Source organism: Xenopus tropicalis, chromosome 8, assembly GCF_000004195.4.
Source record: "Xenopus tropicalis strain Nigerian chromosome 8, UCB_Xtro_10.0, whole genome shotgun sequence".
NCBI lineage: Eukaryota > Metazoa > Chordata > Amphibia > Anura > Pipidae > Xenopus > Xenopus tropicalis.
In genome coordinates, this window is record NC_030684.2 from 140,378,315 (window position 1) to 140,522,493 (window position 144,179).

General features: G+C 44.0%; 2 protein-coding genes across 2 annotated transcripts; one reads left to right on the forward strand and one right to left on the reverse strand.

Annotated features, from left to right (window-relative positions):
* Positions 1–15,396: 15,396 nt before the first annotated feature.
* LOC108648274 (Fc receptor-like protein 4) lies at positions 15,397–113,936 on the reverse strand. The gene is made up of 10 exons (XM_031891166.1): positions 113,925–113,936; positions 108,649–108,918; positions 97,543–97,824; positions 90,972–91,253; positions 90,533–90,814; positions 89,560–89,584; positions 27,223–27,479; positions 26,878–27,159; positions 16,675–16,947; positions 15,397–15,820 (listed from the first exon to the last, which is right to left on the reverse strand). The coding sequence occupies exons 2-10, from the start codon at positions 108,743–108,745 to the stop codon at positions 15,651–15,653; spliced, it is 1,950 nt and encodes a 649-aa protein (XP_031747026.1). The 5' UTR covers positions 108,746–108,918; positions 113,925–113,936; the 3' UTR covers positions 15,397–15,650.
* Positions 39,924–43,589, forward strand: LOC116406653. Its single transcript, XM_031891168.1, has 2 exons — positions 39,924–41,676; positions 42,658–43,589. The coding sequence occupies exon 1, from the start codon at positions 40,270–40,272 to the stop codon at positions 41,671–41,673; it is 1,404 nt and encodes a 467-aa protein (XP_031747028.1). The 5' UTR covers positions 39,924–40,269; the 3' UTR covers positions 41,674–41,676; positions 42,658–43,589.
* Positions 113,937–144,179: the final 30,243 nt, after the last annotated feature.

Genomic DNA, 144,179 nt, shown 5'->3' on the forward strand with positions numbered 1-144,179 from the left:
AAGCTCAGGTCTCCCACTGCTTTTGTATTATGGAGAGCTGTATTATATTTTATAATTATATAGAGTTTATTTAGTATTGATATATCACATTAAAAACAGTTTAAAACTTGGCTGGCCAGCCTACCTTATTCACAACCACATATAGTTACATCCATTTAAAACCATAAATGCACTGTATTAAATTGTTTAAAAACACAAAAAACCTTATTTCAAAAACCTTAATTAGCAAGAAAAAGGAGAGAAGAAAAAAAAAAAAAAGGGGAAGTCGCTAAAATTGGATATTCTTCTTAAGGAGAGCGGTATTGTGCTCTCTATGCAGGTTTCACTTCAATTATCCGGGTGGGGGTTGGTGGGAGGGAAAAGTTCTTAATTTGCAGAGTTAATTCCCTTTATATATTCAAGCAAGACCAATGTCTCTTATAAGTGTCCGTGCTGCTGTATATAGCGAACAATTATTACCACAGTCTTTAGTGGCCAATATAGTTGCACAAGTTAGTGAATTAATTGATGTTACTTACTGTATATGATTGTTGTTCACCACCGCAGGATGATTTTACTTCCAGCCTACACCAACGACTATTATGGGGCGTCCCGCAGTCGTTATATCCGTGTAGCGAATATAGGAAGGATGAAAACACAGAACAATCTCATACCTCCCAACATTCGAAAAATGAAAAGAGGCACAAAAAGATTTGGCGCGCGCAGCGCGGCAATTTTTTTTGACCACGCCCCCTTTTGTGGCCACGCCCCAATTACCACACCCTTTTTTTAAAAAAATACTCCTTTTATATAGTTGAAATGGCGGGATCAGACGCAAATGTGCTATACCCTCATACTGTACTACCTAAGTTATACGTGAGTTATAACTATGTACCAGTTTTGCCCCCCCCATACACAGGTGCCCCCCCCACACATTAGCCCCGCCATACACAGGTGCCCCCCATACAAAGTAGCCCCCCCATACACAGGTGCCCCCCCATACACAGGTGACCCCATACAGAGTATCCCCCCCATACAGAGTATCCCCCCCCATACACAGGTGCCCCCCCCATACAGAGTATCCCCCCCATACACAGGTGCCCCCCATACACAGGTGCCCCCCATACAGAGTATCCCCCCATACACAGGTGCCCCCCCATACACAGGTGCCCCCCCATACACAGGTGCCCCCCCATACAGAGTATCCCCCCCATACACAGGTGCCCCCCCATACACAGGTGCCCCCCATACAGAGTATCCCCCCCATACACAGGTGCCCCCATACAGAGTAGCCCCCCATACACAGGTGCCCCCATACAGAGTAGCCCCCCCATACACATGTGCCCCCCATACAGAGTAGCCCCCCCCCATACACAGGTGCCCCCATACAGAGTAGCCCCCCATACACAGGTGCCCCCATACAGTGCCTCCATACATGCTGCTGGCTGCTGGCTGCACGTTAGTCCTCCTCTTCAGCGTCTCCTCTATATGCGGCTCCTTGTTCGGCAGAGCCAGGCCTTTTATAATGTTGCGCCCGTGTGTGCGTGTGACGTCAATACACACGGGCGCAACCTTATAAAAGGCCTGGCTCCGCCGAAGGAGCCGCATATAGAGGAGACACTGAAGAGGAGGACCAATGTGCAGCCAGCGCGTCCCGCTGTCGGGATAGTTCCATGAATGTCCCGCATTACGGAAATGCGGGACATTTATGGAACTATCCGGGACAGCGGGACGCGCTGCCAAAACCGGGACTGTCCCGCAGAAAGCGGGACAGTTGGGCGGTATGCAATCTCACCCAGCTTTAGCACGTTCTTTGCAGCACTCACTTAAACTTCCCAGCTTGCTTTCACTCGCATTAATGACCATCTCCAACTGTTCACTTTCTCCCACCAGTAGTGATGTTACTCGCTCCCACCTGCGACACTTTAAAAAAAAGGAGCCAATTCTACAGCTTCATTTAACCCATAGGGATAAGTAGTTTGCCACTCAAATATAATTTTTTATAATTGCTCAAATTAGAACAAAAAATTATATTTGAGTGGCAAACTACATATTCCTATGGGTTAAATGAAGCTGTAGAATTGGCTGCTTTTTTAAAATGCAGATAAAGGGTTAATGGTGCAGGATAAGGTGCACCACCTCTCATGATGGGTTAAACCAATAAGAGAATAGAGGGGAGGATATATAGGTTGTGTTGAAAGAGAGACTGTAAAGTAAATTAATTGGAAAAAGCCTGAGGAAGCTCATAACTGAGTGAAACGCGTAGCAAAATTCTAATTAATTTAACCACATTATAGTTTATTTTTTGCTTGAGAAGGAGAAAACGTTATTGTGTTCCACTGTGGAACACACACGATACTAACAAACGCACCATCTTGGATGAAGGAGAGAGGAGGTAAAGTGTCGCAGGTGGGAGCGAGTAACATCACTACTGGTGGGAGAAAGTGAATGCGAGTGAAAGCAAGCTGGGAAGTTTAAGCGAGTGCTGCAAAGAACCCGCTAAAGCTGGGTGAGATTATTCTGTTTTTTCATCCTTTATACAATTTACACTACACGGATATAATGACTGGGGGACACCCCATAATAGTCGTTGGTGTAGGCTGGAAGTAAAATCACCCTGCGGTGGTGAAAAACAATCATATAAGTAACATCAATTAATTCACTAACTTGTGCGACTATATTGGCCACTAAAGACTGTGGTAATAATTGTTCGCTATATACAGCAGCACGGACACTTATAAGAGACATTGGTCTTGCTTGAATATATAAAGGGAATTAGCTCTGCAAATTAAGAACTTTTCCCTCTCACCAACCCCCACCAGGATAATTGAAGTGAAACCTGCATAGAGAGCACAATACCGCTCTCCTTAAAGGAACAGTAACACTAAAAAATGAAAGAGCTTTAAAGTAATAAAAATATAATGCACTGTTGCCCTGCACTGGTAAAACTGGTGTGTTTGCTACAGTAACACTACTATAATTTATATAATAAGCTGCTGTGTAGCCCCGGGGGCAGCCATTCCTGCACTGGTACAGCTGGGGTGTTTGCTACAGAAACCCTACTATAGTTTATATAAATACCCGCTGTGTAGCCCCGGGGGCAGCCATTCCTGCACTGGTACAGCTGGGGTGTTTGCTACAGAAACCCTACTATAGTTTATATAAATACCCCGCTGTGTAGCCCCGGGGGCAGCCATTCCTGCACTGGTACAGCTGGGGTGTTTGCTACAGAAACCCTACTATAGTTTATATAAATACCCCGCTGTGTAGCCCCGGGGGCAGCCATTCCTGCACTGGTACAGCTGGGGTGTTTGCTACAGAAACCCTACTATAGTTTATATAAATACCCCGCTGTGTAGCCCCGGGGGCAGCCATTCCTGCACTGGTACAGCTGGGGTGTTTGCTACAGAAACCCTACTATAGTTTATATAAATACCCCGCTGTGTAGCCCCGGGGGCAGCCGTTCCTGCACCGGTACAGCTGGGGTGTTTGCTACAGAAACCCTACTATAGTTTATATAAATACCCCGCTGTGTAGCCCCGGGGGCAGCCATTCCTGCACTGGTACAGCTGGGGTGTTTGCTACAGAAACCCTACTATAGTTTATATAAATACCCCGCTGTGTAGCCCCGGGGGCAGCCATTCCTGCACTGGTACAGCTGGGGTGTTTGCTACAGAAACCCTACTATAGTTTATATAAATACCCCGCTGTGTAGCCCCGGGGGCAGCCACTCCTGCACTGGTACAGCTGGGGTGTTTGCTACAGAAACCCTACTATAGTTTATATAAATACCCCGCTGTGTAGCCCCGGGGGCAGCCGTTCCTGCACTGGTACAGCTGGGGTGTTTGTTACAGAAACCCTACTATAGTTTATATAAATACCCCGCTGTGTAGCCCCGGGGGCAGCCATTCCTGCACTGGTACAGCTGGGGTGTTTGTTACAGAAACCCTACTATAGTTTATATAAATACCCCGCTGTGTAGCCCCGGGGGCAGCCGTTCCTGCACTGGTACAGCTGGGGTGTTTGCTACAGAAACCCTACTATAGTTTATATAAATACCCCTGCTGTGTAGCCCCGGGGGCAGCCATTCCTGCACTGGTACAGCTGGGGTGTTTGCTACAGAAACCCTACTATAGTTTATATAAATACCCCGCTGTGTAGCCCCGGGGGCAGCCGTTCCTGCACTGGTACAGCTGGGGTGTTTGCTACAGAAACCCTACTATAGTTTATATAAATACCCCGCTGTGTAGCCCCGGGGGCAGCCGTTCCTGCACCGGTACAGCTGGGGTGTTTGCTACAGAAACCCTACTATAGTTTATATAAATACCCTACTGTGTAGCCCCGGGGGCAGCCATTCCTGCACTGGTACAGCTGGGGTGTTTGCTACAGAAACCCTACTATAGTTTATATAAATACCCCGCTGTGTAGCCCCGGGGGCAGCCATTCCTGCACTGGTACAGCTGGGGTGTTTGCTACAGAAACCCTACTATAGTTTATATAAATACCCCGCTGTGTAGCCCCGGGGGCAGCCATTCCTGCACTGGTACAGCTGGGGTGTTTGCTACAGAAACCCTACTATAGTTTATATAAATACCCCGCTGTGTAGCCCCGGGGGCAGCCGTTCCTGCACTGGTACAGCTGGGGTGTTTGCTACAGAAACCCTACTATAGTTTATATAAATACCCCGCTGTGTAGCCCCGGGGGCAGCCGTTCCTGCACCGGTACAGCTGGGGTGTTTGCTACAGAAACCCTACTATAGTTTATATAAATACCCCGCTGTGTAGCCCCGGGGGCAGCCATTCCTGCACTGGTACAGCTGGGGTGTTTGCTACAGAAACCCTACTATAGTTTATATAAATACCCCGCTGTGTAGCCCCGGGGGCAGCCATTCCTGCACTGGTACAGCTGGGGTGTTTGCTACAGAAACCCTACTATAGTTTATATAAATACCCCGCTGTGTAGCCATGGGGGCAGCCATTCAAGCTGGAAAAAGGAGAAAAGGCCACAGGTTACATAGCAGATAACAAATAAGCTCTGTGGAATACAATAGTGTTTTATCTGTTATCTGCTATGTGCCTGTGCCTTTTCTCCTTTGAATGGCTGCCCCCATGGCTACACAGCAGCTTATTTATATAAATTATAGTAGACTTTCTGAAGTAAACACACAACTTTTACCAGTGCAGGGCAGCAGCACATTATATTTTAGTTACTTTTATACACTTTCATTTTTTGGTGTTACTGTTCCTTTAAGAAGAATATCCAATTTTAGTGACTTCCCCTTTTTTTTTTTTCTCTTCTCTCCTTTTTCTTGCTAATTAAGGTTTTTGAAATAAGGTTTTTTGTGTTTTTAAACAATTTAATACAGTGCATTTATGGTTTTAAATGGATGTAACTATATGTGGTTGTGAATAAGGTAGGCTGGCCAGCCAAGTTTTAACCCTTTAAGTGCCAAGGGACGTAGATTCTACGTCCCAGGTACCAAGGGACCAAAGTGCCATGGGACGTAGAATCTACGTCCAATGGCACTGTCGGGTTTACAAGCGCTGCGCTCGCTTTTAAAGCAGCGCAGCGCTTGTAAAGCCGTCACAACCCCCTAGGCAACGAGCGAACAAGGACATACTCACCGATCCGGTCGCCCAGCCGCACCGATCGTCGCTCCAGCCAATGACAGCAGTGGACACGCATTGATGACGTGTCCACTGCTGTCCCTTTAAAAGTCGCCGCCTACTGTCGGCTCCCTCACTCCTGCTGCGCACGTTGGACCGGATGGAGCTCCCCTGCTGCCTTCCTGCTGGATTTATCGCCCCTGATCGCCTCTGATCGCCTGCCTGCCTTGGGTAAGCTGAACTACAACTCTCTACCACTGTTTATTTTGCTTATTTCTATCTCAACTGTCTAAAAAAATTTTTTTTTTTTTTTTCAATTTTTTCTTCTATCTTTGTTATTATTACACTTTTGTACACATACACACTTATTTACAACTTTCCCAAGCACACACAGACACTTACACACACACTTACACTTACACTTTTTTTTTTTTTTTTTTTTTTTTTTCTTTCTTTCTTTTCTTTTCTTTCTGTCTTTGCTTTCTTTGGCAGTCTTTTTTTTTTACTAAAACTTTATTTCTGATCTTGCTCTATAATTATCTGATTTATTTGGTTGCATTTTAGTGTTTTTTTGGCATTTTCATAATTGATTTCTGTTTTTGAATTATTCTATTGCACTGTAACTTTTTTATTGGTATTGGGTGCTGAATTTGCAGTGACGTTGGTGGATCCAGGGCTCTGACCACCGATTTCATTGCAATTATTGTTCTTCTGTTGGTTTAGGTGGTTTTATTGGATTTTACTGATTTTATGGTGTTTTATCTTTGCATTGTTCTTTGTGTGTTTAGTGCCCCTAAAAGGTTGCTTTTGCAGTGACATTGGTGGATCCAGGGCTCTGACCACCGATTTCATTGCAACTATTGTTCTTTGATTGCTTTTAGTGGTTTTATTCCATTTTAACTTCATTTGATTTCAGTTGTTCTAGAAAGGTCCAGAGGTGCTAAGATTGTTCTGGTAGTTTCTATTGCCAAGGGTTAGGCTGATGCCACACATGGCGTAGGGCTGATTTTTTCAGCAAGTGGAAAAACGCTTGCCGAAAATTCAGCCCTACGCTTGCTACTTGTGCCTGCACCCGAATGAATGGGATACGCTCGGGTGCAGGCACATGTAGCCGATATACGCATGAAAACGCGAGACTTTGCATTCTCACGCGTTTTCATGCGTATATCGGCTACATGTGCCTGCACCCGAGCGTATTCCATTCATTCGGGTGCAGGCAAAAAAAAAGGGGTGCATAGAGTGCAGCCCCAATATTATGCATTTTCAGGTTTGGTGGCCATGTACTTATGCGCAACCAGACATAGGTATCGTTTTATTCAGGGGAACTTGCAGATTGATGGTTAGTAAGTTTTTGGTAGTTGCCATGGAGATTTTGGGGAGAAATCTACGTTTTTTATCTGGTTTTTCCTTGATTTCTGACCAAAGCGCTGACTTCTGCAAGGGACTGGGGCCACAATTTTTCATGTAGAAAGAGGAGAGTGGCGTCTCTGAATAGCTGAAGGTGTGCACTTTTCAGAAATATATAGTTTGCGGGGGTTATTTCACAGGTATGGGGGTGTTTAGACTAAATAACTGCAGATAGAGCACAGCCCCCCCTTATGCATTGCCCCGGTTTGGGGGCATTTGGTGGCCACGTCTTTATGTGTACCCATACATATGGGGTATCGTTTTATTCAGGGGAACTTGCAGATTGAGGTTTAGTAAGTTTTTGGTAGTTGCCATGGAGATTTTGGGGAGAAATCTAGGTTTGTATCTGGTTTTTCCTTGATTTCTGACCAAAATCTAGGGTTGTATCTGGTTTTTCCTTGATTTCTGACCAAAGCGCTGACTTCTGCAAGGGACTGCGGCCACAATTTTCCATGTAGAAAGAGGAGAGTGGCGTCTCTGAATAGCTGAAGGTGTGCACTTTTCAGAAATATATAGTTTGCGGGGGTTATTTCACAGGTATGGGGGTGTTTAGACTAAATAACTGCAGGTAGAGCACATAGAGCACAGCCCCCCCTTATGCATTGCCCCTGTTTGGGGGCATTTGGTGGCCACGTCTTTAGGTGTACCCATACATATGGGGTATCGTTTTATTCAGGGGAACTTGCAGATTGAGGTTTAGTAAGTTTTTGGTAGTTGCCATGGAGATTTTGGGGAGAAATCTAGGTTTTTATCTGGTTTTTCCTTGATTTCTGACCAAAATCTAGGGTTGTATCTGTTTTTTCCTTGATTTCTGACCAAAGCGCTGACTTCTGCAAGGGACTGCGGCCACAATTTTCCATGTAGAAAGAGAAGAGTGGTGTCTCTGAATAGCTGAAGGTGTGCACTTTTCGGAAATATATAGATTGTGGGGGTTATCTCACAGGTAGGGGTGGTTAACACTGAAAAACTGCAGGTAGTGCACATAGAGCGCAGCCCCCAAAATTTCAACTGAAATTGCCCTTATGCATTGCCCCTGTTTTGGGGCATTTGGTGGCCACGTCTTTACGTGCACCCATACATATGGGGTATCGTTTTATTCAGGGGAACTTGCAAATTGAGGTTTAGTAAGTTTTTGGTAGTTGCCATGGAGATTTTGGGGAGAAATCTAGGTTTTTTTATCTGGTTTTTCCTTGATTTCTGACCAAAGCGCTGACTTCTGCAAGGGACTGCGGCCACAATTTTTCATGTAGAAAGAGGAGAGTGGCGTCTCTGAATAGCTGAAGGTGTGCACTTTTCAGAAATATATAGTTTGCGGGGGTTATTTCACAGGTATGGGGGTGTTTAGACTAAATAACTGCAGGTAGAGCACATAGAGCACAGCCCCCCCTTATGCATTGCCCCGGTTTGGGGGCATTTGGTGGCCACGTCTTTATGTGTACCCATACATATGGGGTATCGTTTTATTCAGGGGAACTTGCAGATTGAGGTTTAGTAAGTTTTTGGTAGTTGCCATGGAGATTTTGGGGAGAAATCTAGGTTTGTATCTGGTTTTTCCTTGATTTCTGACCAAAGCGCTGACTTCTGCAAGGCACTGCGGCCACAATTTTCCATGTAGAAAGAGGAGAGTGGCGTCTCTGAATAGCTGAAGGTGTGCACTTTTCAGAAATATATAGTTTGCGGGGGTTATTTCACAGGTATGGGGGTGTTTAGACTAAATAACTGCAGGTAGAGCACATAGAGCACAGCCCCCCCTTATGCATTGCCCCTGTTTGGGGGCATTTGGTGGCCACGTCTTTATGTGTACCCATACATATGGGGTATCGTTTTATTCAGGGGAACTTGCAGATTGAGGTTTAGTAAGTTTTTGGTAGTTGCCATGGAGATTTTGGGGAGAAATCTAGGTTTTTATCTGGTTTTTCCTTGATTTCTGACCAAAGCGCTGCCTTCTGCAAGGCACTGCGGCCACAATTTTCCATGTAGAAAGAGGAGAGTGGCGTCTCTGAATAGCTGAAGGTGTGCACTTTTCAGAAATATATAGTTTGTGGGGGTTATTTCACAGGTATGGGGGTGTTTAGACTAAATAACTGCAGATAGAGCACAGCCCCCCCTTATGCATTGCCCCTGTTTGGGGGCATTTGGTGGCCACGTCTTTATGTGCACCCATACATATGGGGTATCGTTTTATTCAGGGGAACTTGCAGATTGATGGTTAGTAAGTTTTTGGTAGTTGCCATGGAGATTTTGGGGAGAAATCTAGGTTTGTATCTAGTTTTTCCTTGATTTCTGACCAAAGCGCTAACTTCTGCAAGGGACTGCGGCCACAATTTTCCATGTAGAAAGAGAAGAGTGGTGTCTCTGAATAGCTGAAGGTGTGCACTTTTCGGAAATATATAGATTGTGGGGGTTATCTCACAGGTAGGGGGGGTTAACACTGAAAAACTGCAGGTAGTGCACATAGAGCGCAGCCCCCAAAATTTCAACTGAAATTGCCCTTATGCATTGCCCCTGTTTTGGGGCATTTGGTGGCCACGTCTTTATGTGCACCCATACATATGTGGTATCGTTTTATTCAGGGGAACTTGCAGATTGATGTTTAGTAAGTTTTTGGTAGTTGCCATGGAGATTTTGGGGAGAAATCTAGGTTTTTATCTGGTTTTTCCTTGATTTCTGACCAAAGCGCTGACTTCTGCAAGGGACTGCGGCCACAATTGTCCATGTAGAAAGAGAAGAGTGGTGTCTCTGAATAGCTGAAGGTGTGCACTTTTCGGAAATATATAGATTGTGGGGGTTATCTCACAGGTAGGGGGGGTTAACACTGAAAAACTGCAGGTAGTGCACATAGAGCGCAGCCCCCAAAATTTCAACTGAAATTGCCCTTATGCATTGCCCCTGTTTTGGGGCATTTGGTGGCCACGTCTTTATGTGCACCCATACATATGGGGTATCGTTTTATTCAGGGGAACTTGCAGATTGAGGTTTAGTAAGTTTTTGGTAGTTGCCATGGAGATTTTGGGGAGAAATCCTAGGTTTTTATCTGGTTTTTCCTTGATTTCTGACCAAAATCTAGGGTTGTATCTGGTTTTTCCTTGATTTCTGACCAAAGCGCTGACTTCTGCAAGGGACTGCGGCCACAATTTTCCATGTAGAAAGAGAAGAATAGTGTCTCTGAATAGCTGAAGGTGTGCACTTTTCGTAAATATATAGATTGTGGGGGTTATCTCACAGGTAGGGGGGGTTATCACTGAAAAAACTGCAGGTAGTGCACCTAGAGCGCAGCCTCCAAAATTTCAACTGAAATTGCCCTTATGCATTGCCCCTGTTTTGGGGCATTTGGTGGCCACGTCTTTATGTGCACCCATACATATGGGGTATCGTTTTATTCAGGGGAACTTGCAGATTGATGGTTAGTAAGTTTTTGGTAGTTGCCATGGAGATTTTGGGGAGAAATCTAGGTTTGTATCTAGTTTTTCCTTGATTTCTGACCAAAGCGCTAACTTCTGCAAGGGACTGCGGCCACAATTTTCCATGTAGAAAGAGAAGAGTGGTGTCTCTGAATAGCTGAAGGTGTGCACTTTCGGAAATATATAGATTGTGGGGGTTATCTCACAGGTAGTGGGGGTTATCAATGAAAAACTGCAGGTAGTGCACATAGAGCGCAGCCCCCAAAATTTCAACAGAAATTGCCCTTATGCATTGCCCCTGTTTTGGGGCATTTGGTGGCCACGTCTTTATGTGCACCCATACATATGGGGTATCGTTTTATTCAGGGGAACTTGCAGATCGATGTTTAGTAAGTTTTTGGTAGTTGCCATGGAGATTTTGGGGAGAAATCTAGGTTTTTTATCTGGTTTTTCCTTGATTTCTGACAAAAGCGCTTACTTCTGCAAGGGACTGCGGCCACAATTTTCCATGTAGAAAGAGAAGAGTGGTGTCTCTGAATAGCTGAAGGTGTGCACTTTTCATAAATATATAGTTTGTGGGGGTTATTTCACAGGTAGGGGGGGTTAACACTGAAAAACTGCAGGAAGTGCACATAGAGCGCAGCCCCCACATTTTTAGCTGTAATTGCCCTTGTGCATTGCCCCTGCTTTGGAGTGTTTGGTGCCCATGTCTTTATGTGCACCCATACATATGGGGCATCATTTTATTCAGGAGAAGTTTGTCTTTCAAATATGCCTTTGTTAGAAAATTTTTATGAGATTTTTTTTTGTCAAATCCACATTTGATCATGCGTCCAAGTTTACGTTTTAGAAAAAAAAAAAAATGTCATAAAAAGTTCCAAATTTCACAATGCACTGACAAAAGGTATTTGGCTTTTGAGTGAAAACTACATTGCACCTAGAAACCTGAAGGTCTGTAGTTTCTAAAGATACCAAACATGAGGGGATATTTTAGATTTACATATAAGTTATGCTGCATTAACTGTTACAAGCGCTTTTCTGCTTTGTTCTGGTGTGATATTGTACTAAGTATTGCTTTAGTTTGGGGGTTACTTCTGGACAGGAACTGTGGGGTACCACCACATATTTGGTATCGTTGGAATTGGGAGTATCAGGGCTTTTACAAACAATAAAAAAAAGTGAGTAAAATTAACTTTTCTATGGAAAAAAACCTCAAAATATACAGAAATTTTTCATAATTTTATTTTTTTTTTACATATTTCACCCAAAATACACATCATATCTCCAGAAAAGTTATAAAATTTGGTATGTATGTCGAAGCCCAATTAGTGACGAAAAAAACGATATATAATTTCCCTAGTTTCGTGGAGGTTTTCCTACCAAAAAACATTGTTAAAGTGAATGAGTACAAAATGCTTAAAAAACGTCTGGCACTGGGGGGAACCGAAATGACGAATTCGGCTGGCACTTAAAGGGTTAAACTGTTTTTAATGTGATATATCAATACTAAATAAACTCTATATAATTTTAATTTTGCCTCTTTCTATAGAAAGTGGTAGAGGAGGGAGGGTTCCCCACCTCTTAGGGGCACATTTACTAACCCACGAACGGGCCGAATGCGTCCGATTGCGTTTTTTTCGTAATGATCGGTAATTTTTGTGATTTTTTCGGCGTCTTTACGATTTTTGCATAAAAACGCGAGTTTTTCGGCGTCTTTACTATTTTTGCGTAAAAACGCGAGTTTTTCGGCGTCTTTACGAAAGTTGCGCAAAGTCGCGATTTTTCGTAGCGTTAAAACTTGCGCGAAACGACGAGCCTTTTAAGTTTTAACGCTACGAAAAAGGCGCGATTTTGCGCGCAAGTGTTAACGCTACGAAAAAATCGCGACTTTGCGCAACTTTCGTAAAGACGTCGAAAAACTCGCGTTTTTACGCAAAAATCGTAAAGACGCCGAAAAACTCGTGTTTTTACGCAAAAATCGTAAAGACGCCGAAAAAAATCGCAAAAAATACGAAAAAGTCGCAAAATGTTCGTTTCCAATCGGAATTTTTCCAATTCGGATTCGAAATCGTGTCTTAGTAAATCAGCCCCTTAGTATTGATATTGAGAAAGAAAAAGCTTTGGAATTATAATTATATTTTATAATGTAGTATTAATAAAGTGCATAATATAAAATGTAATAATTACATTTACACTATATATGTAATAATTACATTATATACTATGCACCAGTTGCATCATTAGTTATCAAAGAAGTCCTAAAAGTAGATAAAGAAAACCTAGTTAAAAAAAATATTTCAATAAATACATGAGCAAAAATAATCATTTTTGTTTCATTTTTTTAACTAGGTTTTCTTTATCTACTTTTAGGATTTCTTTGATAAGATGATGTTTTAGGTCCCATTCATATAAGAATATAGAACATTTTAAAGGGTTCACAACCTTTATAATGTATAATATTATAATGGTTTTTTTTTTCAATTCTTTATTTAACATTTTGTAAATATGGGGAGGGGGTACAGAAGGAAAGACGGGGGGTAGGGAGGGGAACATTGCATGTATAAATCTTTACATTGTTCTTCAGTTGCAGTTTCAAGCAAAGCTGTCATCAAGTCATTTCTAGATTTTCATGTAAGTATTGAGTTGACTAAACCTTATAAACAGTACTTCTAGGGGCTGATTTACTAAGGCACGTATTCGAATCCGAATTGGAAAAATTCTGATTGGAAAACGAACATTTTGTGACTTTTTCGTATTTTTTGCGATTTTTTCGGCGCCTATACGACTTTTCGGAAATTATCCAATACGATTTGCGCAAAAAACGCGAGTTTTTCGTAGCCATTACGATTCGCTCGTATCTTGTCGCGACTTTTTTGTATTGAGCGCTCGTAAGCGGCGGGCGAAACTTTCAGACTTAGCATGATTTTGGAAGCCTCCCATAGGACTCAATGGCACTCTGCAGCTCCAACCCGGCCCAAGGAAAGTCTCCCATAGGGCTCAATGGCACTCTGCAGCACCAACCCGGCCCAAGGAAAGTCTCCCATAGGGCTCAATGGCACTCTGCAGCTCCAACCCGGCCCAAGGAAAGCCTCCCATAGGGCTCAATGGCACTCTGCAGCTCCAACCCGGCCCAAGGGAAGTCTCCCATAGGGCTCAATGGCACTCTGCAGCTCCAACCCGGCCCAAGGGAAGTCTCCCATAGGGCTCAATGGCACTCTGCAGCTCCAACCTGACCCAAGGAAAGTCTCCCATAGGACTCAATGGCACTCTGCAGCTCCAACCTGCCCCAAGGAAAGTCTCCCATAGGGCTCAATGGCACTCTGCAGCTCCAACCCGGCCCAAGGAAAGTCTCCCATAGGGCTCAATGGCACTCTGCAGCTCCAACCCGGCCCAAGGAAAGTCTCCCATAGGGCTCAATGGCACTCTGCAGCTCCAACCCGGCCCAAGGAAAGTCTCCCATAGGGCTCAATGGCACTCTGCAGCTCCAACCTGGCCCAAGGAAAGCCTCCCATAGGGCTCAATGGCACTCTGCAGCTCCAACCCGGCCCAAGGAAAGTCTCCCATAGGGCTCAATGGCACTCTGCAGCTCCAACCCGGCCCAAGGAAAGCCTCCCATAGGGCTCAATGGCACTCTGCAGCTCCAACCCGGCCCAAGGAAAGTCTCCCATAGGGCTCAATGGCACTCTGCAGCTCCAACCCGGCCCAAGGAAAGTCTTCATACTGAAGCTTGAATGAATCCGAATGTTTCATACTCGGCGCGAAAGCTGCGAAAAAGGCGCGACTTTTCGAGCAAGGTTTAACGCTACGAAAAAATCGCAACATTGGCAGATTTTGCGCAACATTCGGAATGGCAACGAAAAAGTCGCGACAATTTTCCGAAAAATCGCAACATACCGATCATTACGAAAAAAATGCAATCGGACGCATTCGGCCCGTTCCTGGGTAAGTAAATGTGCCCCCTAGAGTTCTTTTTGTGGATGGCTGTCTTTAGAAAATATATTATAGTGACCTCAGGTACTCTATCCAGGGGGTCCATATTTTCCTATAGTGATGGCTTTTATTATGTATCATAAAGGTTATTTACTCCATTTGCCTAATATCCTCTGTGTAATATTAAAATGTTTATGAGGAATAGGCTTCTGATATATTTCTCTATTTTATGAAAAATATGTTAAGAGAAATTTTTTTTATTTTAAAAAAAAATCTTAAAAGTTTGCACCAGGAATGAACTTTATTTTCTCTATAAGGGCCGTGCAATGAGGGTAAGGAAAGGCCGACTGCTTCCTCATTGGTGCAGCTGTAATGAGGCGTCATTGCCAGTCACTTTCCTTCAGACCTTTAACATTTAACTTTATATGCATCATCCTACATCCAAATTTACTACATGTATTCACGTGATCCTTTATTTGGAAACCCGTTATCCAGAAAGTTCCGAATTATAGGAAGGCCATCTCCCATAGACTGCATTATAAGGAAACAATTCTAATTTTATAAATGTCTCTTTTCTCTGTAATAATAAGTTCCTTCTGCTTGATCCCAACTAAGATATAATTACCCCTTATTGGGGGCAGAACAGCCCTATTGGGTTTATTTAATGGTTAAAAATAATAATAAAAAAACAACAAAACACAATTACAAGAGTATTGTAGAAATGATACCTATATTGGCTAACAATAAAAATACATTGCAAGCTTTCGGAGCTCTAAGGCCCCTTCATCAGAAAAAAATAATGGTTAAATGATTCCCTTTTCTCTGTAATAATAAAACAGTACCTGTACTTGATCCCAACTAAGATATAATTACCCCTTATTGGGGCAGAACAGCCCTATTGGGTTTATTTAATGGTTAAATGATTCCCTTTTCTCTGTAATAATAAAACAGTACCTGTACTTGATCCCAACTAAGATATAATTACCCCTTATTGGGGCAGAACAGCCCTATTGGGTTTATTTCATGGTTAAATGATTCCCTTTTCTCTGTAATAATAAAACAGTACCTGTACTTGATCCCAACTAAGATATAATTACCCCTTATTGGGGCAGAACAGCCCTATTGGGTTTAATGTTTATATGATTTTTCAGTAGGCTTAAGTTAGGAGGTATGGATATTCAAATTACATAAAGATCTCTTATCTGGGTACAGGTACCTGTATATTCTTTGGGGGGTAAGAAATGAAATATAAATTCAACAGCAGAATTTTCCCTGATACAAACACCCCTATCTATTCCTTATGGTGGGAGAGATGATTATATTTACATTACATTACATTTACATAGTCCATTTCCATTCTTTCCACGGTCTTCTCTGCCCGGTCTGTAGATCTCAGTGACTTTATATGGTGAAAGATCAGGAACACTGTCCATATGAATATAATGGGAGCCAATATCAGTCTGGTTACATTCAGCAGTAGGAAGGAGTTTTGTCGGCCTGGGAACAAAAACATAGAATAAAACAATGTAAAAAAAAAGTCAGACTTGATATTTAATTTTTTGATATAGTATAAAGCAATAAGCAATGCAGATACAATATATTGTGTTTAGCAAGGATGATTTGTTGCTGATAATCAGGAATTTTATATGGAGTTGTTTTCAAGGAGAAGAAAAGGTAAAAACTAAGAAAGCCGTATCAGAAAGGTCTATGTAAATACAGCCTTAAGCACTCACAGTAATGCTGCACTGAGTCCTCTATCAAAAGAAACACAGGATTTCTTGTATTCTTTTTTTGTAAACATGTTTTGGTATCAGATTTTCTGCTCTCAGAAAAATCCTCTCATGGCAGGAGTCTGCACAGCTCTCTCCATCCTTTCTCCTGCTCTCCCACCCATCAGAATCTGCTCCCCCTCCCTTCAGAATTTGCTTCCCCCTCCCAACTGTGCTGTGTAATCTGAGCCACGAGCAGCCAGAGCTGCAGCAGGAAGCTACTGAGACCAAGCTAAAATGGCAGCTGCTATCTTAAACAAACATAGGGAGCTTCTAGAGCTGTTACTCAGGTATGGGAAAGCTTTCTGCAGAATAAATATAGTGTTCTAGGTGGCACTAATGTGGCTAATCTATTGGCAGTAAAATGCCAACATGTCTTTCCTTCTCCTTAAAGTATAATTTACATCTGGAAAATCAGTGTTTCTTCAGGTCTATAAGCTATTCCCTATGGGATAGAGATTTCCCAATTGGCCCAGGGGTAGTGTAATAGGTTCCTGCCCTGCTCCTGGGAGTGAGATATCAAAGCAGAAATAAAGTGATACAAAAATTGGTGTATATGTGATTCAGATTCTCCATTCTCACCTTGTAACTGGAAATAAAATGCGCTGCTCCTCTTCCTCACACTGCCGGTTGGAGTTTTTACCTCACAGGTATATCTCCCAGAATCCTTTGGTGCAACTGAGGGAACTCTGTATTCATAAGATGAACTGAAATTTTGCACTTTTCTCCCATTTATATAAAAAGCAAACTGCAGCTCTGTAGTATTTTTGCAATTTGTGTCACATGTTATGGTCATGTGATCTCCATCTGTCACCTGATCGGGGCTCACTTTTATATGTGGGGTACTGAACAGCTCTGGGAATAAAATGAAGACATTACTGCTGATTAATATGCTAGAAGAGAGGAGCAAAGCACTGCCTCACACAGCTTTTTACTTTTATATTTTATATATCACTAATCATATACTATGATTGTAAAGCACATTGCACTTGGTGGTGTGGACAACAAACTGGGTGTGACCAAGTTATTTTCACCAAACAGTGACAGAAGATATTTTTCTCTATTTCTTAGAAAGCAGCAGCAGCAGTTGCACAGTACAAAGAAGTCATGTCCTTACCACTTTATCAACCCTGAATACAAGGGCTTATTGAATGACCACTTGAGACAAAAGTTACACAACTTTAGTAGGAAGTTATCTCATGACACAAAATATACTCTAATATTCTTATCATTTACAGTAGGGGGTACATTATCCCTTATAATACATGAGTGATACTCAGAGTTCCCTGTATAACTCAGCCTGCAGCCTTGTGCCTTTATATGGGCACAGAACCCCTCAGTGACTGCTAATATCCTTATCATTTACAGTAGGGGGTACATTATCCCTTATAATACATGAGTGATACTCAGAGTTCCCTGTATAACTCAGCCTGCAGCCTTGTGCCTTTATATGGGGGGCACAGAACCCCTCAGTGACTGCTAATATCCTTATCATTTACAGTAGGGGGTACATTATCCCTTATAATACATGAGTGATACTCAGAGTTCCCTGTATAACTCAGCCTGCAGCCTTGTGCCTTTATATGGGCACAGAACCCCTCAGTGACTGCTAATATCCTTATCATTTACAGTAGGGGGTACATTATCCCTTATAATACATGAGTGATACTCAGAGTTCCCTGTATAACTCAGCCTGCAGCCTTGTGCCTTTATATGGGGGGCACAGAACCCCTCAGTGACTGCTAATATCCTTATCATTTACAGTAGGGGGTACATTATCCCTTATAATACATGAGTGATACTCAGAGTTCCCTGTATAACTCAGCCTGCAGCCTTGTGCCTTTATATGGGCACAGAACCCCTCAGTGACTGCTAATATCCTTATCATTTACAGTAGGGGGTACATTATCCCTTATAATATATGAGTGATACTCAGAGTTCCCTGTATAACTCAGCCTGTGGCCTTGTGCCTTTATATGGGCACAGAACCCCTCAGTGACTGCTAATATCCTTATCATTTACAGTAGGGGGTACAGTATCCCTTATAATACATGAGTGATACTCAGAGTTCCCTGTATAACTCAGCCTGCAGCCTTGTGCCTTTATATGGGCACAGAACCCCTCAGTGACTGCTAATATCCTTATCATTTACAGTAGGGGGTACATTATCCCTTATAATACATGAGTGATACTCAGAGTTCCCTGTATAACTCAGCCTGCAGCCTTGTGCCTTTATATGGGCACAGAACCCCTCAGTGACTGCTAATATCCTTATCATTTACAGTAGGGGGTACATTATCCCTTATAATATATGAGTGATACTCAGAGTTCCCTGTATAACTCAGCCTGCAGCCTTGTGCCTTTATATGGGCACAGAACCCCTCAGTGACTGCTAATATCCTTATCATTTACAGTAGGGGGTACATTATCCCTTATAATACATGAGTGATACTCAGAGTTCCCTGTATAACTCAGCCTGCAGCCTTGTGCCTTTATATGGTCTTAGAACTCCTCAGTGACTTATAATATCCTTATCATTTACAGTAGGGGTACATTATCCCTTATAATACATGAGTGATACTCAGAGTTCCCTGTATAACTCAACCTGAATCCTGACATAAATAGTGTGAGAAAGGCAGCATTTTAAATTTAAACCAAAAAAATTAAATAAAGGCTGTCTGTTTGGCTGTTGGTTGCTTCACCCACTTTTTCTAACTCTGAACCGCAGTTACCTGGTGACTAGCTTTGCAAAGTTTAGGGACCTTAGTATTAATATTAAAAGATTAGCAGCAGTTTAAATTTAAACATATGAAGTCTATAGGTGAAATGTGATTGGCTTCTGGCAGCCCCACCCATTTTTTGAAACCTTGAGTACGTAGTCACCCAGTGACTATACAAAATTTGGGAATCCTGGCATCAAACCAATAAAATTTAATAGGTGAATTATGATTGGCTGTTGGTGGCTCCACCCACTTTTTTCAAAACTAAAAGTGCAGTCCCCTAGTGACCAACTGTAAAAGTTTGGGGACCCTGGTGTTAATACTGTGAGAATGGCAGCAGGTTGAATTTCCCCATTAAAAATCTGATTTTCTCTTGGTGGCTGCGCCCACTTTAAAAAATACCAAAATAAAAAATTGAATACGTAGTCACCGAGTGACTGACTGTGCAAAGTTTCGAAACCCTGGCATCAAACCAATAAAATTCAATAGGTAAAATCGGATTGGCTGTTGGTGGCTCCTCCCACTTTTTCAAAACTAAAACTGCAGTCCCCCTGTGAAAAGTTTGGGGAACCTGGTGTTAATACTGTGAGAATGGCAGCATAGTTACATAGTTACATAGGGTTGAAAAAAGACCATTGTCCATCAAGTTCAACCCATCCGAGTAAACCCAGCACACCTAACCCACACCTACCAATCTATACACTCACATACATAAACTATAAATACAACCACTAGTACTAACTGTAGGTATTAGTATCACAATAGCCTTGGGTATTCTGCTTGTTCAAAAACTCATCCAGGCCCCTCTTAAAGGCATTAACAGAGTCTGCCATTACCCCATCACTAGGAAGGGCATTCCATAACCTCACTGCCCTCACCGTGAAAAACCACCTACGCTGCTTCAAATGGAAGCTCCGTTCCTCTAATCTATAGGGGTGGCCTCTGGTGCGTTGATTGTTTTTATAGGAAAAAAGAACATCCCCCATCTGCCTATAATCCCCTCTAATGTACTTGTACAGAGTAATCATGTCCCCTCGCAAGCGCCTCTTTTCCAGAGAAAACAACCCCAACCTCGACAGTCTAACCTCATAGTTTAACCCTTCCATCCCCTTTACCAGTTTAGTTGCACGTCTCTGCACTCTCTCCAGCTCATTAATATCCTTCTTAAGGACTGGAGCCCAAAACTGCACTGCATACTCAAGGTGAGGCCTTACCAGGGACCTATAAAGGGGCAAAATTATGTTCTCATCCCTTGAGTCAATGCCCTTTTTTATACAAGACAGCACTTTATTTGCTTTAGTAGCCACAGAATGACACTGCCTGGAATTAGACAACTTGTTATCTACAAAAACCCCTAGATCCTTCTCCATTAAGGATCCCCCCAACACACTACCATTCAGTAGATAGTTTTCGTTTATATTATTTCTACCAAAGTGCATAACTTTGCACTTGTCAACATTGAACCTCATTTTCCAGTTTGCTGCCCAGTTTTCCAATTTTGTCAAATCGCTCTGCAAAGCGGCACATCCTGCATGGAACTTATAGTTTTGCACAATTTAGTGTCATCAGCAAAAATAGAAACAGTACTGTCTATGCCCACCTCCAGGGCATTAATAAACAAGTTAAAAAGCAAAGGACCAAGGACTGACCCCTGCGGTACTCCACTAACCACACTGGTCCAATTATAAAATGTTCCATTTACCCCCACTCTTTGTACTCTATCCTTCAGCCAGTTCTCTATCCAATTACAAATATTATGTTCTAGGCCAATATTCCTCAATTTGATCATTAACCTTCTGTGAGGTACTGTATCAAACGCTTTAGCAAAGTCCAAGCAGGTTGGATTTCCCCATTGAAATTTAATAGGTAAACTCTGATTGGTTGTGCCGCCCACCTTTTCTAACCTTGGACCCACAGTTATATAGTAAAAACCACTGTGCAAAGTTTGGGGACCCTGGTTTTAATAGTGTCTGAATGGCAGCAACTTAAATTTCCCCACTAATAGTCAACGAGTGACATCTGATTGGCGGTTGGTGGCTCCGCCTCCTTTTTCTAACATGGAACTGCAGTTACCCAGTGACTAACTCTGCTATGTTCAGGGACCCTAGGATTAATAGTTACAGAACGGCAGCAGTTTAAATTTAAACCAATAAAAGTCAATAGGTGAATTGTGATTGGAGGTTGGTGGCTCTGCCCACTTTTCTATCCTTGAGTGACAAACAGTCAGCACCCTGGCATAAATAGTTTGAGGATGACAGCATTTTAAATTTAAACCAGTAAAATTCAATGCATGAAATCTGATTGGCTGTTAGTGGCCCAACCAACATTTCCTATTTTTTGAACTGCAGTCCCCCAGTGATCAAAATTGTGAGACTGAGAGCATTTTACACTTCACCATTGAAAGTAAATAGCTGAAATGTGATTGGCTATTGGTAGCTCCACCCACTTTTTCTAACTCTGAACTGCAGTTACCTGGTGACTAGCTCTGCAAAGTTTGGAGACCTTAGTATTAATATTTAAAGAACGGCAGCAGTTTAAATTTAAACATATGAAGTCTATAGGTGAAATCTGATTGGCTGATGTTGGCCCTGCCCACTTTTCTAATCTTGGAACCCAGTGACAAACTGTGCAAAGTTTGGGGACCCTGACATTAAACATGTGAGACTGGCAGCAGTTAAAATTTCCCCACTGAAAACAATGAAAGAAATGCGATTGGCTTTTGGTGACCCCGCCCACTTTTTCTAACCTTGAGTATGAAGTCACCCACTGACTCACTGTGCAAAGTTTGGGAACCTTGGCATCAAACCAATAACATTCAATAGGTGAAATTTAATTGGCTGTTGGTGGCTCCACCCACTTTTTCAAAACTAAAACTGCAGTCCTCTAGTGACCAACTGTGAAAAGTTTGGGGTCCCCGGTGTTAATACTGTGAGAATGGCAGCAGGTTGGATTTCCCCCAAGTCATTAGGTAAAATCTGATTGGCTGTTCACAGCTCCACCCACTTTTGGGCATCCAACAATCATCATATTTTCATTCAGGCTGAGCCCATGACTGTGTGATTCAAGTTTGGGGAGTGTAGCCTCAAAGAAGTGTGGGGAGTTTCAGTGTTGTACCCCTAAAACTGTAGGAGGAGTAGCGTTTGGAAAATGGGGGGCGCTAAGGGGAGAAGAAGAAATAAAAGCGGAAGAATCAGCTGAAGTTGAAAACAGTTTGTGGGGGTTTTCAAACCAACACAATAAAGTGTAATTATTGAATGTTTCTATGAGTTACTTCTCTGACTTTACAAAATAACAAATCCAATAGTATAAAATGTTTGCATATAGCCAAGTAACACTGGGGTGGGTCAAATGAACAAAAAGGTGCATGCCTTAATCTGTATAATTATATAATTATCATTATATATAAGTTAAACAACAATACAATAATGGGGCAATACCAGGAAAAGGATTTATTAATATGCAATATCATTCTGTGGCTACTAAAGCAAATAAAGTGCTGTCTTGTATAAAAAAGGGCATTGACTCAAGGGATGAGAACATAATTTTGCCCCTTTATAGGTCCCTGGTAAGGCCTCACCTTGAGTATGGGGGGCAGTAACAGTGAGTATGGGGGGCAGTAACAGTGAGTATGGGGGGCAGTAACAGTGAGTATGGGGGGCAGTTACAGTGAGTATGGGGGGCAGTTACAGTGAGTATGGGGGGCAGTAACAGTGAGTATGGGGGGCAGTTACAGTGAGTATGGGGGGCAGTTTTGGGCTCCAGTCCTTAAGAAGGATATTAATGAGCTGGAGAGAGTGCAGAGACTGCAACTAAACTGGGAAAGGGGATGGAGGATTTAAACCAGTGATCCCCAACCAGTGGCTCAAGGGTAACATGTTGCTCCCCAACCCCTTGGGTGTTGCTCTCAGTGCCCCCAAACCAGGTAGTTATTTTTGAATTCCTGACTTGGGGGCAAGTTTTGGCTGAATAAAAACAAGATTTACTGCCAAATAAAGCCCCTGTAAGCTGACAGGGTACATAGAAGCCCCTAATAGCCAATCACAGCCCTTATTTGGCTCCTCCATGAACTTTTATGCTGCTTTTGTTGCTCTTTTTACATTTGGCTCACAAATAAGAAAGGTTGGGGAGCCCTGGTTTAGATGTTGCTCCCAGTGGCCTCAAAGCAGGTGTTTATTTTTGAATTCCTGTCTTGGAGGCAAGTTTTGGTTGCATTGAAACCATGTGTTAAAGAGAAGTAGTTTACATAGGGAACCACCAAATAACCTATTACAGCCCTTATTTGGCACCTCCAGGACTTTTTCATGCTTGTGTTGCTCCCCAATTAGTTTTATATTTGAAGGTGGCTCACTGGGAAATAAGGTTAGAGACCCCTGATTTAAACTATGAGGTGAGACTGTCGAGGTTGGGGTTGTTATCTCTGGAAAAAAGGCGCTTGCGAGGGGACATGATTACTCTGTACAAGTACATTAGAGGGGATTATAAACAGATATCTGGGGATCTTTTCTCCCATAAAAATGATCAAAGCACCAGAGGGCCCCCCTTTAAATTGGAGGAACAGAACTTTAATTTAAAGAAGCGAAGGTGGCTTTTCATGGTGGACAGATTCTATTAAAACCTTTAAGATGGGCTTGGATTATTTCTAGTCAAGTATAATATTCAAGGCTATTGTGATACTAAAATCTACAGTTAGTATAGATATTGGTATATATAGTTAATATATGGGGTGTATAAATAGGTTGTTATGAGGGTGTGTATATACAGATGCAGCTAGCACATTTTCACATTTTGTCCATATCCGGACACCATTTATGAATGTTAAATCCTGCCTCTAGATGGTGCTAGAGTGCAAAGACAGCAAAACACAATAGAAACCCCATAGACAATGCACCATCTGGTGGCAAATTTTGGTATTTTTTCTCCTGTGTTAACTGGAAGAGACATAACACAGTAATATTGTAAAGGAACTTGGCTGCATATGAATGCACACTGGGTTTGGTTGAAAGGATTGAACTTGATGGACCTTGGTCAAATCAACTTAACTATGTAAGACACATGAGGGCTAATTCACTAAAGTGCATAAAAACGTTCACTATTTATAGCGTGCGTTAAAAATGTTATTGCGTCAAAATTTTCGTGACGCATGATTCACTAAAAGCATACTTGCGTTAATTTACGCGTGATATTGCGTGCGTTATTTAACTCGCAAAGACTATTTTCGTGCGGTGTTTGACGGTACATGCACTAATTAACGCCCGCATATAGTCGCCGCATATAAATAGCATATAAATAGTGCATATAAATTGTCGCTGCATATAAATAGTAGCATATAAATAGTAGCCACATATAAATAGTAGCATATAAATAGTGCATATAAATAGTAGCCACATATAAATAGTAGCATATAAATAGTGCATATAAATAGTAGCCACATATAAAAAGTAGCATATAAATAGTAGCTGCATATAAGTAGGGCATATAAATAGTAGCCACATATAAAAAGTAGCATATAAATAGTAGCTGCATATAAGTAGGGCATATAAATAGTAGCATATAAATAGTGCATATAAATAGTAGCTGCATATAAATAGTGCATATAAATAGTAGCATATAAATAGCTGCATATAAATAGGGCATATAAATAGTAGCTGCATATAAATAGTAGCATATAAATAGTAGCATATAAATAGTGCATATAAATAGTAGCATATAAATAGTAGCTGCATATTAACAGTGCATATAAATAGTAGCATATAAATAGTGCATATAAATAGTAGCATATAAATAGTGCATATAAATAGTTGCCGCATATAAATAGTAGCCGCATATAAATAGTGCATATAAATAGTAGCCACATATAAATAGTAGCATATAAATAGTAGCCGCATATAAATAGTAGCTGCATATAAATAGGGCATATAAATAGTAGCCGCATATAAATAGTGCATATAAATAGTAGCCACATATAAATAGTAGCCACATATAAATAGTAGCATATCAATAGTAGCCACATATAAATAGTAGCATATAAATAGTGCATATAAATAGTAGCCACATATAAATAGTAGCATATCAATAGTAGCCACATATAAATAGTAGCATATAAATAGTAGCCACATATAAATAGTAGCATATAAATAGTGCATATAAATAGTAGCCACATATAAATAGTAGTATATCAATAGTAGCCACATATAAATAGTAGCATATAAATAGTAGCCGCATATAAATAGTAGCCGCATATAAATAGTGCATATAAATAGTAGCCACATATAAATAGTAGCATATAAATAGTAGCATATCAATAGTAGCCACATATAAATACTAGCATATAAATAATAGCATATAAATAGTAGCCACATATAAATAGTAGCCGCATATAAATAGTGCATATAAATAGTAGCCACATATAAATAGTAGCATATCAATAGTAGCCACATATAAATAGTAGCCACATATAAATAGTAGCATATCAATAGTAGCCACATATAAATAGTAGCATATCAATAGTAGCCACATATAAATAGTGCATATAAATAGTAGCCACATATAAATAGTAGCCACATATAAATAGTAGCATATAAATAGTAGCATATCAATAGTAGCCACATATAAATAGTAGCATATAAATAGTAGCATATAAATAGTAGCATATCAATAGTAGCCACATATAAATTGTCACCGCGTATAAATAGTAGCCACATATAAATAGTGCATATAAATATTAGCCACATATAAATAGTAGCATATAAATAGTAGCTGCTTATAAATAGTAGCCGTTAGTGATGAGTGAATGTGTTCTGGTTATCTTTGGTGAAAAATTTGCGAATCTTTCGAAAGATCCGCGAAATGGCGAAAAATTCGCAAAATGGCAAAAATGTTGTGCAGCCAAAAAAAATTGTTGCCCGCGAATTATTTTTTGATGCCTGTGATGACAATGTGGCAGATTGTTTTGCGAAACGCATGAAAAAAATTTGCCGCGGAAACATTTGCCGCATATCCAAAAATTCACTGCAAATCCATGCCTGGCGAAACATTTTATCACTTGTAGCCGCATATAAATAGTCGTGCGAATAAACGCACGCCATGTTAGCCATACACGCCAATACTGGAAAATTACTGTACTGAAAATGCCCATTTCCCTGCAAACTGGCGGCTGCGTCACTCTAGGGGAAACACAGACTGAATAAATAACACTGCTAAGTCCATATTTTATTGCCAAAAACTCATTAACTGTACTTTTCTATAATTACCGCCTGCCTGAAGTAGGTGATAATTTTCACATAGTCTAATGCGATATTTAGCACGCCTAAGTGATTGTGAATCATGCGATCATATTCTTTTCTGTGCGCTAATTAACGCATGCGGTAATACTGTAGTGAATAGCGCGCTAATTATCACGTCTATTTTAACGCAAAGAAATGTGCGATTAAAATTATCGCACTTTAGTGAATCAACCCTATGGACTGACATGCACTCTGGCTTCCAGACGTTTCTGTGCATAATGTGCAGGATACAAATTACATATTAAAACCCTTTCAATTCCCTTAATTAGGGGCCACAACCCATGCGACTGAGTAGCATAAAGTGAATCAGATCATAATGCCAGTATTACTGTGTATCAGAGTAATGGAGGTGAGACCATCTGAGCAATGGTGCACTTTATTTAGCAGGTGACCACAATAATGTTAAAGGGGACCTGTCACCCAGACATAAAAAGCTGTATAATAAAAGGCCTTTTCAAATTAAACAAGAACTCCAAATTCATTTTTATATTAACACATCGCAACCCATTATAAAGGCATTTAAATCAATCATATATTGCCTGCCCCGCCTCTATGCCTTAGTTTATCAGTAACACAGACACAATCACTAGCAGTTATACATACTTATGAATTAATGTTGCCAAGTAGTTGCCCCACTTTATTCAAATATGAAATAAAATTCATTTTTTATTAGTCAAATTTATTTTTTGATTTATTGACTCTTACGCTTCCCATTTTTTTCTCTCTCTCTCAATGGACAACTAGATGTGCTTCATTTAAGTGTTAAACTATCACATACTCACCCTGTATGTGGATATGCGACATGTTGCTCCTCTTCCTCACACTGCCGGTTGGAGTTTGTACCTCACAGGTATAATTCCCAGAATCCTCCAGCTGAGCTGAGGGGACTCCATATTGCTTGGATGAGTTGAATCCCTGCACATTGTGCCCATTTCTGTAGAAAGCAAACTGCAGCTCTGTAGTCTCTCTGTGTGGGCTGAGCTCTGTGTCACATGTTATGGTCATGTGATCTCCTTCTGTCACCTGATCTGGCCTCACTTTTATTTGTGGGGGACTGAACAGCTCTAGAAGAGAAAATATATTTATATTTGTATGGGTACCTCTTTTTAAAAATTATTCCTACTCACCCTGTATGTGGATATGCGCCATGTTGCTCCCCTTCCTCACACTGCCAGTTGGAGTTTGTACCTCACAGGTATAATTCCCAGAATCCTCCAGCTGATCTGAGGGGACTCCATATTGCTTGGATGAGTTGAATCCCTGCACATTGTGCCCATTTCTGTAGAAAGCAAACTGCAGCTCTGTAGTCTCTCTGTGTGGGCTGAGCTTTGTGTCACATGTTATGGTCATGTGATCTCCTTCTGTCACCTGATATGCACTCACTCTTAAGATTGAAGATTGGCAAGATTGAAGCATTGTATTCATTGAGATTTAGCAACTGGGAGTTGATTATAGTCTATCCTAAAGTATGAGCTTGAGTCAATATCCCCAAATAAGTATACAGGTATGGGATCTATTATCCAGGGACCTGTTATCTAGAAGGTTCCGAATTAAGGGAAGGCCATCTCAAAGCAACTAATTAAAATTTTTAAAAATAGGGAGCAGCATATGGATTAGTCACTTTATTTTTCTGAAATAGCCCGAAGTTCGCTTGTGAAGAAACTATGGGCTACTTCGGAAAAACAAAGTGAGTAAGTAGTGCCATCACCCTAAAGGTACAAACGCATAAGTGGAAGAACATTCAATCTGTGGGATATCTTGGAGCAAATGATAAGGGCTTCAATGTGGCCCTATGAGTCCAAGGTGCAACAGGCATACCCTTAGGCTTATTGCCCAGTATCAGCCTGGTGCTTAAATGTGACTGCACCCAGAGCCACTGTTGGGTCTGTATTTTACTCCATCTGTGACCCTGTTGTGATGCAGCCATTACTGTGTGTGAGAGGGTGGGGGGAGTCTGTACTGTAGAACACAGGTGACAATAGCAAACAATGCAGGAATGGGTGGGCCATCAGCACCCAATCTGCAGGGTAGGTCAACCCTTGCTGTCAAGTCTCTCTGTACCAAAATGTTAAAGGGATTCTGTCATGGAGATTTTTTTTTTTTAACACATCACTTAATAATGCTCCTACAGCAGAATCCTGCACTAAAATCAATTTCTGAAATTTTTCAGAATTTGTAAACTTCAGTCTCTCTTTACTACTATGCTGCAAGCTGTGGTGATATCACCCCCTTCCTTCCCATCACAGTTAAAAGCCAGAGGTTATACAGATAAATGTTGGTAGGAAATATACACAAGGACCTGGAATATCTTACAAACAGATCCCATGTTCATGGAGTACTGTATATAGGGGATCACCTAAATTTACCAGCAAGAAGGTCACAGTCCCTAAAGGATAAACTAACTAGAAACCATTATGTTAAAGGAAAAGGAAAGGTAAAAAGTAAGTAAGCTTTATCAGCAAGGGCTATGTAAATACAGCCATAAGCACTCACAGAAACGCTGCACTGAGTCCTCTGTCAAAAGAAACAGGATTTCTTGTCTCCTTTTTTGTAAACATGTTCTCCTGTGTCAGACTTCCTCTGTCAGAAACATCCTTGAGGGCACGGCATGAGTCTGCTCAGTTTGCTTCTTTCTCCCTCTTCCTCTCCCTTTTCCTCCTCCCTCTCCCATCAGAATTTGCACCCTCTGATCAGAATTCGCTCTCCCTCCCATCTCTGTGTTATCTGCACTACCAGCAGCCAGAGCTGCAGCAGGAAGCTACTGAGACCAAGCTAAAATGGCAGCTGGTATCTTAAACAAACAGAGGGAGCTTCTAGGGCTGTTACTGAGGTATGGTAAAGCTTTCTGCAAAATAAATATAGTGTTCTAGCTTGCACTATTGTGGCTAATTTTCAACAAAAGCCCATCGGAGAAATTTGAAATGAAGTTGGAGCTAATTGGACCCAAAACCCAGTGTGAGTTAATAAATTCACGTGGGGTTTCTTTTATGTTAAAGCCTGAAGGTTCGAGCAATCATAAATAGGGCCCCAAATGTAAGAAAGGGCAACCTAAACATTGGGGAAATTCACAAAAGTGGAGAAAGCCGTTTTTTGCAGTAAAAGTGGTGGAAAACACTTTCACCAGATTCACAAACAGAAATCCGCCTAAATTCCGACTCAACTGCCACTTTTCCATTTTTGGTGAAAGAAAGACAATTTACAGACACTTTTGTGAATTTGTCATTAAAACAACATTATACGTCGTTTTAACGTCATTTTTCCCCAACATTTTTTCCGCCATTTTAAAAATGGAGTAAAGCTCAGTGTAACTCTGTCAGACCAATTCTAATCTCTTCTGTTTTGTTTTGTTTCACCCAGTCTCTATTGGGTTTATTTCATGGTTAAATGATTCCCTTTTCTCTGTAATAATAAAACAGTACCTGTACTTGATTCCAACTAAGATATAATTACCCCTTATTGGGGGCAGAACAGCCCTATTGGGTTTATTTCATGGTTAAATGATTCCCTTTTCTCTGTAATAATAAAGCAGTACCTGTACTTGATCCCAACTAAGATATAATTTCCCCTTATTGGGGGCAGAACAGCCCTATTGGGTTTATTTAATGGTTAAATGATTCCCTTTTCTCTGTAATAATAAAACAGTACCTGTACTTGATCCCAACTAAGATATAATTACCCCTTATTGGGGCAGAACAGCCCTATTGGGTTTATTTAATGGTTAAATGATTCCCTTTTCTCTGTAATAATAAAACAGTACCTGTACTTGATCCCAACTAAGATATAATTACCCCTTATTGGGGGCAGAACAGCCCTATTGGGTTTATTTCATGGTTAAATGATTCCCTTTTCTCTGTAATAATAAAACAGTACCTGTACTTGATCCCAACTAAGATATAATTACCCCTTATCGGGGGCAGAACAGCCCTATTGGGTTTATTTCATATATAAATGGTCTTTTGACAGACTTAAGGTATGGAGATCCAAATTATGGAAAGATCCCTTATCTGGAAAAACCTAGGTCCTGAGCATTCTGGATAACAGGCCCCATACCTGATTATCAGAAATTGTTTGCATTGCTTAAAATGCGCCCATGCGCCCTAGTGGTGAATATGAGAATAGCACCCAAGCAGGAGAAATGGGAGGAAAACAAAGTTAGCTGAAAGCATTTCTGTTGTGCAGTGCTGTTTTTTTTTTATAGCAGCTCAGACTCAGGCGCAATGCACTGAGATGGCACCTAAACACCAATATTACATCTAAAATAAATAAATTTGTTGCAATTTGATACAATTTAAAATAGTTTAAATGGTAGAGTGAATTATTTGCAATGTACACAATGAAATTTAGTAAGAAAAAGTGCCCCATAAAAATAATGAAAAATCATTTTTTTAATCATGATGACAAGGGAGGATAATTTTCCCACTCACCTTCTGTTTGGGCTCTGACCCTGTTAGTTACCCACATGATGACAGCCCTTTGTACACTGATTTATAATGTATTGTGCAAAGCAATTGAAATCTATTAACTTAATTAAAGAACAGGTCTAGCAATAAATAACAGATGTATATTTACCTGTGACTGAAACATGTTCCTCAGTAGATGTGTAACTAATAGCGAAACCCACAGACTTAAAATGTAACTTTGTTCGGCAGCTGTATGGCCCCGACATGTTGGTCTGTGCCCCCCCAAGCACAAGGGAGTCTGAGCCCAGGGGCCGAATGATTGAGTTGTTCCTGTAAAAAACTGCGGTGTTTGTTGCTTTATATTCAGGGCGAGTGTAACATCTGAGAGTCAGCTCCTCCCCCTCATGGGCACCAGGGGGCGCCTGTAGGATGAGCTTATCTGAAATAAATTATAACAATATTAATATGAATATGATTTAAAGTTGAGGATCAATTCAAAAACAGCTATTAGAATTAATTTTTTTTAAAAATATACAGAATACATAAGAGAAACACTTTCTCAACCACCTTTGTTTCTAGACTACAAATCCCAGCATACTTTACTGCAGTGTATTTTTAAAGCAGTATTTCTTAAAACATGACAATCAGCTAATCTGTGTAAATCTGGCTCCCTGTTCTCTGTTCCTGCAATTGGAGTTGGGAGCAATAAGCACAGTTTCCCAGCACTGAACAAGTCTGTCCCTTTATCCCCATGTCTGATTCCTGTGCCATATAATGACGGGAAAATGCCATAGTAATCTCTGTATTTGAGATAACAGTGGTATGGCTAACTTTTATTGATTAGCAGGTGCTACTAGTAGCAGCTACTTATCATGGCTACTAAAACAGACAATGCGGATCATTTACTGATAATTGTCTCCATGTGTGTTTTAGCAGGGGCAATTCTCAGTATTGTCTATGGCAGGGGATTTTCTGGCATTTAGTAGCCATGACAAGTAGCTTCTATTAAGTAGCCATGTGTGTGTCCACCTTTAAGGAAGGAAAGTATAGGGAAATAAATGGGGAATTGGGACATTTCTATGTAGCATCACATTCCTTATCATTTCTGGGCACTCTCAGAGCTGGGGTAGGTAACTCACCCTCACTAACTGGCAGCTGTACTGGGTAAATAGATATACAGATGGGAGGTTGGTGCAATAAAGAGAAGGAAACTATAGGGAAATAAATGGGGAATTGGGACATTTCTATGTAGCATCACATTCCTTATCATTTCTGGGCACTCTCAGAGCTGGGGTGGGTAACTCACCCTCACTAACTGGCAGCTGTACTGGGTAAATAGATATACAGATGGGAGGTTGGTGCAATAAAGAGAAGGAAACTATAGGGAAATAAATGGGGAATTGGGACATTTCTATGTAGCATCACATTCCTTATCATTTCTGGGCACTCTCAGAGCTGGGGTGGGTAACTCACCCTCACTAACTGGCAGCTGTACTGGGTAAATAGATATACAGATGGCAGGTTGGTGCAAATAGGGAAGGAAACTATAGGGAAATAAATGGGGAATTGGGACATTTCTATGTAGCATCAAATTCCTTATCATTTCTGGGCACTCTCAGAGCTGGGTGGGTAACTCACCCTCACTAACTGGCGGCTGTACTGGGTAAATAGATATACAGATGGGAGGTTGGTGCAATAAAGAGAAGGAAACTATAGGGAAATAAATGGGGAATTGGGACATTTCTATGTAGCATCACATTCCTTATCATTTCTGGGCACTCTCAGAGCTGGGGTGGGTAACTCACCATCACTAACTGGCAGCTGGAGGGCAGCACTTCTCTCACTGGTACCGTTCTGGCACTGGTACCTCCCACGGTGTTCTATCTCGGCCCCCTGGATAGTATAGTTCTGCTGTTCCACTCCAGGTATTGGGTTACTGTCTCGGTACCAGGTATATCTCTCATTCCCTTGTGCAGGACGGGCCCCGTTACAGGTCAGAGTTACAGAATCACCAGTGAGTATTGGGGCCCAGTTTGGGGAGAAGGAAAGCACCGGTCTGGCTGCAGCTCCTACAGAATAACACAAACGCAGAATAATCAGCTTCTCACATTATCCATCATCCCAAAGTAAAATGAATAAAAAACAGACCAGATATATATATCTATGGATATATATATATATATATATATAGAGAGAGAGAGAGATACACACTCAGGGACTTGTTGCAAAAGAAAAATGTTTATTGAAAAAACTCCAATGTTTCAAGTACAAACAGTATCTTCTTCAGGGACAAACCAACAGACTGAATACCAACACACAATTTAAGTACCCTCCCTAAAAAATGGCGCTAAAAAATGACCCTGGTAACCATAACAACCACTGTAAACAAACAACATGGAGAAAAGGAGCAAAAGCGTATGGCGTATATTTTCAGCAAGCGGAAAACCGATTGCCGAAAATACAGCCACACGCCTCCTACCTGAATGAAATACACTCGGTGCAGCCACATATAGCCGATATCCACCGAAGATACAAAGTCTCTCGTTTTTTGGGGGGATATCAGCTACATGTGCCTGCACCGAGCGTATCTCTCTCTTTCTCTCTTGCACAGGAGCCAAAAATATCCTGTAAATTATATCCTTATAAATAGTGCTTAGTGATGTCATCAGTTATATTTGATGCTTAGTTGATGTCATTTGTGCCCCATGACTCACTGAAACTTTTGTATTATTATAATGTCCTCCATGACCTGTATTAAAGTACTTGTCCCTTAGCCCTGTGCCTTTTTTTTGTTCATTAGAATGCTTGGTGACTTTATTCCCTATATAAATATCATACTCACCGCTGTTCGCCATCAGTAGCAGTGCTGCAAAACAGGAAAGAAAAGGATTAGGTAAATATATGGTACAGACAGGGGCTTTATTATACAGTGCACATTGCTGATAATGGAGATCCAGACAGTGACTCCATTCAGATGAAGGCTGATTCACCCGGGGAGCCTGGGAAAGTAAGCCACGGATAACAGCCCAGCTAGGAGGAGGGGCACCATGACCCAGGCTCATCCCTAGCCGGAGCCCCATAGGTGTTTTCAATTTAAGGGGAAGGGTTAAGCCTGGGGGGAGGAGAAAGGGGGCCATCTTTAGAGCTAGGCAAGGTGAATCTGCAACCATTTTGTGGAAGCAGGTAGTAAAGTAAAGATCAGGGTAGACCCCCGCAGCAGACAACCAACTGACCCGAGCAGCATGGCAGCAGTGGAGGAGATGCTAGTCCGCCTCCGGGCAGAAGCAGGCAGGCGGGGAGAAGACTGGCTCCGGCAGCTCCTACCAGCAACCCCAGAACAACCTGGCACACCGGACCGACCTAGACAACGCCGATCCAGGGCCCCCAGCCGTTTGAGCCCATCCCCCCCGACCAGACGAAGGAGGCCTGCCACCAGGAGCCCCACCACCCCCCGGGCAAGCACCAGCGGACCCCCACCCGAAGCTGGAGCGACCGGAACCAGGAGATCCCCCAGAGTGGCAGAGAGAGCAGCCGGACCCCCACCCACCTGGAACCGGATGAGCGGGACGGAAGAGGAGCACCCCCACGGAGCGGCAGGCGAGGAGGAGACCCACCAGGAGCGGCCAGGCGGACCGGAGGACAGCGGGGAATGGCGGCGGCCTCAGGACCAGCGCGGGGCAGGCCCGTTCGTCGCAGAATCTACCCGGGAGTGAGGCCTCGCGAGACTTCGCGGGATTCTACAGCGCGGTCGGGCCAGGTAGTAGCGGCGGCCGTCGGAGGAGAGTGCCAGTCTAGGGGAGGTAGCGGTGAGGGAGGGCCACAGGTGGGGGGAGCGCAGCACACAGGGGAGCACTGCAGGGGGGGTGCACAAGGCACGGGGGGCGCACAAGGCACAGGGGGCGGCAGCGGGGGGAACGGGGCCACGTGGGTGGCCTTCCCGCCAGCAGAGGGAGCAGTATGGAGTGGCTCTAGGGACAACACAGGGGCTGGGCCGGCAAGGGGAGCAGCGGGCGCCCTGGAGCAGTGGGGCAAGCCCAGAGAGAGGGGGGGAGAGGTGCGGCACTCCAGCAATGCGGAGGAGCACGGGGGGGGCCTCCACGGCCCACAGGAGTGGGGCCTGCCAGCACCACAGAAGCGGGGCCATGGGGAACAGCCCCCCAAGCCTCAGTAAGCATGGGCACAGCAGGGGGACAAGGGGTACTGGCCAGGCAGGATGCATGTTGTTCCCCCGCCCAGCTTATCTCCACACAGGGCACGTGGAACGACTCAGACACCGGGACCAGGCAAGGAACTTCAGGACAGACCAGCCAGGGAGCACCGCAACCAGGTGTAGGGTTCCCCAGAAATTGGGTCCCCTAGGTTGGTTGCCCCCAGGATAGACCCCAAGGAGGGTAACACTTTAGTAGTGGGACACCTTGGGTGGTTTGGCACTATAAGGGTTAACTGGGATTTAGCTTCCCTGCAGTTCAATAGTTAGGCCACAGGGTGCACACAGTATATAAGGCTGTGCAGCCATGTGCCTTTAGGTCTTATGCCTGGGACCCCTCTTGGATAAGAGGTATACCACAGGTTAGCATTAGACAGTTAGAGAGTTGTTATAGACCACTCTAGGAGTGGGAGACAGGTAATCTAGTTGGGCAGCGTGGCCCCGACAGGAGGTTTAATGGATTAAGATCCACCAGCACTCATAGCTGGAGTCAGGGTATAAAGTGTTAAGTGTAGGAGATTTGCCTAATCCAGGGGTATCTAAGTGGAAGTACCGGGGTGAGGTCTGCTGAGGGGGTGTCCGCTTGGCGAGAAGTACCGGGAAGTGCCCTAGAGAGGGGCTTCTGGCGAGAAGTACCGGAGGGAACCCCTAAAGGGAATCATCTGGCGTGTAGTACTGCTAATATCCCGTGGAGAGAGGGTCTCTTAAGGAAGAGGGAGTATACCCTGACTGTCTCATTGCTCCTGTGTGTAACCTGCCTGTCTAATACAACTGTACAATAAATAAGTTCCACTGGTTAAACATCCATCCAGTGTCCTGTCTCTGCATATCTGGAGGATCCACCTGCCTGGTAAGCAACTACCCCAGGGAGGGGGCAAGGTGCCAGGGGTGCTGGGAGTCCTCACACTGCAGTACAGTATCAAGGTCCCAGGAGGGGAGTTATAGTTCATTCTATCCCTATCCTGGGTGGAGGCACGCCAAAGTACAAAGTAATAGCTGTTCCCCAAAGTAAGCGGGGCTCAGGACTCCTGAAAGCGCCAAGTATAGTGAAAGGTCAACAGGTAGTGCCACAAGTAAAGATAAAGTGGGCTACATTTGGAGGCACTGCTGAGATGCTACGAAACAGCAGCAAAAGAACAGCAAATACAGTGCAGAAAGGCCATAACAAAGTTTTGGGCCTAGTGTGAATCTGAAGCCTGACCTCCGTCTGGGGTAAATTTTGGGCACCCTGTATCTGTATCCAGTGAGGGATAATTGGCGCCAAAAGAGCAGAGGAGTTGCTCTGGGCCAATCAGATCGCAGGCCTGTGGCACCAAACAGACCCGGGAAAATCCCGTGGGAGGCCCCGTGAGGAGGAGGAGGCAGAACTTTCCTGATTGTGGGGGCCACCCCTTAGAGTGTTTAGCCAACCGTGTGGCTGAAAAAGTGCGCCAAAGTAAGTGGGCGTGACTTGGACGGTGACGTCACCACGGCCATTTTGAAACTTTGCCAGAGTGTGTGTAGCAGGGCGAGTGGAAGGAGCTACCGGCACACACAGAGACAAGTGTTGAAAATGCCTCACCTCAGCAAACCACTGCTCCCTGGGCAAGAATCCCCAACTATGGCCGGGGCACGGAGGAAGACAGCGGTAAAACTGCGGGACACCGGGCGCCGGTATATATGGTCCGGCAGCTTTGCAGAAATGGAAGTGGATGAGTCCCTGCGGTGGATGGTGCCCCTTTGCGGCGGGTGCGAGATGGAATCTTTCGGCTCCATGAAACACCCGGGAGCGAGCTGCCAAGCCTGCGAGAGGCCCTATTGGAGTGGGCCGTTTGGGGCTGGACCCCGGGGCACCCAGGAAATAGAGGTGGATGCCTTGACTGATGCCTGCGATGACCTATCCTTCAGAGAGGAGGAGGAAGGGACCCTAGAATCACCGGAGGCGGCCGTCAACCCTGATCTGGAGGGGGACCCTTTTGAGCGAGAGACCGACCTGGAAGGGGCCTGCGCTCCCGCCGACGCTCAACAAGATATTGCGGTGGCGGTGGAAGCTGCGGCCATGGCGGTGAGTAACCCGGGGACCCTGAGTGACTCTTGGGTTAGGCCCGATGTACTGGCTGGGGGTGATGCTACCCAGGCTACTTTCCCTAGGGGCCGGAAGAGCCGGCGGGGACCCAGAAGGGGTCGCTACCAAGGCCCTAGGGATAAAGAGTGGGAGGAATTTATGGGGCCCCCATCACCAGCCCCCTCTGAGACGGGCCAAGAAGAAGTTCTTGCACCGCCATCTTACTTACAGTCCCTGAGGGATGCCCCAACTGACCGACGACCACCTTCCTATCACAGGGGGGGGGTTCCCTCATCTAGCGAGTACACCCCAGGGGGTGATGACTCTGGGGAAGAGGCCACAGCAGACGTGGGCCCTATGTTTGCTTCCCCTTCCAGCTTTGTGGCACCTCCTAAAATAAGCCCACAGGAGGAAAAGCAGTTTTGGGTGCTGCCTGGACAGGCAGACCCAGCAGTGTTCCGCTCAGTGTCTAGGATCCAGCGGGTGATTAATTTTAGGGTGCACATGATGTGGGGCTACTATATGCCCTATGCCCCCTTGTGGGTATATGAGAGGATGGGGCATATGCTGGAAGAGTGGGTCGTGGAGGAAATCCAGAGGAAAAAGAAGATGCCCCTCAATATTCTAAGTAGCTCTGACAGAGCCAAGCGCAGGCAAGCTTGGAAATTTGTGCGAGCCACTGAACAGGAGTGGTGGTGGGGCCGCACCGTTCTAAAACACGCGGTGCAGAGCTGTGGGAAGTACAACCCCAAGCCCCGCTATTTCAGCATAGAGGACACTCTGGAGAGTGGTCGCACCGTGGAAAAACCGCATCCCAGGTATTATACCCCTTATGAGGATGTCAAGCAGCGTTTCACCTATCTCGTGTGAAGGGGGTGCTTAAGGAAAATTTTGCCTTGTCTGTTTAAGCAAGTGGAGGCCTGGACTGCCTGCCGCTTCTCCCAAAAAGGGGAGTGTTCGTCTGTTAAGGGGAGATGCCCCCAAGTTATAGCCCAAGGAGGGCTCGGCAGCTGCCGGCTGGAGCTGCCACTTGAGTTGAGAATCCCCACCCGTTGGTGGAAGACCCCAGGAGGTGCCGAGCACCAGGGGGTATGGACTCCCTCAAGGAGGAGGAGGGAGTGCAAGAGCTGTTTAATAAAAATTTCTTTTGTTTTTGAGAGATAATTGTCCTGTGCATTTCTGAGTATGTGTGCAATTTCTTTCAGGAAAAAGGACTTTGGGACTTATACCAAGACTTTGGGGTGGGGGAAAGGTAAAATTGTGTTTACTGTTTCTTTCCCAGGTAATATAGGTTTCTGCGCAGACACCGCGAGGGACCGTGGAAGAAGTATTTGGTATAAGAAATGTGTGGGTAAAATGTATATGTTTGGTTAAAGGTATGTCAGCCAGGAGGTGACAATTTTTGTCAAAGGGAAGAATGTAGGGTTCCCCAGAAATTGGGTCCCCTAGGTTGGTTGCCCCCAGGATAGACCCCAAGGAGGGTAACACTTTAGTAGTGGGACACCTTGGGTGGTTTGGCACTATAAGGGTTAACTGGGATTTAGCTTCCCTGCAGTTCAATAGTTAGGCCACAGGGGGCACACAGTATATAAGGCTGTGCAGCCATGTGCCTGGAGGTCTTTCAGCCTGGGACCCCTCTTGGATAAGAGGTACACCACAGGTCAGCATTAGACAGTTAGAGAGTTGTTATAGACCACTCTAGGAGTGGGAGACAGGTAATCTAGTTGGGCAGCGTGGCCCTGACAGGAGGTTTAATGGATTAAGATCCACCAGCACTCATAGCTGGAGTCAGGGTATAAAGTGTTAAGTGTAGGAGATTTGCCTAATCCAGGGGTATCTAAGTGGAAGTACCGGGGTGAGGTCTGCTGAGGGGGTGTCCGCTTGGCGAGAAGTACCGGGAAGTGCCCTAGAGAGGGGCTTCTGGCGAGAAGTACCGGAGGGAACCCCTAAAGGGAATCATCTGGCGTGTAGTACTGCTAATATCCCGTGGAGAGAGGGTCTCTTAAGGAAGAGGGAGTATACCCTGACTGTCTCATTGCTCCTGTGTGTAACCTGCCTGTCTGATACAACTGTACAATAAATAAGTTCCACTGGTTAAACATCCATCCAGTGTCCTGTCTCTGCATATCTGGAGGATCCACCTGCCTGGTAAGCAACTACCCCAGGGCAGGGGCAAGGTGCCAGGGGTGCTGGGAGTCCTCACACTGCAGTACAGTATCAAGGTCCCAGGAGGGGAGTTATAGTTCATTCTATCCCTATCCTGGGTGGAGGCACGCCAAAGTACAAAGTAATAGCTGTTCCCCAAAGTAAGCGGGGCTCAGGACTCCTGAAAGCGCCAAGTATAGTGAAAGGTCAACAGGTAGTGCCACAAGTAAAGATAAAGTGGGCTACACAGGTAACAGCACTACTAGCCTCAGCTCACCCATTGGCACAACTACAGCACAGTTACACAATCAACAAGGCACAGCGGGGGGGGTCTAGACCACAACCCACCAACAGGGGCAGCAGCATGGGAGACATTCATGACAGGGATCCGGCAGTTGATCGGGAACTGGGACAAACATAGCCCAGACAGCAGCAGCAGCCGAAACGGGGGACAAGAAAGGGGAAACGCTAGCGCGGCAAACACAATAGGGGGCCCGCAGGCCACAACCAGTCAAGGCCCAGAGGCAGCAGGGAAGGGGACACAAGCAGATAAGACAGCTGAAAAGAAAACTCCCATTTCAGACACGGCAAAAGGGCACGCATACTTGTGCTTCGAGGGCCCTCTGGGCGCGCACCTCAAGCCAGAGATTAGGGAAAAAGTGGGGAAGAAGGAATACGTGGATATATTTACCCTGCTACCCCTGGAAAGATTCAATATAGAAAAATTTGAAAAGGGGAAGGAACATAGGAAGGAGGAGGACGAAGACAGACGGAGATTTAGATTGATTCCCAGGACATTTGGGAACTGGATGCAGGCCTTCTGTATTTTAGCCAGCATCCTGGGGGAAAAACAGCCGGAACAATGCTCGGCGCTGTTCTGCTACCTTGATAGCATATGGGAGGCTCACAGGGTATATGGCGGTTTAGCTTGGCTCAGATATGACGAGCAGTTCCGACAGCGGATGGCAATGCGGCCAGAGCTACAGTGGGATCACAGGGATATAGGTTTATGGATGAGGGCACGAGCCCGTCTGGAGCCCATAAAAAAGGTGTTTGCTGGTCATACAATGACAGCCAATGCAAGTGGGGAGGGTCATGTCGCTTCCGCCACGAATGCTCGCTATGCGCAGGGGCACACCCATACAGCAAATGCTTCAAGCGGAACCGAGCAGGGACCGCAAGGGCCAGTTTTGGAAAAGGGAGTGACACCAGTGAAAGTAAGGCAGATGCTTCCCTGGCTAAGTGAATACCCAGATAAAGAGAAGGCAACATTGTTAAGGGACGGGTTTCAATTTGGGTTTAAAATTCCAGCAAAAAAGGGCAAAGGGGGGGATCTTTAAAGAATTTGCGCTCAGTGAGGGAGAATCCAACGTTAGTAATGGAAAAGCTACAAAAGGAGGTAAAGTTGGGGCGGATGGCAGGCCCCTTCAATGAACCCCCAATACCAGACTTACGGGTTTCCCCATTGGGCCTAGTGCCCAAGAAGGAGCCGGGAAAGTATCGTATGATCCACCATTTATCTCACCCCAAAGGGGGATCGGTAAACGACAAAATAGACCGGGAGTTAGTTAGAGTGAGCTACACTTCTTTTGATGAAGCGATCCGCCTCGTTAAAGATGCGGGAAGAGGGGCCTTAATGGCTAAAGTAGACGTGGAATCGGACTTTCGGCTATTACCAGTACACCCAGAATCACTACACCTGCTGGGATGCCACCTTAAAGGGGGCTACTACGTGGATCGCTGCCTACCCATGGGCTGTTCTATTTCATGCGCCTACTTTGAAGCGTTTAGCACCTTCATCGAATGGGTGGTCAGGAAACAGGCAGGGGTCAGCGCAGTAATACACTACCTAGACGATTTCCTGTGTGTAGGCCCAGGCCACACTATGCTCTGTGCAGTCCTGCTACAAACGGTCCAGGCAGTGGCGGACTTGTTTGGTGTTCCCTTAGCACCTGACAAGACCGAAGGCCCTAGCACATGCTTGCGATTCCTGGGCATAGAAATCGACACAGTGAGGCAAGAGTGCAGGCTTCCCCAAGACAAGATCCAACAGCTGAAGGAGGAGGTAGCTTATGCTCAGGCAGCCAAAAAGGTGACACTCAGGCAGTTGCAATCTTTACTGGGGAAATTAAATTTTGCATGCAGAATCATACCTATGGGCCGGGTCTTTTCAAGGAATTTAGCACTCGCGACAGCTGGCATCCGCCAACCACAACACTTTATTCGGCTGAATAAAGGGCACAAGGAAGACTTGGGGGTTTGGAAAATCTTTCTGCAAGGGTTTAACGGTAAGCTATATTGGCAGAATCAACCTCGGGCAAACGAGGAATTTCATTTTTTCACAGATGCAGCCGGGTCGGGAGGCTTTGGGGCTTATTTTCGAGGGAAATGGTGCGCAGCGCCTTGGCCCAGGGAGTGGACCGAGACTAAGCTCACAAGCAACCTAACCCTGCTAGAGCTGTTCCCCATTATAGTGGCAATGGAGCTGTGGGGCCCACAGCTAGCAAATCAGGCAGTGGTGTTCTACACAGACAATATGTCAGTTGTAATGGCCATCAATAACCTGACCTCCGGGTCTCGGCCGGTATTGTGCCTACTTAAGCATCTGGTGTTACGCTGTTTACAACTGAATGTCAAATTTGGGGCAAAACATGTTCCGGGGTACACTAATGAAATTGCCGATTCTCTTTCACGTTTTCAGTGGGACAGGTTTCGGCGGCTGGCCCCGGAGGCGGCAGCCCAGGGAGAATCTTGCCCCGACCTGGTGTGGCGGCTCATCTGACAGGTATGCTGGACTGGGTACAACGGTCAGTAGCACCTAACACATGGGCCAGATACAAACGCATATGGGCAGAGTGGTGGACAATGGAGGCCGGGGCAGGCGAAGTAACGGGCGACAGTGCCAAGCTGGGGCTGCTGGTGTGGCAGCTGTCACAAGACTTCGAGGCAAATATATCAACAAGCAGTTTGGAAAAGAAATTGGCAGCATGGGCCTTCCTTTTCAAACTGCGGGGTTGGAGGGACTTTACAAAGGAATTTGTCATCAAACAGGCAGTTAAAGGGTTCAAGAAGGGCAAGCGGTCAGCCGACCGACGACGCCCAATAACGTTAGATATATTGGAAGGTTTGTTTGACCAGCTGCAGGTAATAACCCAGACGGCATACGAGTTAGTATTGTTCCATTTGGCATTCTCCTGGGCATTTTACGGGGCTTTCAGAATCTCAGAGTTGGTTAGCGAGAACAAACAGGGAAAAGGGGGGATACAGGCAGGAGACGTGGGGGAAACAGGGGAGGGATTGAGTATAATTATAAGAGGGTCCAAAACAGACAAGGAAGGAAAAGGGCTTCTGGTTCCCTTGTTTGGGGTGGCTGGCTGCCGCACATGTCCGGTAAAATGTCACAAGGAATACAGGCAAGTGAGACCAACAGGGCTGGGCACATACTTAGTGCATCAGGATGGAACATGCTTATCGCGGTTCCAATTCATAGCGGTGCTAAAAAGAGCACTAAACGGCCTAGGCTTAGCAGAAAAAGAATATGGGAGCCACTCATTTCGTATCGGAGCAGCCACGGAGGCGGCAAGATGGGGTTTAGGTGCAGGGACCGTGCAGAGGATAGGTAGGTGGGAATCAAACAGATTCAAATCATACATTAGGCCAACCAGAGTGGAATTCTTAGATCACAGGCAATAAATAAGAAAAAAAAAAAAAAAAAGGCGTTAATTTCAGTTTCCAGAATCAATAGGTAATGGTACGTGTTTTCTAGGTTGCAGCCACTGTAATGTATGGATTGTCGGACATTCGTTTATCCGCAGGGCTGAGAAGCACGCCACGGTGCGAAGGAATGGGAGGCAGCTGGGTTTCCCAAGATCGCAGGTGATCACGTTCTGGTTAGGGATAGGAGGTTTACGCTGGGACGAATTAGTGCCAACGTTAATTCATAAGGAGAATCAGTGGGAAACACCTAATATCATAGTGGTCCACTGTGGGGACAACGACCTAGGTCATTGCCCTATGAAGCAATTAATCTGGAATATCAAAAATGATTTTTCCAGATTGGAATCAATTTTCCCAGGGGTGAATTTTATTTGGTCCGAAATCATCCCAAGAGCATATTGGCGGGGTGCCAAGTCCCACGCAGCGGTTAACAGGGCTAGAATAAAAGTGAACAAGGCAGTGTCAAAATACATTCAGGCAAAAGGAGGGTTAGCAATTAGACACAAAGAGTTGGAGAATCAGCCACTTTATTTCTCATCAGATGGAGTACATCTGAATGAGGTGGGAATGGATCTGTTCAATATAACTATACAAGAAGCAATTGAATTGGCATGGAAGTCTTGGAGGCGCATGCAAAGTTGAAGGTGTCCAACTAGGCATGCTGTGGCGGGCCCTTGTCAGTCTGCCGGGTAAATATTTGGGCCGGTAAGAGAGTCTTACCTTGGTGGGATGGTTTAACCCCTAAGGTGGGTGGCCATTGTTGCAGATGGATTACGGGTGAAATATTAAAAGGTGATGGCGGGGGGCTCTAGGTAAGGTGGAGTCTCTTTTGTAAGTATGGTTTGGCGGCCTATCCTCTGGGCTAGGAGGCTTTACGGCTAGAGGATAGTGCTTCAGGTAAGGAGGGGCAGACTGACAGGGGTTCAAGTTATATGGATGTTACATGATGTTATATGTTATATAATATTTACAATGTTTAATATGTTTTGTTATAAATGATGTAAATTATGATATTGTATTTTAGTCAATTGTTATGTACTTGGAATTGTATTGAAAAATAATAAAGCTGTGGCCAGTATCATTCCAAAGGTGATATTGTCACGCATTTTATTGGTTAGAGAGTGTTAGCGTGAGGATGCTGTGGGTGATGCCTGGGTCAAGGCATAGACAGACTGTGGGGCTTATTTACTACACCTCAGCTGCAGTTGTGGTCTCCTAACAATGGAAATATGAGCTCTAAACCATCCATGAATGGTACTAGCACCCAGGCACGCTCCTTGCACACCCCTATAGCGCAAGTATAGGCAGGGCCGGATTTATAAGTCGGGCGCCCTGAGGCTGCCCCCTGTCGGTCGCCCTCCCCAAGCCCCTCCCACCCCGCGCGCATGCGCAACCGGCGCGCGAACTCGCGATCGCGCATGCGCAGCCTTTTCAATCGCATACGGAGCAATGGGGGAGAGGTCCCCATTGCTCCGTATACGACAAAAAACTTATTTTTGTGCGGCGGGGCGGCATGCCGCCCCCGAATTTGTGCCGCCCTAGGCCCGGGCCTTTGTGGCCTTTCCACAAATCCGGGCCTGAGTATAGGGCGGGTGCCCATATTGATACACTGAACACTCACTTGGCAGCCTGATGGGTTTATCAGAAATGAGACGTCCATAAAAACCTTACACGTTTCATACCTTGTGGCACCTAAAGTGATACTGACACGTTTCTATGAAAGCCCATAGAAATGTGTCAGTATTAGTAATGAATTGTGGCACGCAAAAGGGCATATTTATCAAAATATGAGTTTGTGAAAAAAATGTGGATAAACACAAAGGAATTATCACTAAAAATGTATATATTTTAATAATGTTTCTTTGTATTTAGTGCCAGTTCTACAAGGGGCCTTAGACTGGCTCTTCACACCTTATCTCCTACCATAGCCCTTTATTGGATTCTAATGACCTTAGCAAATGTGCCATCTCTCTCTCTGCCCCAGCACAAAAGTATTGTATGTACATTTCATTCCTTCTTCTTTTCTGCTGATTCCCTGCACATGCTCTGGGCTGCTGTCACTTACCTGCACTTAGATTGTAAGCTCTACGGGGCAGGGAACTCCATCCTCTTGTGTCTTTGACTCTTACCCTCCCATATAGATTGTAAGCTCTACGGGGCAGGGAACTCCATCCTCTTGTGTCTTTGACTCTTACCCTCCCATATAGATTGTAAGCTCTACGGGGCAGGGACCTCCATCCTCTTGTGTCTTTGACTCTTACCCTCCCATATAGATTGTAAGCTCTATGGGGCAGGGACCTCCATCCTCTTGTGTCTTTGACTCTTACCCTCCCATATAGATTGTAAGCTCTACGGGGCAGGGACCTCCATCCTCTTGTGTCTTTGACTCTTACCCTCCCATATAGATTGTAAGCTCTATGGGGCAGGGACCTCCATCCTCTTGTGTCTTTGACTCTTACCCTCCCATATAGATTGTAAGCTCTACGGGGCAGGGACCTCCATCCTCTTGTGTCTTTGACTCTTACCCTCCCATATAGATTGTAAGCTCTACGGGGCAGGGACCTCCATCCTCTTGTGTCTTCGACTCTTAACTTATTGCAACTGTATCTTGTATTTATCTGTATTTATTGTTATACTTTGTATTTATCTATTATTATCTTAATAACCCCCTGTTTGTATTAATATATTCTACTGTACAGCGCTGCGTACATAAGTACTGCTTTATAAATAAAGATATACACACATACAAACATACTTAGGTACTGACACATTACACGGCAGCATAGAAACCTGTGTATTCTGCACCAGAATTGTTTAATAATCAGCCCTGAACCATCAAATAGAACCTCACTTTTTGCTTATGTTTTGATGATACACCCCAACCTTTCACCAGCAACCCAGATGCTCTATGGCAACTGAGCATGTGCAGTGCCACTGACACACAAAAGATGGTCTACCAAGATCCAAGATGGGGAGCTGCTGGGGTCAAATTTCAAGACCTGGATCATTAGCTCTGTTATAGGGCTGCTGAATCTCTGGGCTGGTACAGTAAGTTCTGTATATAATGTACAGCTTTTCTAGCCATAGCCCTAGGATTTAGTTCTTCTTTAATCACTAATTAACCAACATTGGAAAGTTTCTACTCTAAAATGTTCATCCTACAACAGACAAATAACAGATAATTGGATATAAGAGAAAAGAGTGAAGTTGTACTTACAGAGCAGAATGACAGCCAGCGGGACGGACATGATGGGGTCTCTGGCACATACAGACTGAGTAGAAAAGCAGAAGCCACTGCCCGGGGTTTCTTCCTTTGTTTCACACTCTATTTTTTTCTGTAAAGGGGAAGTATTGGCAGAGACTTTGCAGACTTACATAAAGGGAGAAGTATTTTTGTTTATTCTTATGGCACCAGTAGACATATATGCATTTCTAGGGATGTACCCCCCACACTATAACTGCTCTGGGGAGATCTCCTCAGCCCTAGTATATAAAAAACCATGATAAAAAAAAAACCCACGTTTATCTGCAATTAATATGGCAGGGTGGGCATTTATGGACAGTGCAACTTGGTAGAAAGTGCTGTCCCATCTTCACCAAAAATGGGACATCCGCCCAAATTATACTAAGAAAAATGTTTATACAATGAAAGTAATTTTCCCGATGTGCTTAGGTTCCACATAAATTATCATTTGTATTTAGGGTTGCCATCTGTGCCGGCTTTCTTAGCCGGGCAGGGGCGAGGGCGACGTTACGGGGGGGTAAGGTAGGAAAGAGGTGATATTGAAAGGGGAAGAGGCGGGGCCATGACATAACAGGGGCGGGGCTATAAAGCAGACATCAGAGATTGGCCGATCACCGTGTCAGTGTTAGTGAGTCCTGCCCATAAACCTTGTCATGAAAGGGTTAAGTTTTCAATTTAGAAAGTCTGTTTGGAATCCACATTTGAGGGAAACCCCTCACAGTAGGGGGTAATTCACAAATACCCCAAAAATGACACTGAAGATGGACTGTCTGGCTAGGGCATACCCCCCAACTGTCCCGCTTTTCGCGGGACAGTCCCGGTTTTTACAGCGCGTCCCGCTGTCCCGGATTGTTCAATGAATGTCCCGCATTACGGAAATGCAGAATATTCATTAAACTATCCAGGCCAGCGGGACGCGCTGGCTGCAACGGAGCACTCCGGCTCCGTCCCTTCTTGCGGCTCCTGCTCCTTATTTTACATAGTTACATAGTTACATAGGGTTGAAAAAAGACCATTGTCCATCAAGTTCAACCCATCCGAGTAAACCCAGCACACAACCTATACTAACCAATCTATACACTCACATACATAAACTATATATATATACAACCAGTAATATTAACTGTAGATATTAGTATCACAATAGCCCTGGATATTCTGCTTGTTCAAGAACTCATCCAGGCCCCTCTTATAGGCATTAACAGAGTCTGCCATTACCACATCACTAGGAAGGGCATTCCACAGCCTCACTGCCCTCACCGTGAGGAACCCCCTACCCAACATCCCCTGGCAGGGCATTCCCCAACCCCCTCACTGCCCTCACCGTGAGGAACCCCCTACCCAACATCCCCCGGCAGGGCATTCCCCAACCCCCTCACTGCCCTCACCGTGAGGAACCCCCTACCCAACATCCCCCGGCAGGGCATTCCCCAACCCCCTCACTGCCCTCACCGTGAGGAACCCCCTACCCAACATCCCCCGGCAGGGCATTCCCCAACCCCCTCACTGCCCTCACCGTGAGGAACCCCCTACCCAACATCCCCCGGCAGGGCATTCCCCAACCCCCTCACTGCCCTCACCGTGAGGAACCCCCTACCCAACATCCCCCGGCAGGGCATTCCCCAACCCCCTCACTGCCCTCACCGTGAGGAACCCCCTACCCAACATCCCCCGGCAGGGCATTCCCCAACCCCCTCACTGCCCTCACCGTGAGGAACCCCCTACCCAACAAACCTCCGGCAGGGCATTCCCCAACCCCCTCACTGCCCTCACCGTGAGGAACCCCCTACCCAACATCCCCCGGCAGGGCATTCCCCAACCCCCTCACTGCCCTCACCGCGAGGAACCCCCTACGCTGCTTCAAATGGAAGCTCCTTTCCTCTAATCTATAGGGGGGGCCTCTGGTGCGCTGATTGTTTTTATGGGAAAAAAGAACATCCCCCAACTGCCTATAATCCCCTCTAATGTACTTGTACAGAGTAATCATGTCCCCTCGCAAGCGCCTCTTTTGGCTCCTCGTACGGCGGTGACAGGTCCTTTTATAAGGTTGTGCCCGTGCGTACGTGTGACGTCACACGTACGCACGGGCGCAACCTTATAAAAGGTCCTGTCACCGCCGAATAAGGAGCAGGAGCCGCAAGAAGTCTATGGGGGCTGCCATGTATGGGGAATTTTCTTTTGGAGGTACTCTCTATGGGGCAATTAGGGGGCTCTGTGTATGGGGGGGTACTGTGTACGGGGGGGCTCTGTGTATGGGGGCACTGTATGGGGGGGCACTGTGTAAGGAGGGCTACTGTGTATGGGGGGCACTGTGTAAGGAGGGCTACTGTGTATGGGGGGGGCTCTGTGTAGGGGGGGCTCTGTGTATGGGGGGCTCTGTGTATGGGGGGGCTCTGTGTACGGGGGGGCTCTGTGTATGGGGGCACTGTATGGGGGGGCACTGTGTAAGGAGGGCTACTGTGTATGGGGGGCACTGTGTAAGGAGGGCTACTGTGTATGGGGGGGGCTCTGTGTAGGGGGGGCTCTGTGTATGGGGGCTCTGTGTATGGGGGGGGCTCTGTGTATGGGGCACTGTATGGGGGGCACTGTGTAAGGAGGGCTACTGTGTATGGGGGGCACTGTATTGGGGCACTGTGTATGGAGGGCTACTGTGTAGGGGGGGCACTGTGTATGGAGGGCTACTGTGTATGGGGGCACTGTGTATGGGGGCTACTGTGTATGGGGGGCACTGTGTATGGAGGGCTACTGTGTATGGGGGCACTGTGTATGGGGGGCTACTGTGTATGGAGGGCTACTGTGTATGGGGGGGCACTGTGTATGGAGGGCTACTGTGTATGGGGGCACTGTGTATGGAGGGCTACTGTGTATGGGGGCTACTGTGTATGGGGGCACTGTGTATGGAGGGCTACTGTGTATGGGGGCTACTGTGTATGGGGGCACTGTGTATGGGGGCTACTGTGTATGGGGGCACTGTGTATGGAGGGCTACTGTGTATGGGGGCTACTGTGTATGGGGGCACTGTGTATGGGGGGAACTGTATGGGGGGGCACTGTGTAAGGAGGGCTACTGTGTATGGGGGCACTTTCTATGGGGGGATTGTGTATGGAGGGTACTTTCTATGGGGGCACTGTGTATGGGGGCTACTGTCTGTGGGGCAATTGAGGGCATGGTCTATGGGGTCAATTTGGGCACTGTCTATGGGGGGGTAATGTTTATGGGGGCAAATGGGGCACTGTATGGGGGGGCACTGTCTATGGGGGTGCTGTCTATTGGGCCATCGTGGGCACTATTTTAACTATTTTAAAAATGGGCTGTGGCAATTGGGGCATGGCCACAAAGTGGGCGTGGTCAAAAAAATTTGTCCCTCTTTTCATTTTTCAAATGTTGGGAGGTATGGGCTAGGGGACTGTGAGGTGTGAAGAGCCAGACAGGGCCAAATGAACCAACAAGGGGGGGTCTGTCTCAGGGCAGAATCTTAGCTAATATTTCTTTAGGCCCATAAAATAAATATCTTTTACTAAAGATAAAAATCATGGCGCCCAGTCATTAGCTTGTAGCTAGGGCTCCCCACAGACTCCAAACACTCCTGTGTTATGATGATCCATTGTGGGATTATCCAATATTCTGATAAAACCAGAATAATATGGGTTAGGCCTGGTGTGTTTAGTGTCTATGAAAAGAGAATTACATTTCCCACATAATGCTCATGGTTCTATAATTTTGTTGAATACCCATAAGTATTTGAGGCCTCTGGGAAATAAAATGTCACCAGAACAGCCAGTTACCAAATGGTGCTCCGTCCTCACCTTTCTCATTGGATGGGGGCGTGACCTACCCTGTAACCTGTATATCAATGGCCCAGACAGCTGGGAAGATATATGCCTTTGGGGGCCGAGCTGCTTGGGAGGTATGTGTCGCTATTTCTCCGTCCCCCCGGAAACAGGAATCACATAGGACCATTCTACTGGTGATGGATGTAGGTTTCTGCATTTTTATCCCTTTTTATTTTATAACTGTTTGTAACTTGTATGTCATTTTGTAACATTAACTGTTTTTATATAATATATGCACTATCCACTTTGGATTATTAAATATAAAATTTAATACGTTTGTCTTTGTGCTCTAAATGAACCTTTATTCCTTAAGCGGAGTGTGTATGTTAAATGTGTTTTAACCCCTTGCTAGTTATAAGGAAAGTGTGTCTGCTTAACCCTTTGTTTGCTTGCCGGAAAGTTGTGTGTTGTCTGTAGACTAAATTGCATTGTCTGCTGAAGTGACTGCTAGAGTGCTTAGCTAGAGTGACTGCCGGAGTGCTTAGCTAGAGTGACTGCCAGAGTGCTTAGCTAGAGTGACTGCTAGAGTGCTTAGCTAGAGTGACTGCCAGAGTGCTTAGCTAGAGTGACTGCCAGAGTGCTTAGCTAAAGTGACTGCTAGAGTGCTTAGCTAGAGTGACTGCTAGAGTGTTTAGCTAGAGTGACTGCTAGAGTGCTTAGCTAGAGTGACTGCTAGAGTGTTTAGCTAGAGTGACTGCTAGAGTGTTTAGCTAGAGTGACTGCTAGAGTGTTTAGCTAGAGTGACTGCTAGAGTGCTTAGCTAGAGTGACTGCTAGAGTGTTTAGCTAGAGTGACTGCTAGAGTGTTTAGCTAGAGTGACTGCTAGAGTGACTGCTAGAGTGCTTAGCTAGAGTGACTGCTAGAGTGCTTAGCTAGAGTGACTGCTAGAGTGCTTAGCTAGAGTGACTGCTAGAGTGCTTAGCTAGAGTGACTGCTAGAGTGCTTAGCTAGAGTGACTGCTAGAGTGTTTAGCTAGAGTGACTGCTAGAGTGACTGCTAGAGTGCTTAGCTAGAGTGACTGCTAGAGTGTTTAGCTAGAGTGACTGCTAGAGTGCTTAGCTAGAGTGACTGCTAGAGTGTTTAGCTAGAGTGACTGCTAGAGTGACTGCTAGAGTGCTTAGCTAGAGTGACTGCTAGAGTGCTTAGCTAGAGTGACTGCTAGAGTGCTTAGGGGCTTAGAGTGACTGCTAGAGTGCTTAGCTAGAGTGACTGCTAGAGTGCTTAGCTAGAGTGACTGCTAGAGTGTTAGCTAGAGTGACTGCTAGAGTGACTGCTAGAGTGCTTAGCTAGAGTGACTGCTAGAGTGTTTAGCTAGAGTGACTGCTAGAGTGCTTAGCTAGAGTGACTGCTAGAGTGTTTAGCTAGAGTGACTGCTAGAGTGACTGCTAGAGTGCTTAGCTAGAGTGACTGCTAGAGTGCTTAGCTAGAGTGACTGCTAGAGTGCTTAGCTAGAGTGACTGCTAGAGTGCTTAGCTAGAGTGACTGCTAGAGTGTTTAGCTAGAGTGACTGCTAGAGTGACTGCTAGAGTGCTTAGCTAGAGTGACTGCTAGAGTGCTTAGCTAGAGTGACTGCTAGAGTGTTTAGCTAGAGTGACTGCTAGAGTGACTGCTAGAGTGACTGCTAGAGTGACTGCTAGAGTGCTTAGCTAGAGTGACTGCTAGAGTGTTTAGCTAGAGTGACTGCTAGAGTGACTGCTAGAGTGCTTAGCTAGAGTGACTGCTAGAGTGCTTAGCTAGAGTGACTGCTAGAGTGTTTAGCTAGAGTGACTGCTAGAGTGACTGCTAGAGTGACTGCTAGAGTGCTTAGCTAGAGTGACTGCTAGAGTGTTTAGCTAGAGTGACTGCTAGAGTGACTGCTAGAGTGCTTAGCTAGAGTGACTGCTAGAGTGTTTAGCTAGAGTGACTGCTAGAGTGACTGCTAGAGTGCTTAGCTAGAGTGACTGCTAGAGTGCTTAGCTAGAGTGACTGCTAGAGTGCTTAGCTAGAGTGACTGCTAGAGTGCTTAGCTAGAGTGCCTGCTAGAGTGCTTAGCTAGAGTGCCTGCTAGAGTGCTTAGCTAGAGTGCTTAGCTAGAGTGCCTGCTAGAGTGACTGCTAGAGTGCTTAGCTAGAGTGCCTGCTAGAGTGCTTAGCTAGAGTGCCTGCTAGAGTGCTTAGCTAGAGTGCCTGCTAGAGTGCTTAGCTAGAGTGCCTGCTAGAGTGCTTAGCTAGAGTGCCTGCTAGAGTGCTTAGCTAAAGTGACTGCTAGAGTGCTTAGCTAGGAAGTCTGGGGTGATTTGCCTCTGGGAAGCATCAGGGTGCAATAAAACATCTAGACTTGGGGGCTGGTGGCCTTTGAAATGCGGTGGTGGCAGTTGTTAAGTTTAGGTGGGTTGGGGCAGTTTGGGGTTTGATTGCATGAGTTAGCGAGAAACTGTGTAGCTGATCCATTACATTGTATTGAAATCACATCTCACATAGGCTCCTCCCCCTGTGGAGTATTTCTTTAAGAAAACCAAAGGAAAAATAAAATATTTTTATTTGTGCATAAATAAAAGCAATGAAACATATAAGCCATAATACAGAAGTGACAGTGTGCATTGTGTGTTCAAATTACAGGTGGAATTTACCAAAACTTTTAAAATTCTTTCCCACAGGTCTCCTATCAAGAGAAAACACTAAAAAAAACTGATAAATAAGGGACTGATAAAAAGTGGAAAATCTATTATGTCTCAGATTTTGATAAATATGCCCCCACTGAGTTAAGAAGCATGAACATAGTTACAGATTTCATGCCCAGTTTATGTATGGCCTCTTTACAATTCAAGAAATATGGCATCAACATCTTCTGTAACCTTCTCAACAGCAGCGCATAGACCACTGAGCATGTGCAGTGCCACTGACACTCCTATCACCCAAGTACTCAAATTTGAAAGCCTGAATCATTACTATTATAGAGATACTGAGCCTTTAGGCTGCTGCTGTACATCTAGTAAAAAGTAATACAGGGAACTCTGAGTATCACTCATGTATTATAAGGGATAATGTACCCCCTACTGTAAATGATAAGGATATTAGCAGTCACTGAGGGGTTCTGTGCCCATATAAAGGCACAAGGCTGCAGGCTGAGTTATACAGGGAACTCTGAGTATCACTCATGTATTATAAGGGATAATGTACCCCCTACTGTAAATGATAAGGATATTAGCAGTCACTGAGGGGTTCTGTGCCCATATAAAGGCACAAGGCTGCAGGCTGAGTTATACAGGGAACTCTGAGTATCACTCATGTATTATAAGGGATAATGTACCCCCTACTGTAAATGATAAGGATATTAGCAGTCACTGAGGGGTTCTGTGCCCCCCATATAAAGGCACAAGGCTGCAGGCTGAGTTATACAGGGAACTCTGAGTATCACTCATGTATTATAAGGGATACTGTACCCCCTACTGTAAATGATAAGGATATTAGCAGTCACTGAGGGGTTCTGTGCCCCCCATATAAAGGCACAAGGCTGCAGGCTGAGTTATACAGGGAACTCTGAGTATCACTCATGTATTATAAGGGATAATGTACCCCCTACTGTAAATGATAAGGATATTAGCAGTCACTGAGGGGTTCTGTGCCCATATAAAGGCACAAGGCTGCAGGCTGAGTTATACAGGGAACTCTGAGTATCACTCATGTATTATAAGGGATAATGTACCCCCTACTGTAAATGATAAGGATATTAGCAGTCACTGAGGGGTTCTGTGCCCATATAAAGGCACAAGGCTGCAGGCTGAGTTATACAGGGAACTCTGAGTATCACTCATGTATTATAAGGGATAATGTACCCCCTACTGTAAATGATAAGGATATTAGCAGTCACTGAGGGGTTCTGTGCCCCCCATATAAAGGCACAAGGCTGCAGGCTGAGTTATACAGGGAACTCTGAGTATCACTCATGTATTATAAGGGATAATGTACCCCCTACTGTAAATGATAAGGATATTAGCAGTCACTGAGGGGTTCTGTGCCCATATAAAGGCACAAGGCTGCAGGCTGAGTTATACAGGGAACTCTGAGTATCACTCATGTATTATAAGGGATACTGTACCCCCTACTGTAAATGATAAGGATATTAGCAGTCACTGAGGGGTTCTGTGCCCATATAAAGGCACAAGGCTGCAGGCTGAGTTATACAGGGAACTCTGAGTATCACTCATGTATTATAAGGGATAATGTACCCCCTACTGTAAATGATAAGGATATTAGCAGTCACTGAGGGGTTCTGTGCCCATATAAAGGCACAAGGCTGCAGGCTGAGTTATACAGGGAACTCTGAGTATCACTCATGTATTATAAGGGATAATGTACCCCCTACTGTAAATGATAAGGATATTAGCAGTCACTGAGGAGTTCTGTGCCCATATAAAGGCAGAAATATTTTTTTAAGAAAGTGCCACCAAGTGGTTAACAGAGCAGTACATCACAACATTAGGGGAAATTGGTGTTTGACAAGGAGAAGTGGTAAAATGATCTCCTTGAAGAAAAAAAAGAAGTGAATTCAAAGCATGCAAGATTGCAAAATAAAAAAAACCCGGCAAATATAAAAATAATATAAAGTATATTATAATAAATAAGGTACCCCCTGTTGAAAAATATGAGGATATTAGAAGTCACCTCAGAGTTCCAAAACCTGTATAAAATCACTTGGCCTTTTATAAGGCCATTCACTATATATATACTTGTATATAATATACAGGAGCCACAAATACCCTTTATATGGCCATGGAACCCCTCTGTGACTTATAATATCCCTATATGTTACAATAGGGGGTACTTTATTCACTATATAATATACAGGAGCCACAAATAACCTTTATATGGCCATGGAACCCCTCTGTGACTTATAATATCCCTATATGTTACAATAGGGGGTACTTTACTCACTATATAATATACAGGAGCCACAAATACCCTTTATATGGCCATGGAACCCCTCTGTGACTTATAATATCCCTATATGTTACAATAGGGGGTACTTTATTCACTATATAATATACAGGAGCCACAAATACCCTTTATATGGCCATGGAACCCCTCTGTGCCTTATACTATCCCTATATGTTACAATAGGGGGTACTTTATTCACTATATAATATACAGGAGCCACAAATAACCTTTATATGGCTATGGAACCCCTCTGTGCCTTATACTATCCCTATATGTTACAATAGGGGGTACTTTATTCACTATATAATATACAGGAGCCACAAATAACCTTTATATGGCCATGGAACCCCTCTGTGACTTATAATATCCCTATATGTTACAATAGGGGGTACTTTACTCACTATATAATATACAGGAGCCACAAATACCCTTTATATGGCCATGGAACCCCTCTGTGACTTATAATATCCCTATATGTTACAATAGGGGGTACTTTATTCACTATATAATATACAGGAGCCACAAATACCCTTTATATGGCCATGGAACCCCTCTGTGCCTTATACTATCCCTATATGTTACAATAGGGGGTACTTTATTCACTATATAATATACAGGAGCCACAAATAACCTTTATATGGCTATGGAACCACTCTGTGACTTATAATATCCCTATATGTTACAATAGGGGGCACTTTATTCACTATATATTATAAGGAACTCCTCGGGGGCTTATAATATCCCTATATGTTACAATAGGGGGCACTTTATTCTCTATATATTATAAGGAACTCCTCTGTGCCTTATCATATCCCTATATGTTACAATAGGGGGTACTTTATTCACTATATAATATACAAGAGCCACAAATACCCTTTATATGGCCATGGAACCCCTCTGTGCCTTATAATATCCCTATATGTTACAATAGGGGGCACTTTATTCACTATATAATATACAGGGGCCACAAATAACCTTTATATGGCCATGGAACCCCTCTGTGCCTTATAATATCCCTATATGTTACAATAGGGGGTACTTTATTCACTATATAATATACAAGATCCACAACAAAACAAAACCATGTTCAGCCAGCAGTATTTTCAAACTTCATAACTTGTAAGAGCCTGATTCAGTACATCTTACTGGGTGTTTTGAAAAAATACAACCTCATGGAGGCACCTATGGGTAGATAGGGGGTGTGGAGGAGGCCCTGGAAAGACAAATGACAGAGGGAAAACATAAATACAGATCTTACAGTATAGGACACCCTCAGTGGTTCCTAAAGCTTAGATAATGTTAGCGGGTCAGTTCTAACCCATACCTACTGAGTTTACTCTTAAATACCCTGTGCTCCCATAGGGTTCCATAGATTCTATTCTTGAACCCCCATATTCCTTCTCCCTAGTGGCAATTTCCAATACAATTCATGATCCAAAATATGATCAGCTTGTCGTAATTTGGGAATATCCATGAGACCATAAAATGGATTTTCCTGTTGACGTTTATAAATGCATTTGAAAATAGATGTTATACAAAGCATATGTAGCCCACTTTTGCGGATTCTGTGGCACTACCCGTTGGAGCACGATACTTTGGCGCTACAGGAGTCCCGAGCCCCCGCTTACTATGGGGGTTTACAGGGATTTCTCCCCTTAATGGCGTGCCTCCACCCAGGGATGGTGTTGTGGAACTGTAGTCCACCCCCTGGGAAACGATCAGGATGCTATGCCCCTTTGGAACCCACGTACTCCTGGTCTGAGGTACTCACTCTTTGAGTTATTCCTTACCAGCTGGGTAGTGGTCCTCCGGGCTTGGTAGATACTCACAGCAGACACAGTTGTATATGAAAGGAATGCTATGGTTTATTCAGGCAGAGACCTCTCCAGGAGCGGCATATCATTTATACACACGGCAGGGCATATCTCCTTACTACTCATTGAGAACCTTTTCCTGTTGGTACTACCTCACGGGTTTCCCAGATGTGCTCCCATCTAGGTGCTATCCCCGGTACTATTGTCGAGACCCTCCCTTATGGAGTTCTCAGTACCCATGCTAGGAGTTACACCACAAGGACCCACACCGGTACTATCGCATGGCACCCTCAGATCCGGCCTCCTGGACTAGCGGGGACTTGTCCACCTACCTAGCCACTTAGTGCCCTGCACTCCAGCAGATGTAATGCTGGGGGGTCTAAACCCCACTACCACTCCTGGAGGGGCAATATCCACCCATTCTAGCTTGGTGTCCTACATGACACTCCTAGAATGTCCTATCACAAGAAACTTCTATCTAGTAACGCTGTCTGGGAAGCTTCTAGTCCCAGAAGCTATCCCAGCCTAAGATGGCCTACAGCACATGGCTGCAACCCTTTATATGGGCCTATGCACCACCCAGTGGCCATAACCCGAACTACAGGTATACTCCCTGTTAACTATGTAGCACCCAGTCATCCCAGTGTCCCTGATAACTAGCACCAACCAGTGGCCTAGTCTAGGGGTGTCTGTCCTAAGGGACCATTTTTGGTAAACCCCTACACATATAATAAAGGGGGCATATTATGTGAAAAACAATATTGTTCCAATGAATTGTAATCATCATTTACTCATTTGTATTCTTCGTAGAAGGCATATGCTTTAAAAAGTAGTGTTTTGGGTTGATTTATTGAAATTTTCTCTAAAATCCCTCCTAGCTCTGCCCATCTGTTCTACTTCCTGCTGCCTCCTTCCCCAGGCTGGGCAGGGGGCAGAATTTAATAAGCAGCCCTGTAGCATCAGCTACTATGGCAGACCAACATCATTTTCTGCTTGATAATTTGCTACAACCCCTAAGCTCAGCTTCTCAACAGCTGCCCAGAGCCCACTGAGCATGTGCAGTGTCACCGACACTTTTAACAGAATCCAAGATGGGGAGCTCCTGTGACAAGTTTGAATTCCTAGATCATTGCTGCTTTGAGATGCTGTAACTTTAGCCTGGTACTAAATAAAAAATATGACATTTGTAACCATATTCATTTTTAGAGTTTCATTCTTCTTTAAAGGGGTTGTTCACCCTTACTTTTAGTAAGAAGTAGAGAGTAATATTCAATTTGCAATTGGTCTTCATTTTTTATTATGTGAAGTTTTTTATAGTTATTTCACTTTTTTCTCAGCAGCTTTTCAGTTTGGAGTTTCAGCAGGTATCTGGTTGTTAAGGTCCAAATTACATTAGCAACCAGGGAGTGGTTGGAATGAAAGACTGGCCATGGTTCACCGTGACAGCCCTACAGGGGTAAAAATGTATGGTGTCCCTTAGGCCTTATCTAGGGACATTGACCCTAATATAACTCCTATACACTGGCAGTGTCCTTGGGGATCATCTTCTGCTTTCCCAAAATCTGCTAATCTCTCTTTATAGAAATATTGCAGAGTTTTCAGAAGTCCAGCACCAAATTTACAGTTCATGTGTTAGTTCAACACAGGCGGAACAATCCAAAATATTATATAAAAAGTGCTATGCCTTTCTCATATTAAACAAGCCCCCCTTTTTTTTTATTAAAAAAGGTCATTACCTGTTTTGGTTCCAATACAAATACTGGTGTCTATGTATATATATTTCATTGGACTGTTGATTTGTTTTGATTTTCTCGTTTGCACTGAAAGTAGAATGCGACTTTACTTTCCTTTCCAGATTTTGCCCTGTTTATTGCAAGGAATAAAAAAAAAATAAGTATTTAATAATTAAAAAGTTGTTCATCACTAACACTAGAGTGTAAGCTCTTTTGGGCAGGGCTCCCTTCCCCTCCTGTATTGGTTACTGATTGCTTTATATGTTACTCCTTGTAGAGTGTAAGCTCTTTTGGGCAGGGCTCCCTTCCCCTCCTGTATCGGTTATTGATTGCTTTATATGTTACTCCTTGTAGAGTGTAAGCTCTTTTGGGCAGGGCTCTCTTCCCCTCCTGTATCGGTTATTGATTGCTTTATATGTTACTCCTTGTAGAGTGTAAGCTCTTTTGGGCAGGGCTCCCTTCCCCTCCTGTATCGGTTACTGATTGCTTTATATGTTACTCCTTGTAGAGTGTAAGCTCTTTTGGGCAGGGCTCCCTTCCCCTCCTGTATCGGTTACTGATTGCTTTATATGTTACTCCTTGTAGAGTGTAAGCTCTTTTGGGCAGGGCTCTCTTCCCCTCCTGTATCGGTTACTGATTGCTTTATATGTTACCCTGTATGTATTTTGTAGAGTGTAAGCTCTTTTGGGCAGGGCTCCCTTCCCCTCCTGTATCAGTTACTGATTGCTTTATATGTTACTCTGTATGTATTTTGTAGAGTGTAAGCTCTTTTGGGCAGGGCTCCCTTCCCCTCCTGTATCAGTTACTGATTGCTTTATATGTTACTCCTTGTAGAGTGTAAGCTCTTTTGGGCAGGGCTCTCTTCCCCTCTTGTATCGGTTACTGATTGCTTTATATGTTACTCTGTATGCCCAATGTATGGAACCCACTTATTGTACAGCGCTGCGGGGTATGTTAGCGCTTTATAAATAAATGTTAATAATAATAATAATAATAATAATAGCCCTATTCATTGTACAAGTATGGGATCCCTTAATCGGAAATACAGAAAGCTCCGAATTACGGAAAGCCTGTCTCCCATAGACTCCATTATAATCAAATAATTCAGAATTTTAAGACTGATTTGCTTTTTCTCTGTAATAATAAAACAGTACCTGTACTTGATCCCAACTAAGATATAATTACCCCTTATTGGGGCAGAACAGTCCTATTGGGTTTATTTAATGGTTAAATGATTCCCTTTTCTCTGTAATAATAAAACAGTACCTGTACTTGATCCCAACTAAGATATAATTACCCCTTATTGGGGCAGAACAGCCCTATTGGGTTTGTTTAATGGTTAAATGATTCCCTTTTCTCTGTAATAATAAAACAGTACCTGTACTTGATCCCAACTAAGATATAATTACCCCTTATTGGGGGCAGAACAGCCCTATTGGGTTTATTTCATTGTTAAATGATTCCCTTTTCTCTGTAATAATAAAACAGTACCTGTACTTGATCCCAACTAAGATATAATTACCCCTTATTGGGGCAGAACAGCCCTATTGGGTTTATTTAATGGTTAAATGATTCCCTTTTCTCTGTAATAATAAAACAGTACCTGTACTTAATCCCCACTAAGATATAATTACCCCTTATTGGGGCAGAACAATCCTATTGGATTTATTTCATGGTTAAATGATTCCCTTTTCTCTGTAATAATAAAACAGTACCTGTACTTGATCCCAACTAAGATATAATTACCCCTTATTGGGGCAGAACAGCCCTATTGGGTTTATTTAATGGTTAAATGATTCCCTTTTCTCTGTAATAATAAAACAGTACCTGTACTTGATCCCAACTAAGATATAATTACCCCTTATTGGGGCAGAACAGCCCTATTGGGTTTATTTAATGGTTAAATGATTCCCTTTTCTCTGTAATAATAAAACAGTACCTGTACTTGATCCCAACTAAGATATAAATAATCCTTATTGGATGCAAAACAATCCTATTGGGTTTAATTAACGTTTTGAAATTTTTTTAGTAGACCTAAGATATGGAGATCCAAATTATGGAAAGACCCCTTATCCAGAATATCCTTGGTCCCAAGCATTCTGGATAATGGGTCCTATACCTGTACTAATATTGACGAGGGGGAGTATGTTGCCCTTTTAAGGTTAAATAAGAAATGTTTGTACCAGTCTGTGTTCATAAATGCCCCACTAGGTACAATACATTTAATAAGTAACATTATGAGCTATGAACCCTCTACAGATATGTACCCATTATAGTTCTCAGCTAGACAAGATGCCCAAATGATTTGTCTGTAATGGTGCACTGTAAATAAACAACAAAATAAGGTCTTATCCCACTGCCTAAAGTCTGCAACATTTCTACCAGACACTTCCCCTCATAGGAAAATAGAGTGTGAAATATCAGAGAAATAGAGAATAAACCCCAAACAGTGGCTTCTGCTTTCTACTCAGTCTGTATGTGCCAGAGACCCCATCATGTCCGTCCCGCTGGCTGTCATTCTGCTCTGTAAGTACAACTTCACTCTTTTCCCTTATATCCAATTATCTGTTATTTGTCTGTTGTAGGATGAACAATAACTTCCCAGCGCTGGTTCATTAGGTTATTAACATTAGTGTAGAACATTAATATCATTTACTATTTAGATGCACAGCTATTGATGATATATGGTAGATATCTGCTTAGGTGAGACGAAATAAGGCCTCGTCTTCCTCCCAGTTAGTGTTTATGGTGAAAAGAGACATTTGCCGCCAAGGGAAGAGTTGTGATGAGATACTTAATCTTGTATCCAAGAAGTTAAACATTTTCCTAGTGTGAATAATAAGTAGAGCTATAGCCTGTTGTCTCAGTACAACAATATGTTGATCCAGGGCAAGGTTGGCCAGTCATCATTGTGGGTTCCCTCGTTAAATAAAAGACAGGTTTGTGTTTGAGTTATTGGAGAGCCAAAGAGAAGTGGTGCCATTGGGTTAGTAGAGGCAGGTGGTAGGATGAGTTGTAGGTAAAGTGCTTTCTAAGAAGTGGTTTCCTCTCCTCCTGCACTCAGTGATAGATCCCAAAGTTCCCATTGCAGTGGCTACAGTGTTTTCCATCTAAAATATAATATCTCACTAGTGTTTTCAGACAATGGTACCTTCACCTTTTATAAGTTAATTTATAAACACAAGCGCAGAATTTTTTCCCCATAATTCCATTGTCATTGCAGCCTTGAGGGGGTGATACACAGCACTGGGCCAAGCTGGCCGGGCACCCTTGGCAACCTGGCCAGTCAGCCTGTCCACCGCTCCCCACCCCATGAGCGTACATAGCTGCGCTGAAAATGGTGGACAGGATGCATTGTATTTAGTTGCAAGTTGAGTATTAATTGGCCTCTGCTGCTGTGGGAACCCTGGGCCTATTGCCATCCTGAAAGGTGGTAATAGCTCCAGGGTTCACCTGCATCAATAGTCACATTGCATGTTATACTCAAGAGCAGTGCTGTCCAGGGATCATATAATGATTATTTCCAACTGCTAACAAACTCCCAGAACAAACCCCTGTGCCATACTCTACCTGCCTGTGTGCCATACTCTGCCTGCCCTACCCTGCCTCTGTGTGCCATACTCTGCCTGCCCTTTGCTGCCTGTGTGTGCCATACTCTGCCTGCCCTATGCTGCCTGTGTGTGCCATACTCTGCCTGACATATGTTGCCTGTGTGTGCCATACTCTGCCTGACCTATGTTGCCTGTGTGTGCCATACTCTGCCTGACCTATGCTGCCTGTGTGTGCCATACTCTGCCTGTCCTATTTAGTGATGGGCTGTGTGCTCCCTCAGAGATCAGCTGACAGGACGTGATGCAGCTCTAACTGTAACAGGAAGTAGTGTAGGAGCAAAAGGCAGAACTCTGCCCATTCATCGGCTGATGGGGCCTAGCATGTATGTGTGCCTTGGCTTGTTTGTGTGCACTGTGAATCCTATGATCCCAGGGGGCGGCCCTTAGTACTTAAAATGGCAGTTTTCTATTTAGGATTACCCAATGGCACATACTACTAATAAAGTATATTTATATGAAAATGGTTTATTTAGATGAAGCAGGGCTTTACATATGAGCTGTTTATGCAATATATTTTTATAGAGACCTACATTGTTTGGGATAGGAGGATGTTTGAATCATCGCCTGTGAGACCAACCCAAAGGCATGGGCTCCAATGCTCATGTGTCCAAGGCTTTTGCCAATGAACAGCATGTGTGGGCAGATCCACCTTTGCCAAAGCTAGGGTGAGAACCACCAAGTCTTGGCCTAGGGTGAAGCCCAGAGGACTATGACACCTATCCAGGGTGCACAAATCAAACACAAAAAGGGTGCAGAAGTGTACGGGTGCAATGCCATTAATCGCCTTGGTAAGGCTCCAGCTGGAAAGGAAAAAAGGAAAAATACCTCCTGCCCACCTAATGGCTGGGGGCAAAGGAAGTGAAGCATGATTAGGCAGAAGGAGCATGTGCAAAGCCCCCTAATGGGAACACAGCTCCTCCACTTTCATCAAGCTTCAGCTTCAGCACAATTAGCAATAATCACGCCTTGGTTGGACCTCATTGGTTATGATACTGCCACTGCGCAAAGCTCCAATAAGGTAGAAGATGTCGGCTACAAGCTGGGCTAGAAACAAAGCCAGAGGGAGTAATTATACCCCAGTCACTAGCCACCAGGGCCACCATCATAGGGAGAGAGGAAAGGGATTGGTTGCACTAGGGTGTAGGCTAGCGTGAGAGGCACGGATACTAAATTTAACCAACACAAATAGCTGAGCCGCCACAGACACAGAATAGGAAGTGCTGACTAATGTGTCTGACAAAAAAAGACAAAAAAAATCTAAAATATCTTTATCCCTCATCACTGGCAGTGGTGTAACTAGAATTTGATGGCCCCTGCAGACAAACATTGGGGGCACCCCATGAAAGGGCTAAGGAAGCACACTCTGGCTAGCTGAGGCATACCTCCCAACACTTGTAAACAGAGAAATACAAGGATCTGCAAAATATTTTTGCCACGCCCACTTTATGAACACAACCCCCAAATACCAAGCCCACTGTACAAAAACACACGTTTCTATGTTTAGAATGGCACCCCCAGAAGCACAAAGTGCACCAGGCACAGTGGCCCCCCATCATTTCAGGACATATTGTGGCCCTAAGCATTCCATGACAGTACGATTACTGTAGAAATGGAAATCTAGCACCCATTAAGCCCAGACATGCCAGTAAGATCACCGTAAAAATGTCCACTAACTCCATTTAAAAATAAAATAAACCTAATCAATTTACTAGGGGTGCCTATTATTTTGGTACTAGCGCTGGCAAGTGGGCCACCTAGGTAATGGGGGCCCTTCAGAACTCAGGCCTTCCCTGCATTGTGGGGTCTGGGGGGGCCTTATTTACACCACTGATTGTTGGCGTAGTTATTAACCTTTTGTTGCCCTGTACAATTTAGCTAATATTGTCTCTTTTGTTTTTCAGCACTGCTCGGGGGGGAAATTGGTGAGTATTAATGTGATCTAAGTATATTTATCAGAAATCAGTGATTAGAATGTGAATACTGTCCTCCTGTATTATATTATGGCAGTGCTGATATATCAGAGCACAAATGTAAGTCTTGATCAAAACAAATTGTGAGGAACCCAGATATCTAGAACTAATGATCATTAAAAAGTGCTCATCCTAAGTACAGTTATAATGCAACACCATGTGACTGCCCAACACTTAGTGGGGAGAGAGTGGGTTCCCAAAAGGAATTGTCTATGGGTTATCATCATCCATTGAAATTGTATATGGGATACCATCCTCCATCACAATTGTCTATGGGCTATCATCCTCCATCGGAATTGTCTATGGGCTACCATTCTCCATCAGAATTGTCTATGGGCTACCATTCTCCATCAGAATTGTCTATGGGCTACCATTCTCCATCAGAATTGTCTATGGGCTATCATCCTCCAACAGAATTGTCTATGGGCTATCATCCTCCAACAGAATTGTCTATGTGCTATCATCCTCCATCAGAATTGTCTATGGGCTATCATCCTCCAACAGAATTGTCTATGGGCTACCATTCTCCATCAGAATTGTCTATGGGCTACCATTCTCCATCAGAATTGTCTATGGGCTATCATCCTCCAACAGAATTGTCTATGGGCTATCATCCTCCAACAGAATTGTCTATGTGCTATCATCCTCCATCAGAATTGTCTATGGGCTATCATCCTCCAACAGAATTGTCTATGTGCTATCATCCTCCATCAGAATTGTCTATGGGCTATCATCCTCCAACAGAATTGTCTATGGGCTACCATCCTCCATCGGAATTGTCTATGGGCTACCATCCTCCAACAGAATTGTTGTACAGACTGTTCTGATCAGCTTTGGGGTTTGATATTCTTTGGTAAGGTCAGTTATAAATATATATATGTAACTTTGCTTCTGCCTTAGCCCACTAGCTAATTGACCTTACCAAAGACAAACAGGTAAAGGTTATCATATATAGATAATACACCAGAGCCATGAACATCCTGCAAATTATATCCTTTTAAATGGAGCTTAGTAATGTCATCAGATATAATTGGTGCTTAGTAAAGTCATTTCTGTCACATGGCTCACTGGAACTTGTATATTATAATAAATAAAGTCCCCCCTGTAAAACATGAGGATATTAAAAGTCACCTTTTAGTTCCAAGAAGTGTATAAAGTTATATGGTAATGAAACTCTTATGTGACTTAATATATCCCTTAATATAATATCCCTATATGTTACAATAGGGGGTACTTTATTCACTATATAATATACAAGAGCCACAAATAACCTTTATATGGCCATGGAACCCCTCTGTGACTTATAATATCCCTATATGTTACTATAGGGGGTACTTTATTCACTATATAATATACAGGAGCCACAATTAACCTTTATATGGCCATGGAACCCCTCTGTGATTTATAATATCCCTATATGTTACAATAGGGGGTACTTTATTCACTATATAATATACAAGAGCCACAATTAACCTTTATATGGCCATGGAACCCCTCTGTGATTTATAATATCCCTATATGTTACAATAGGGGGTACTTTATTCACTATATAATATACAAGAGCCACAAATAACCTTTATATGGCCATGGAACTCCTCTGTGACTTATAATATCCCTATATTTTACAATAGGGGTACTTTATTCACTATATAATATACAAGAGCCACAAATAACCTTTATATGGCCATGGAACCCCTCTGTGACTTATAATATACCTATATTTTACAGTAGGGGGTACTTTATTCACTATACAATATACAAGAGCCACAAATAACCTTTATATGGCCATGGAACCCCTCTGTGACTTATAATATACCTATATGTTATAATAGGGGGTACTTTATTCACTATATAATATACAAGAGCCACAATTAACCTTTATATGGCCATGGAACCCCTCTTTGACTTATAATACCCCTATATGTTACAACAGGGGGTACTTTATTCACTATATAATATACAGGATCCACAAATAACCTTTATATGGCCATGGAACCCCTCTGTGCCTTATAATATCCCTATATGTTACAATAGGGGTACTTTATTCACTATATAATATACAAGAGCCACAAATAACCTTTATATGGCCATGGAACCCCTCTGTGCCTTATAATATCCCTATATGTTACAATAGGGGTACTTTATTCACTATATAATATACAAGAGCCACAAATAACCTTTATATGGCCATGGAACCCCTCTGTGCCTTATAATATCCCTATATGTTACAATAGGGGTACTTTATTCACTATATAATATACAAGAGCCACAAATAACCTTTATATGGCCATGGAACCCCTCTGTGCCTTATAATATCCCTATATGTTACAATAGGGGTACTTTATTCACTATATAATATACAAGAGCCACAAATAACCTTTATATGGCCATGGAACCCCTCTGTGCCTTATAATATCCCTATATGTTACAATAGGGGTACTTTATTCACTATATAATATACAAGAGCCACAAATAACCTTTATATGGCCATGGAACTCCTCTGTGCCTTATAATATCCCTATATGTTGCAATAGGGGGTACTTTATTCTCTATATAATATACAGGAGCCACAAATAACCTTTATATGGTCATGGAACTGCTCTGTGCCTTATAATATCCCTATATGTTACAATAGGGGGTACTTTATTCACTATATAATATACAGGAGCCACAAATAACCTTTATATGGCCATGGAACCCCTCTGTGCCTTATAATATCCCTATATTTTACAATAGGGGGTATTTTATTCACTATATAATATACAGGAGACACAAATAACCTTTATATGGCCATGGAACCCCTCTGTGTCTTATAATATCCCTATATGTTACAATAGGGGGTACTTTATTCACTATATAATATACAAGAGCCACAAATACCCTTTATATGGCCATGGAACCCCTCTGTGACTTATAATATCCCTATATGTTACAATAGGGGGTACTTTATTCACTATATAATATACAAGAGCCACAAATACCCTTTATATGGCCATGGAACTCCTCTGTGCCTTATAATATCCCTATATGTTACAATAGGGGGTACTTTATTCACTATATAATATACAAGAGCCACAAATAACCTTTATATGGCCATGGAACCCCTCTGTGACTTATAATATCCCTATATTTTACAACAGGGGCACATTATTTACTATATACAGTACATAGGCATGGAGATTCATGCAACCAAACCTTCAAGAGGATCAAGTATATAGTGCAAAGACCCAAGAGGAGGTTTGTCTGCAATATATGTAAAATCATGGCATGACCCATTTAACCCTCTGGGTCCCGACACAACGTTTCCGCAACAATTTGGAATCCGAAAACTCTCCAACTAAAACCTTCAAGTCAATGGCAGATGTCCCTTTGTATGACTGGAAGACCTGTCTTTGCTTTGTGGTCTTCAAAGGTTTTAAGGCTTTTTGATGATGGTTTTTATCATGCAACAAGTTAAAAATGTTGCATTTTTCACAACTTTTCGGTGACTTTTCCCCCCCACATGCTTTTTCACTTTCTCATTTGAACCTCTCGTTTGAACTGAAAAAGCCACTCGGATGAGTGGTGAAATGTTTTTAAGAAAAGTCAAGACTTAAATCTACTAGATACTGTATAGGTTCCTATGGTTTTTCTTGTTTATTTATTTATTTTAAAACTGTATGTAATTATTTTACTGAATGTCCTTCTGTAGTATCTTTTTGCACTTGTGTACTGTTATACCTTATATAATATTAAATAAAAAATGTAATAAGTTTGCTGTAAAACAATCAAGAACCTGAAAGTGTGTATCTGTTTGCCTCAGCAGAACAATGGGAAGGGAGCAAGATAGCAGCTCCCAGTAGGTATCAGAATAGCACTCAATAGTAAGAAACCCAAGTCCGGCTTGGGACTCCTCCAGTTACATGGGAGTAGGAGAAACAATAGGTTAGCTGAAAGCAGTTCTAATGTGTAGCGCTGGCTCCTTCTGAAAGCTCAGACTCAGGCACACTTTACTGCTGCGCTGCAAGTTGGAGTGATATCCCCCCCTCCCCCCCCCAGCAGCCGATCAGCAGAACAATGGGAAGGGAGCAAGATAGCAGCTCCCAGTAGGTATCAGAATAGCACTCAATAGTAAGAAATCCAAGTCCGGCTTGAGACTCCTCCAGTTACATGGGAGTAGGAGAAACAATAGGTTAGCTGAAAGCAGTTCTAATGTGTAGCGCTGGCTGAAAGCTCAGACTCAGGCACACTTTACTGCTGCGCTGCAAGTTGGAGTGATATCCCCCCCTCCCCCCAGCAGCTGATCAGCAGAACAATGGGAAGGGAGCAAGATAGCAGCTCCCAGTAGGTATCAGAATAGCACTCAATAGTAAGAAATCCAAGTCTGCCTTGGGACTCCTCCAGTTACATGGGAGTAGGAGAAACAATAGGTTAGCTGAAAGCAGTTCTAATGGGTAGCGCTGGCTGAAAGCTCAGGCACAATGTACTGAGATGGCGCATACACACCAATATTACAGCTACAAATACATTTGTTGGTACAAGAATAAATGGTTAAATGGCAGAGGGAATTATTTGCTGTGTAACAGTGTCATTTAGAAATAAAAAGTACCCCATAAATATCATGGCAGTATCTTGTTAAATTGCATTAACCGGTTTTCTATTAGAGTACCTGGCATTACTCATGGCCAGTGAAGTATGAGAGTGGGGGCAGTGAGTTTTGTGGGTGCTGTTTAGATGTTGGGGTGCTGTGACTCTACTCTAACCTGTGGGTAAGGTGACTCACTTGTGTGGCTAGGGGTATGGTAATAATCATCAGGCTTGTCATGTTTTACATAAAAATAAAGTATATTTATTTCTCTGTTCAATTAACAGGATGAAGTAGAGATGGTCAATACAGGTTCAAGTGCATAAAATAATAAGCACAGAAAGATGTCAAATGCACTGTCCCTAAAACCCTACTAACCTGGGAAAACCTTCCAGGATAACAACAGATTTTCCCACATTTAATAGTCTATTCTTAATCAGTTGAAAGCAAAACAATATTAATGTACCACTAGAATTTCTAGCCATATTAACAAGGCCAGCCTAAGGTTCCCAAACTTATACGGGCCCCTTTTAAATGTCTGGTAGATTTTATGAATGGATCAGCGATACCTCTGTCTATTCCCCTGCATGCTGTGCTCTGCCAGAGATTCCCAGGAGTGAGAGATATATGTTAGGGGTGGGAAGGTGAAACTGCTCAGCACTCAAATAAAGGCAGCAGTCTCTTCTGCCTGATACAAAACAGAGCGCACTCCCAGCCCCTGACCCGGTGAGCAGGAGCAAGGAGAGGGATGGCTGCCAATGCCGATAGTTGACCCTTGCCTGTCATAAATGCTCCTCCCAGGACAATTAAACATCAAGGTAAACCTGTGAGCTTGGGTAGCAGGGGAGATTCAAGGGTTAAGGGGGCGGGGCTTTATTCCCCAGAGCAGAGCAGGCACAGCAATCAATTAAATGGCAATGCTGAGAAGCAGGACATCTAACAATAAATCCGGGACAGCGGGCAGCGCTATAAATATCGGGACTGTCCCGCTAAAAGCAGGAGGGTTGGGAGGTATGCCTTTGTGTGTTTGTGAATGATCTGTCAAAATCAACATGTTGGTGCTACTGGATATAAAGCATAATAATGAGGTATATGGAGCTGATTATTCTGCCTCTTTGTGTTATTCTGTAGGAGCTGCAGCCAGACCGGTGCTTTCCTTCTCCCCAAACTGGGCCCCAATACTCACTGGTGATTCTGTAACTCTGACCTGTAACGGGGCCCATCCTGCACAAGGGAATGAGAGATATACCTGGTACCGAGGCAGTAACCCAATACCTGGAGTGGAACAGCAGAACTATACTATCCAGGGGGCCCAGAGAGAACACAGTGGGAGGTACCAGTGCCAGATCGATACCAATGAGAAAACTGTTGCCCTCCAGCTGCCAGTTAGTGATGGTGAGTTACCCACCCCAGCTCTGAGAGTGCCCAGAAATGATAAGGAATGTGATGCTACATAGAAATGTCCCAATTCCCCATTTATTTCCCTATAGTTTCCTTCTCTTTATTGCACCAACCTCCCATCTGTATATCTATTTACCCAGTACAGCTGCCAGTTAGTGAGGGTGAGTTACCCACCCCAGCTCTGAGAGTGCCCAGAAATGATAAGGAATGTGATGCTACATAGAAATGTCCCAATTCCTCATTTATTTCCCTTTAGTTTCTTTCCATTTTTCTAAATTTTTCTTTACCTCCTCCTAAACCTGTCAGACTGCCATCAGGTGACTCTCAGCTGTACCTGTGCCTTGTACTAATGATTGTGCCTTTAGCTCCTCCTCCTTAACCTGTCAGACTGCCATCAGGTGACTCTCAGCTGTACCTGTGCCTTGTACTAATGATTGTGCCTTTAGCTCCTCCTCCTTAACCTGTCAGACTGCCATCAGGTGACTCTCAGCTGTACCTGTGCCTTGTACTAATGATTGTGCCTTTAGCTCCTCCTCCTTAACCTGTCAGACTGCCATCAGGTGACTCTCAGCTGTACCTGTGCCTTGTACTAATGATTGTGCCTTTAGCTCCTCCTCCTAAACCTGTCAGTCTGCCATCAGGTGACTCTCAGCTGTACCTGTGCCTTGTACTAATGATTGTGCCTTTAGCTCCTCCTCCTTAACCTGTCAGTCTGCCATCAGGTGACTCTCAGCTGTACCTGTGCCTTGTACTAATGATTGTGCCTTTAGCTCCTCCTCCTTAACCTGTCAGTCTGCCATCAGGTGACTCTCAGCTGTACCAGTAGACTGACAGGTTTAGGAGAAGCCAGTATGGCGGGCCAGCAGCTGAACAGATTTACCGGCAGCTACATTGCTGGTAAATTTGTAATACCGGCCCTGGCTTGGCAGGTGCTTTACCGGCTGGGTGGCACCCTACTCATAGATGTTATGCACATTGCACTGAAATATAAAATTATGGGGAGAGGTATTTATCACACACAGTGGCAGGTATAGCCTTTATATTCCTGCTCAATCTACTTCAGCATCATAGTCACCCCAAAATGCACAACCCCCCACACTCCACAAATTGGGCCTGTCCCCATATATAGACTAATAAATGCAGAGTAGCACAGGGGGGTTGGTGGCTGCCTTGCCTGGTCACTTGACTTCCTTCCCCTAGCTCTGTAGCTCTGCAGATATTCCAACAAACATATGCTCCATCGAACAAAATGGCTGCCCACCCTACTGCACTATTGTGTCTTTTATAACCAGGTGCAGGTATAGTTGTCAGTCAGTATTTTACATCCTAATCAGTAAAATACCAACCAAACTACCACTCTACTTCTAAATAGGTGGCAACCATAGGTACAGGGAAGGGGCAACCTACTGGGGAGTGGGATTCATAAAGGGGGCCTCTGAATGCATATACATCAGTTCTATGGCCTTTATACAGGTCACAGGTGAGTCTTCAGAAAGTAATAAAAGTTCTGGAGGAATAGAAAGTCTAAAAGGAAGGTCAAGAGGGGCTTTACATTCTGTTAGGATCTAAATGAAGCTTCTACCAGCAGTCAGTCAGGCTAAACCTTTCACCTACACAGGAGTAAGGCCCCTATTAGTTGTTATTATTCCAGTCACTAGATGGGGCTTTACAGAATACCCTTGAGGAGGTTCTAGAGAAGATTCCCATTGGGTTACTGAGGAGGGGGATATTCCTGGGGCAATACCTATATAACCCCCCTTATATAGGTATTGCCCCAGGAATATCCCCCTCCTCAGTAACCCAATGGGAATCTTCTCTAGAACCTCCTCAAGGATATTCTTTGGGTATCTGCAAATATAGGTAGGCGTCCTGCCGTAGCTTCCAGTGTATTCAGTAAGTACTCATCAACAGGTAGCAGTCCCCGTGCTGGCTGTATATCTTACAAATACGATTCCAAGAACCCGGAGAGTACGCTTATTTGTAGTGAAGCAGTGTAAATTTTATTGAGACATCTTTGAGCACTACATGTTTTGGCTAAACAGCCTTCCTCAGGTGCATACAGAACTGGAAATAGCAAAAGGAATAAATACCCTACACCCACCAACAAGTTTCACCAGCTCCACAGTGTGGCCAGGTGTATAGGTTCCCAGGGAAAGAAATTGTACTGCCATCTAGTGGCCTACTGACAATATAACACCTTAGAAGTAGTATACAATTCTTGAATCAATTTATGGTACAGCAACAGTGTATTCAATATTTAGTAACAGTGTCTGCAAACAGCAATGTATTCTGTGTTTGCAACAATTATGTAAGGAAAGAAAAGCTTCTCCTACCAGACACCAATTAGGTAGAGAAATGGTTCTTTTCTGAAAGGAGTCCCTCATGCAAAAGTTCATTGCTGTAAGGACAAAAGGCATATTGTTATAGGAAACATTTAAAACTCAGGGCCTCATTCATACCCAGTGGCTCCAATGTGTCCATTGTATGTATCCATTTTGCCTCATGTTGTAAAAGCAAGCGTGTTCTATCTCCTCCCCTCCTTGGGACAATTACATCCTCTAGGACCAGCCAGCGTAATGATGCCGGGGTATGTTTATGTAAATAGAAATGTTTGCCCACGGGTGTTTGTGTTTTCTTTTTTTTGGGGTCGTAGATAGTTATAGAATATTTGTGTTCACGTATCCGTGTTTTAACAGGTCTAGCAGTCTGACCTATGTACATCTTTCCACATGGGCATTTTAGGGCGTATACCACCGATTCAGAGTTACAGGTATGATACCCTTTAATGGGGATCTTATGTCCTTTGTATGGATGTGTTACAGAGTCCCCTTTAATGATGGAGTTGCAGTTACCACACCCCAGGCAGGGAAAGGTACCATGTTTTGGGGGGCCAAAGAAGCGAGTTCGTGTCTCTATGCCCTGAAGGTCTGATTTTACCAGTTTGTCTGCTAAATTACTCCCTCTCTTGTAGGAGAATAGGGGTGGTGTCCTACAGAGCCTGCCCAATGTTGTGTCTTTTTGTACAATAGACCAATGGTGTAGGACCAGCTTCTCCAGCTGTTTACTTAAAGGGCCATATTGACTAACGAATGGTATTTGTAATTGTGATGGGGTATTGTCTATTTTCTTTTTAAGTAGACTACTTCTGTCAATTTTTTGTACCTCATCTCTTAATTTGCAAAGCATCAACTTATCGTATCCTTTCTCTGCAAACTTGTTTATAAGTTTGTTTGCACTCTGTAGATATCTAAGGTCATCTGATGCGATGCGTCGTATGCGTAAGAACTGCCCTTTAGGTATCCCCTTAATGGTATTTGGTGTGTGATAGCTGTCTGGTCTGAGGATATTGTTTCTCTCCGTAGGTTTAGTGAAAAGGTCAGTTACAATGTGCCCTTCTTTATTGGACACCTGCACATCAAGATAATGTATGGTGTCAGTGCTGTGTTCTGCTGTAAATTTAATCGAGCCATGCTGGGAATTAATGTAATTAAGGAATTCATTCAATTGTGTTTCCCCTGATTTCCAGATTATAAAGATATCATCCACATATCTGAGATAACAGTGTATGGATTCTCTGTATGATGGATTCTGGAGTATCAGTGCACGTTCCAGGCTCACAATTGTTAGGCAGTTTGGTTCTGATTGTGTGGAATGGTAAGGGTGCAACCCAACTGTTGGAATTGTCCTTGAAGAATTCATTGTCCATTATTCTGATGAACTCTTTGTCCTCAATGAAAGGTGCAATTTTGTTGTCATCATTTGTAGTATGAAACACTGTATTCCCAAAGCTGTAGGAGAAGTAGGAGTGGCACTGGTTGCTGGGATCATATCCTTAGTATTTTCTTTTACCTCAAAATGATGAGGGCATGGTCTGGAGTAGTGCGTCCGCTTCTCAATACATGAGTTTTAAAGGCATCTACTTCAGATGGACTGAGTATTTTGTCAAGGCACATATCACCCACTATTACCCAGCCTATGTCAAGTCTTTGTGCATAGGGAGCATCATGAGGACCATTGCACTGTTGAGGTATCTAATGGACCCTAAGAATGTCTCTACCCAACAAGAGCAGCATCAGCATCTTTGTCAATGGCAGGAATTTGGTTGGCCAGGTGCCTTAAGTGGGAATGAGTGACAACATACCCATTAGGCCTTCTGCCCAGAGTCTTTATGCGACCGGCACAAGTATTAAGGGTATCTGGTGATGCATCTCCTCTGATGTTAAAAATCTCAAAGAACTGTGGTCTTGCAAGAGATTTTTTGCTTTGGTCATCAGCACTTATAGCAGACCCCATACTTTTGGAGAATCTCCTTGCGCTCCTGTAAAGACTTTGCCCTGAACAACATTTTTAAAGTGGGTGTGGTTTCTTGTGAATTGGGCACTGACGGTTGGGATCCTCAGTTTTCCCAAGAGATGAAGATTTGTCAGTGGAAGTGGCCGTGGCAGGAGGGACTTCTGTCCTTCTGACTTTCTGTCTTTCTGTCAACTTTTTGGGAAGTTTTGCAGTCTCTTAAACAAGGCATGGCTATGGCTTCAGAGCTCCCATAGGTTTGCTCAAGCCTTCCCCAGGCCACAGCAAGGCCTGCATCTGGGTAGTCAACATGTACAGCTCTAAGTCTCTTTACTCTGCAGACTCTGGATCAAGCCACTTAATAAGTAAATCAAGTTTCTCTTTGGCTGTGAGGTTGAGGTCGGCAATTGCAGCTTTAAAGGTTGATCTCCAGGCTCTGTAACTCTCTGGACAATCATCAAACCTTGAGAGACTGATGTTTATGAGCTCACAATGTATCATATACCTGGCGAAGTCAGATAGGTCTGATCTCTCACTCTTTGGTGCCTGAGTAACTTGTGGAACCCTGGGGTTGTATAAGCTTTCTGGTGTATAAAGGTGAGATGAACCAGGATAAAATAAAGTAGCATGAGCATTCAACGGTGGTTTTGTCTTTAAGGGTGAAGACACACGGAGCTACTAGAAGCAGCTACTTGTCACAGCTACAGTCTCTATGTGTGTTTTAGCAGAGGCAATTCTCAGTATTGACTATGGCAGTGGATTTTCTGGTGTTTAGTAGCCAAGACAAGTAGCTGCTACTAAGTACCTCCGTGTGTCTTCACCCTAAGGCCTTTGCTGGCTGTAGCATGAATTGAGGCGTATTGCTGCAGTTCTCCTGATGGTAGGAGGCAGTTGTGCTGTGTGACCATGTCTGTGTAGCTGACCTGTTGCTGTGCCGGCATTTGCAGCTCTGCAGGTTGGGCACTGTAAGGAACAGCGGTGTTAGAAGTGACAGGTATAAGAGACTGACCTGTACTGTGGGTTGCAGGGGTTGTCCCTGGATGTTGCAAGCTTGGTTCTATGGCATTAGATGCATCCTGGTTTATACATATTTACTTGTACGTTCAACTGGATCTTCAGACTCTGCTGGAATAAGGCAACCCTGATCATACACTCCTCCCAGTGCTTGTTCAAGAACTTTTAGCCTTGCAATAGCTGAAGCCTTTTCTTTTTCCATTTGAAGAATTTCTAATTCAGCTTCCACAGGCAGCTTCAGCTTCCTTACGTGCGGCCTCGGTTGCAGCTTCAGCTTGTTTGTGTGCTGCTTTAGCTGCTGCCTCTGATTGTTGACTTGCCTCTCTTTTGGCAAAGGAAACTTGCACCTTGGCTGGTTCTGCATTAGCGCGGGCCTCTATAAGCTTGTCACACAATCCTGAGCTCTGCCTTCTCTTTATCACTTAGCCCCAGAAGGTCTCTCTCTTGATCTAAGGCCTCAGTTTTGCTGGAACAGGAAAGGAATGATGGGAGGAACTGACATCACATATAAGGAAGGGGAATGGGAGGGTCTACAGACTTAGAAATAAACAACTTGCAATATGACCTTGGTCACTAGGTGGCAGTGTAACAATGTATATGCATATAAACCATTAACTTTAAACATAATACACAAATATTAACTGCTGGGGCAGCACACAGTAGTTTATCTATACCAAACACAATTCACAGGCATTTTGGGTAAACTACCAGGCAATCTGGGAAAATTTCACAACATGCCAGCATTATAGAGACCCAAAAGTACGTTAAAGGCAATCAAAGAAGGAAAGCCACCATGCAACTTATCTGACAATCTGTTGAAAGTTCTCACCACAAACTCCAAGGGAAAGTTAAAACCACTGTGAAGTTGCTCCATCTACATTTATGGGCTCATCAACATATTGTTGGAATGATGAGACAACAGACTAAAGCTCTATTCATTATTAATAATAGAAAAATGTTCAGCTGCTGCTTTAATGCAGAACTGAGTCTATGTATATAAATATATATTTATGTTAACCCTGTTTCATTCTTTGAGCAGCAACTGCTGTATTATTAAATAGTTATTGTACTATTTAATAAGGGTAAGTAGAAATACAAAAGCCACATGGTTGGGTTTCTTCCTCTTCTCACTAATTTCACGTTGTATTTTCTGTAAATGGGAAGTGTCTGGTACAACTTTCATATTTTTCGCTGCACCAGTATAGAGAAAAAATATTTGTGCACTGTGTATAAGTGAGAGTGCTGGTCATGTCTCCATCCATGTGTTTCCCTTATCTGGTATTATTTTTGCAAGTCTTGTCTTCAATGTGGGATTTATTCTCTTCATTACCCCTGTGTATTATGAATTATATGGCATATGGAGTCTTTGTTGGATCCCAAAAAGCACATGTAGCTTGCATTACCTGACCGGTAAAGTGAGTAATATGTAAGGAGGTAAAATAAAGAATTTGTTTTATATGTAGAAAGTTAAGCAATGTGCAGGTTCAGCCAGCAGATGGCACCATGCCCCCTTGCAGTAGCCTATATAAGGAAGAACATTAACTGTGCGCTTCCCCTTCTGACCTAGAAACACCTTGAGGCAGCATCAAATCTGTATCCCAGGGAGGGTTTAATGTTGGGTGCAGGTTAGAGGAGAACCAATGGGGAAATCTTGGACACTGTAAGGAGACAGGGGTCCTGGAGGCTTTGTTGAGAAAGTCACCGGTCCTATATGCAGAAAGGCGCACACACCGGCTGAAAATTTAAAACCTTTGGAACCCTTTCTTGGCACACTTACTTATTTGGGCTGTATTACTTGCTTAAAAAGGAGATTTATAGTTCCCTTTGCAATGTGAAAGATACTGGGAAGTGGGATTTTAGCGCAGTGCCTCCCCCTAGTGGACACTGAGAAGCACACCTCAAGGGGATTTCCACTAGGAAATAATCACACACAGTTTGCAGCAAGGATATCTTTATAATACCGTTGAAATAGAATGGAAAACAACTTTATGGATAACTGATTATCCTGCCCTGAGGAACCCGTGCAGTCTATCCATTCCTGGCACAGTCTCTGTAGGTGCCCAGTCCCAACTTGGATCCAGATAGACCCCAACCCTTTATTCAGTTCAGTCCCTTCCCCAAGAGCTGTTAAGTCCCCCCAGGTAGCGCTACCTGCCCCAGAGTACCTTCCCCTTTGGAAAGGTGGCTGCTCCCACGTAGCAGGCAAACGGCCAATACCTGCCCTCGCCACCAGGGGACACACACGGAGATTCCACAGAGGCCTCTGTAATCACCAGCAGCGCAGCAGCCTTCTCTCTTTGCAGTCTGAACTCACACAATTGGTACTGGCTACTCACTCTGGATCTCTCTTCCAGAAGCTGGAAAACCAACAGGGAGTCCCGTTATAAACTGCTGGGCCCACCCCTGATTTTTGGCTCCAAACCTAGGCACACCTCCTCTCTACTAACAACCAACCAGCTACCAACCAACAGTGCACTGGGACACCCAGCCAATCAGGTCCCTCCCCAGTCTGTAGCCAGGCTGGATGATGTCACAGACAGAGAAACGGGGGAAAGAGTTCTCTGATCCCCTACACCATGGGTGGCCAAGACACCAGTCAATCCCCTGTTTATTTCTAGTGGATGGCGACCAAGCCGGGGATGCGGAAGTGCAGAGCGGATGCGTGAATGCGTACATACTCTACATCTTGGGGGAGGAGTCAACGGTAGATCACCGATGGACAAAGTCTGGCCACCCCTGCCCATAAAAATGCAATAAAAACAATAAAAAAATGCCTGACGTGTTTCATCCACCACGGATTTAATCATAGGCTCTGTGTGTGTTTCAGTTTCAAGGGGAAGTTAATCCCCACATAATTTTCAGTTTCACCCAGTTTCAAGGGAAAATTAATCCCCTCATTGTTTTCAGTTTCACCCAGTTTCAAGGGAAAATTAATCCCCTCATTGTTTTCTGTTTCACACATTTTCAAGGGGAAGTTAATCCTCTCATTGTTTTCTGTTTCACCCAGTTCCAAGGGAAAGTTAAAGGAACAGTAACATCAAAAAATTAAAGTGTTTTAAAGTAATTAAAATATAATGTGCTGTTGCTCTGCAAAAAACTGGTGTTTTTGCTACAGAAAAGCTACTATATAAATACCCCGCTGTGTAGCCATGGGGGCAGCCATTCAAGCTGGAAAAAAGGAGAAAAGGCACAGGTTACATTGCAGATAACTAGTAGATAAGCTCCATATAATGGGGGTTTCTCTGTTATCTGCTAAGTAACCTGTGCCTTTTCTCCTTTGAATGGCTGCCCCCGGGGCTACACAGCGGGGTATTTATATAAACTATAGTAGGGTTTCTGTAGCAAACACCCAGCTGTACCAGTGCAGGAATGGCTGCCCCCGGGGCTACACAGCGGGGTATTTATATAAACTATAGTAGGGTTTCTGTAGCAAACACCCCAGCTGTACCAGTGCAGGAATGGCTGCCCCCGGGGCTACACAGCGGGGTATTTATATAAACTATAGTAGGGTTTCTGTAGCAAACACCCCAGCTGTACCAGTGCAGGAATGGCTGCCCCCGGGGCTACACAGCGGGGTATTTATATAAACTATAGTAGGGTTTCTGTAGCAAACACCCCAGCTGTACCAGTGCAGGAATGGCTGCCCCCGGGGCTACACAGCGGGGTATTTATATAAACTATAGTAGGGTTTCTGTAGCAAACACCCCAGCTGTACCAGTGCAGGAACGGCTGCCCCCGGGGCTACACAGCGGGGTATTTATATAAACTATAGTAGGGTTTCTGTAGCAAACACCCCAGCTGTACCAGTGCAGGAATGGCTGCCCCCGGGGCTACACAGCGGGGTATTTATATAAACTATAGTAGGGTTTCTGTAGCAAACACCCCAGCTGTACCAGTGCAGGAATAGCTGCCCCCGGGGCTACACAGCGGGGTATTTATATAAACTATAGTAGGGTTTCTGTAGCAAACACCCCAGCTGTACCAGTGCAGGAACGGCTGCCCCCGGGGCTACACAGCAGCTTATTTATATAAACTATAGTAGGGTTTCTGAGGCAAACACACCAGTTGTAGCAATGCAGGGCAACAGTGCATTATATTATAATTACTTTTATACACTTTCATTTTTTGGTGTTACTGTTCCTTTAATCCCCTCATTGTTTTCTGTTTCACCCAGTTTCAAGGGAAAGTTAATCGCCTCATTGTTTTCTGTTTCACCCAGTTTCAAGGGAAAGTTAATACCCTCATTGTTTTCTGTTTCACACATTTTCAAGGGGAAGTTAATCCCCTCATTGTTTTCTGTTTCACACATTTTCAAGGAGAAGTTAATCCCATCATTGGTTTCTGTTTCACCCAGTTCCAAGGGGAAGTTAATCCCATCATTGTTTTCTGTTTCACCCAGTTCCAAGGGGAAGTTAATCCCCTCATTGTTTTCTGTTTCACACATTTTCAAGGGAAAGTTAATTCCCTCATTGGTTTCTATTTCACCCAGTTTCAAGGGGAAGTTAATCGCCTCATTGTTTTCTGTTTCACACACTTTCAAGGGGAAGTTAATACCCTCATTGTTTTCTGTTTCACACATTTTCAAGGGAAAGTTAATTCCCTCATTGTTTTCTGTTTCACCCAGCTTCAAGGGGAAGTTAATCCCATCATTGTTTTCTATTTCACCCAGTTCCAAGGGGAAGTTAATCCCATCATTGTTTTCTGTTTCACCCAGTTTCAAGGGAAAGTTAATCCCATCATTGTTTTCTATTTCACCCAGTTCCAAGGGGAAGTTAATCCCCTCATTGTTTTCTGTTTCACCCAGTTCCAAGGGGAAGTTAATCCCATCATTGTTTTCTATTTCACCCAGTTCCAAGGGGAAGTTAATCCCCTCATTGTTTTCTGTTTCACACATTTTCAAGGAGAAGTTAATCCCATCATTGTTTTCTGTTTCACCCAGTTTCAAGGGAAAGTTAATCCCCTCATTGTTTTCTGTTTCACACATTTTCAAGGAGAAGTTAATTCCCTCATTGTTTTCTGTTTCACCCAGTTTCAAGGGGAAGTTAATCCCATCATTGTTTTTTATTTCACCCAGTTTCAAGTGAAACTTAAACACATTATTGTTTTCCAAGAATGAGCGCCAATTCTCCTAAAATGGCTGCTGGAGCACTTCCTGTTTGGGGAAAATAAAGAGGATTCATGGAAACGAATGTCCGTTTAAACTCAAATTTTTTGAGTTTTAACAATGCTTTCAACTCAAAAAATTCAGGATTTTCTAGATGTAAACTTGAAATTTTTGTAAAACTGATAAAAGCCCCATTTAACATGTCTGTAGAATCTGTATTGATCTCCCTAAAACCCAAACTTGTCTCATCATTACAGGCCCCTTCGATGCTGGAAGTCACTGATTCACTTTGCCCTCAATGAACCTCTGGTAGATTGTAGCCTCACACAGCAACTGTTTTTTGTTGTTTTTTTTAACTGCAAAGAGTTGGAAGAAGAAGCCAAATAATTAAAAAAATGTAACAAATAGAAAATGAAGACCAATCGAAAAGTTGCTTAAATTGACATTCAATAAGATACTAAAATGTAACTTAAAGGTGAACCACCCCTTTAGCTGCTACCAGCTACAGTAATGCTGGCTTCCCCATTTGTTAGTAAGGCATTGTGGTCCTGACATCACCTCTGATGTCACCATAGGGAGTGGCTTGGGGGCAGGTTGGGTCTGGTCAGAAAGGGGTGGGTTACTGACCAGCGAACAGGCTGCAAACTTTGGCAAGAAGCTTGGTTAAAAGAGAACTCTGCTACAATAATGCAAAAATTACAACTTTTCAAAATGAAAAAACTGTAATGTGTGGTCTTTTGTAATATTCAGCAATAGTTAGAAACTGAAATATCTAGAGAATTGGAAAATTAGGTTAAAGTTAGACACTGTATTAACACTATTTCATCCTGATTTTTGTGACTTACTCTTATGAAGCACTTAGTCACATTCCCCTTCCATTTTCACTATTGAAAATTGGTCAGCTTTGTGCCTTTATATGGGCACAGAACCCCTCAGTGACTGCTAATATCCTTATCATTTACAGTAGGGGGTACATTATCCCTTATAATACATGAGTGATACTCAGAGTTCCCTGTATAACTCAGCCTGCAGCCTTGTGCCTTTATATGGGCACAGAACCCCTCAGTGACTGCTCATATCCTTATCATTTACAGTAGGGGGTACATTATCCCTTATAATACATGAGTGATACTCAGAGTTCCCTGTATAACTCAGCCTGCAGCCTTGTGCCTTTATATGGGCACAGAACCCCTCAGTGACTGCTAATATCCTTATCATTTACAGTAGGGGGTACATTATCCCTTATAATACATGAGTGATACTCAGAGTTCCCTGTATAACTCAGCCTGCAGCCTTGTGCCTTTATATGGGCACAGAACCCCTCAGTGATTGCTCATATCCTTATCATTTACGGTAGGGGGTACATTATCCCTTATAATACATGAGTGATACTCAGAGTTCCCTGTATAACTCAGCCTGCAGCCTTGTGCCTTTATATGGGCACAGAACCCCTCAGTGACTGCTAATATCCTTATCATTTACAGTAGGGGGTACATTATCCCTTATAATACATGAGTGATACTCAGAGTTCCCTGTATAACTCAGCCTGCAGCCTTGTGCCTTTATATGGGCACAGAACCCCTCAGTGACTGCTAATATCCTTATCATTTACAGTAGGGGGTACATTATCCCTTATAATACATGAGTGATACTCAGAGTTCCCTGTATAACTCAGCCTGCAGCCTTGTGCCTTTATATGGGCACAGAACCCCTCAGTGACTGCTAATATCCTTATCATTTACAGTAGGGGGTACATTATCCCTTATAATACATGAGTGATACTCAGAGTTCCCTGTATAACTCAGCCTGCAGCCTTGTGCCTTTATATGGGCACAGAACCCCTCAGTGACTGCTAATATCCTTATCATTTACAGTAGGGGGTACATTATCCCTTATAATACATGAGTGATACTCAGAGTTCCCTGTGTAACTCAGCCTGCAGCCTTGTGCCTTTATATGGGGGGCACAGAACCCCTCAGTGACTGCTAATATCCTTATCATTTACAGTAGGGGTACATTATCCCTTATAATACATGAGTGATACTCAGAGTTCCCTGTATAACTCAGCCTGCAGCCTTGTGCCTTTATATGGGCACAGAGCCCCTCAGTGACTGCTAATATCCTTATCATTTACAGTAGGGGGTACATTATCCCTTATAATACATGAGTGATACTCAGAGTTCCCTGTATAACTCAGCCTGCAGCCTTGTGCCTTTATATGGGCACAGAACCCCTCAGTGACTGCTAATATCCTTATCATTTACAGTAGGGGGTACATTATCCCTTATAATACATGAGTGATACTCAGAGTTCCCTGTATAACTCAGCCTGCAGCCTTGTGCCTTTATATGGGGGGCACAGAACCCCTCAGTGACTGCTAATATCCTTATCATTTACAGTAGGGGGTACATTATCCCTTATAATACATGAGTGATACTCAGAGTTCCCTGTATAACTCAGCCTGCAGCCTTGTGCCTTTATATGGTCACAGAAACCCTCAGTAGCATCTAATATCCTTATAATTTACAGTAGGGGGCACATTATCCCTTATAATGAGTGATACTGACCTGTAGTCACTGTGATGTTAAGGGTTAACTAGAAAAAACGTGTTATTTAAAAGTACAGGGCAAAGGAAACAAGAAATCTATATATATAACAGAATAATGTCATTAGAGACAGCCTGTATGTTAGAAGACTAAGGTGTTACATCCTGTGATGACTGGTGTAGCCCTGACAGATAGTAGAATAATAAGAAAGCCCCAACCTTTGGTCAGTTACAGCCTACAGTGGGGGCTTCATATTGAATCATAAACTTGATTATTTTTATCATTCCAGAATCTCTACAGGTTACACAACACTATAACAAACTGGTCACAGCTACCAAATGAGTCCAAACACGACTCCCTTTACCCAGTTGGTTGATTAGACAGGAATATCTGGGCAAGGTTGCACAAAATGTTCAAAAATATATTGCCATATTGCTCACTTTCCTCACTTGCATGAGAAAAATGAGAAAAAAACTTAATGTGTTTAAGTTGCCCTTGAAAGTCTTTGAAATATGTATTATTATTGTGTCGGGTTGAACAGACTGTTGTTCGACTTCTACTGATTCTTCCGCTTCTTCTTCTTCTTCTTAGCGCCCCCCATTTTCTAAACGCTTCTCCTCCTACAGGTTTAGGGGTACAACACCCAAACTCCCCACACATCTTCGCCCTATAGCGGAGCAGGCTGCTTGTGCTTTTCTAAGCGATCCCGCCCCTCATCTTTTTGTGGCGCCGCTCCGAACCCCCCAATTTTCCCATTGACTTTGACAGGGAAGATTTTCAAACTGCTGCCACTCTTACAGCTTTGAAACTACACCCCCCAAACTTGAATAACATAAAAATGGGGTCACCCTGAATGAAACAGCAACATTTGTTGGATGACCCCAAAGTGAGAGGGGCCAACAACAGCCAATCAAAGTTCACCCATTTACATTAATGGGGAAATTGAAACTGCTGCCACACTTACAGCTTTGAGGCCACACCCCCCAAACTTGAATCACACAGTCATGGGCTCAGCCTGAATGACAATATGATGTTTGTTGGATGCCCAAATGTGGGCGGAGCTGTGAACGGCTAATCAGATTTTACCTATTGACTTGGCAGAAATTCAACTTCCTGCCAGTCTCAAAGTAATAACACCGGGGTCCCCAAACGTTGCAGGGTTGGGCACCAGGTAACTGTGGTTCAAGGTTAGAAAATGTGGGCGGAGCCACCAACAACCAATCAGATTTTACCTATTGACTTTCAATGGGGAAATCCAACCTGCTGCCATTCTCACAGTATTAACCCCAGGGTCCCCAAACTTTTCACAGTTGGTCACTAGGGGACTGCAGTTTTAGTTTTGAAAAAGTGGGCAGAGCCACCAACAGCCAATCAGATTTCACCTATAGCCTTCATATGTTTAAATTTAAACTGTTGCCATTCTTTAAATATCAATACTAAGGTCCCCAAAGAGCTAGTCACCAGGTAACATGCGGTTTAGCGTTAGAAAAAGTGGGTGGAGCCACAAACAGCCAATTAGATTTTAACTATTGATTTTCAATGGGGAAATCCAACCTGCTGCCATTCTCACAGTATTAACACCAGGGCCACTAAGGGACTGCATTTTTAGGTTTTAAAAAAAGTGGGTGGAGCCACCAACAGCCAATGTTTCCAAGATTTCACCTATTAAATTTTATTGGTTTGATGCCAGGGTCCCCAAACTTTGCACACTCAGTCACTGGGTGACTATGTTCCAAGTTTAGAATAATGGGTGGGGCAACAACAGTAGCAAACAATTCACAGCTGCACTCACCGTAGGCAATTTTCTGTGGTGCAAAGTCTCCTAGACGTATGGCAGCACCCCAACAATGTATAGAACAAAGCTGAACTATTGATTTTCAATGGGGAAATTCAGCCTGCTGCCATTCTCACAGTATTAACACCAGGGTAACTAGGTTTTAAAATGTGGGTGAAGCCACCAACAGCCAATCAGACTTCACCTATTGAATTTTTTTGGTTTAAATTTAAAATGCTGCCTTTCTCATACTATTTATGTTGGGGTTCCCAAACTTTGCACAGTCAGTCACTGGCTGACTATGTATTCAGGGTTAGAACAAGTGGGTGGAGCCACCAACAGCCAATCCATTTCCACCTATTAAATTTCATTGGTTTATATTTAAACTGATACCATTATTTAAGTATTAATTCCAGCATTGTTAACTCTTTTCAGAGTTGGTCACTGGGTATTTGCTGTTCAAAGTTAGGAAAAGTGGGTTGGGCCAATCAGATTCCATTGAATTTTATTGGTTTAAATTTAAAATGCTGCCATTCTCACACTATTTATGCCAGGGTGCCCACTGTTTGTCACTGGGTGAAACCACCAATCACAATTCACCTATTGACTTTTATTGGTTTAAATTTAAACTGCTGCCGTTCTTTAACTATTAATCCTAAGGTCCCTAAACTTTGCAGAGTTAGTCACTGGGTAACTGCAGTTCCATGTTATAAAAAGGGGGTGGAGCCACCAACCGCCAATCAGATGTCACTCATTGACTTTCAGTGGGGAAATTTAAATTGCTGCCATTCAGACACTATTAAAACCAGGGTCCCCAAACTTTGCACAGTGGTTTTTACTATATAACTGTGGTCCAAGGTTAGAGAAAGTGGGCGGAGCCAAGAACAGCCAATCAGGTTTCATTCAGTGACTTTACATTTTTCAACCCAACATGAAGTTTGTTCTAAAACTTCCCTTTCTAGTTGCACAGTGTTACTAGTGTCAGTGCTAATCACAGTATTTAATTATCATATATATATATATGAGTATTATATATTGAGTATAAGCCGATCCGAATATAAGCCGAGGTACCCAATTTTACCTGAGAAAACTGGAAAAACTTATTGACTCGAGTTTAAGCCTAGGCATCCATTTCTTTTAACACACCCGCACACTAGCTTGTGTCCGAGTAGTAAGGGCAGAGTAGTAAGGGCAGCGCCAGATTACTTGTCCAACCGGCCAACCATCTAAATGTTATCATTTTAATTTTGAAAAACCTGATGGGGCTAAACCCTTATTATTCAGTTAAAAGAAACTGCCGGATTACTTATACTTTACTTATTCATGTAAAGACTTTATGAAAGTCTTCCTTATTTGTAACACCCCTTTAAATACAGAGCTAAAATACCGCTAAAAATACTGAATCCTTTCATGAATGCAGCGCCGTATTACCTGGATACCTACAAGGTATCTGGAGATTCTAAGGAGTTGTTATCAAATTTATATGATGTCCTGTCTCTCATAATAGGATCAGTGGCGTGATGCTGTGCTATATTTTGCCGATCACTTAGATTATTTGTATAATGATTCCATTATGCTGGCTTTATTTAAAATGATTTTAAAAAATCATTTAGTGGTACCTGGTTTATTATCCGTCGTGCACGCACTGCACGTCGCACCCCCCCCCCCCCGAAAAGGCAGCGCTGTATTACCTCTCCAGACATCACGCACACACACACCCCCCACACGTGACGTGACTTGCATATGTGCGCAACGAATGCCCGGTGCGCGCCTGATGTCTGGAGAGGTAATACGGGCTGCCTTTTCTACTTGCCTTGAGTATAAGCCGAGGGTTCCTTATTAAGCACATTTTGGGTGCTGGAAAACTTGGCTTATACTCGAGTATATACAGTACTTCCTAATTTTATTTCTGTGATTTTATTGCATTTTCATTTCCCCATTGCTGCTTATTACCCATAAAACAATCCCTGGTACAAAAATATAGTGGAACTAGAATGTTGAACACCAGTCCAACTGGGTGATTGTTTATTGATCTGATTTATTTCATTAGGACTTTTATTGCCTACTGCATAGTTGTTGGATTACTTGGCTTTTCCTGCAATATTTTCATTTTGGGCTATTATATGCCCCATGCATATTGGGTATCAAACTGTTCAGCAGACTGCTGGCTTTCATAATTAGGGTGTTTCTATCTTACTATCTAATGACTCGGTGCAGAAAAATGCTGCAAAGTGCAAGCTTTGTGGTGATTTTCAGAAATCTCATAAAAACTGCTAATTTTAGCAAACTTTTGCAGTTGGAGTTGAAAGACACATTTAGCCATAAATATCTTTATACACTATATTCATTTTGGTGCGCATCAAAACATTGTTGTGTGCGTCAAAAAAAATGACGCACGTTAGTGCCCACTCCCAACCCAAACCCCACCTGACCCGGCTTCCTCCCTGCGCCTGACATGCCCCGCAATGAATTCACAAAAGGGGTGGGGCTTCCAGGTGCGCACCTTAAAATAGAGAAGCCGGAAGAGAGCTGCCAGGAGTGTAAGGTTGTGGGTGGGGAGGGTGAGCAGAAGAGCTCAGCCCAAACCTGCCCGCAACCTGCAGGTGATGTGCCGAGGTCAGCCCGACCCATGGGTCCTGCAGGTATTGGGCCGGCCCGCACATCACTAACACACGTGCCATCTTTTAATTTTACGTGCAACATTTTCACCGTTACGCAGATTATTATGGGACAGATTTGCTCATCACTACTTTTCATCTATCCAAGTCAGGACTCTCAATAAAATACATATTTAGTATTGACACACTCAGGAGGCATTGGGGCTTTTTCAACAAATTGTATTTATACAAATATAATACAATATGCTTTTGCTTAATTTCTCTATATTAATGCAAACATGGATGTTTTAAACAATTTTTAAAGGAGAAGGAAAGGCTAATAAAGAGTTAATCCCAAGCTGCAGGCATACCTTCGGTTCTCTCAATAGTGCCCTTAAGTCTCCCCATATTTCTCCCGTTCAGATGATCAGAAGCCAAAGAGGAAGAAAAAACGCTGAGCTGTGTAAAGAGAGTTCCCATAATGCCTCACTCCTGCACCGAGACCAAGACCGGTGTACATGCTCAGTTAGTAAGACTATGAGGAAGCGTCATGCTGATTGGCTCAGATCCACATTCTTAAGGGGGGGGAGTGAGTTCTTAGCATTCTTGAGGGAGGGGAGAGAGCTGCGTGTCTCTGGCACATGAATTACAGACACAAGAAATCTTTTGACAGGGAACTCAGTGCAGCGTTTCTGTGAGTGCTTATGGCTGTATTTACATAGACCTTTCTGATAAAGCTTACTGAGTTTTTACCTTTCCTTCTCTTTTAATCTACATTTGTATATTAAAAAACAAAAACTTGTAAAAGCAGTATTCTTAACATTTTCTATAAGGACCAAGTAATAAGGATAAGGAGACCCGACTCCCCCATTTCATCCATGCAGCTCCATGCACTTTCCATGTAAAGGGGCATCATTGTGAGTCATTTACCCTCAGGCCTTTATTGTCCTTTAACATTTAACTTGTGCATATATCATTCTGAATTATAATATTTACATATGTACCAAATTGCCAAGGGTAGTTGTTTGGGAACACTGACTATAAACCCAAAAACAGAATTGCTGTCAGGTATGGATCAGTTAGTCAGCTCAGATAACAAGGAATAGTGATATCCCTGATATATGAACTAGGGATGCACCGAATCCCGGATTTGGTTCGGGATTCAGGCCGAATCTAACCTTTTTCAAAGTATTCGGTTATAACCGAACCAAATCTGAATCCTAATTAGCATAAATTAGCATATGCTAATTAGCATTTGGAAGTGTTAACGGTAAGGGGGAAAAATTTAACCAATCCCAATTATCATATGCTAATTAGGATTTGGATTCGGATTAGTATTCGGCCGAATTCATCAGGATGGGTTTGGGCGTTTCGGCTTAACCCAAAAATGTGGGTTTGGTGTATCCCTAATATGAACAACAATGCACCAATAACTGTACCAAGTTGCTTCAACACAAGGCTCTCTGGTGGATTCTTGTTTATATTAAGCTGCAGATGTGGCGAATTGCATGAACTACAACTCACTGCTGTACACAAGGAGGTTGGAAAGAGGTAAAGGATTTTTTTGGAATATCCCTGATTTAAACACTTCTATTCATTCCTCATTGTGGGAGAGATAATGATCCAGTTATGCGTTTCATTTCCATTCCCTTTATCTCTGTACGTTCTCTAGATCCATGGGTCTTTATATGGTGAAAGATCAGGAACACAGTCCATATGAATATAATGGGAGCCAATATCAGTCTGGTTACATTCAGCAGCAGGTAGTTGTGTCGGCCTGGGAACAAAAGCATGAAATAACACAATTAGAAAAGTCAGGGTTTTTAATTATTTTTTTTAAAGAAACTGCAATATAACATGCAGCTGCAACATTCTGCATTGGGCAATGCTTGGCATCCAGATAGTAGTTACATAGGAACTGGCATTTGACCGCTTTAAACTCTATAAAGGGTAACTAAAGACCAGGGACATATATCATAAAACCTGTACTAAGGCACAAGGCTGTACTCATTTGAATGAGGTTCTTGCAGTTGAACTATAGTACAAGTTTATTGTCCAAGACAATTGAAATGCCAGGGTTATACTCACAGTACATGCAGATATAGAGGGTAGATGCTAATACCCCTTGAGGAAAAGACAAAGGAGGGTACACACTGTTTTATTCCACCTCTTGGTAGAGTCTGGGCAGGGTAAATGCACCTGCCAGCTTGATAACCCTTTGAAAATAGGTCTGGGTAGAGCCTGGGCAGGGTAAATGTCTGAATAGATACCTTGTTCCTCAGGTTGATAACCCCTAGCTTGAGAGTCCTCTGGGTGATAAGGATCAGGGTTTATTCTAAACTGTCTCCTATCTCTACTCTGTGGCCCTACACTGAGGCAACATTGCTGGGTGGAGAGGTACTTCCAAAGCTAACTCTCCTTTGGTGGGGCTATTAAACTGCCCTTGCTTGCTAAGGCTCACTATTTCACTTCTCCTAGAGAGTGCTATTACAAAGTCTGCTATGCTTACTTATCCTTGTTCACAGGGCCCTGTCCCCGGCTTCACCAGAGTGAATGGTGGCAATTCTGATCCCAGGCTCAGTGGACCTTTGCACTAAGAGACAGAGGCAGCCAAAGAGGAAGCCACACCCTCCTTGCCAGACACTATATGAGACTGCAAGGGATGTGAACACCCAGACTAAACCTATAAGGTATAGTTACATAACTGAAACCTGATACAGAGGGCTTTGCCCAGTAACAGTGAATATGTGAAGAGGGGAGCTTAACCCTATGGGTACCTACATGTATATATAAAAACACAGAGGAATTTAGCTGCTACTTGCTTTAGACTGAGGCCATTGTCATTGTGCACAGTAGGATGTTATGATCACCAAGTTATCCTACTATAGAGATATATAACCAAACTGTATGCAGCTAAATGCCATTGGGAAGTCCACTGTAATGCCAGCTGCTAATGTCTTTACAAACATAGAGAACACGGGACACTGTTATGTAAGTCACTCAGTTTGTAACATGCTGTGTGTAGAAGCAATCATCTGCAACTATTATTCCACAACCCCCAGTAACAGAATGTATCTCTAGTTGCCTGAAACTGGGGATATCTTTGTCTACAGAATATATTTTTGTAGACAAACTGCACTTGGGACTTACAGCATGCCATAGTGATAATTATATGTGAGATATGGGGGCTGCCAAACCCACTGTGCTGCCCTGCATTCCCAGCTTACACACAGACAGACATTTAGTGCCTGTTTAGAGTCCTCTCCAGATTTCAGACTTTGGAAATCAAGGCAGGCAGTTGTGAGCCAGACACTCTGCGTAAAAACCAACCCTAGCTCCAGCTTATGTCTGGCAGTAAGTGTGGAACTCACACTCAATCTGCTAATTAGAACATTTACTTTAAAGATATCAACTGACTGATCTGTATTTGTTGGTATGAGGAGCCATATGTTGTTAGGCAAAAAGGTTGCACTCTGATCCTTTAATTAGGTGTTTCAAATTCTAAATTCTTACCTTGTAACTGGAAATCCACCTCACTGCTCCTCTTCCTCACACTGCCAGTTGGAGTTTGTACCTCACAGGTATAATTCCCAGAATCCTCCAGCTGAGCTGAGGGGACTCCATATTGGTTGGATAAAGTGAATCCCTGCACATTGTGCCCATTTCTGTAGAAAGCAAACTGCAGCTCTGTAGTCTCTCTGTGTGGGCGGAGCTCTGTGTCACATGTTATGGTCATGTGATCCCCTTCTGTCACCTGATCTGGCCTCACTTTTATTTGTGGGTAAGGGAAGAGCTCTAGAAAAGAAAATATATTTATACTTCTATGAATTTTATTTTTAAATAAAAATGATTATAATTATTCTTATAGTAGATAGAGTTAGTGGACATGAATTAACAAAGGACTTACATGCATATTACCAATCTAAGTAATTTTTCATTCATTCCTGCTCACCCTGTATGTGGATATGCGCCATGGCACTCCCCTTCCTCACACTGCCGGTTGGAGTTTGTACCTCACAGGTATAATTCCCAGAATCCTCCAGCTGAGCTGAGGGGACTCCATATTGGTTGGATAAACTGAATCCCTGCACATTGTGCCCATTTCTGTAGAAAGCAAACTGCAGCTCTGTAGTCTCTCTGTGTGGGCTGAGCTCTGTGTCACATGTTATGGTCATGTGATCTCCTTCTATCACCTGATCTGGCCTCACTTTTATTTGTGGGGAACTGAACAGCTCTGGAAATAAAATTAATTCAGTTGAGGATGGATTTATATGATACAAAAGACATAGGGGTTGATTCACTAAAGTGCCTTAACTCATAACATGTTTTTTTTCGTTAAAATAGACACACTAATTAAGTACCGATTTATCAATGAATTTTCGCATGTAACACTAAAAATTTTTAACTAAAAAATCTATTCTACCCTCTACAAAGGTGATACGGTGATGCCAGGGTATCAGGGGATAGGAAGGAGTCAGGCTAGGCTCGATCAATCGATCGCCGCATAGTTGATGCATCCCCTGATACCCCGGCATCGCTGTATTGCCTTTGTTCAAATGACCAGAAGCCAAGTTTAACAGGTATTTTCTTCTAAAGCATTCAAAATAACAAATGGTTTTCAGGCATGATTCACAAACACATATGAAGCGTTAGACGCGCTAAATATTGCATTAGTCTGTCTGAAAATTAACCCCTACTTGGGGCAGGCGGTAATTATAGAAAAGTACAGTTAATGAGCTTTTGGCAACACAATAAGGACTTTGCAGTGGGATTTATTCAGTCTGTGTTGGCCCCAGAGTGATGCAGCCGCCAGTTTGCAGGGAAATGGGCATTTTCAGTACAGTAGTTTTACGAAAGTAATGGTTACATGCGTAATAGTGTGCGCTAATATGTATATGGCTAATGTGGCATGGATTTTTTCGCATGCGGTGTCAGTTAGCACGCGCTGCGTAAATTAGCGCACGAAACCACTCATCGCAAGTTAAATAACGCAAACAGCATCACATCTAAATTTTGACACGTGTCCTTTTAGTGAATCGTGCGTTAAGTCTCAAAAAATAAGAAGTGATAAAATTTTTAATGCATGCTATAAATAGCGCTTGTTAGTGCCCCATAGTGATGAGAGCAAAAAATTATTTTATATAATCAGGGTTTTTCATATAAATGAACACTACAACATAGGTCTCTATAAAAAATATATTGCATAAACAGCTCATATGTAAAACCCTGCTTCATCTAAATAAACCATTTTCATAAAAATATACATTAGCAGTATGTGCCATTGGGTAATCCTAAATAGGAAACTGCCATTTTAAGTACTAAGGGCCGCCCCCTGGGATCATAGGAGTCACAGTGCACACAAACAAGCCAAGGCACACATACATGCTAGGCCCCATCAGCCAATGAATGGGCAGAGTTCTGCCTTTTGCTCCCACACTACTTCCTGTTACAGTTAGAGCTGCATCACTTCCTGTTAGCTGATCTCTGAGGGAGCACACAGCCCATCACTAAATGGCGGCTCAAGGGAAAGGATGTAAAAGGGCAATATTTACTGATATATATATTCCAGTTTGGGGAGATTCTTTAATAGGCCACTTAACATAATATAAACTGTCTGTTGGTTACGTATTCATTCTGGGGGTGTAGTTTCCCTTTAAGTACTGTATAACTACTGAATATTTATAGTGGGGCTGATTTGGCAACTCTTTCCAAATAACCCCTTTATACATTTGCAGAGCACAGGATGCAGTGTATATAAGGGAACTCTGAATCGGTAGAACAGACATAATTACTAGCAGTTAAATCGATCACGCTCACCCTGTACCTGGATATGTGCCTCTCTACTCACAGATTTACTCATCACTAAGGGGCACATTTACTAACCCACGAATGGGCTGAAAGCGTCCGATTGCGTTTTTTTCGTAATGATCGTTATTTTGCGATTTTTCGGAAAATTGTCGCGCCTTTTTCGTAGCCATTCCGAAAGTTGCGCAAAATGTTGCGATTTTTTTCGTAGCGTTAAAACTTGCGCGAAAAGTCGCGACTTTTTCGCAGCTTTCGCGCCGAGTACAAAACATTCGGATTCATTCAAGCTTCAGTATGGTGACTTTTCTTGGGTCGGGTTGGAGCTGCAGAGTGCCATTGAGCCCTATGGGAGACTTTCCTTGGGCCGGGTTGGAGCTGCAGAGTGCCATTGAGCCCTATGGGAGACTTCCCTTGGGCCAGGTTGGAGCTGCAGAGTGCCATTGAGCCCTATGGGAGACTTTCCTTGGGCCAGGTTGGAGCTGCAGAGTGCCATTGAGCCCTATGGGAGACTTTCCTTGGGCCGGGTTGGAGGTGCAGAGTGCCATTGAGCCCTATGGGAGACTTTCCTTGGGCCGGGTTGGAGCTGCAGAGTGCCATTGAGCCCTATGGGAGACTTCCCTTGGGCCAGGTTGGAGCTGCAGAGTGCCATTGAGCCCTATGGGAGACTTTCCTTGGGCCGGGTTGGAGCTGCAGAGTGCCATTGAGCCCTATGGGAGACTTCCCTTGGGCCAGGTTGGAGCTGCAGAGTGCCATTGAGCCCTATGGGAGACTTTCCTTGGGCCGGGTTGGAGGTGCAGAGTGCCATTGAGCCCTATGGGAGGCTTTCCTTGGGCCGGGTTGGAGCTGTAGAGTGCCATTGAGCCCTATGGGAGACTTTCCTTGGGACAGGTTGGAGCTGCAGAGTGCCATTGAGTCCTATGGGAGACTTTCCTTGGGCCGGGTTGGAGCTGCAGAGTGCCATTGAGCCCTATGGGAGACTTTCCTTGGGACAGGTTGGAGCTGCAGAGTGCCATTGAGCCCTATGGGAGACTTTCCTTGGGCCAGGTTGGAGCTGCAGAGTGCCATTGAGCCCTATGGGAGACTTTCCTTGGGCCGGGTTGGAGCTGCAGAGTGCCATTGAGCCCTATGGGAGACTTTCCTTGGGACAGGTTGGAGCTGCAGAGTGCCATTGAGTCCTATGGGAGACTTTCCTTGGGCCGGGTTGGAGCTGCAGAGTGCCATTGAGCCCTATGGGAGACTTTCCTTGGGACAGGTTGGAGCTGCAGAGTGCCATTGAGCCCTATGGGAGACTTTCCTTGGGCCAGGTTGGAGCTGCAGAGTGCCATTGAGCCCTATGGGAGACTTTCCTTGGGACAGGTTGGAGCTGCAGAGTGCCATTGAGCCCTATGGGAGACTTTCCTTGGGCCGGGTTGGAGCTGCAGAGTGCCATTGAGCCCTATGGGAGACTCTCCTTGGGCCAGGTTGGAGCTGAAGAGTGCCATTGAGCCCTATGGGAGGCTTTCCTTGGGCCAGGTTGGAGCTGCAGAGTGCCATTGAGCCCTATGGGAGACTTTCCTTGGGCCAGGTTGGAGCTGCAGAGTGCCATTGAGCCCTATGGGAGACTTTCCTTGGGCCGGGTTGGAGATGCAGAGTGCCATTGAGCCCTATGGGAGACTTTCCTTGGGCCAGGTTGGAGCTGCAGAGTGCCATTGAGCCCTATGGGAGACTTTCCTTGGGCCGGGTTGGAGCTGCAGAGTGCCATTGAGCCCTATGGGAGACTTTCCTTGGGCCGGGTTGGAGCTGCAGAGTGCCATTGAGCCCTATGGGAGACTTTCCTTGGGCCAGGTTGGAGCTGCAGAGTGCCATTGAGCCCTATGGGAGACTTTCCTTGGGCCGGGTTGGAGCTGCAGAGTGCCATTGAGCCCTATGGGAGACTTTCCTTGGGCCAGGTTGGAGCTGCAGGGTGCCATTGAGACCTATGGGAGGCTTCCAAAATCATGCTAAGTCTGAAAGTTTCGCCCGCCGCTTACGAGCGCTCAATACGAAAAAGTCGCGACAAGATACGAGCGAATCGTAATGGCTACGAAAAACTCACGTTTTTTTGCGCAAATCGTAATGGCTATGAAAGACTCGCATTTTTTCGCGCAAGTCATAATGGTTATGAAAAAGTTGCGACAATTTCCGAAAAGTCGTAAAGGCGACAAAAAAATTCGCAAAAAATACGAAAAAGTCGCAAAATGTTCGTTTTCCAATTGGAATTTTTCCAATTCGGATTTGAATTCGTGTCTTAGTAAATCAGCCCCTTAATGTAACAACATTGTCCAGCTCTGTAGTCCCTCTGTGTGGGCTGAGCTCTGCGTCACATGTTATGGTCACGTGATCTCCTTCTGTCACCTGATCTGGCCTCACTTTTATTTGTGGGGTAGTGAACAGCAACATTAATATAATATTGTAGACTATTAACAAGTATTTATAATGCATAAACATATTCCACAATAAAGTGGGAGGAGAACACCATTATTAAAGGAGATGTTCACCTTATGGAAGTTGTAGTTCAATTATAAGCCCCAGTTGCAAAGACTATTACCTCAGAAACTTTCTGACTGCTAACACTGGTGCAATTCAAGCAGCTTCTTACAAAGGGCATCGCCAACCACATTACCCATCTGGCTTGTGCCTCCTATGTAACCACAATATAGGCAGCGATGGCTTTCAATGTATCTGTGCATGGCTGGACTGTTACAGAATGATAGAATCCTTATCTCCTGTTGGCATCTTCTGCTGTATTGCATTCTGTAGCCTTTCAACAGTGGACTCTTTTTTATCTATTAGGCGCCCGTTAAACATCACCCAACCATGCATCCATGGGTAGATATCACCTCTGCTTCTTTTTGAAGATGTTAGGGCTGATTCACTAAAGTGCATTAAAACATGCGCTATTTATAGCATGCGGAAAATTTTTTATTGCGTCTAAATTTTCGCGTCTTAACACATGATCCACTATAAGCATACTGCATGCATTACTTAACTCGCGAAGACTATTTTCATGCAGTATTTGACGGTACATGCGCTAAATAAGGTACGCGTATAGTCGCCGCATATAAGTAGCGTATAAATTGTCGCCGCATATAAATAGTAGTATATAAATGGTAGCATATAAATGGTAGCATTTAAATAGTAGCTGCTTATAAATTGTAGCCGCTAGTGATGAGCGAATCTGTTCTGGTTATCTTTCACAAATCTTTCGAAAGATCCGCAAAACGGCGAAAAATTTCCAAAACGGCAAAAATGTTGTGCGGGCAAAAAATTTTTTGCCCGCGACTATTATTTTTTGACGCCTGTGTCAATTTTTGGATGTGCAGCGTATTTTTCTGCGGCGAATTTTTTTCATGCATTTTGCCATTGGCGGATTGTTTTGCGAAACGCATGAAAAAATTTGTCGCGAAAAAATTTGCCGCACGTCCAAAAATTCTCTGCGTATCCATGCCTGGCGAAACATTTCATCACTTGTAACCGCATATATAAATAGTCATGCGAATAAACGCACGCCATGTTAGCCATACATGCCAATACTTGCAGAAAATTACTGTACCGAAAATGCCCATTTCCCTGCAAACTGGCGGCTGCGTCACTCTGGGGGAAACACAGACTTGAATAAATAACACTGCAAAGTCCATATTTTATTACCAAAAGCTCATTTACTGTACTTTTCTATAATTATCGCCTGCCTGAAGTAGGTGAGAAACGTGGTATTAGCTGAGCTTCAACAAAAAAATCATGGAGACAAGTCAACTTAATAAGGGGAAATATCCCTAAACAATAGATTTAAAAGATTGTTTGATATCTGCAAAATTTGGGAAATCTGGTGTAACATGAAAGCAAATTCCCGGTGGAAGAACTGCCATAACTTTTGAGAAACCTCTGAAGGCAGCACAGTGCTGAGGTAATACCTGTTGAGTAGTAGATGCAGGTTATAGTAAGCTGTTTGATATATACAGGGCCACTTCTGCCATAAAGCAAGGTGAAAACATTACCTCGGGTGGCACTGGGCATCCATTTTCCAGGGAAGGCAAAAAGCTTCCCCTCATAACTAAGAGCCAAATTTTCATTTTTAAAAAGGACATTAGACTCTGCTAGTGCAGAAACTAGTGATGCGGTCCCCCCTTGAACCTGCTCTGACACTGAAGAGGTAAGCATAGAGTGGGTGAGGGAGGCGGTTGCTTCAGGTGGCAGAATCCCCAGAAATGCTGCTGGATAAATAGTGGGAGAGATTAGGGGCTGTTAATGAAGTGAGTTCCTTTTATTGTTTAAAAACCACTGCTTCCCAACTGACTTATTCAACCTGAGAGTTCAATTACAGTCTTTCCTCCACTTTACAGCAAGGGCCCATCCTGTGTGAGTTACAGGGAAACCTGCTTTGCAGGGAGTTGTCCTTCACCTGGCAGGGTTGAGGACAAGTAAAGGTGGAAAATACAGTGTTTTCTGTCTGAAGGAAACAAAGTACAGAACTGCATGCAAATTCCAATTGAATGATATGGGAGGTATGAAATAATAGCAGGTGCAAGGCCAACGAACACAAAAGGCCAATGCCAATACAGTAGGATTGTGACAATTTTCAAATGCAATACCAACTTATTAAGCCTGTGTTATATCATTCTAAATGAAAAAAAATCAACTTAAATAGGATTTAATTGCCATCTGCATTTTGTCTGTATTCTAATAAATGGCAAAATACTCACCCTGTATTTGAATATAAGCCAGGTAGCTCCTCTTCCTCACACTACCGGTTGGAGTTTGTACCTCACAGGTATATTTCCCAGAATCCTCCAGCTGAGCTGAGGGGACTCCATATTGGTTGGATGAGTTGAATCCCTGCACATTGTGCCCATTTCTGTAGAAAGCAAACTGCAGCTCTGTAGTCTCTCTGTGTGGGCTGAGCTTTGTGTCACATGTTATGGTCATGTGATCTCCTTCTGTCACCTGATCTGGCCTCACTTTTATTTGTGGGGAACTGAACAGCTCTGGAAAGGATAAAGAATATCTGAAACATGACTTAAACGTAAAGTTAGAGATACCCCTTGTATTGGTTGCTTTGTATGCAATTTAGTAAGTTCCGTGTGAAAGCCCACTTACTGTACAGTGGTGCAGAATATGTTTGTGATTTATAAATAATAATATGTATAAAGTACCAACATATTCCAGAGTGCTGTACAATAGGAGAACAGAATATACATGAAACATACAGAATATATACAAATACAGACTGGTACATAGTAGGTAAAGAGAGTCCTGTTCATTAGCTGTTACAACAGAAAAAGAGAATGGCTGGGAAAGGAAGATTAGGATAGTGAGAAATATAATATTATTAAAAAAATAGAATTTGGCAGTGGATTATAGTGTATCATATAGAAAAAGATGATAAAGAGAAGGCTAAATATGGGGTAGCAAGGGTCAGTGGAGGAGATATACAAAGAAAATAATGTGAGGCTAAGGGCAGAGAGATAAGAAAAAAGGAGACATTAAAATTATATTTGGAGGGTGGTGTGATGTGTTGCTGAGAGGACGTGTGTTGTAAGGGCTTCCGGCCTCTGCACTGATTAATACCTGCCTCAACAACTACAAGCACCCCCAAATTGGCAAAACTGGCAAAAAACAACTATCTAATGCTCCAGTCCATGCTCCAGTCAATGCGATATTACCAAATACCTGGATAAGAAACCGAAGCATACACCCTTTTTGAAGGATCCCAAGATGACGGAGGCTTCAAGACACAGTCCAACAGACTCCACGGCCTCTAGATTTAGCTCCGCATTGCTTTCGACTGGTATATGTTCGATTCTGGCCAATCTTATCACCAAAACTGGTCTCAATGTGGTAGCTCAAATGATACAGAACACTCACAAGACAGATTTAGCTGAACTCAAGGTGGATCTCCAAGCCATAGGAGGCATTCAAATGCAACTGGAATCTAGGTTATGGATGATGGAGTCTATGGGGCACATTTACTAACCCACGAACGGGCCGAATGCATCCGATTGCGTTTTTTTCGTAATGATCGGTAATTTTGCGATTTTTTTCGGCGTCTTTACGATTTTTGCGTAAAAACGCGAGTTTTTCGGTGTCTTTACGATTTTTGCGTAAAAACGCGAGTTTTTTCGGCGTCTTTACGATTTTTGCGTAAAAACGCGAGTTTTTCGTAGCCATTACGAAAGTTGCGCAAAGTCGCGATTTTTTCGTAGCGTTAAAACTTGCTCGAAACGTCGCGCCTTTTAAGTTTTAACGCTACGAAAAAGGCGCGACTTTGCGCGCAAGTGTTAACGCTACGAAAAAATCGCGACTTTGCGCAACTTTCGTAATGGCTACGAAAAACTCGTGTTTTTACGCAAAAATCGTAAAGACGCCGAAAAACTCGCGTTTTTACGCAAAAAACGTAAAGACGCCGAAAAAAATCGCAAAAAATACGAAAAAGTCGCAAAATGTTCGTTTCCAATCGGAATTTTTCCAATTCGGATTCGAAATCGTGTCTTAGTAAATCAGCCCCTATGTGTAATGCATTAATAGATAGGAAATCCCCAAGACAATCTCTCAATAAAATACTGTACCAAATTATGTTACCTTCTGGGTAGCTGGGCAAGGTATGGGTTCCTTTAACAGCCTGGTACAAAGTAGAAATAACACACTTGCTGAATTTATGGTGATAGTTATTTTTAAGTCATAGTACTATTTCTGCTTTCCAGTAGCTTTAGCTTGATGATATTTAACCATATTTCTTATACCTGCCAACCTTCTTGCAACTTCACTTACATAACTGGTAGGGCTAGTAAATTTTTCATCTACATCCCCTCCATTAACAAGGTCTACAGGCAAACATACCTCTCTCCCAAACATTACAAGACAACATAATAAGGAGTGTGCAGTTGAAACACTCCACAAATCCATCTGACTGTGGATGATAAGGGGTAGTTCTTGTTTTGTGTATGCCTAACATAGAACACGTGTCCTTAAAGACTTTTGATTCAAAATTCCTGCCCTGATCTGTATGGAGAGACCTTGGTATTCAGTAATGACGTATAAAGTCCTCCACTAATGTTTTTGTAACAGTTTTAGCTTCTGGTCCTCCTGGTCTGGGAGAGGGAAAACTTCAGCCCATTTTGAGAAATAATCACCAATCACTAGGATGTATTTGTTACCCTTGTGGGTTTCTGGTAGGGGTCCCAATATATCAAGGGCAACCCTTTGCAAAGGACGATCTGTTTGTGAAGATACCATTGGTGCCCTAGCAGTTTTCTTTTCATTTTTACGAGCCCCACATATAGTACAGGCTTTACATCATGCTTTGACATGTTTATGAAATATCGAGCCATTTTTAGAGAGTTATGATCAGTCCTGACAGTGAAATGTCTTCCTAGTAGGTAATGTCTATAGTAGCGGGTAAATATAACAACAGCTAGCAATACTTTACGAGTTGTTGCATACTTCCGTTCAGGTTTGGTCAGCGCTCTGCTTGCATAAGAGATTACTCTTTCATGACCGTCTTGTATTTGAGACAACACAGCACCAATTCCTGTTTCACTAGCATCAGTGTCCAATATAAAAAGCAACTGTGGGTCTGGGTAGGCCATAATTGGAGCAGACAATAAGCATCGTTTTAATTCCAAAAATGCATCTCCACAGGCCTTGCTCCATATGAACTTTGCACCTTTCTCAGCTAATTTGTGCAGGGGGTCAGCAATATGTTCAAATCCCTCACTAAATTTCCTGTAATAGGAGGCCAGCCCTAAGAAACTGCATAGTTTCTTGATATTTTGTGGAACAGGCCATTGGGTTATCTTGATGACTTTTTCTGGGTCTGGCTCCACACCTGCTGATGAAATAACATGTCCCAGATAGCCGACCTTTTCACAGAATAATTTGCACTTGTATGGCTTCACTTTCAGGTTAGCTTCCTTTAATTTTTGCAACACGCAGGACAATCTCTGCAGGTGTTCATCCAATGTTCTGCCAATCACAATAATGTCATCCAGGTAAACAAGGCAAGCAGTCCCTTGCAAATCAGCCAGTACAATGTCCATCAATCTCTGAAAGGTACTTTGGGCATTGCAGAGCCCAAATGGCTTGACATGAAATTCAAACAGTCCATGACTAGTAACAAATGCTGTTTTGTGTCTGTCAGCAGGGTGCACCTCCACTTGCCAGTATCCACTTGTAAGATCTAGGGTAGAAAACCACCTGGCATTTGACAAAAGATCAAGGGTATCATCGATTTGTGGTAGTCGATAAACATCTTTGACAGTGATATCATTAAGCTTCTTGTATTCCACACAAAGTCTTACCTCACCATCTTTCTTTTTGACTAATACAACTGGTGCTGCCCATGGACTAGAGGATGGTGATACCAATCCACAGGAAAAAAGATCATGAAGCTGATCATCAAAGTTTTTTGATGATCAGGGATCCTTTGATGAGCCCATATGGATGGGAGGGGTCTGCCTTGTGTCAGTGTGATGATGTTCAGCTGTAGTGCATCCCAAGTCATTGTCTCCAGAACTGAAAACACATTCATATTGCATTAAGAGATTAATAGCATTTTGTATTTGGAAATTGTCTAGCCCTCTATTGTCAAGTCCACGTTTGTTCTTTAGCTGGTCTGGTGTCCAGATTCAGTGATTGTTGTGGCTAGAGTTAAAGCCGGTAGTCTGTACATTCGGACTCTTTAAAGTGGTAATAAGGTTTGAAGGGGCCACAGCAATATTATGGTGCAGAATGCCCAACAAGGTACCAGAATACATAACCTGAGGCTCCGAAGTTACATTTGCCACCCATACAGGGACTTGACAATGTTGACTACAGCCAAGAGACCACCCAATAATGAGCTCTGATTTGTCATTATAGACAGGTTCTAGGAAAACCTCCTTCCCAGAGTATTGCTGGCCTTACACTTTTCCAGGAATAATAACTTCACTTCTGGGTGGTATAACTGTGTTTTTATCAACCACCACATGTTGAATTTGAGCCCCATCATCTGAAGATATCAGGGAAAACTTTCAGCCAAACAGTGTACAAGATCTGTCAGTTAGGTTAATAGTTCCAGCATACTGTTGTAAAAAATCAGTACCAGCCAGGGCATCTTGAAGTGCATCCTTTGCAACAACAAATTCAACTGCAAGGTGCAAATTTTGAATTGTTACAACTGTTTTCCATTTCTAATTACATGCATGGTTCCACCATTAGCAACCGTTAAGTTTGCATTGTTTGAGGGTTTTTGGAGTTAATTTGGTCCCAAACTCACTTGTGGATAATGGAAACTTGCGCACCACAGTCAATTAAAAGGTCACATGGTATGTCTCCTTTGTGGATAGGTAGAAAGTAACTGCACCCTACAGCTTGAGTACCTCTTTCAGGTTTATTGCTATTATAAGCCCCAGAAGGCTGGAAATAAGCTACTGACCTTGGGGATTGTGTGGTCTTTTGTGCTTTACATTCATTTTTAGTATTGCCAAATCTCTCACATTTCCAGCATTTTGTGTTACTTCTATTGTAACCTCTGTCAGGCCAATCTATAGGTCTATTAAATCTTTTATTTCCTGATAGACCTTTCAATTCTGAGACTTCACAACTTAAGTGGTCAATAGCTTCCATGACATCACACTTAGAGGGGCCCATGACAGGCTGAGCAGTACTTGGGGAGAATTTGTTACTTACTGCTGAGGTTCCTGACTCAATTTTTTGCAGAATTTTTAGCTCAATTGCATTTTGTATTGCAGCTGATAATGTTTTTGGTTTTGACAGTCTCAGCTGCATGCGTAATTCTTTATTCACTTAATGCTAGAGGAACTGGTCAAGGGCCAGTGAGTTGTGCATCTCTGGTGTAGCATGAGGAAAAGCTTTAACTGCCAGTTTCTGCAGTTTATATCCAAATGCTGCAACAATTTCACCTGGTTCTCGCTTTTTATTAAGAAAATTTTGGTGGTGCCATTCTATCCCCAAGTCTGGATCAAAATCTTGCTTTAAAGCAGCCTTTGGCAGCTGGTAGTTCCCTTTTATGTCAGTATTAAAGCCTTGGAACACTTGTCTGGCTTTCCCTTGTAGCATAAGGTTAAGTACCTGAAGCCGGGCAGCTTCATCCCAGCCATTAATAGTAGCAGTGAGTTCAAACTGTTCAAGCCACTCTGTCCACTCCCTAGTGACACCATCAAATGGGTGAGGCCTAAAAATTGGTTTATGAATCTGACTCCCAGTCCCTGTAGAGCTGACCTCAAAAGGTTTGCTGTGTCTCTACGGAGAGACTTTCTGAGAAATTTCCTAGCTTGCCTCCTGAATACTATGACTTTGTAGATGTCTTTGACAAGAAAGGGGCTGTTCTTTACCTCCTCATCAGAAATATGATTTCCAATTGATCTTCTCCCTGGATCCCAAATACCTTTTGGGCGAATCTCTCCGCTAGCAGAACCTGAGTTAAAGGCGCTACGTGGTTACTTGGAAGAAAACCTAGCTATGGGTTTTATCTGCCCATCTACTTCACCTGCTGGAGCAGGGATCACACACTAAGACCCTGCATTGACTACCATAATCTTAATACTATCACGGTTAAGAACAGATACCCTCTACCTTTAATCCCAGAACTATTTCAAAGACTCAGGGAGGCAAAGGTTTTTTCTAAACTTGATCTCAAAGGAGCCTATAATCTGGTTAGAATAAGAGAAGGGAACGAATAGAAGATGGCCTTGCATACTAGGTATGGACATTTTGAATATTTAGTCATGCCTTTCAGTTTTTGTAACACTCCAGCAACATTCCAACACTTTGTCAATGATGTCTTCAGAGATTATTTGGACATCTTTGTTATTATTTATTTATATGATATTCTCCAACTCCCTGGCAGAACACCGACTACATATGAAGAAGATCTTTTCCCGACACCGATCACATCAGTTATTTGTTAAATTTGAAAAATGTGAATTTGACAAGACCTCTATTGAGTTTCTTGGATTCGTCATCTCTTCTAATGGATCAAAATAAGATTTCAGCCATTCTGACTTGGCCAGTTCCTACTTCTAGGAGGGATGTCCAACGATTCATTGAGTTTGCAAACTTCTATAGGAAATTTATTAAAAACTTTTCACAAATTATCCTTCCCTTCACACAACTGATCAGCCTTAATACTAAGTTTTTTTGGACACCTCAGGCACATGCAGCTTTTAAAACTTTGAAAGCCCTGTTTACCTCAGCTCTGATTCTTCTCCACCCAGATCCAACTAAATCTTTTATTCTCGAAGTTGATGCTTCAGAATCTGCAGTGGGAGCTATTCTTTCACAAAGGGACCCCACATCTGGAGCCCTTCATCCAGTAGCCTATTTTTCCCTGAAAATGAATAAATCCAAGCAAAATTATGATCTAGCGGATAGAGAACTTTTAGCCATCAAACTTGCTTTGGAGGAATGGCGATATCTACTAGAAGACAGTCCTTATCCCATCTTAATCTATATAGATCATAAAAATTTAGAATATCTCCATGTGGCTAAGAGACTTAGGCCCCAACAGGCTCGATGGGCGCTTTTCTTCATGCGATTCAACGTTCACCTTACCTACCATCCTGGCTCTTAGAACTCAAAGGCTGATGCTCTCTCCAGGATGCATTCCTCTAAGGAAACTGCTTTCACAGAGCCTGAGACTGTTCTTCTCCCACAAAACGTTATGTATATTCAGTGTTCCTTGATTGATCAAATTAAACAAGCCTCCGTTTCTATTTCTCCAGGCTTGGATCTAATGCCCAAGGATGGACTTTTTTTTAAGGAGAAAATCTTTGTGCCTGAGAATCTTCATCTAGACATGCTTCATACTGTTCATGACTTGAAATTGGCTGGTCATCCTGGGATTAAGAAGACCATCATACTAGCCAAGAGACTTTTTTGGTGGCTAAAACTAACCTCTGACTGCGTTAATTATACAAAATCCTGTGTCTGTCTGTGTGATGTCTTGGGCTCACTTCTCCCTCTCTCAGTTCCTTCTAGACCTTTGCTTTCCATTTCCATGGATTTTATTTCAGACCTACCTCCATTCTCTGGACAGACCAGTATTTTTATCATTGTGGATCGTTTAACCAAAATGGCTCACTTTATTCCCCTCCCTAAGCTTCCTTCTGCTGCTTGTGCTGCTGAACATTTCATTAAGGAAATAGTTAGACTTCATGGGGTGCCTGATGAAATAATCTGTGATAGAGGAACCCAATTCACATCTCAATTTTGGAGATCCTTATGCCAGGCTTTGCAAATTAAAGTATCTCTCTCCTCCATCCGCCAACCTCTCACCTTTCCATCCTCAGTCCAATGGACAGACAGGGAGGACCAATCTTAATATTTAAGATGCTTTATTTCCTTTTGTCAAGATGATTGGGTTTCCTTATTGCCCCTTGCAGAATTTGCTTATAATTACAATTTCAATTATTCTATTCAGCAATCTCCTTTTTTTGCCAATTATGGAATACATCCTGCCTTTTTCCTTCTTCTTTTAATGAAATTTTGGTTCCTGCTGTAAAGGATCGATTGGTATTTTTAAAGGAGAATTTCAGGATTCTTCAGGAAGCTATCGAAGAGGTCCAACATAATTTCAAAGTACATGCTGATAGAAAGAGGCACAGACATCCTGACTCTAAAGGTATGGCTTTCTTCTGCAAATTTTAAGTTATCATGTCCCACAAGAAAACTTGGTCACTGTTTCCTTGGCCCTTTTGAAATTCTCAAGCAAATTAATCCTGTGGCCTTCCAGTTGAAACTTCCCAACTCTTGGCGAGTACATCCAGTTTTTCATGCTGCCTTATTAAAACCAGTATCTGCTAATTATTTTGTTGGACGAGTTCCTACTCCACCACCACCCATTAAGGTTGATGGCCAGGAAGAATTCAAAGTGGAGGACATCCTCGATTACAGACTCAGAGGAAGACAGCACCAATATTTGGTTAAATGGAGGGGCTACAGTCCAGAAGAAAATTCCTGGGAGACGGCATGTAACCTACATGCTCCTAAACTATTACAGGATTTTCACCGTAAACATCAGCATAGAACCAAAGTCCGTGTCTGGAGACCGCTCTTAATGGGGGGGTCATGTATGGGCTATCACCCACAGTGAGTGCGATGGATCTGGGAGGAACGCACAAAGCCAGACGGGACATATGCGAGATGAAGTCGCTACGCGTGAGACAATTCGTGCGAGCGCCTATTCCTGCTCGTGACTATTCTTGCATGCGACAATTTGTGTGCGAGACTATTTGATGCACGTTACGTTTTGCCGCCAAATGCAAACCCTTTAAATAGGCAACAATGCTCGGTAATCAAGCTCTCTTGCACCTAGCATCCTGTATCCTATTGACCTGCTGATTTTACCTTCTTGCCTGACCCTCATCTGTGAATCCTTGCTGCCTGCCATGACCCGGACTCGTTTGACTATTCTTCTGCCTACTGCTTCATTACTATGCTACTTGGGCTTCCAGCCTCTCTCCACTGCTATGCTTCCTGTTTCACCCTCGGGTAAGCTGCCAGCTAGTGTGAGGTGCTTGTGGGTGGTGATCTCATCTGACCCGCTCAGCATGACACCTGTCTATGTAAGGAACTCCCAGAGGGGCTGGGGGTGCTGCCTGTGTGTGTGAGGAACTCCCAGAGGGGCTGGGGGGCTGCCTGTGTGAGGAACTCCCAGAGGGGCTGGGGGGGCTGCCTGTCTGTGTGAGGAACTCCCAGAGGGGCTGGGGGTGCTGCCTGTGTGTGTGAGGAACTCCCAGAGGGGCTGGGGGGCTGCCTGTCTGTGTGAGGAACTCCCAGAGGGGCTGGGGGGGCTGCCTGTCTGTGTGAGGAACTCCCAGAGGGGCTGGGGGGCTGCCTGTCTATGTGAGGAACTCCCAGAGGGGCTGGGGGTGCTGCCTGTCTGTGTGAGGAACTCCCAGAGGGGCTGGGGGGGCTGCCTGTCTATGTGAGGAACTCCCAGTGGGGCTGGGGGGGCTGCCTGTCTATGTGAGGAACTCCCAGAGGGGCTGGGGGGCTGCCTGTCTGTGTGAGGAACTCCCAGAGGGGCTGGGGGGCTGCCTGTGTGTGTGAGGAACTCCCAGAGGGGCTGGGGGGGCTGCCTGTCTATGTGAGGAACTCCCAGAGGGGCTGGGGGGCTGCCTGTCTGTGTGAGGAACTCCCAGAGGGGCTGGGGGGCTGCCTGTCTGTGTGAGGAACTCCCAGTGGGGCTGGGGGGGCTGCCTGTCTATGTGAGGAACTCCCAGAGGGGCTGGGGGGCTGCCTGTCTGTGTGAGGAACTCCCAGAGGGGCTGGGGGGCTGCCTGTGTGTGTGAGGAACTCCCAGAGGGGCTGGGGGGGCTGCCTGTCTATGTGAGGAACTCCCAGAGGGGCTGGGGGGCTGCCTGTGTGTGTGAGGAACTCCCAGAGGGGCTGGGGGGGCTGCCTGTCTATGTGAGGAACTCCCAGAGGGGCTGGGGGGGCTGCCTGTCTATGTGAGGAACTCCCAGAGGGGCTGGGGGGCTGCCTGTCTGTGTGAGGAACTCCCAGAGGGGCTGGGGCGCTGCCTGTGTGTGTGAGGAACTCCCAGAGGGGCTGGGGGGGCTGCCTGCCTATGTGAGGAACTCCCAGAGGGGCTGGGGGTGCTGCTTGTCTGTGTGAGGAACTCCCAGAGGGGCTGGGGGTGCTGCCTGTCTTTGTGAGGAACTCCCAGAGGGGCTGGGGGGCTGCCTGTCTGTGTTAGGAACTCCCAGAGGGGCTGGGGTGCTGCCTGTCTGTGTGAGGAACTCCCAGAGGGGCTGGGGGTGCTGCCTGTGTGTGTGAGGAACTCCCAGAGGGGCTGGGGGTCTTATCTGCCACTGCAAGGAGCAGAAGGACCCTTTGTCCAAGCATCTAAGAGACTGAGGAAAGCCAGGATGCTGAGCAATTTTCTCATAGGATTTTTGGAGTACTTGGGTGACCCCAAACATTTATAGGGTTTTTTGCTGGGTAGTCTATAAGGGGCCCAGTTTAGTGAGGGAACTCATCCAATGTGTGATAGATTTGTGTTTTTTATGCTGAAATGGTAACTCCTGTGTTTGAATAAACTCTTAGGAATACTGTCATGGCAACACAAATTATTTTCAAAATGCATCAGTTAATAGGGCTTCTGGGGCTAGCCATATTCTTAATTTCCCAGGGTGCCACAGACATATGACCTGTGCTCTGAGAAACTTCACTCTCACTTTACTGCTGTGCTGCAAGTTGGAGTGATATCCCCCCCCCACCCCCAGCAGCCGATCAGCAGAACAATGGGAAGGGAGCAAGATAGCAGCTCCCAGTAGGTACCAGAATAGCACTCAATAGTAAGAAATCCAAGTCCGGCTTGGGACTCCTCCAGTTACATGGGAGTAGGAGAAACAATAGGTTAGCTGAAAGCAGTTCTAATGTGTAGCGCCGGCTGAAAGCTCAGACTCAGGCACAATGTACTGAGATGGCGCCTACACACCAATATTACAGCTACAAATACATTTGTTGGTTCAAAAATAAAATATTAAATGAGTGAATTATTTGCTATGTAAACAGTGTCTTTTAGAAATAAATTGTACCCCATAAATATCATGACAGTATCCCTTTAAGGAGAAGGAAGTATCTGTTGTGGATCCCACAAGCAATGTCCCTTATACTACTTATACTACTAATACCCATCCAAACTCTGGATTGGTGTGAACCTTACATGTGAGCCTCCATTCTTGCCCTTCCTGGACCCCTTTGTTGATACCACTTTATGTGCTCATATTTTATAATGTACCATGCAAGGCATTGCTGAAACCATAACCTAAAACCAATTACTAATAAAACAGATTTATATTTACCTGTGACTGAAAGATGTTCCTCAGGAGATGAGTATTTATTAGTGACACCTACAGACTTAATATATAACTTTGTTTGGCAGCTGTATGGCCCCGACATGTGGGTCTGTGCCCCCCCAAGCACAAGGGAGTCTGAGCCCAGGGGCCGAATGGTTAATTTGTTCTTGTAAAAAACTGTTGTGTTTGTTGTTTTATATTCAGGGCGAGTGTAACATCTGAGAGTCAGCTCCTCCCCCTCATGGGCACCAGGGGGCGCCTGTAGGATGACTTTATCTGAAATAAAGGGAACATAATTTTTCTAATAACACTTTTTAACTGTTTAACAAACAAAACATACACAGCTGATTAATATAACTATATAATGAATGAGCGGACACTCACACCTTTAGGCTGATGCCACACATGGCATTTTTACGCTGCATTTTTTCTCAGCCTAAAAACACCGCACAAGCCACACAGCCCCTGACTATGGCGTTTTTCAGCCTAGTACTGGTGACGTAGCAAATCCCGTTTCCATGGTGCTAATAGTGCGAAATAGTAAAAAACGCTGCGTATTTACGCTAGGTCTGGCAGCTGCCCTTGTGTATACATAGGAATAGCTTGCTGCGCAAATACTGGCGTATTTCGGTGAACGCTTGAAAAATCCGTGGTTTAAAAAGTAACCCTACAACATAGGGAGGGGTTGCTGTTTGAAAGTTACTGAAATTAGGATAATGCCTGCAGTGTCTCTACTACGAAATTGAATATAATCTGCAGAAAATGCAACTAGTGCCTCCTGTTTTCTACAATTAGGGGAGCATGTAGTGAAAACTGACATCAAAGAAAACACTTTGTTAAACCCCTTTGGCAACATTATGGGGCTGATTCATCAAAGTACAAGTTTGAATCCTGAAATGGGTAAAATTTGGATTAGATACGATAATTTCTGATGATCGCAAATGTCACGAAAATGCTTATGAAAAATTTGTATTAGTAACGATAATATGGAAAATCACAAAATTTTCATATCCAACCATTTGTAAATGGTGGGAAAACCTTTCTGACTTTGCTCCTTCAGTGCATGATTTTGGAAGCCTCCCATAGGGCTCAATGGCACTCTGCAGCTCCAACCCGGCCCAAGGAAAGTCTCCCATAGGGCTCAATGGCACTCTGCAGCTCCAACCCGGCCCAAGGAATGCCTCCCATAGGGCTCAATGGCACTCTGCAGCTCCAACCCGGCCCAAGGAAAGTCTCCCATAGGGCTCAATGGCACTCTGCAGCTCCAACCCAGCCCAAGGAAAGTCTCCCATAGGGCTCAATGGCACTCTGCAGCTCCAACCTGGCCCAAGGAAAGTCTCCCATAGGGCTCAATGGCACTCTGCAGCTCCAACCCGGCCCAAGGAAAGTCTCCCATAGGGCTCAATGGCACTCTGCAGCTCCAACCCAGCCCAAGGAAAGTCTCCCATAGGGCTCAATGGCACTCTGCAGCTCCAACCTGGCCCAAGGAAAGTCTCCCATAGGGCTCAATGGCACTCTGCAGCTCCAACCTGGCCCAAGGAAAGTCTCCCATAGGGCTCAATGGCACTCTGCAGCTCAAACCCGGCCCAAGGAAAGTCTCCCATAGGGCTCAATGGCACTCTGCAGCTCCAACCCAGCCCAAGGAAAGTCTCCCATAGGGCTCAATGGCACTCTGCAGCTCCAACCCGGCCCAAGGAAAGTCTCCCATAGGGCTCAATGGCACTCTGCAGCTCCAACCCGGCCCAAGGAAAGTCTCCCATAGGGCTCAATGGCACTCTGCAGCTCCAACCCGGCCCAAGGAAAGTCTCCCATAGGGCTCAATGGCACTGTGCAGCTCCAACCCGGCCCAAGGAAAGTCTCCCATAGGGCTCAATGGCACTCTGCAGCTCCAACCCGGCCCAAGGAAAGTCTCCCATAGGGCTCAATGGCACTCTGCAGCTCCAACCCGGCCCAAGGAAAGTCTCCCATAGGGCTCAATGGCACTCTGCAGCTCCAACCCGGCCCAAGGAAAGTCTCCCATAGGGCTCAATGGCACTCTGCAGCTCCAACCTGGCCCAAGGAAAGTCTCCCATAGGGCTCAATGGCACTCTGCAGCTCCAACCCGGCCCAAGGAAAGTCACACATAGGGCTCAATGGCACTCTGCAGCTCCAACCCGGCCCAAGGAAAGTCACCATACTGAAGCTTGAATGAATCCGAAACTTTCCTACTTGGCGCAACAAATACAATTTTGTCGCACATTTTGTCACGACTTTTGTCGCAAAGTACAAAAAAGTCGCAAAAATTTTGCACAGTACGAAATTCAGAAGCGATCGTACTTTGATAAATGGGCCCCTAAGGCTCTGCACTCTGATACCTGCCCTGTCTTCTATCTTGTCATCCTCCTCATCATCATTTATTTATATAGTGACAGCTATTTCAATTTCAGTTTAGTAGTTAGTAGTTCACTTTCAAATTAGTATGATATAGATATATTCTGAGAAAATTTGCAATTGGTCTTTATTTTTGTGGCACACCCGGGTGATTTTTATTTTTTAAAGATTTTATTTTGCATTTTTAAATTTTACCAACATAAGGGAACAGTCCCTTTAAGGAAAAACAAGAAGAAAAGATCAAGAGGAGTCAGAAGAAGAGGAGGAGGAGGGAAATGGAGGTGTGTGAAATCAAAGGATTACATTTACTATCTACTGAATGGTAGTGTGTTGGGGGTTTCCTTAATGGAGAAGGATCTAGGGGTTTTTGTTGATAACAAGTTGTCTAATGCCAGGCAGTGTCATTCTGTGGCTACTAAAGCAAATAAAGTGCTGTCTTGTATAAAAAAGGGCATTGACTCAAGGGATGAGAACATAATTTTGCCCCTTTATAGGTCCCTGGTAAGGCCTCACCTTGAGTATGCAGTGCAGTTTTGGGCTCCAGTCCTTAAGAAGGATATTAATGAGCTGGAGAGAGTGCAGAGATGTGCAACTAAACTGGTTAAGGAGATGGAAGATTTTAACTATGAGGTTAGACTGTCGAGGTTGGGGTTGTTTTCTCTGGAAAAGAGGCGCTTGCGAGGGGACATGATTACTCTGTACAAGTACATTAGAGGGGATTATAGGCAGTTGGGGGATGTTCTTTTTTCCCATAAAAACAATCAGCGCACCAGAGGTCACCCCTTTAGATTAGAGGAAAGGAGCTTCCATTTGAAGCAGCGTAGGTGGTTTTTCACGGTGAGGGCAGTGAGGTTATGGAATGCCCTTCCTAGTGATGGGGTAATGGCAGATTCTGTTAATGCCTTTAAGAGGGGCCTGGATGAGTTCTTGATCAATCAGAATATCCAAGGCTATTGTGATACTAATATCTACAGTTAGTACTAGTGGTTGTATATATAGTGTATGTATGTGAGTGTATAGATTGTTAGGTGTGGGTTAGGTGTGCTGGGTTTACTTGGATGGGTTGAACTTGATGGACACTGGTCTTTTTTCAACCCTATGTAACTATGTAACTATGTAACTATTTGTACAAAGCCAAGAAAGAAAAAAAAAAGAAAAACCCAGTGTCTTTTTTGCTGACTATTCAAAGTCAGTTAAGGTGGTGCGTTTGCCAAAAGCCATACCCGCATATGGCCTTGAATTTGTCTTGATACACTAGTTTCTGTTTTGGTAAAGAGTCATCAATAAGCTTTTTCCAGAAGTTCAGCGAGGGTGGTCCTGTGGATTTCCAGTGTAATAACAATGCCTTTTTGGCATAATATAGCAGTTGTAAGTAGCATAATCTAGCTGGAGGGCTCAATTGTAGGGTGTCCAGTATGCCTAGTAAACATAGACTGGGTGACAAAATATTAGGAAGTGCCAGTGCTGACTCAGCGTAGCTAAGCACCTCTCGCCAAAATCCCTTTATTACTGGGCATTCCCAAAAGACATGGTAAAAGGTCCCCACCTCATTAAGACATTTAGGGCATAGATCAGAGGCCCCAGGGTATATTCTAGCCACTCTTTGTGGGGTAAGATACACTCTATTCAGGAACTTAATCTGTACATATCTATCTCTACTGGAGATGGTTATTTGGGGTACCTGTTCTAAAGAATCTTTCCACATCTCTTCCTCTAGGTCTGGTATGTCTTCACACCATTGTTGTTTAACCTTATGTTGTTGGGGGGTGTTTGTTTGCTTTATTACAATGTACATGTACGTAGAGCTGAGATATCTCTCCAGTGTAGTTTCTGTAATTATTAGTGGCCTTGTGGGGAATTGGGACTGGAAAGCATGCTTTAATTGTAGATACTGAAATAACATGTTCGCTGGAAGTTGAAATCCGGCTTGAAATGCATTCAATTGTTTACACTCCCCCCTCCCTCAGTAATGTCTCCTAGTGTTTTTCTTCCAGTGGCTGCCCACTTGGCAACTTCAGGCACTATTTGGAAGTGTAATAGATACTTGATGCCCCATATAGGTGTCCATTTTGACCAGACAGGTTGTTTATTTCACGCTATTTTAAGTGCCCTCTGAAAGGACTCTACTACTGTTTTTATAGGAGGTGTTGTTTGATAATACGGAGAAATGCCCCTGTAGGGTAGTTTAGCTAGTGCCTCTAAGGATCCCACAATGACGGCCTCTAATACTAATGCTCGGTTGTCTAACCTCGGGACTGTCCACCAGTGTACATACACCAACTGGCTGGCAAGGAAGTATTTTTCAAAGTTGGGCAGGGCCAACCCACCATCAGTCAATGGCACTTGTAACATCTGAAGAGACATTTTGGGCCCGGGTGATTTTTAACTTTGTTTCTTGTTACATACAGGACTACCTTCATCTCAGTACTCTGCACTCAGGACCTTCTGCTTGACTGTTGCAGCTTGTGCCTGTTACTGGGGCAACTGGTCTGTAAATGGGTCCTGTGGGTACAATTTTCCTCTCCTAAGGGCTCCAGCACTTAATATGATGACAAGTAGCCCCAGCAGCAGCTATTGGCATGTTATTTAGCTGGTAATAGCTGGTAGATAGATATACAGATGGGAGGTTGGTGCAATAAAGAGAAGGAAACTATAGGGAAATAAATGGGGAATTGGGACATTTCTATGTAGCATCACATTCCTTATCATTTCTGGGCACTCTCAGAGCTGGGGTGGGTAACTCACCCTCACTAACTGGCAGCTGTACTGGGTAAATAGATATACAGATGGGAGGTTGGTGCAATAAAGAGAAGGAAACTATAGGGAAATAAATGGGGAATTGGGACATTTCTATGTAGCATCACATTCCTTATCATTTCTGGGCACTCTCAGAGCTGGGGTGGGTAACTCACCCTCACTAACTGGCAGCTGTACTGGGTAAATAGATATACAGATGGGAGGTTGGTGCAATAAAGAGAAGGAAACTATAGAGAAATAAATGGGGAATTGGGACATTTTTATGTAGCATCACATTCCTTATCATTTCTGGGCACTCTCAGAGCTGGGGTGGGTAACTCACCCTCACTAACGGTCAGCTGGAGGGCAGCACTTCTCTCACTGGTACCGATCTGGCACTGGTACCTCCCACGGTGTTCTATCTCGGCCCTCTGGATAGTATAGTTCTGCTGTTCCACTCCAGGTATTGGGTTACTGTCTCGGTACCAGGTATATCTCTCATTCCCTTGTGCAGGACGGGCCCCGTTACAGGTCAGAGTTACAGAATCACCAGTGAGTATTGGGGCCCAGTTTGGGGAGAAGGAAAGCACCGGTCTGGCTGCAGCTCCTACAGAATAACACAAAAAGGCGGAATAATCATACATTATCTGGGATTGGGAAATGTAGGAAGTGTAGCCCACTTCAGATGGTGCTGCTACTTTTACCATACAAATGTATGCTTTTGGCGCTAACAGGAGCCCTGTGTCCCTGCTTACTATGGGGTAACAGGTACATTATTACTGGCGTGCCTCCACCCAGGGTAGGAACATGTAGAACTGTAACACCCCTCCCTGGGAAACTCTGTACTGTCCTCATTGGACAGGGGCTTCGTGCAACTCCCGGTACCTCTCCCCTCCTTTTGGTTAGCTGCTTACCAGGCAGTTAAGGATCCACTCTGTAGGAAGAGACAAGACACTGGCTGTGATAGTGAACCAAATTAACTTGCTTTATTGAGTGCAGGCAGGACTTCCAGGGTAGGTTACATATACACTTCAGGGTACACTCTCCTTTACTTCACTCTTAGAGAACCTCTCTCTTAGGGCTACCCACGGTACTCCCGCCAAGTAATCCTATCTAGGAGCTCCCCCTGGCAATCTTGCCAGGAGACCCTCTTAGGGCTCTCCCCGGTACTTCCGCCAGGCTGACCCTCCACAAGGACTCACCCCGGTACTCTCACCTGAGCACCCTTCAATTAGGAATCTCCCTGGTGGCTACTTGCTTCACCTAACTAGACACTACATCCCTGAACTCCAGCGATGGATTGCTGGGGAGTCTTAACCCCTCTTACTCCTTTTGGGGTGATCTCTGCCCGCTCTACTCTATCCTGCCTTTCACTCCTAGAGCAACCTATAACCATATCTCCTAAACTAGAACACGAGCCTGTTGGTAACCTCTTCATAGAGGGAGGTCCCAGGACTAAAACTTACAGATCATAGGAATCATCCCCTTTTATATCCCAACACACCACCCAGTGGTTGCTGCCTGAACTGCAGGGAAACTCCCACATAATCTTACAGGACCATCTTTAGGTGTCCAAATCCCATAGGGTCACCCTCTAGTGCCTGTCTAAACTGGAACCCACCTAAGGGGCCAAAATTTGGGGATCCCTACATAAGTAAGATGGTGGAGCCCACTGCTTTAACCCTTTAAATGCCAGCTGATCTGGTCAAAGCGGAACTTGTATCACCAGACCAATTTTGAACATTTTGCGCTCTTTTACTTTAGGGACTTTCCTAGAGGGTACTTTTAATTTACCTGGGAAAACAATATATTTTTTTTTTAGGACAACCTAAGTGTAACCCTTTCTTGGCACACTCACTTATTTTGGGCTGTATACTTGATTAAACAGGAAATTTTGTCCCATTTGCAGATAGTGAAAGGTACTGGGAACTGGGATTTTAGCGCAGTGCCTCCCCCTATTGGACACTAAGGAGCACACCTCAAGGGGATTTCCACTAGGAAATAATCACACACAGTTTGCAGCAAATATCAACTTTATATAACTGGGTATAAAGGTAAAATAATTATAACATGCAAACAGTAATAATCCCGCCTATGCGAGAAGCCATCAAAGCAAAAACAAGTGAACCTAAACCCAGGATTCCTTTTAAAAATACATGGTCATTTTTCTTTAATGCTATAGATATAAGTAATAAGGGTCAGATTTATAAAATGCAGCATATATAGATTTATTTCAATAATTCACGAACATATAAGCAAAATTATCCTTGATTTTGCTCTCTAGGAAACTTTTCTTTTCTTTTTATAGTTTATCCACTGGGCAAAGTTATTTAATTTGTTTTTGTTTTGTTTTTCTCTCTTTAAATTACTTATTTTGTTTCTCTGTAAGCATTCAATTTTCTTCATTTCTTATCTTTTTGAAGGACAAACTGTCGAATGTGACTATTGTTGTAAAACCTATATTTAAATAATTTGTCATTATTCATCCTACATGTTTATTGCAAAACTTCAATAAATTGTTTAAAAAAAATAATAACCCTGCTTTGGAAACCTGTGTGGGTTTAGCCACTACTGGCTCAGTCTCTCTGGGGACTCACACTCCCCTCCTGGAGGCAATACCCTTTCCCAGTTCAGTCCTGGCAAAGTCCCTTCCCCAGAGCTCTTTCCCCAGGTAGCGCTACCTGCCCCAAAGTACCTCTCCCTTTGGAATAGGCAGTTGCTCCCACATAGCCCTGAGAAACACCTGTCCTCACACAGGGACACACACAGGAGACTCTATTCCTTCCCTCAAATTTATCCCTCACTGGGGACTCATACAGGGACACACACAGGAGACTCTATACCTTCCCTCAGATGGATCCCTCACTGGGGACTCACACAGGGACACACACAGGAGACTCTATACCTTCCCTCAGATGGATCCTTCACTGGGGACTCACACAGGGACACACACAGGAGACTCTATTCCTTCCCTCAAATTTATCCCTCACTGGGGACTCACACAGGGACACACACAGGAGACCCTATACCTTCCCTCAGATGGATCCCTCACTGGGGACTCACACAGGGACACACACAGGAGACTCTATACCTTCCCTCAGATGGATCCCTCACTGGGGACTCACACAGGGACACACACAGGAGACTCTATACCTTCCCTCAGATGGATCTCTCACTGGGGACTCACACAGGGGCACACACAGGAGACTCTATACCTTCCCTCAGATGGATCCCTCACTGGGGACTCACACAGGGGACACACACAGGAGCCTCTATACCTTCCCTCAGATGGATCCCTCACTGGGGACTCACACAGGGACACACACAGGAGACTCTATACCTTCCCTCAGATGGATCCCTCACTGGGGACTCACACAGGGACACACACAGGAGACCCTATACCTTCCCTCAGATGGATCCCTCACTGGGGACTCACACAGGGACACACACAGGAGACCCTATACCTTCCCTCAGATGAATCCCTCACTGGGGACTCACACAGGGACACACACAGGAGACTCTATACCTTCCCTCAGATGGATCCCTCACTGGGGATTCACACAGGGACACACACAGGAGACTCTATACCTTCCCTCAGATGGATCCCTCACTGGGGACTCACACAGGGACACACAGGAGACTCTATACCTTCCCTCAGATGGATTCCTCACTGGGGAATCACACAGGGACACACACAGGAGTCTCTATACCTTCCCTCAGATGGATCCCTCACTGGGGACTCACACAGGGACACACACAGGAGACTCTATACCTTCCCTCAGATGGATCCCTCACTGGGGACTCACACAGGGACACACACAGGAGACTCTTTACCTTTCCTCAGATGGATCCCTCACTGGGGACTCACACAGGGACACACAGGAGACTCTATACCTTCCCTCAGATGGATTCCTCACTGGGGAATCACACAGGGACACACACAGGAGTCTCTATACCTATGTTTATTGCAAAACTTCAATAAATTGTTTAAAAAAAATAATAACCCTGCTTTGGAAACCTGTGTGGGTTTAGCCACTACTGGCTCAGTCTCTCTGGGGACTCACACTCCCCTCCTGGAGGCAATACCCTTTCCCAGTTCAGTCCTGGCAAAGTCCCTTCCCCAGAGCTCTTTCCCCAGGTAGCGCTACCTGCCACAAAGTACCTCTCCCTTTGGAATAGGCAGTTGCTCCCACATAGCCCTGAGAAACACCTGTCCTCACACAGGGACACACACAGGAGACTCTATTCCTTCCCTCAAATTTATCCCTCACTGGGGACTCACACAGGGACACACACAGGAGACTCTATACCTTCCCTCAAATTTATCCCTCACTGGGGACTCACACAGGGACACACACAGGAGACTCTATACCTTCCCTCAAATGTATCCCTCACGGGAGACTCACACAGGGACACACACAGGAGACTCTATACCTTCCCTCAGATGGATCCCTCACTGGGGACTCACACAGGGACACACACAGGAGACTCTATACCTTCCCTCAAATTTATCCCTCACTGGGGACTCACACAGGGACACACACAGGAGACTCTATACCTTCCCTCAAATTTATCCCTCACGGGGGACTCACACAGGGACACACACAGGAGACTCTATACCTTCCCTCAGATGGATCCCTCACTGGGGACTCACACAGGGACACACACAGGAGACTCTATACCTTCCCTCAGATGGATCCCTCACTGGGGACTCACACAGGGACACACACAGGAGACTCTATACCTTCCCTCAAATTTATCCCTCACTGGGCACTCACACAGGGACACACACAGGAGACTCTATACCTTCCCTCAGATGGATCCCTCACTGGGGACTCACACAGGGACACACACAGGAGACTCTATACCTTCCCTCAGATGGATCCCTCACTGGGGACTCACACAGGGACACACACAGGAGACTCTATACCTTCACTCAGATGGATCCCTCACTGGGGACTCCCACAGGGACACACACAGGAGACTCTATACCTTCCCTCAGATGGATCCCTCACTGGGGACTCACACAGGGACACACACAGGAGACTCTATACCTTCCCTCAGATGGATCCCTCACTGGGGACTCACACAGGGACACACACAGGAGACTCTATACCTTCCCTCAGATGGATCTCTCACTGGGGACTCACACAGGGGCACACACAGGGGACTCTATACCTTCCCTCAGATGGATCCCTCACTGGGGACTCACACAGGGGCACACACAGGGGACTCTATACCTTCCCTCAGATGGATCCCTCACTGGGGACACACACAGGGACACACACAGGAAACTCTATACCTTCCCTCAGATGGATCCCTCACTGGGGACTCACACAGGGACACACACAGGAGACCCTATACCTTCCCTCAGATGGATCCCTCACTGGGGACTCACACAGGGACACACACAGGAGACTCTATACCTTCCCTCAGATGGATCCCTCACTGGGGACTCACACAGGGACACACACAGGAGATTCTATACCTTCCCTCAGATGGATCTCTCACTGGGGAATCACACAGGGACACACACAGGAGTCTCTATACCTTCCCTCAGATGGATCCCTCACTGGGGACTCACACAGGGACACACACAGGAGACTCTATACCTTCCCTCAGATGGATCCCTCACTGGGGACTCACACAGGGGCACACACAGGAGACTCTATACCTTCCCTCAGATGGATCCCTCACTGGGGACTCACACAGGGACACACACAGGAGACTCTACACCTTCCCTCAGATGGATCCCTCACTGGGGACTCACACAGGGACACACACAGGAGACTCTATACCTTCCCTCAGATGGATCCCTCACTGGGGACTCACACAGGGACACACACAGGAGACTCTACACCTTCCCTCAGATGGATCCCTCACTGGGGACTCACACAGGGACACACACAGGAGACTCTATACCTTTCCTCAGATGGATCCCTCACTGGGGACTCACACAGGGACACACACAGGAGACTCTATACCTTCCCTCAGATGGATCCGTCACTGGGGACTTACACAGGGACACACACAGGATACTCTATACCTTCCCTCAGATGGATCCCTCACTGGGGACTCACACAGGGACACACACAGGAGACTCTATACCTTCCCTTAGATGAATCTCTCACTGGGGACTCACACAGGGGCACACACAGGAGACTCTATACCTTCCCTCAGATGGATCCCTCACTGGGGACTCACACAGGGACACACACAGGAGACTCTATACCTTCCCTCAGATGGATCCCTCACTGGGGACTCACACAGGGACACACACAGGAGACTCAATACCTTCCCTCAGATGGATCCCTCACTGGGGACTCACACAGGGACACACACAGGAGACTCTATACCTTCCCTCAGATGGATCCCTCACTGGGGACTCACACAGGGACACACAGGAGACTCTATACCTTCCCTCAGATGGATCCCTCACTGGGGAATCACACAGGGACACACACAGGAGTCTCTATACCTTCCCTCAGATGGATCCCTCACTGGGGACTCACACAGGGACACACACAGGAGACTCTATACCTTCCCTCAGATGGATCCCTCACTGGGGACTCACACAGGGGACACACACAGGAGACTCTATACCTTCCCTCAGATGGATCCCTCACTGGGAACTCACACAGGGACACACACAGGAGACTCTATACCTTCCCTCAGATGGATCCCTCACTGGGGACTCACACAGGGACACACACAGGAGACTCTATACCTTTCCTCAGATGGATCCCTCACTGGGGACTCACACAGGGACACACACAGGAGACTCTATACCTTCCCTCAGATGGATCTCTCACTGGGGACTCACACAGGGGACACACACAGGAGACTCTATACCTTCCCTCAGATGTATCCTTCACTGGGCACTCACACAGGGGGCACACACAGGAGATCTTTTTTACAGGCTGGCACTCCAACTGCTAGGCAGAGCTCCTGCACATTGTCACTACTTACTGGATCTCTCTGTCTCAACACCTGGCCAAACAACAGGGGCTCCCTTTATAAACTGCTGGGCCCGCCCCTGATGTTTTGCTCCAAACCTAGGCATGCCTTCTCTCCCAATAGTGCACTGGGGCATCCAGCCAATCGGGTTCCTCCCCAGTCTGTAGCCAGGCAGGATGATGTCACAGGATGTCTGCAAGGAGTCTGACTGGTAAAATGGAAGAGCTGGAGGTACTGGCACTGGGTATCTGAGGGAACGGGCCGGTACCAGGAGTAAATGTATGTTACTAATGCAAGGAGTCTGACTGGTACCGTGGGAGAGCTGGAGGTACTGGCACTGGGTATCTGAGGGATTGGGCCGGTACCAGTATTAAATGTATGTTACCAATGCATGGAGTCTGACTGGTAAAATGGGAGTGCTGGGGGTACTGGCACTGGGTATCTGAGGGACTGGGCCGGTACCAGGAGTAAATGTATGTTACTAATGCAAGGAGTCTGACTGGTACCGTGGGGGAGCTGGAGGTACTGGCACTGGGTATCTGAGGGAACGGGTCGGTACCAGGGGCAAATGTATGTTACTAATGCAAGGAGTCTGACTGGTACCGTGGGGGAGCTGGGGGTACTGGCACTGGGTATCTGAGGGATTGGGCCGGTACCAGTATTAAATGTATGTTACCAATGCATGGAGTCTGACTGGTAAAATGGGAGAGCTGGAGGTACTGGCACTCGGTATCTGAGGGAACGGGTCGGTACCAGTATTAAATGTATGTTACCAATGCAAGGAGTCTGACTGGTACCATGGGAAAGCTGGAGCGGAAATATGATGTGATTGGTGTTGCTGAAACTTGGTTGAATGAGTCACATGACTGGGCTGTTAATATTGGGGGTTATACATTGTTTCGGAGGGACAGGGGCAATAGAAAAGGAGGAGGAGTGTGTCTGTTCATTAAGCAGGAATTAAAAGCAAATATTAAGGAGGAAGTGATGGGGTTAACAGAGGGAGCTGAATCCAAAGCCACCAGGAGAGAGCAAAATGCAGTGTCTGCTGCTAAAGGTGCTTTATTCTCACAACATGTTTCGAGCAACAAGGGCCCTTTATCAAGTGTCACCTACTGCTGTGTAAAATAACTTATACAAACAAATAGTGACCTCACTATGGAGGCATGACTAAGGAACATGTTATAAGGTATTCAGATATATTCTATCTTTAATCTCATTGTGGGGCAACTATTCATCTGAAAAAGAAGAGGCCCATGTAAATATTTTAATCCTTAAAATGTCTTGACACAGACATATCTGTTGGAGTGGCTTGTTCTTTAATCCATTGTTTTATTGCCAGCAAGGGCAATAAAACAACGGATTAAAGAACATTGCGGTTACAGTCATAATTTTAAACAAGGCACTCCAACATATACGTCTGTGTCAAGACTTTTTAAGGAAGCCAATCATAACCAGTCACAATTAAAATGGTTGGTTGTTGAGGTATTGAATCCCTCATTAAGAGGGGGTGATCCAAAAGCGCAAAAGTTAACATTCTTTATGTTATTTTTGAAAATCACCTAAAATGTTGCAATTTGCCGCATTTATCTCACACAATTTCTTGTGTACAAAGGCAAATCACCCCAAATAGGAACACCAGAGGCCTACTGAGCAGTTTGATGCCCAATATGCATAGATATACCAAAGTCTGTGGTGTGTACTGAACCCAAAAGGAAAATAGCGCATAAGGATTTCTTACCTGCCAACTCAGCTTTTGCACACAGAGCCCCCGTCAGTGTATTATGTGCCATAACCCCCCTAACTATATAGAGCCCCCTGACAGCGTATTATGTGCCGTAACCCCCCTAACTATATAGAGTCCCCTGTCAGTGTATTATGTGCCATAACCCCCTAACTATATAGAGCCCCCTGTCAGCGTATTATGTGCCGTAACCCCCCTAACTATATAGAGTCCCCTGTCAGTGTATTATGTGCCATAACCCCCTAACTATATAGAGCCCCCTGACAGCGTATTATGTGCCGTAACCCCCCTAACTATACAGAGCCCCCTGACAGTGTATTATGTGCTGTAACCCCCCTAACTATAAAGAGCCCCCTGTCAGCGTATTATGTGCTGTAACCCCCCTAACTATAAAGAGCCCCCTGTCAGCGTATTATGTGCCGTAACCCCCCCTAACTATACAGTGCCCCCTGTCAGCGTATTATGTGCCGTAACCCCCCTAACTATACAGAGCCCCCTGACAGCGTATTATGTGCCGTAACCCCCCTAACTATATAGAGCCCCCTGACAGTGTATTATGTGCTGTAACCCCCCTAACTATAAAGAGCCCCCTGTCAGCGTATTATGTGCCGTAACCCCCCCTAACTATACAGAGCCCCCTGTCAGCGTATTATATGCCGTAACCCCCCTAAGTATACAGAGCCCCCTGTCAGCGTATTATATGCCGTAACCCCCCTAACTATACAGAGCCCCCTGTCAGCGTATTATATGCCGTAACCCCCCTAACTATACAGAGCCCCCTGTCAGCGTATTATGTGCCGTAACCCCCTAACTATACAGAGCCCCCTGACAGTGTATTATGTGCTGTAACCCCCCTAACTATAAAGAGCCCCCTGTCAGCGTATTATGTGCTGTAACCCCCCTAACTATAAAGAGCCCCCTGTCAGCGTATTATGTGCCGTAACCCCCCTAACTATACAGTGCCCCCTGTCAGCGTATTATGTGCCGTAACCCCCCTAACTATACAGAGCCCCCTGACAGCGTATTATGTGCCGTAACCCCCCTAACTATATAGAGCCCCCTGACAGTGTATTATGTGCTGTAACCCCCTAACTATAAAGAGCCCCCTGTCAGCGTATTATGTGCCGTAACCCCCCCTAACTATACAGAGCCCCCTGTCAGCGTATTATATGCCGTAACCCCCCTAAGTATACAGAGCCCCCTGTCAGCGTATTATATGCCGTAACCCCCCTAACTATACAGAGCCCCCTGTCAGCGTATTATATGCCGTAACCCCCCTAACTATACAGAGCCCCCTGTCAGCGTATTATGTGCCATAACCCCCCTAACTATACAGAGCCCCCTGTCAGCGTATTATGTGTTGTAACCCCCCCTAACTATACAGAGACCCCTGTCAGTGTATTATGTGCCATAACCCCCCTAACTATATAGAGCCCCCTGTCAGCGTATTATGTGTTGTAACCCCCCCTAACTATACAGAGACCCCTGTCAGCGTATTATGTGCCATAACCCCCCTAACTATACAGAGCCCCCTGTCAGCGTATTATGTGCCGTAACCCCCCTAACTATATAGAGCCCCCTGACAGCGTATTATGTGCCGTAACCCCCCTAACTATATAGAGTCCCCTGTCAGTGTATTATGTGCCGTAACCCCCTAACTATATAGAGCCCCCTGACAGCGTATTATGTGCCGTAACCCCCCTAACTATATAGAGCCCCCTGACAGTGTATTATGTGCTGTAACCCCCCTAACTATAAAGAGCCCCCTGTCAGCGTATTATGTGCCGTAACCCCCCCTAACTATACAGAGCCCCCTGTCAGCGTATTATATGCCGTAACCCCCCTAAGTATACAGAGCCCCTTGTTAGTGTATTATATGCCGTAACCCCCCTAACTATACAGAGCCCCCTGTCAGCGTATTATATGCCATAACCCCCCTAACTATACAGAGCCCCCTGTCAGCGTATTATGTGCCATAACCCCCCTAACTATACAGAGCCCCCTGTCAGCGTATTATGTGTTGTAACCCCCCCTAACTATACAGAGACCCGCAGAAAACCATATCGTTTTGAAAAGTACACATTCTGACAAATCAGAAACAGGTGAAGATGTCTTTCTACAGCAAACTACCAAATGGCAAAGCTACACTAAAAGAAATGCAATGAAAAACAATGCAAGTCTAAACTGCAATAAGATCACACAAAAAGAAAACACAATCAGGAAAATCAATAAAATAACAAAATGAATCATTTTACAGCATGGTTAGTGGTCAGAACACCTGATCCAATGGTCACACTATGAAATAGTTTTCAGGGGAAAAACAAAATGATAAAATAAGGAACTAAAAAAATGCAAAAAAAAGTTGTATCTATTTGTGTGCTCCTCTCAAAAGTGTGTGAATGTGGCACTCAGAGCTTTTTCTGTGAAGCACGAATCACATATGTGCTTGGTAATAAAAGCGTTAATCCTGTTCTGAAAGAAGAATCAGACCAGGGCAAAAGAATAACAACTGAATTCACTGGAGGATGCCTAACATATTAGCACATATTAGCACAGCATCCCATTGAACTAGAGTTTCCTTGTCCTTTAAGACCCTTTCAGTGAGTTACTTCTTAGCAATATGTATGCTGTAACTAGTACCCTGGGCTTATTGCTTGGTTCAGATAGAAGCTTATACATGTATTATATATACTGCATAAAAATATGTATTTATATTGTGTTTTATTGAGAATTAGTATAGAGCACATACACTACATTAAGCACTGCTAATGCAAAATGTAAGGGTAACTTTTCTAGCTATGCCACTGCAGCAATGTATCCAGTCCAATCATTATTCTACTATCCTACTATTTGTAGTATTTCCATCGTGTATATAGATCTATAGATCCATTGTATATATTCTGTCTACCTCAGGTTTATACTATTATACTTATACATAGTTACATAGGGTTGAAAAAAGACCAGTGTCCATCAAGTTCAACCCATCCAAGTAAACCCAGCACACCTAACCCACACCTACCAATCCACACTCACATACATACACTATATATACAACCACTAATACTAACTGTAGATATTAGTATCACAATAGCCTTGGATATTCTGATTGATCAAGAACTCATCCAGGCCCCTCTTATAGGCATTAACAGAATCTGCCATTACCACATCATAACTTTGCACTTATAATACAAGAAGAACCAAACAGTGTTAATAAAACAGTAATTAAGTAGAAAGGGAAGTTTGAGAACAAACTTCATGCTGGTCTCACAGACATGTGAAGTGACTGAATGAAATCTGATTGGCTGTTGTTGGCTCCTCCCAGATTTTCTAACCTTGGACCACAGTCATATAGCAAAAAACACTGCAAATGTTGGGGACCCAGGTTTTAATAGTGTCAGAATGGCAGCAATTCGCAATGCAAATTATATCATGGCGAATTTTGTAGCCCGTTTCGCAAAAAAATCCACCAATGGCGAAATGCAGAAATTCACTGCAAATCCATGCCTGGCTAATTTTTTTGCCCATCCCTAACACTGACATTAAATGTGTGAGAATGACTGCAGTTAAAATTTCCCCACTGAAATCAATAAAAGAAATCTGTTGGTTGTTGGCTGTTGGTGGCTCCACTCACTTTTTTAAACCTTGAACCGCAGTTACCTGGTGACTAACAAAGTTTCGGAACCCTGGTGTTTATATTTAAAGGAGACATATTGGATAAATGTGAAAACCCTAATTGTGTAGGCAATTATGAATAATACATGGTGCTGGTTTCACTTTGGGCTAAACAAAAAATCCATTAACATAGTATTGCAGAATAATTAAGGTACAGTCTTATTCATTCACACATACTGAGTACTTGTTTTAACATATGCTCTTGCCTTTTATAGACACTTAGGGGTAGGGTATAGCTACTGAAACCAGGCATATACTAGTGAACATGAGGTCTCTCCCCTGGAGGAAAGACAGATTCCTATATCTCCGTGTGAGTCCTCAGTGAGTGATCCATCTGAGGGATTGGTGTTGGAAAGCTCCAGTGTGTGTCCCCTGTGTAAGGACAGTAGCGCTATCTGGGTGTAATCCAATTTCTGCAGAGTGTGCCAAGAAAGGGTTACATAATAAAAACACAAACTGTACTATATCTATCTGTATTATACTCACCAATGTTCCCCACCAGCAGTGCTGCAAAACAGGAGAGACAGTGTTAGGCAGATACATGAACAGACAGGGGGATTTATTTATTAACTGGATACAGAGCCCACTGAGAGCTTGAAGTCCATTCTGCAGCCCCTGGGACTGGCATAGACAGACTGTGTGTCCCATTACATAGAACTATAGCTGCCATACACTTCTCATTTAGTGACCTGCCATCTTTGCCTATGTATTTCCATGCAAGAGAGCAAGTGATTCATAATAATAAACGGTCCCTTTATATTAACCCTTGGCTCCCCGTGCCCAGCTGCACTCACTAGTGTTTCCCTTTAGAACAGACACAGGGGCTATAATAGGGGATGCAGAGTTCTGCACTGATCAGCCACCTACATACTAGTAGGTAAGTTACCAATAGGCTACAGGGCATACACACACACTGCTCCAGCAACTCACAGGCATCTATAATGGGGACAGTGCCAGTACCAGTGCTCACATTAGGGGATTTGGCACAAGGTTTATGGGTCACAGCAGCTGTGCAGCACAATCATATTATCATGATTCACTTACAGCTGATTGCAGTAGATCATAAAGGAGAACCTCAACAAAGAATTAGGCTAGAAATGCAGCACCTTATATCACTCCAAGCACCCCAGTAACTCAGCAGGAAAGATCTAAAGATGCCCCAGTAGCCGCCCATTTTCTTTTCTGCTGATTCCCAGCACATAATCTGTGCTTCTGTCACTTACCTGAGTTTAGGCATAAATGCCCAGTATAATGTATATATACAATAAAAAAAATTATAATACAAGGCTAATTAGTTTTTAATGCAGATGGATGTTACATGCAGCATAGAAACCTCAGAGGTAAGGGGGGCGTGGCTAGCCATGAAACGGAGTACAGGCACAAAATAGGAGCTCCGTGAAACAGGCTCTGAAAAACGCCTGGAAATAAGCACACGACCGCCTATAAGCAAAAGCCCGGGCTACCCAAGAGAAGGGGACGTTTACAGCACGCCTAAAATGGGGAAAAGGAAGCAACGGGAGCAGAAATCTACCCTCTCACCCTACTTGCACAAATCCGGCAGCATGGGAAGCAGAGACGAAATCCAAGATGGCGCATCTCAAACAAGCGCGTCTTCAGCTTCTCCCCAGATCGGACTCGCTACCTCTCCACAGCGCGAGGACATCACAATGGCGGACGCTAGACTTTCCCCAGGTCAGTGTACCTCCCAAACAACTGAAACATTAAGCTCCACTGATGAGGCCCCAGTAACGAGCCGCATATTACAAGAGCAACTAGCGCAGCTTCAGGCGCAGTTAAACTCTACTATTGCACAATCTATAGCCACAGCAATAACAGCTGCAATCAGAGACATACAAAGGGACATCACAGACCTGGGTGAACGCACTGACAAGCTAGAAACATACACTGATGACATGGCTCAAAGACTGATCAATTTAGAACAGGAGAACACAGACTTAAGGGAAGAGATGGCACAACTCAAAGATTCCTGTGAAGACTTAGAGAACAGATCCCGCAGACAGAATCTGCGTTTCAGAGGAATCCCTGAAGAGGTCACTACACCAGAAATTCCTAAATACTTGGTAGAACATTTTACACATATATGCCCAGATACACCACAGGAGCAATGGAAAATGGATAGGGCACATAGATCTCTGGCCTCGAAGCCTCCGCCCACAAAACCACCACGGGACATTATAGTCCGTTTCCATTACTACGAAAGCAAAGAAGCCTTGCTGACTAAAACCCGTACCATAAACTCCTTGGAATTTCACAACCATAAGATTCAAATCTACTCCGACCTATCTCCTGTTACATTGGCTAAAAGAAGGGAGCTAAGACCAGTAACCCAGATCCTCAGAGACTGTAAAATACCATACCGATGGGGATTCCCCTTCAAATTAATAATCAACCACCGAGGACAGACACACACACTGATACATCCCCGAAACGGCCACAAACTGCTAGCGGCCCTTGGGATAAAGACGAGAGATACTCGTAAGACCATCGAGACTTCATCTACGACAACTACATTAAGCCCACAATGGACCAGAGTCCCAGGATCTCCGCGACCACCGGGACTAGCACTTTCTCCCTCCCCGTTAAGAGGCGACGAATCTCCATGATTAATAAACCCTATGGTGACCACCTTACCAGAGCCTGAAAGGAACTTCACCCGGTAACCTCAAACCTACAAAGTTCAAACTTGACTTCGTTTATGCTTTACCACAGATCCCCCCATATAGGGAGTCTGGAGTCTCCCTTAGAACCCACTCGCAAAGACGGCTGTCGCGACTGGGTTTGGTTTCTGACTTTTTTTGCCTTCACAGTTATCCATCTTTTAAACCTGAGGGTTTTATCCACACTTGCCCTCATGATCTACCGAAGGTTATATATAAAACTTGTTGATTCACTGTTACTTGAAATGCATAATATTATATTTTTGATAATACTTACCGTTACTGTTTACATAATATTTCACTTACAAGGAGATATAACAATGCAATATTATTTAAATGTTTTTGGTTTCTGTTTTAACCCCCAGGTTAGGCATAATGCGTCTGGTCCTAAAATCAGGAAACTAACAAAGAAACCCCACTACTATATGCCACGTAGAAGACCTCATTTTCAATTTAATTATGGCTAAGATAATCTCTATAAATGCCAAAGGCTTAAATACTATAACTAAACGCTACTTAGTACTCAAAGAAATCCAAAACTTAAAGGCAGACATAGCCTTTATTCAAGAAAACCACTTCCAAAAAGAGAGGCCCTATAAATTACAGTCTAAATATTATACAAGAGCATTTTACGCCTCAGCCCCCACGAAAACAGCTGGAGTGGCAATACTAATCCACAAAGACTGTCCTCTGACAGTAGACCAGACGCATTGTGATCCTAATGGGCGGTACATATTACTAGTAGGGAAATATATGGACACACCATTAGTACTGTGTAACATATATTCCCCTAATAAACGCCAGATTAGCTTTCTGCGCACAATCTTTAACAAATGCACAACCCAAACGCCAGCCTACCAGGTAGTGGGAGGTGACTTTAACCTGGTATACTCACAACAAAAAGACCGCAGCAATGCCTCCCCAGACAAATCTGCAATTTCTTATCAAAAGAATTCAGGAAACTAATCAACCAAAATGCCCTATACGATACGTGGAGGATAAACCACCCTAAAACTGCCAACTATACTTTTTACTCCCCTGTTTACAAGACTCACTCTAGAATAGACTACATCTTTGTCTCACAACCATGCCTCCGACTATCTTTCTCCACTGAAATTCACCCTATAACATGGTCCGACCACTCCCCTATAACCTTGACGCTAGACCTTGTAAAACTGCCCCCTAAAGAACCACATTGGCGCCTAAATGAAACAATCCTACACGATCCCGGTACAGTCCAGCAATTAGAAAAAGCACTCAAAGACTATTTCACATTAAACGAAGGCTCAGTCCAATCCTTAGCAACCTTATGGGAAGCTCATAAGGCAACCATAAGAGGACAAATAATAGCTATAACAACCAACCGCAAACGAGCACTCCAAAGCGAACAGAATACTCTATTATCCCAGCTTCATACCCTAGAATCTAACTATAACAAAAACCATTCAGAACAACACCTAACACAAATAATAGCAATCAGGAAGCAACTTTCAACACTTAAACATGAACACATAGAGAAAGCAATTTTGTGGACCAAACAGAAGTTCTATGAGCAAGGTGACAAGCAACACACCCTCTTAGCCAGGAAACTTAAAGATCAAATAACACAGTCTAGAATTACCACAATTAAAACAGCAGAAGGTCAATTAACATACAACCAGGATCAGATCGGAGATACATTCCACGAATACTACACACAATTATACAACCTACAACCAGCTCATACAGGTACTACAACCCCTCTACAAAACACTGAATCACTCACTAAATTTTTCAAAGAAGCAAAGCTCCCCAAATTAACTGATGAAGACAATCAAACTTTAAAAAGAGCCATCTCAATAGAGGAACTCCTCTCAGTACTTAAACAAATGCCAAATGGCAAATCCCCAGGCCCTGATGGCTTTTCCTATAAATACTATAAAGTTTTTTCACAGATCCTTGGTCCATATCTAGTCAAGCTATTTAACGAATTTCTCCAAGGTACCCCAATCCCAACTTCCATATTGAGCTCATATCTCACTCTTATACCTAAAGAAGGAAAAGATCCTAACCTATGCTCTAATTACAGGCCCATAGCATTATTGAACTCAGATCTCAAACTATTTTCCAAGATTTTGGCGAACAGATTAGCTCCTATTTTACCAAAATTGATCAATGGAGACCAGGTCGGATTTATCCAAGGGCGACAAGCTGGCGACAACACCAGGCGAACCATCAACCTGATAGAAATTTTACACAGAACACACACTCCAGCGGTCCTTTTAAGTTTAGACGCAGAAAAGGCATTCGACCGCCTGAGTTGGCCTTACTTATTCTCACTTCTCTCCCACCTCCAATTCTCAGGCCCTTTTCTGCTAGCACTAAAAGCCTTATATCATACCCCAACAACTCAATTAAAACTACCAGGACAATCTCACAAACGTATAAAAATAACTAACGGCACCAGACAAGGATGCCCCCTATCCCCCCTTCTATACGCTTTAAGTATAGAACCTTTAGCAGCGATAATTAGAAACTCCACAGACGTATCAGGGGTTACTTTCAAAGATACCCCCCTCAAAATCTCTCTCTTTGCAGACGACGTACTGCTAACGTTGACCAACCCACTGATTTCACTCCCAAATCTACACAAGATCCTAAATACCTACAGCAGCCTCTCCCACTACAAAATCAATGTCAATAAAACACAGGCGCTTCCATTGCACATCCCCAAACGGCAGTTGCAATATCTACAGGAATCCTTTCATTACAATTGGCAAAAGGAATCAATTTCCTATCTAGGGACACATATTACAGCAAATTACACAGACTTGTACAGGCACAACTTTGCTCCCTTGATACAGCGAGTTAAGTCTCTCCTACAGAAATGGTCAAAATATTCTATGTCTTGGTTTGGCAGAATTTCAGCGGTAAAGATGACTATCCTACCAAAGTTTTTATACTTATTTGAAACCCTCCCTATACCGGTCCCCCCAAAAATACTTAAACATGTACAAGCAGTATGTCATAACTTTATATGGGGCCACCACAGACATAGGATCCATAGAAACACATTAACTACTCCCTGCAGACTAGGAGGGTTGGGAGTCCCATCATTCAGTAGATATTACGAAGCAGCCCATCTCCGACAATTACTGGCATGGACTCACAGATCACTTAACTCGATATGGACTCATACCGAGAACGCAGCGCTTCAAACAGGCCACTTGAACCATCTCATTTGGACACCCCCCCACTGCACAACAGAAAAAGGTACCCTTCTGTCTTCAACGCGACACACCTTGTCAATCTGGTATAGGCTCAGACAGAAATGGGGACTGATCTCAACCAAACCACTCAATACTTTATTTTTAAACAACCCAGATTTCCAACCTGGAATGCACCCCCATTTCATTAGAAAATGGATAGACTCAGGGATTCAAATGGTTGCAGACCTATTAAACCCTTTCACTAAAGAGATGAAACCATTTGAAGAGCTAAAGCTAAAAACCAATCAGAATACGTTAACTTTCTACGAGTATCTCCAGCTGAGGCATTTCACCAAACCATATAGCGACCGTGCTAAACTGACTCTCCCAACCCCCTTTGAGTTAATTGCCAAGAAGGGTCTTCCACAAAAGGGGCTAATCTCTAGAATCTTCCAAATTCTTTCTGAGCCCAAAGCCAATCCTACCATCAGACACCCATACATGAACAAATGGGACTCCAATCTCCCCCAACCCATGACGGAGGAGGACTGGACACTTATATGGGGAAACGCAAAAAAAATGATTACCTGCTCTAGACAAAAAGAGCATATATATAAGATACTCATGTTCTGGTATCACACACCAGACAAGCTTCATACCCTGTTCCCTGACCACTCCCCACTATGCTGGAGAAATTGCGGAGAACGAGGTACTCTCCCACACATTTTCTGGTCCTGCCCGCTGATATCTCCATTATGGATTGAAATCTCAGACTTACTGAGAAAGGTATTACGAGCACCTATACCACCAGATATAACCACCTTCCTATTGGGCAAACCACTCCCAAAAACTAGCAAGTCAAATCAAGCGCTCATTAACCACATATTAACGGCTACTCGAATCTCTATAGCCGCAAAATGGAAAACCACTTCCCCTCCTACACTGGCTGAAATTAAAAAAAGAGTGGAGTCAAACAAAGCATTTGAAGCTGGAATCGCCAGACTGACAAATAAAACTCCCAAGTTTCTTAAAATATGGACACCTTGGGAATTATTTGCCAACGAATAATGAAACCCTACTAACAACCTCAAAAGTACCACCTTAACTCATCAATCATTGTCTATCTCCTTTGTTTCCTATCATTCATACTTCAAATTTCTTGTTATCCGATTTCATGTTATGAAAATGTTTTAATATTGAAAGACTGTTGAATCACTGTCATAATATGCGGACATAATGTACATGTCCATCAGTTGTATATTCAACACTGAAAAACTCAATTAAAAATTTAAGTTACAAAAAAAAAAAAGAAACCTCAGAGGTAAATTCACTTTCTGCTAATGTTTATTTCCCACTACCACTAAGCTAGACTACCCAACAGCAGCCTAGATCGCACTGAGCATGTGCAGTGCCACTGACACATAGAATATTGCCTAACAAGGTTCAAGATGGGGAGCTGCTGGGGTCAACATTAAAGACCTGGATCATTACTGTTTTAAGGTTCCTGAACCTCTGGGCTGATATAGTAAGTTCTGTGTATAATATACAGCATTTCTAGCCATAGCCTATTTCTGCTTTAATCACCTACTTAAACTAGTGTTGGAAATTTCATGCATTGAAATATGTATGCCACAAAAGACAAATCATCAGATAATTTTATATAAGAAAATATAATTAAGTTGTTGTACTTACAGAGCAGAATGACAGCCAGCGGGACGGACATGATGGGGTCTCTGGCACATACACACTGAGTAGAAAAGCAGAAGCCACTGCCCGGGGTTTATTTCTCTTCTGAATATATTTTCTCTATAATTTCACACACTATTTCTGTATAGGGGAAGTATCCGGTAGAATGTGTGTATATTCTCACAGCACTGGCACAGACAGAAAACATTTATGTATCTGTATGAGTGAGAATGGCAATGGGTCTACATTAGCAGGGGATATACTAACCCACCATAATTGCATTATAATGTCTTCTGTAGAATCCATTCACATAGTATTGCAGAATAATTAATGTACATCCAAGTTATTCATTCACACATACTGAGTACTTGTTTTAACATACGCTCTTGCCTTTTATAGACACTTAGGGGTAGGGTATAGCCACTGAAACCAGGCATATACTAGTGAACATGAGGTCTCTCCCCTGGAGGGAAAAACGGATCTCCCTTCCTGAGAGATGGGCACACACACCTGTGGTAAGGTCACTATCGGGATACCTAGGAAAGTCCAGGAAAAAACTTATATATCTCCCAGGTGCCTAACAGAGTGGTTCCGGGACTGCTAGCCCAGCCCGGGTGTTTTGTGTCTGCCTGAGGCATCTCAGCTGGCTAAATAAAAGGCAGCTTGGGCCAAAGTAGAGAGTGCCAGTCTGGGGGAAAGACTCAGGGAAGCTGCCTGTGTGAGCTCACTCAGAGACTTGGAATCACCACAAGATTGGAACTTTCTCCTTTTTTCTGTGTCGGAGACAAGTGGTAGATCTGCTCCTGGTTAGTTAAGACAACTGACCGGCGTTAGTTAGAGCCCATTAAGTGGCAAGGATTTCATTTTAAACTGTTTATTTTGTTATATTTGTATAATAAACTGCCCAAAAGATACTACTCTGTCATGAGCTGTGATTGTGTCATGGGCTGCTTTACCCCAAAAAGCAAGTCCCAGCTACCTAACCCCTGACAGCACTTTAATATTATACATAAATATTAATTATACAGATATTCTGCTGTAAGCTGTCAAGGGTATGTTTTGACTGGCTATCTGTACCTTGTATATCATTTGTAACACTACTCCACACAATAAAGATAGTTTGTTAACACCTGGTGAGTGGTACTTACACAACATTTTATAATGAATACATTAAACTCTACTTCCCCTCGGGCCTAGTGTCTGGGTAATGGAACTCGGTGGGCATTTATGAAGTAAAGGGTCAAATCCAATGCTCTATGAATAAAAATATTTGAAAACTATATACCAGTTTAGTAGCCCACGACTCCAACCTGGGATCTCGCAATAATGAGAAGGCCTTCGACTTGGTAGAATGGAACTACATCTGGGCAGTAATGACAGTAATGACTAAAATGGGCAAAGGTAATTTCTTTATCAAATGAGCTAAAGCCCTTTACAAACACCCTTCCGCCTCCCCCGAGGCCTGGAGAAAACTTACCAAAATATCTCGACCCCCTTCTTACTTGCCATAGGCACCAGGCAAATTTGCTACCACTCACCACTGTTTTGCAATCACCATGAAACCTCTTGCCACTATCTTTAAGTCAATCCTAAAGGTAAGGGGCCTAGTCCATGGAAATATTGTGGAAACTATTGCATTATATGCAGACAACACACTACTATTCCTAGAAAATCCTCATGAGTCCCTCTTGAAGATACCTTACTCTGGCCTCAAAATTAAGTGGCAAAATTCTGTGAAATTTTCTATTGACACACCCCTGCCCCCATCAGAGGCAAATACCCTACATTTTAAATGGACAACCTCTTCTAAATATATAGGGGTCCAGATGCGCAAAGGATTTAAATTAATTTACTAAAATGAACTTGCCACCAGTTCTTCACAAGCTAGAACACAACGCAAAATTTTGGTCTACTGATAGTACTTGGTAGTGATGGAGTCGTAGTAGTCGCACGGCCAAAAATTGTCACAAAAATAGTAGCGGGTGTCAAAAATATAGTTGCACATCCAAAAATAGTCACAAGACAAGAATTGTCACAAGAATAGTCGTGGCTTCAAAAGAATAGTCACATGTCCAAAATAGTCGCAAGAATAGTCGCACGTCCAAATATTGTCGCAAGAATATTCAGGCATCCAAAAATTGTCGCAAGAATAGTCGTGCGTCCAAAAATTGTCGTAAGAATAGTAGCGGATGTCAAAAGAATAGTTGCACGTCCAAAAATAGTCCCAAGAATAGCCGCGCTTCCAAAAATTGTCGCAAAAATTGTCGTGAGCGACAATTTTTTTCCCCGTGACATTTTCGCTGTTTCGCGAATTTTACGCTATTTCGTGAATCTTTTGAAAGATTCATGAATTTTTGGCAAAGCGAAAGGGGACAGATTTGCTCATCACTAGCACATGGCTCTATAAATGTATTTTAAATGATTTATTCCAGGCTCCTGTTACCAACCCAGCCAGTTTTTTCCTAGAAACTCAGTATTATCTTGAGATCATTATACTGGGCTTATAAAACCCCATGGGTTGCTCCTAAGACACTTTACAATGTCCGTATATAGTGAATAAAGTTCTCCCAATTGTAAAAGAGATGGATATTATAGGTCCCCCCAAGAATCCCATAATGGCCACAGTAACCATGGCAACCAGTGTAAACAAGCCCCACACCAACCAGAGCAGCATAAATTCAAATGTCAACATATACAGGCAAATGGAATGGGAGTGCAGTGCTAGAATCAAGGTTAAGTTTAAAATCCTGTATCTAGTAGGCAAATGGATACATGTTGCAAAAGATATATGTTACAAAAAATGTTGCAAAAAAAACTATACAGAGTATGTTCCCACTCAGAGACATCAAGCATTTTGCTATGCTAAGGGGCACATTTACTAACCCACGAACGGGCCGAATGCGTCCGATTGCGTTTTTTTCGTAATGATCGGTAATTTTGCGATTTTTTTCGGCGTCTTTATGATTTTTGCGTAAAATGCGAGTTTTTCGGCGTCTTTACGATTTTTGCGTAAAAACGCGAGTTTTTCGTAGCCATTATGAAAGTTGCGCAAAGTCGCGATTTTTTCGTAGCGTTAAAATTTGCGCGAAACGTCGCGCCTTTTAAGTTTTAACGCTATGAAAAAGGCGCGACTTTGTGCGCAAGTGTTAACGCTACGAAAAAATTGCGACTTTGCGCAACTTTCGTAATGGCTACGAAAAACTCGCGTTTTTACGCAAAAATCTTAAAGATGCCGAAAAAATCGCAAAAAATACGAAAAAGTCGCAAAATGTTCGTTTCCAATCGGAATTTTTCCAATTTGGATTCGAAATCGTGTCTTAGTAAATCAGCCCCTAAGTGTTGAAAGCCTTAGTTGCTGGAGCAAAAGATTATAGAGGATAATTATTTATTGGAGGCATCAGGTATTAAACCCAGGACCCACCAGAGAAGCTAGGAGTATCAAGGAATGCACACCGAGAGGAGTGCGTTCAACTGTACTCAGCGATCGCTGAATCTCAGTGTATAAATGTAATCATCATGTGGAGCAGATCATCTCCCCCACGGAGGCAATGCCCAGCCAAATGTTGCGGAAGCTGGTCTGGTGTGTTTAATTAGCGTGCCGAATTGTAGGGAGCATAGGGTGCACTGTTGCCTCGTTACCTTTTATACAATGCACCCAAGCTGGCTCCAGGAGGTCAGGTTAGATGTGCCCAATAGGCAACCAACGCAAATATCTAGGTTCAGCTGGCAGACAGTGAGGGATGTTAGGGTCCTGCATCGGTCCCTGGTGATCTGCAGAAAATGAAGTGCAACAAGTGATGCCAACAGGCTGCATGGAGTGGTGGAGAGTGCATCTGGGCACAACTACAACTCTCACGTGTTTTATTCTAGTTAATTCAAACCACATTCAAAAATGACTCGAACTTATAGGGCCAATTGGAAAAGCCTGCAATAACACTCCAGCGATATTCATAAGAACAATAAGGACCCACAAAGTGAGCTCATAAGAAATTTCACATGTCACATGTCCCCTGGTTTACTCCATTAGAATATAGATTAAAGACACTGATGTATACAGTTCAGCAGAAGTTGATAGCTCAATAGCCACCTGGTGCAAGCCTGTCATGTAATATGGTCCTAGATTTGGGGTTACAGGTAGACTTGTTGATACCCATTATATGTACATCTCCAGAAAAATAAAAATAAAATAAAGAAAAATGAACAATAAATCAAAATGAAAAGTAAAACTAAAAATAAAAGTGACATGCAACTGCATCTCAGAAAATGAATCATGCAAGCACAACACGTCCATTAAGGACCTTGAGGGGGGAAACACTCAGGGTGTGTCGAGCACAGCACACATGTATAGAGTGACTGGTAACCTGAATTTGTTATATATAGCAATGAGGTAACTAATAATAAAAGGAATACAGAGACCTTAGGTACCTTATCCATGTAAGAATCAAAGGAATGCAAATCATACTAGTAGAGGGTACATGTATTATATGCCCACCACACAACAGTGTATAGGTCAACTAGAATCAAACAGATGGATCTTGAAAATTATAAAGGTATTGTACCCTCGACAGAAGGTTACTATGTGAACAATTAGTGTGATGGAAATGGGTGAGTGTGAAGTGCACATAACCAGGTGAACAAGAAGGACTAAAGGACCCAATAGTGAAATAATAAAGAATAAAAAGTAAAAAATGATTAAAAATGGCAATAACCAAAACAGCATAGAGACCATAAATCAGGACATAAATCATTAATACTTAGAGGTTGCAAACACCAATATTAGTTATTAAGGATTAGAAATTAAGAAATCCCAACAAAGAAAACATTTTTAGTCATTAAATGTTAGAGGCTACAGTAAATCATGTTCCTTGTTTAGATGAAAATAGAGAGGGGAAGTAGTTCATTTAGACCACGTGGGGCAACCGTGTCCAGTTTGAAGATCCATCTTGCCTCCACCTTGAGTAAGTCCAAGTCTCTATCCCCACCCCTTCTTGGGATGGGTACATGGTCGATCAGCATGTGTCAGAATTGTGGAAGTGAGTGTTTAGCCATCAGAAAATGTTTAGCAACCGGTTGGTCAGCCGAACCCGAGGAGAGCGCTGAGCGGATTGCACATCTGTGATTGTTCATTTTGTCTCTGTACGTGGTGGACGCCTTTCCCACATACGCCAAACTGCAGGGGCACGAAGCCATGTACACAACATATTCACTAGTGCAGGTCAGTCGAATTTTAAACCGTTGGCCAGTATGTGGATGTCTAAAGAAAGAGCCCTGTACCAATGACCATATCATTGCATGTCTGACACCCAGTGCACTTAAAATATCCAGGTTTCTGTAGTTTGTTCAACCAGGTAGAGGGAGCTGGTGGAGGTTTTAAATCCTTAATTATGAGCATGTCCCCCAAATTCCTGGCTCTCCTGTAGCCCATGATAGGTTTTTTCATCCACCCAAAAGGGAGTGAACTGTCAGAAGATAACATGTCCCATCTGTTGTACAGGGCCTTCTGGAGACCCCTGCTTTCAACCGTAAACATGTTAGTAAAAATCAGGGGAGATTCCTGCCCAGAGGCATTAGTTCTGGGTTTTAATAGGTCCTCCTGTGTGAACTTTTTTGCCTTCTCCTTCTGTTCGAGTATAAGTTTGGGATCATAGCCACCTTGTAGAAATCGTTCTGCCATAGATTCCAATTGTAGTAATGACCCTTGGGAATTGTGAATACATGACCCTCCACGAGGTTGAACTAGGGTGATGTGAATGTACGTGTAGGACGGTGTTACGGTCCGTGGCCTTACGAAATGTAGTGCCCAGTTTGGCCCCAACCTTAAAGATTTCTAAGTCAAGGAAGTGTATACTGTCAGCACTCAATTCAATAGTGAATTTAACGGGACTATGGAGAAGGTTGAGGGAATTGACAAAAGCGTGTACATCAGTCTCAGAGCCCTGCCAAATCAGGAAGCAATGTAGCATCTGTAGAATAAGATAGAATGTTTTAAATAGGGATAGCTGTATGTGCGCTCATACTGGTGCATGAATAGATTAGTGAAGCAAGAAGCAACATTATATCCCATGGTGGTGCCAGACATCTCTAAGTGGAACTTGTTTTCAAACAGAAAATAGTTGTGGGTTAAAACAAAGTCAAGGAGGGCACATAGGTATTCAATAGGGGGTTCAGCCTGGTGAGAATCACATAGTGCTGAACGAATCGCATCAATACCTGCTTCATGGGGGATGATGGTATAGAGACTGGACACATCCATGGACACTAATAAGCAGCCATCAGGGATAGACAAATCACGTAGCATTGAGATGGGATGGGTACTGTCCTGTACAAACAAGTCCATCTTTCTCACCAGGGGTTGTAAGAAAAACTCAAGGAAAACGGCTATAGGTTAGCAAAGAGAATCCATGGCTGAAATAATAGGTCTGCCAGGTGGATTATTAAGAGATTTATGTATCTTGGGGATAGTGTAAATGAAAGAAATTCTCGGATTCAGACTTTGCAAAAATTCATATGTAGACACATCAGGCCAAGTCTAAACCCATACAAAGTAAAGCATCAAGTTTAAATTTAAATTCTGTCATGGGGTCTTTTGGGTAAACTGCAATATGTGGATGTGTCAGACAATTGCCCCAATCATTTAGTACGGTAGTACTGTCGGTCTAAGGGCTCTGGCACAAGGACATATTAGTCGCCCTTGACAAATCTCCTTTGTCACGGACGACTAATCTCACTGAACTACCATCCCACCGGCGAAAATGTCGCCGGTGGGATGGCACACACTGCTCAGGCGATAATCTCCCCGTGTGCCAGAGCCCTAAAAGGATATCTCCACCCTTATCAGCTTGCCTGATAATCAGGTCAGTATCAGATTTCAAAGCATATATATATACATTGAAATAAATACTCACAAGATGGAAGGGAATATTACTTAAGAGCCATGTCAAATACATTAAGATCAAATTGCTCAAAAATCTCCTGTACCCTCCTTCTGTGTCTGGGAACCAGCTGCACACATTTTGGACTACACAGGATGGAATAGGCTCCCATTGTGGCATCCTAAGTGGCCATAAACCCAGGCAATCAATGGCAGATATGCAGTCTGTCTTAGCAGGAGATTTATTTGAGTGTGCATTTATATAAACTATAGTAGGGTTTCTGTAGCAAACACCCCAGCTGTACCAGTGCAGGAATGGCTGCCCCCGGGGCTACACAGCGGGGTATTTATATAAACTATAGTAGGGTTTCTGTAGCAAACACCCCAGCTGTACCAGTGCAGGAATGGCTGCCCCGGGGCTACACAGCGGGGTATTTATATAAACTATAGTAGGGTTTCTGTAGCAAACACCCCAGCTGTACCAGTGCAGGAATGGCTGCCCCCGGGGCTACACAGCGGGGTATTTATATAAACTATAGTAGGGTTTCTGTAGCAAACACCCCAGCTGTACCAGTGCAGGAATGGCTGCCCCCGGGGCTACACAGCGGGGTATTTATATAAACTATAGTAGGGTTTCTGTAGCAAACACCCCAGCTGTACCAGTGCAGGAATGGCTGCCCCCGGGGCTACACAGCGGGGTATTTATATAAACTATAGTAGGGTTTCTGTAGCAAACACCCCAGCTGTACCAGTGCAGGAACGGCTGCCCCCGGGGCTACACAGCGGGGTATTTATATAAACTATAGTAGGGTTTCTGTAGCAAACACCCCAGCTGTACCAGTGCAGGAATGGCTGCCCCCGGGGCTACACAGCGGGGTATTTATATAAACTATAGTAGGGTTTCTGTAGCAAACACCCCAGCTGTACCAGTGCAGGAACGGCTGCCCCCGGGGCTACACAGCGGGGTATTTATATAAACTATAGTAGGGTTTCTGTAGCAAACACCCCAGCTGTACCAGTGCAGGAATGGCTGCCCCCGGGGCTACACAGCGGGGTATTTATATAAACTATAGTAGGGTTTCTGTAGCAAACACCCCAGCTGTACCAGTGCAGGAATGGCTGCCCCCGGGGCTACACAGCGGGGGTATTTATATAAACTATAGTAGGGTTTCTGTAGCAAACACCCCAGCTGTACCAGTGCAGGAATGGCTGTCCCCGGGGCTACACAGCAGGGTATTTATATAAACTATAGTAGGGTTTCTGTAGCAAACACCCCAGCTGTACCGGTGCAGGAATGGCTGCCCCCGGGGCTACACAGCGGGGTATTTATATAAACTATAGTAGGGTTTCTGTAGCAAACACCCCAGCTGTACCAGTGCAGGAATGGCTGCCCCCGGGGCTACACAGCGGGGTATTTATATAAGCTATAGTAGGGTTTCTGTAGCAAACACCCCAGCTGTACCAGTGCAAGAATGACTGCCCCCGGGGCTACACAGCGGGGTATTTATATACACTATAGTAGGGTTTCTGTAGCAAACACCCCAGCTGTACCGGTGCAGGAATGGCTGCCCTGGGGGCTACACAGCGGGGTATTTATATAAACTATAGTAGGGTTTCTGTAGCAAACACCCCAGCTGTACCAGTGCAGGAACGGCTGCCCCCGGGGCTACACAGCGGGGTAGTTATATAAACTATAGTAGGGTTTCTGTAGCAAACACCCCAGCTGTACCAGTGCAGGAATGGCTGCCCCCGGGGCTACACAGCAGGGTATTTATATAAACTATAGTAGGGTTTCTGTAGCAAACACCCCAGCTGTACCGGTGCAGGAATGGCTGCCCCCGGGGCTACACAGCGGGGTATTTATATAAACTATAGTAGGGTTTCTGTAGCAAACACCCCAGCTGTACCAGTGCAAGAATGACTGCCCCCGGGGCTACACAGCGGGGTATTTATATACACTATAGTAGGGTTTCTGTAGCAAACACCCCAGCTGTACCGGTGCAGGAATGGCTGCCCTGGGGGCTACACAGCGGGGTATTTATATAAACTATAGTAGGGTTTCTGTAGCAAACACCCCAGCTGTACCAGTGCAGGAACGGCTGCCCCCGGGGCTACACAGCGGGGTAGTTATATAAACTATAGTAGGGTTTCTGTAGCAAACACCCCAGCTGTACCAGTGCAGAAACGGCTGCCCCCGGGGCTACACAGCGGGGGTATTTATATAAACTATAGTAGGGTTTCTGTAGCAAACACCCCAGCTGTACCGGTGCAGGAACGGCTGCCCCCGGGGCTACACAGCGGGGTATTTATATAAACTATAGTAGGGTTTCTGTAGCAAACACCCCAGCTGTACCGGTGCAGGAATGGCTGCCCCCGGGGCTACACAGCTGGGTATTTATATAAACTATAGTAGGGTTTCTGTAGCAAACACCCCAGCTGTACCAGTGCAGGAATGGCTGCCCCCGGGGCTACACAGCGGGGTATTTATATAAACTATAGTAGGGTTTCTGTAGCAAACACCCCAGCTGTACCAGTGCAGGAACGGCTGCCCCCGGGGCTACACAGCGGGGTATTTATATAAACTATAGTAGGGTTTCTGTAGCAAACACCCCAGCTGTACCAGTGCAGGAATGGCTGCCCCCGGGGCTACACAGCGGGGTATTTATATAAACTATAGTAGGGTTTCTGTAGCAAACACCCCAGCTGTACCAGTGCAGGAATGGCTGCCCCCGGGGCTACACAGCGGGGTATTTATATAAACTATAGTAGGGTTTCTGTAGCAAACACCCCAACTGTACCAGTGCAGGAATGGCTGCCCCCGGGGCTACACAGCGGGGTATTTATATAAACTATAGTAGGGTTTCTGTAGCAAACACCCCAGCTGTACCGGTGCAGGAATGGCTGCCCCCGGGGCTACACAGCGGGGTATTTATATAAACTATAGTAGGGTTTCTGTAGCAAACACCCCAGCTGTACCAGTGCAGGAATGGCTGCCCCCGGGGCTACATAGCGGGGTATTTATATAAACTATAGTAGGGTTTCTGTAGCAAACACCCCAGCTGTACCAGTGCAGGAATGGCTGCCCCGGGGCTACACAGCGGGGTATTTATATAAGCTATAGTAGGGTTTCTGTAGCAAACACCCCAGCTGTACCAGTGCAGGAATGGCTGCCCCGGGGCTACACAGCGGGGTATTTATATAAACTATAGTAGGGTTTCTGTAGCAAACACCCCAGCTGTACCAGTGCAGGAATGGCTGCCCCCGGGGCTACACAGTGGGGTATTTATATAAACTATAGTAGGGTTTCTGTAGCAAACACCCCAGCTGTACCAGTGCAGGAATGGCTGCCCCGGGGCTACACAGCGGGGTATTTATATAAACTATAGTAGGGTTTCTGTAGCAAACACCCCAGCTGTACCAGTGCAGGAATGGCTGCCCCCGGGGCTACACAGCGGGGTATTTATATAAGCTATAGTAGGGTTTCTGTAGCAAACACCCCAGCTGTACCAGTGCAAGAATGACTGCCCCCGGGGCTACACAGTGGGGTATTTATATAAACTATAGTAGGGTTTCTGTAGCAAACACCCCAGCTGTACCAGTGCAGGAATGGCTGCCCCCGGGGCTACACAGCAGGGTAC

Bases quoted from the DNA above. Each gene is read 5' to 3' on its own strand.
- LOC116406653 (XM_031891168.1), top strand. From the start codon at position 40,270: ATGGAAAAGCTACAAAAGGAGGTAAAGTTGGGGCGGATGGCAGGCCCC.
- LOC108648274 (XM_031891166.1), bottom strand. From the start codon at position 108,745: ATGTCGGGGCCATACAGCTGCCAAACAAAGTTATATATTAAGTCTGTA. The intron at 97,825-108,648 runs GTAAATATAAAT...TATCCTTTCCAG, and splicing joins GGAACATCTTTCAGTCACAG to AGCTGTTCAGTTCCCCACAA. The intron at 15,821-16,674 runs GTGAGAATGGAG...TTTTGTTCCCAG, and splicing joins ATTTTATTTCCAGTTACAAG to GCCGACAAAACTCCTTCCTA.